The following is a 144179-nucleotide window of genomic DNA, read 5'->3' as shown; positions in this document are numbered from 1 at the left end:
CACTTAAATATGAGCTGTACTTACTGACTTGCTTCCGGAGTACAGAATGGAGAGAGGGAAAAAGTGACTTTTCAGAGCAGAAAACTGAAAAAATACCGCCTTAGCCAGGGAATCAAAATGGCCATCCTGAGTGATAATTCATTTTGATATGACAGACTTTGAGAACCATTTCACTTCTATGAGTATACTCTGAAAAACTCTTAACCTAGTCTAATCATGAGAGAACCATCAGACAGATCGACATGAGACACTGTCTAAAATAACAGGCTAGTACTCTTTAAAATTGTCAGGGTTATCAAAAACAAGCAAAGTCTGAGGGACCCAAAGGGGCCAAAAGAGACATAACAACTAAATGCAACGTGATACTCTGGATCGGACCCTGGAAAGATTCATGAGGGGAAAACTAATGAATTTCAAATAAAGGATGAGTTTAGCCAATAAAGAACAACAAGAAACAAATGATTGATATATGCAACAATATAGCTGAATTGTAGAAGTACGATGCTAAGTGAAAGAAATCAGACGCAAAAGTATATACACTGCATCACTCTGTTTATGTGAAATCCTAGAGAGCGTACGACTACAGTGACAGAAGCACAGTTACCGCCAACAGGGAGAGGACTGACTGTCAAGGGGCACTAGGGAATTTTTAGGGTCATGGAAATGTTCCACACCATGAACTGCTATCACAGTGGTTACTAGAAGGCATATATTTGACAGAATTTGGGACCTTATATAAATTAGACCTTAAAAATGCTATTTTAATAGCCTTTTTTATTGTCTTTAAGGCCTTTAGCATTTAGTCAGGTTCACAGCCCCGTCTAAAAAGATAACACCCACACAGTGTTGTGAACACGGGATAGAAGTTACGTGTGGCAGAGAATCCCGCTATTGGGGGTAGTTGCCCGACAACGTTAATGGGGATAGGATCTCAGGGAAGGACTCCCAGAGCCTCTGCAAGTGATTTTACTGTTCCATCTGCTTGCATGTTTTATGGGTGGTCAACTTCTTCCAGAAAGACATTTCATTCTCTTTACAAGGAAAACCTGGGGAAACTAAGTTTTTCTATGGAACTCGGTAATTTAAGAGAAAGTGAGGTACCTGCTATTTGACATTACTGTACATGCCTCAGCCAGATGCTAAATTAGTCACCATGTGTCAGCATCAGAATTCTAAGTCAACTCATCTCACTGTTAACAGGGGGGTGGGGCTTTATGGACCTGCGGGAAAATCCCGCACAGGAAGGAGAAATTGCTCTTCCAAGTCCACGTACACAGAGCTTGGCTTGCTGTGAGGCTTGTAAGTTTATCACTTGCTCAAATGTTCTATCAGCTCCAAGGATAATTTTTTTTCTTGGAATATACTTATATGATTTTTCTTTTCCCTTTTTTCTACTACCTTCAACCACCCTATAGCAGCTGGTTTCAGTGAACACTTTGAAAGTCAACAGATCATTCCCAGCTGAACTGTCCAGCCTTGATCTTGGACCCTTCTGCTTGGTGCCATGTGTCTCCTTACAGGTTCTTTTCCATAAGAATAGATCTGTTTACTTTCCTCACACGTGAAGAAACTGCCCCTTATTTTTGCCAAAGATACAACTATCCCCCTAGTTCCGTAGGCTCAAGTTATTGGAATCACTTTTTAATCCTTTCTTTCCCTTGATCTCACATCCAGTTCATCACCACGTCTTTCCAAATGCTTTACCCAAGTCTAAGCTCACATTACCTCATATCCATGCTCTTCAGATGACCTGACTTCTCTTGCCTCCAACTCCTTCTCTGTTCTAAAACACCCTCCACCAACTCCAATAACACCTTTTAGGTATCTTTCTATACAGGCGATCACACTTCCCCTCGTCTGCTATAAATACAAACTTCAGTGTCCAGCATTCAGCACCTTATATCAACTACCCTTCTACATATCTAATATGTCTTAAGAAAATCTGTTTGCTTTCCCCAGAGTTTGCTGTTTTTCACGTATGATTCTAATTTTCACATATAAGTCTCACAATAACCCTACAAAATAGATACACTATCCTCTATCATTTCCATTTCACAGATGAGGAAACCAAGAGTCAAAAAAATCAAAGTAACTTGCCAAGGATCACTCAGTTTGTTAGTGGAAGAGTTATTACTTTATTCCACATCATTCTGACCCAAACCTATAGTCTTAACTATGATACTCCATCACCTCACATCAAATACCTGCCTTTGTAAGTATCATTTCATCCACCTAGAATCTCTTCTGTCCTTTAATGTTGCCCACGTTGGCTTTAATCTATAGCATAGGAAACTATGTTCAATAGCTTATAGTACCTATAATGGAAAAGAATATGAAAATGAATACATGCATGTATACATATGGCTGAAACATTATGCTGCACACCAGAAATTGACACAGCGTTGTAAACTGACTATACTTCAATTAAAAAATGGAAAAAAAAATTTAAAATAATAAAAACAAATCACCACCCAGCTGTGCACTCCCTTTCATGGCTCTCATCTCTGGCCTCATGTGCTGTATCTGTCTACTGTTGTTGGTGGGCGATCTGCAACTCAACTGCAGAAATTTCAACTTTGAGAACAACATTTGTCCTGTACAGTCTGCACCCCCAGCACCTAGTAAAGTTCCTGGTCTATTGATTATGATCAATAAATATTTACCAAATGAAAACGAAAAAACAGTAAGAGTTCTTCCTTTTTAGGAGCCTCTGGATGCTTCATCCTCGAATTCTTTCCGTGGTCACTACACCCCTCAGCACACAGTAAACACTCAGTAAAGATAAACTCCTGGCTCTCTGTGCTCCTTGTACTTTAAGCATGCCAGGGCACACAGGTGCTGTCTTCTAATAAACACCTTGAGGTTATCTGTGTTCTTTTTGATTTTTCCTCTTTAGTTCACGAATGTACAAAATCTGGGCAAGCAGTGGTTGTGCACAAAACAGCATTCAGAGGTTGAAGCTCCTCAGACCCAACAAATAATGGGGTTCTGATATCTTACGCCACGTGGAAATGAAGCAGAGTGGGAAAATGGTCCAGGAATAGTTGAACATGTGACAACAGGAAATCATTCTACATTTCTGTTGGACCTCCTAAGGTACAACATGATGACTACCACTCTTCCTAGTAAGAAGACATCCTAACTTTAACGCCTGGGAAACAAGAAATAATGAGAAAACAAACAAGGAGAAATGGTGCTACGTTTCTATGCTTCCTACTCTCCCCACAACGACGTTATGATCATTTTCTATTCCCACCCTTAAAACAACATAAGCCAAGACAGTTATTATTATCCCAACTTCACTTACAATGTTGTTTAAACACTGTGAGATTTATTTCTGCAAAATGATGAGGCCAATAAATGATACAACTGGGACCAGGAGTCAGGTTTTCTGGATCACAATCCACTATACTATTCTGACATATTTGCATTTTGCTGCATTTGCAACCAGTAATTCATTTACAGTTGCTTGTTTTGGGATTGGGGGTGTATTTGTTAAACAGTGCTACCACCTGCTGGTAAGTTTTCCAATAATTCACATTATAGCTAATCCTAAAATGGGAAACAAATTAAAAGATAACCAATATAGTTTATAATTACAACTACATTTACATGCTACTTTCTAACTGTACTCCCTATTGCAGTATCTGATTTGCACTTTTACAAAGCAGCCAAGTAAATCTTCTAAACTTACATGTCCAAACATTTCCTTTCTCAATAATTTGTAATTAATTTTGTCTACTTCCTAGAATATGCATATTTGAGAGAACATTTTACTAAACTTTTATGCAATATGATATCAAATTTGTTATCTACTAATAATGTAAGCCAGCAGTACCCATATTTTTATGCACAAAATCATTACCTGGTGAGGAGGTTAGTTAAAAATGTAGATTTCTGGATGTGATGGTCAATTTTATGTGTCAGCCTGAGTGGGCAACTAGGCACCCAGATTAAACATGGCTTCTCAATGTGTCTGTGGGGTTGTTTTGAGATGAGATGGCACATTAGCCAGTGGACCCAGTAGACTGCTCTCCTCGGTGTGTTTGGGTGTCACTAATTCATTGAATGCCTGAACAGAACAAGAGGCAGGAGAAAGGGGAATTCACTGTCTTTCTTCCTGCCTCACTGGTTGAGCGAGCACATTTCATCCCACCTCATGTCATCTCTTCCCGCCTTAAGACTAGGATTCACACCAGTGGGTCCCCTGGTTCTTGGGCCTTCAGACTCTCACTGGGTTATCCCCCTGGCTTTTCCTAGGCTTCCAGCTTGCAGATGGCACATCCTGAGCCTTCTTAGCCTCCACCATCAGGTGAGCCAATTCCTATTAGAGATGCACATAGATATACACACATACACACGTACGAAGAAGACGAGAGGAGAGAGGATATATACAGACAGATGAATGTCTATATAGACACAGACATGGAGATACATGTCATTGGTTCCTTTCCTGCAGAGATCCCAGACGAATACAGATTTTGGTACCAAGAGTGGTTTTAGGAGAATGGACTGTTAAACATGAGCTTCCTGAACTGGCTCAAGGGCTTCTGGAATTGGCATTCAATGTGATCACACTGAAAGATGCTAATGACTATGTCTAGCATGAAAGAGAGCACTGCTAGTCCATGGCATGATCTGGCAATACACATACATCAAATACCTGCATTGGACCTTCCTAATCAACCACTTAGAAGTAAGGAGCTAGATGACACTGCACGATGCTAACAGTTTTGGAAAACATTAATTTAACAATGTTGGCTGGTTGCCCCTGATGTCACTGAACAGAGGGGTGCAAGGAAAGGATGAGCTCCGGGGTGTGAATTCCTAGCTCAAGAAAGCATAAATAACCTAAGAGCTCGATGTCTGCCCTGAAGGAGACCCTCATCTCCTATAGCCACTGGCTGAAATTTCTGAAAAGCAAAAGCTAAATCTCAACCTGCAACTGACTGAATTACAATGAAATTTGAACACTCAGCCTGGCAAGGGTCTCCTGTTAAAGTGAGAGCACTAAATGGGAAAGAATAGGATTGTGTGTATTTGGATAAGGACAAGTAGGAAGACCCTGATGAAGCCGGGGCATTGCACCCTTACATTTTAATGAGTCTTCTTTACTAGGGGAAGCGGCCTCCCCACCCCAGTGGTATCTACCTTGTCACCTCCATCTGAGGAGATTAAACCTCCAGTGCCTGAGGAGACTGGAGGGGCCTCCTCTGATTCCCCTGAGGACCTACCCTCCTACCTTTCTTCCCTTCTAGACCTACAACTAGACTCAAGCTCCAGTAGGCCCCTAAAGGGATGGAACAACACATAATTCATGAGGAGATGCATTACACTCTGTAAGGATTACCTGAGTTTTTTATTTATACAGATAGAGTCTGGGGAACATGTGTGCAAATGAAAACTAACGGTGAGGGAGAGCAGCGGACGGATATAAGGTTGGATTAGGCAGAATATGTTCGTATGTGCTCACGAAGCAGAGTCTGCATTTAAGTTGCAGTGTGAGGAGTTAGAAAGGGCTGTAAGAGTTTGGTTGGTTGAGCGAAATATGTAACAAAAGGTGGCCGACAGTGAGTGAACTAGAAATGCAGGACCTGCCTTAGTTTAATGGAGGGGAATGGATTTAAAGGCTTAGGCAGTTGGAATGTTAGAGTCCACGTGTCGTTCAAGACCTATTCAGCCACAATGGGAGGGTGCAGAAGGCATACCTTTCATCAATACTGTGAGCAATAAACTGGTGAGGAGAGCCTGGGCATCCTTGAAGGGCTCTGATTGCTTTTCTCTGTACGCCAGAACTTACAGTGGGAACTGCAGGCACTGAACGGTGAGACCCAGATATAGTGAGAACAATCTCCTTATGGGAAGGCAAGGGCCAAACGGCAGCACTCAAGCACCAAAGACGAGGGGGCATGGTTATCGTCGTGGACCACAGAGTCAACGCAGCTGTCGGAACAGTCTGGCTTACGGAAGCCTTTGATGTTGGCTCGTTAACCATGGTATTTCCAGAAGCGAAACAGGTAAGAAGCCTTCTCAATTCTTACTTAATCCTCTTCAAGCAAAGATGTTCTAAGTGAACACAAGTCCAAACTGAATTGTAAGAATAGAGAATCACATCTCCTCAATCAATCACCAGATTTAATCCAGTTTACAGACCCAAAACCCCTGGAATAAATGGGAGGCCAGGTCTCCTAGAACAAAGATTCTGTTACACTACCAAAAATGTGTATTATTAGTCTTCCTTTCAGGTTTTCCCAAAAGGGAACTATGGCCCTTTACTATGGCAACTGCACAAAACTTTGGGGGACTACTGGCACCAGGCTCTGAACTGACACTAATCCCAGGAGACCCAGACATGATCGTGACCCACCACTCAGAGCCGGGACTGACAAAGTCAGGTAGTCAGTGGCGTTCTAGCTCAGGTCATCCTAGCTCCAGAATGCATCATTGCAACAGACATAGCAGCTGGCAGAATTCCCACAGTGGTGCCGCGGCTTGTGGAGTGAGGGATGTTATGGTAGGAAAGGCCAAACAGAAGCCGTTAGAACTGTCTCCCTACCTAGAAAAATAGTGGCCCCAAAACAATAGCTCATTCCTGGACAGACTGCAGAGATCAGTGCCATCACTGAGGGCTTTAAAGATTACCATCACGTCCCTACCCAACTTCCCCATTTGGCCTGTGCAGAAGACAGATGGATTTTTGAGAATGACAGTGGATTACAGTAAACTAAACTAGGTGGTGAGTCCAACTGCAGCTGTAGTATCAGATGTGGTTTCATTGCTTGAGCAAACTAACAGGCTCCCTGCTACCAAGAACTCAGCCAGTGAACTGGAAAATACCCTTTTATCCATTCCTGTCCACAAGGAATTGTTGTTTTTTTTTTTTTCCCAGCTGGCAAGGCCAGCATTACAATCCCCCTGTACTATCTTAAGGATATACCACAACTCTAGCCCTGTATCATAATTTAGCTCAAAGATGTTGACCACTTTTTCCTTCTGTAAGATTTCACACTGATCCATTATGCTGATTGGAACTAGTGAGCAAGAAATAACAACTAGTTTAGCCTAGGCACTATCTGATCCACCAAGCTATAAAGTCAGGCACACACGGCAGCACTCCATGTTGACCCACGATCGGCCTCAAGCAGGCACATGGTTATTCACTTCAGTTGGAAGGAGAAATGGCCAGATGTATGGTTCTATACTGGCCTATGGGCTGTGGTTAACGGTTTGTCCGGATGGTCATGGGTTTGGATGAAACATAATTGGCAAATTGATGAGGAAATCTGGGGAGGAAGTATGGGGACTGACCCTTCTGGCTGGAAAAAACACGAAGATACTTGTGTCCCATTGAAATGTTCCACCAAGTGTGATCTCAGCAAAGGAGGATTTTAATAATTAAGTGTATAGGATGACCTATTCTATGGAAACCAGGATGGTTTTTGATCCAGCCATCCCAGTCATCACCAAATGAGCTCATGAACAAAGTGGCCCCAATGGCAGGGACAGAGTTTATGTATGGGCTCAGCGATATGGAATTCCATTCACTGAGACCAATCTGGCTACAACCACTAGTAAGTGCTTCACCTGCCAGCAACAGAAACCAATTCTGAGCTCCTAACACGGCACCAGCTCCCTAGTAGTAGACTGATTACATGGGACCACTACCATCATGCAAGGTGCAATATTTTGTGCTTACAAGAATAGACAGTCACTCTGAATATGAATTTACCTTCCCTGCACTCAATGTTTCTTTAAAAACTATCATTCATGAATTTAAAGAACAGCTTATCCATCATCATGGTATTCCATGCTGCATTGTTTCAGATCAAAGAACTCACCTGGCAGCCAGAGGAGGGCAGTAATGGGCCCGTGCTCAAGGAACTTATTGGTCTTGCCATATTTCTCACCATTCTGAAACAGCCGGCTTGACAGAATGGTATAGTCGCCTTTGAAGACTCAGTTACAGTGCCAGCAAGGTGGCAGTACCTTGCAGGATTGTAGCAAGGTTCTCCAGAAGACTGTATACACTCTAAGTTAGCATCCAGTATATAGTGCTATATTTCTCCTTAAGCCAGAATCCACAGATCTGTGAGTCAAGGAGTAGGAATGGCAGTGGAACCACTCAATATTTCTCCTGGAACCTACTAGCAAAATTTTTGCTTTGTTCTTTGGAGACTCTGTACTCTGCTGAGCTGGAGATCTTAGTTCCAGTGGAAGGAGTTCTTTCCCCAGAAGATGCAACAATGATTCCACTGAACTGCAAGTTAATAACTCCACCCCACTGTCCACTTTGGGTTCCTCATGCTTCTGAAGCAACAAAGAAGGGAGTTTCAGTTTCAGCCTCGGTAACTGAGCTCACGCTAAGGAGAAACTGGACTACTACTCTACCATGGGAGCCAGGAAGATTAAGTCTGGAATACAGGAAATCCCTTAGGGTGTCACTTAATATTACCATATCCTGTGATCCAGTTCAGAAGAAAACTTCCCCAACCAAATCTAGGCAGGACTACTAATGGCCCAGACCCTTCAGGAATGAAGATTTGGGTCACCCCCCCCCCACCCCCCAGTTAAAGAACTTCAACCAAGGTAAACACCTCAGGTGAAGAAAATGATCAATGGCTTATCTAGATGGATAGCGGAAGAAGGTAGTTACAAATACTAGCTACAAGCATGTGACCAGTTGCAGAAATCAGGGCTGTTTCTTTACCACTCAGACATACACATGCACACATGCTTGTTCCTTTTCCCTCATCATGTAATGGAAGATATACTGATTATAACTATTATGTATTGTTAATTTAACATCATAGAATAAGTTACAGACTATCTCAAAGAGGAGTTAACATCACTCAAGAACTCTATCTCCTTTACTGGTGAAACAGTCAGTGCATTTTCAATTCCACACAGGATAGCTGCAGCATAACAGAATTATGTATGACCTTGTTATTGTCATTATTGGGGATTAAGTGTGGTTTAAGGAGATAAGAATGGGTATCAAGGTAACAAGAGGTGGGTTGTAATGGGTAATTTTGTGTGATTTTGTGTGTCAACTTGAGGGAGCCACAGGGTGCCTGGATTGTATGTTATTAGAAGGAGTGTTTGAGTAGGTTTCTGGATGAGATTAGCATTTGAACCAGCACACCCAATAAAGCAGACTGCCCTCCCCAATGTGCTTGGGCAGCATCCAATCTGCTGAGGGTCTCATTAGAACAAAATTGGGAAGAGGGAGAAATTTGCCTCTTTTTTCCCGCCTTACTAGTTCAGGCATCTCATCCCGTCTTCTACAGGCTCAGTCCAAATCCACATCATCAGCTCCTCTGGTTCTCAGGCCTTCAGACCTGTACTGAATTACACAACCTGCTTCCCTGGTTCTGTAGCTTGCAGATGGCGTACTGTGGTACTGATCTGCCTCCATTATCACGTGAGCCGATTTCTCATAATAAATCACCACGTATACACATACACACACCCACACGTGTACCTATCCTATTGGTTCTGTTTCTCTGGAGAACCCTAGTAGTACGTTTATCTCCTCAACATTCTAATTCATTTCCGGAATGGAATCAGAAAGAAAGTGTGTTTAATGAGCACCCCGAGTAATTCTCATGATGAGGCAAGTTGCAAACCTCAAACTTCAGCAGTCCATCCTGGCTCTACCTGTAATTGACTCAGTGAGTCATTATAATAAGGTCAAATAACCGTTCTAAACCTCAGTTCTTTGTAAGAGAAACATGGGGACTACAGGAAATTCCAGCCACTAGAAAATCTCTGATAAACTTCCACTGTGGACAGATGCTTTCCAAAATAAAAATTCTGAATAGGCATAAAGTTGATCTATGGAAGGCAAGCCCATGTGATAACTGAATTTTCACATATTGGATAAACTGAATTTTCACATATTGGATAATCGGAAAAAGTTTTGTTTTATTTAGTCAGCAATGTTGAATCTCCAATTAATTATCCCACTAGAGCACGAACAGTTGCAAAATAAATGTTAACCTTAGAGAATAACGGGAGAAAAGAAACCTGCCACTATCAGTGAGTCTGGGAAAGTAAGCATTCAAGTGTTTTCCAACTAGATGCTTTGTCAGAATCCTTTACTTGCTCACAGAGTGCAGCTGAACAATGTCAGAGCAGGAAGACAATAACCAAGGGAAAACTTAAGGGATTCCTGGCTGCATTTGCATTAGCTAACAGCCTCCAGATGCTGAAAATCCAATGTCCCACCATTATTAGGAGAAAAATCAGTGAAATTTAGCCTTACTTGGAAAGTAAGCCTTATTTGGATGTTAAAATGAATGATGTTAGAAGGAAGCAGAGGCTGGTTTAGAACTGACTGACCCGGGCAAAGGAGAAGCCATTCAGTGACTTACAGACCTATTTTCTATCATATCATTAATGTGTAAAACCAAGACAGTTGGCCCTCCATATCCATGGGATGTGCACCTGCAGCTTCAACCAACCACGACTGCAATTTGCAAAATACAGGTCAAAGACAAAAGGACGGTCTGCACTGGCAAAACACAAAGTCATTCCAAGTGAAAACACCAGTGACTCATTAAGATAAAGGACAGCACAGCAGCTCTGGAAATCCTGCTCCCCACTCCTTTGTCCTCAGCCTCACCAGCATTTAGTAACACAGGGAGAGCTAAACCTTCCATGTGGTCAACAGGTGGAGTATCCAGGAACGGGCTGCTGAGGACTGTGGTAGCTGGTTAGAAACTGGCTTTGCCATCTCATGTTTAAGACTTTTTTGTTTCATAGGTACACCTTCATTTGGTAATTTAAAAAAATCCTCTTCCTCATCCTCCCCTAAGCTGCTCATCTCCAGCTGTTGTTGTACAGCCTGACAGCTGCCCTCAGTCTAACTGAGAGAGTAGCAGAACCAGCTCTGGGTCTCACACAGAGGTAATCCAATCAATTGTTCTACTTGCTGAAACTCCACTGCCTTGCACTATCCAAAGAGGCAACAGACTGTAGTCTACACTGAGAGCTAGCTATGTACCAGCTAGAACGTCCACCTGTGCCCTATGTGGATGCAACTGGTTCCTTGGGTGCATCACACCAAATTCATTAAAATTCAAGAAAAAAGTTTCCATTGGAACCACAGAAAAAAATAACTCTCATTTATTCTATACACCTGCCAAATATATTAGCTATCTAAATTTAGAGATGATAGGCAGGTATTTCTAATTTTATAGTGAAAAACAGCATGTCTTCATAATGCTTGCCGATTTGAAAATCCTTCCACAAGTCCCCTCTATCACGTCAAGGAGCAATAAATTTGACCAAACCAGAAACCTAGGAATCTTGCTTTATTCTTCCATTTTCTTTCAGTTCTGAAGTGCAATCCATTTCCAAGATTCTCATTTTCACCTCCCAAATGTCTTTGAATTTTCTCCGTTCTCTCCATACTCAGTACCATCAAGTAGTTTAAAATGCTCTTTTATCAAATCATCATTGAAAAAAAGCCTAAAAAAATCTCCCTGTGTCTAAGCTTGCCCCTCTCTAGTTAATCCTCTCTTCTGTAATCAAAGTGCTCTTTCTAGAAGACAAACAAATATTGATCGTACTTTTTGCTTTGCTTGAAGTCTCTTGAATCTTGACTATTTCCCTTAGGAGCTTGCTGTTTAAAATGTGGTCCATGAAGCTGCAGCATCAGCGATATGTAAGAGCTTATTAGAAATGCAGAAAAGCAAGTTCTAGTAAAAACTTAGCGACTAAGAGTCTACACTGTAAAATTCCTGTGCGGTTTAAATGCACATTGAAGAACCACTACATTAGGACGAAATCCAAAGTCATGGCTCACAAGGATCTGGATGAGCCAGCCCCACATTAACCTGCCCTGCCACTTCTCTTGAACCCCCAACCATCCAACCTGTCAAGATGCTATGAGCCCACTTCCATTTAGATTTTCAAATGCCTGTTTATTTTTTTCTGAAACTCTTTTCTACACCACCCCCAACTTCTTCCTTCTAACTCCTACTCATTTTAACTATTCTCCCAAGAAACTTTCCCTGGTAAACTGTTTCAACCAGGTATTGTAGTAACATACTTCCTTACCAAAGAACTTAGCTCTCACTATTGTCAGAGACCTTATTTGATCATACAAAACACTGTAAGAACTCTAGAAATAAAACCTAGTTTAATATGTTAGTTGTTACATACCCCCCAAAATTAGCACATACTAAGTAAATATTAACTAAATAAATATGGACCAAAAAAAAGATTTCCTGAGAGCGTCATTGTTTTTCTTCCCTTACCAAACTACACAGAAAAGTAATTTTGTATTTTTTAACTTCCAAAAAACCTAATTCTGGAAACCTAAACACACTCAGTCACTTACAAGCAGTTAAGGAAGAGGAGGCGATCCAGAAGGCAGTGTCTCAGATGAGAAATCCAAAGCCAGGTAGCCTGTCTAGGAGGTGGTTAAGCTGAAAGCGGCAGTCAACACGGGAGATTCAGACCCGCATCAGTGGCAAAGGCACCGAGTAAAGCAGGTGAGAGCAGGACGGTTTGAAGTGGGACAGAGAACACAGAAAATTGCACTCAGTCTGAGAATACACTGCTGACCCTTAAACAACACAGCTTTGAACTGCATGGGTCTGTATCCAAGCAGGATCCTACGGGGCCTTCCCAGCACAGACCCGTCCCCCCATGTCCTCTGCTTTAGTTCCTCTCTGAAGTACACAGATAACAGTATCTGATGCACGTTCCCGAGCTGTTTTACAGGTGCTAAAACTCACCAAATGGAAGACGTGAACTACTTGATGACCATGAGCACGTAGCCCCCAGACCTACTGGAGCCGGAGGACTGATAATGTTAACCCTTGTGACACCTCCCTGCTACCTCACCGTCGGCCAGTCAGAGAACTGTGCGTGAGCTGATCACACACCTTGCGTGTGACTCTCCTTCCTCATCTTCCTTTAAAAATGCTTTCCTGAAATCCATTCGGGAGTTTGGGTTTTGTGAGCATGACCTGCCCTGGACTCCTTGTCTGGCACCTTACAATTCCCACCGCTCTCCTCACAACAGAGAGTCAGCACTTCAGCTTCACTACTGCATGCGGGCAAGCAGACCCAAGTTTGCGTTGGTAACAGGTTCACTTATATTTGATTTTTTTCACCAAATATGTACTGCAGTACGACGCACGGTTGGTTGAATTTGTGGATGCAGAATGTTGAGTACAGAGAGCTGACTATAAAGTTACATGTAGAGTGTTAGTGCCCCCAACTTCCTCACTATTCAGGGATTAACTGTATTTTGTAAAGAGAAGCCTGCAAACTCAGCAATGCATGGTTCAATGAATAAAGAACTGAACTGTCCATAATGTTATTTTTTTTCTCTTTCAAGGCTATTTCTTCTTTCTTCCTCTCTCACTCCTTTCATGTGTAAATAATTTTCACCACTAAATAATAACATTTTCATTTTAAAAATGTTTTTATACTCTATATAACTGCTATGTGGATAATGAATTATTGCATTTCCAGAGTAGATGTCAGGATATCAGTGACAGTAAACCAAACAAGTAATTATAAAATCCTGGACAGAGACTGTGGTCGTGGAGGTAGAGAGGATAGATACATGTGAGTGTTATTAAAGAGGCAGAGTTGATGATAGATTATGAACTGAAATGTAACCTCACTGGCTGACTTTTTAATACCTTAATATCTGATTATATCCCATACATTGCTGAGGAAACTGTAAAAGGAAAGTACTCTCTTCCTCAGCCACTGCTCATTAGGAAGGCCATGTCTAACTAGAGGGTTCTGAAGATTGTCAAGCCCATTGGTGAAAAGCTAGGTGAGTAGGTGAGTTTCAGTCCAGCAGCTCTGAGGCTCTCCTTGAGCTGGAGATGAATTCAGACCTTAAGGCCCAGTGAAGGCAGCTGAATATTAACAGCAGCCAAGGAAAGTGAAGTTGACAGCAGTCAGAAGGCTCTTAGGATCTTTACTCCCATTCCTCCACTGAAAACTTTCCAGAAAAACCAACTCTGGTAAGTACCTGATTTGAAGAAAAAGTTCAGTGGGAAATACAATGTCTTTAATGCTCAGAGGAGAATGATACCTAAGCCAACTCAAAAAAAAAAAAAAAAAGCTGTACAAAAAATACGCAGAAGTGTCCCAGAAACCACACTCGGACAGTCGTGCGCATGTGACCCTACAGGACTCAGTCTTTCCAAGCAAAAGTGTGGGCAAGAGAATCCAGGTGAATCACGAAGATTTATTTGGATAAAAAACACAGTGGAACAATGTGGAACACAAGGGTGGAACTTTCTCTGTTGTCTGACAAGATGCTCATGAGCAAGGATATTAATTTTAAATACTCACTGTCTCAGTTGTAAACAAAAATGAAAATATTATTAAAATTTTTAAATAAAGTGAATTTCATAGTCTAATTTCACAGACTTCCTAGAAATAAGAGAAGCCCCCTTTCAGGAGGATGAATGAAACCCCAACAAGCTAAAGCACAGCCATTCTATACAGGCTCTTATTCCAGAAGGTACCACCAAGTTTCTGTTACCTGGAACTACTTATTACCTAACAGAGTGACTTGCAAACATTTAGGTTACATCATTTTGCTTTACTGTCTTAAATATTGCCAGGCAAGTAGCAGTAGAAAGCAGCAGAGAAATCTTATTAACACCTGCTTAACACCTTGTTAATACCATGTGCATTCAGCACAGACCAAAAGCTGCTCTGGAAATAAGGACAAACCCTTAAGGGAAGGCCTACTTTAAACCTACCCTAAAACAAATTACAACCAAGTCCGGAAAGATCAGCAAGAAATCAATATTTTGAAGATTGATTCCACAAGAAAGAGGGGCTTAAAAAGAAACCTGTGCTTTCTAGAGATTCTAACAAAGCATAAAATCAAACCTACAGAAGTCCAATGTGATCAATTAGTAATTTACCTGAATGCTGAAAGAAAAATTCAGATTTTCTATAATGTTTTATCAATAATGTACAGTACATAGGAAAAAATACTAGACACACAAAAACAAAAACTCAAAATGGCTTAAAGACTTAAACATAAGAAAAGACATGAAAAACCTCCTAAGAAAACATAGGCAAAACATTATCTGACATATATCTTAGCAATGTTCTCCTAGGGCAGTCTACCCAGGCAATAGAAATAAAAGCAAAATAAACAAATGGGACCTAATTAAACTTAAAAGCTTCTGCACAGCAAAGGAAACCATAAGCAAAACAAAAAGACAACCTACAGAATGGCAGAAAATACTTGCAAAAGATGTGACTGACAAAGGTTTAATTTCCAGAATATATAAACAGCTCATACAACTTAGTAACAAAAAAACTAACAACCCAATTCAAAAGTGGGAAGAAGACCTAAACAAGCAACTTTCCAATGAAGACATAAAAATGGCCAGTAGGCACATGAAAAATGCTCAATATCACTAATTATCAGAGAACTGCAAATCAAAATTATAATGAAGTATCACCTCACACCAGTCAGAAAGGCCATCATTCAAAAGTCCCCAAATGATAAATGCTGGAGAGGGTGTGGAGAAAAGGGAACCTTCCTACACTGTTGATAGGAATGTAGTTTGGTGCAGCCATTATGGAAAATAGTATGGAGATTCCTCAAAAAACTAAAAATAGATTTATCATATGATCCAGCAATCCCACTCTGGGCATACATCCAGAGGGAACTCTAATCTGAAAAGATACATGCACCCCAATGTTCACAGCAGCACTACATACAATAGTCAAGACATGGAAGCAACCTAAATGTTCATCAACAGATGACTGGATAAAGAAGTTGTGGTATATTTACACAATGGAATACTACTCAATTATAAAAAAGAATAAAATAATGCCATCTGTAGCAACATGGATGGACCTAGAGATTGTCATTCTAAGTGAAGCCAGAAAGAGAAAGAAAAATACCATATGATATCACTTATATATGGAATTAAAAAGAAAGAAAGAAAGAAAAAGGATACTATGAACTAACCTACAAAACAGAAACAGACTTGCAGACATAGTAAACAATCTTATTACCAGGGAAAGGGGGTGAGAAGGGATAAATCTGGGAGTTTGAGATTTATAAATGTTAGCCACTATAAGTAAAAAAAGATTAAAAAAAAAGTTTCTTCTGTACAGCACAGGGAACTATGTTTAATATCTTATAATAACATTTAACAAAAAAGAATATGAAAACAAATGTATGTATGTATATGCATGACTGGGACATTGTGCTGTACACCAGAAGTTGACACATTGCAACTGACTGTACTTCAATAAAAATAAATAAATAAATTTTTTTAAAAAAATTGAAGATTCCCTTGGAATTCCAGTAGAATTAAGTTTCATTGAGTTCTTCATACCTTATATTATGTGAAAGTCACAAGAACAGTTCAACACAAAAATTACTAAACATCTATAACTTATTTTTCTGTGAATTTTTTTCCTGTAAAACAGCTGAGCTTACCATCATTTATTTCTCTGCACCAGAAACAGGAAAATCATTAAGATATTATGCAGTATAAAATTAAAGGACTTAACCTTGTAGGGGATAATACCTTTTTCTGATTTATAATCATGTTTTATCCTATGACACAGTAGCTAATTCCGGCTAATTTAGAAAGGTCAATAGGTATAGAAGTGTATTACTTTCATTTTCAACAGCAGTTAGTCCTTTTTTTCTTCCTGCTTTGAGTTATAATTGACACACAGCACAATGTTAAGTTTAAGGTGTACAGCATACTGATTTAACTTAAATACATCATGAAATTATTATACCAAGTTTAGTGAGTTAGTGAATATCCATCAACTCAGATACAAAATGTAGAAAATCTTTTCTTTTTTTCTCTTACGTTCCATCTATGATGTATTTATTACACGTATCATGTTGTACGTTAGAGCCCGAGTACTTACTTATAACTTTAAGTTTGTGCCTTTTGACTATCTCAATCCAATTCCCCTCCTCCCCGCACCCCTTGCCCCTGGTAACCGTAACCACAAATCTGATCTCTCTTCCTGAGTTTTGTTTGCTTTTTTGTTTTGAAACAACACTACAACACTATCTTAGTTTCTGGTACTTAACATAGCAATTCAACATTTCTATATACTTGAAAACCATCACCACAGTAAGTCTCATTACCAACTGTCATTATACAAAGGTACTGCATCATTATTTTTATGTTCTCCACCATGCCACATCACACTAGATCCGGTATGTATGTACCTGTGTGTATGTACAGATGTATATATTGGTATCCTCATAGGAATTAAGGCAATCAGGGTATTCTGGCTTTCCAATGAATTTTCTGAGACTAACATCAAGGACAATAACCAAGCCGTCCCACAACAGCCCTCTGGTATCTCTGCCAGAGACAGAGGCCAGACCTAAATGGAAATCATTCATTTAGTTAATCCAAATCCTGGAAACACATAAAGGAACATTTAAAAGGTTGGAGTTTTTCTTTGGTTCATTTTCTATGAAAGTTTAAAAAGTTATTATAAATGCTGACATTTGTGGACAAGTCCTTCATTTCTCCCTATATGTGTGTTATATATTTGAAAAAATTTCCCCTTCAAGTCACCCTTCCTCCATGGACCAAAAGAAGTAAAAACACATCCTGCCTGTTGAGAGCGCCCCAAGAATACATCCTGCTGTTTCACGGTTATTTAATTATGCGATGATTCATCAAGTTCTTATTTAGTCAGAGAATTAGAAAAAAAAAAAAAGAAATCCTAATGAAATCAACACGAAGGCTAAGTTATACCAAGGGGCAGGATTTAGAAAGTTATATTGCTGTTTTTCTTCTTTGCTGGCCCCTCAGCCTAGCATCTGGATGTTGGTCAGGAATCACTCACCAGTGAGAACGATGAAGAATTTTCAAGATGTGTTGATGGAACATTGGAAGGTGCTCAGTTTACCTCTGCCTGCTGGCATTTTCCTGTGTCTGCTTATGGTTTTTATGACAAAGAAGGTTATTTTAAAATCAGAAGACGGTTTTAGAAGTGCTGTGGCACTGAAATGGCATGAAGTCACTCTCAAGACTTCTCTATGAAGTAGACAACAGTCATCATCTTGATTTCGTCCTGGCCGAGGCACACGCTAAGCGACTCCCCTCAAGTGATACATCAGATAGTTCCGGAGCCAAGTTTGAAACCCAAGCACCTGACCCTTCAACTGCTACCACTAAGAAACCCACGCATATGACACCACTGGCTATAGGTGAGTCAGCAGCAAAAGAACTATCCAAACATGAGGCTAACAAGCCAGCGAGCCCGAGACTGGCAGTGGGAAGCGAGGACTTAAAAGGGAGCTCCTTGGTGCTAGTTCAAAAATGTGCACGTTCCCAGCCTCTCTTCCTCCTTCCTGAGACAATAAAGGAACACAAAAGTGAATGAAATTTTAAGAGGGGAGAGAACTGTAGCCGATCACGGAGGAATGAGAGCATAACAATTTCCTGGAAGTCTGAAAATACATACATGGAAGTCTGCTAATGACAAAGGCAGACCATGAGGGAACCAGGATGGAGGTCAAAGCCAAACTCCCCAGCTGAGTCCCAGCACGGCCTGAGCTCAGTCTGCGTCGGCACACGGCACAGGAGCACACGGACCGTCGACGCACACACACTGTTCTTCCCGCCCTCATCCCTTCACAAGATGCATTTAGCCTCTTTTAAAAATCCATGAAGAGCTGCCTAGAGAACACGACAGTCCTGCGCAGGTATGGATATCCTGGGAGTCGTTCTGGCTGTGAAGGAGGAGTTTTAGAGCTGGGAAGATACTCGGTATGCTGTTGTAATGATGGGTGTGTATAATTTTAAGCTATATGTAATTCACTCAGCAAACCCATAAAACGTACAATGCTAAGAGGGAACCTCAAGGTCAACTAAAATTTTGGATGATCATGATGTCTTAATACACATTCATTCTTGGTTTAAAAAAAAATGTACCCATTCTAGCGAGAGATGCTGATCATGGGGGACGGCTATGCACGTGTACGAGGAGGGGTAGGTGGTACGTCTCTGTACCGCCCTCTCAATTTTGTTGTAAACCAAAAACCTTCTCTCAAAGTCAAATTTTTTTTATACAAAATAGGGGGGAAGAAAGGTATGAAAGTAGACTTAGGAATGGCACTAAAGCAGATCAGCAGAATGAATGAGTCTGATGTACCTTGATTTTATGGATCAAAGAGGCCTAAATTTCATGTATTTTGGGTTTTAAAAAATTCCACATATTCATGTGGTCGAACAGTGGAGCAACTTGTCAAGATAACTCTTCTCCAAAGATCTTTAAAAGAATAGAAATTCCTTTTTTCCTTCAGTGGCTTCCTTCAGTACTTTCTTGGGTAAACAGACCAGAGACTCTAGCTTGTATATAAGCCTGCTCCTCTAATTTCTGCCATTTGGTATAAAAACTGGGAAAATATTTTTGCACGCATTTTGCTAAAACCATCCTAAAATATTCATATTGTTGGTTCACAAGTTACCCCCACTACATGGAAGGCAAGGAGAGACCACAGAAAGAGGCAGACCACTCCAGATTGATAAGGGACAGTTCTTTTAAGCGAGGGAGCTTACTTACTAGGCTGACTTGGGCAAGAGTTTCCCCACCAACATAGACAGGGCTTACCTGGGTTTAGCCCAGATGCTCCCAACACGGTACTCTCTCATTCTTACCCCCTAGTGATAGCTGTGGCTGCTCGAACAGTGGGTCCAAGGTTTCCCACATCCAGCTCTCTGGGCAACCCAACTGGTGGTCACATCCTCTCACTGGCCCCTCCTCTAACATACTTGCTGTTCCTCAAGCTGGCTTGTTAGCAGTCTAGATGGGAAAACTCTGGGTTTCTATAAGGGTGCATCTCCTCCTGACAATTACAGATAGCATCTGTGACCTGATTGTGTACATGTGGTCTTTGGCAGAAATCCGGCTTTGTCCATCGTGAACGTGTCCCATGTGAAATCGTTCCAGACTTGTTTACTGTCTGCAGTTTATTTTAGTAACAAGAGGTCCTGGAAGGGAGCAAGGAAATCAGGGTTTGGCTCTGGCTTGGCACCTGTGTGAAAGCTTCAACAAAGCACCTCATCTCCCTAAACCTCCCTGAACTTAGTGAAAATGCCATGGAGCTACTTCCATCATGAAGGGTGAAACATGTCTTCTTTGGTACATGTCTCAGTATTGCAACACAATTAGCTTAAGCCCAACCATTCGTGTAACACCAATTCTTAAGCACTGTTGCCAAAGAACACCTGTTCCACCTCATGGTGGCTGGAACTCTTCATATTTTGGAAGGGAAACTGCGGTGTCTTTCTCCATTCCTGAGTCATCTAGCTGCTTCTGGACTTCCTCCCCCGCTGAGGCCTGTGGTCCCACAGCTTATCTTAAGAACCAGATCTCCTTTGAATTTGGCCTATAATTTGAAGACTTTCCTTTTGATCCTTTCAAGCAATTTATTTTAAACTTAAAAAATGGCAACTGATCAGCTTTTTGTAAAGAAAACAAAACAAAACCCCACAAACCACAGACTGTTTGAGATTATACTCCAAAACTTTAAGATGTCAGGTAAAATTTCAGAATGGTAAATCCTATTAACTTTGATAAAATTTGATGAAAGTTCACTCCCTTTTTAAAGGATTAGAAGGGAAATTCTAACATTTCCAGTAAAGGCAAACTTAACAACAGTTCAGGCTGGAGACCCAGGAACATTGCCACTCAGCAAAAGCCACCGCCATGAAGAGCATAAGGGAAAGTGCTCCTGCTCTTACAAAACACATGTCCTTGTTTGTACCTCTTAATTTCCTTAACCGTCAGTTTTCACTTCTGTCAAATGGGCATATTGTTAAATTCCATCCACATGGGAGTTATTAAGAGGAATCATTAGAATCGTGTTGTAGCAGTAAAGCCTGTAGTTAAAGTACACAGTTAAGAGCTGGCGTGAGAATTAGTGACAGTTTTGCTCCTACCCAAGGCAAACCATCGACCCATCTGGGCCACAGATTCACTTACCTGTAAAACAGGAACTACACAAAACCGTGTGATTTCTCTATCAACCATGAAATTTTCTGACTTAAGAACTGCAAGCTGGGTAAATTCATGACTGGATAAGCATGTGAGGCTGCGTGAAATGAGCATCTTGGTCTCACAGAGCCTGCCAGAGGCACAACTTAATCCTGCTGGCCTCCTACATGCCAAGTAACACGCTAAGCTCTGAATTAAAAACGTATTTAAAAACTGATTAAAAGTGGCTTTCTCTTCCATAACTTTCTCATCAATAACACTTTGTACTGAAATAAACAATACTCTTAAAGGGAGAAAAAAAAAACGCAAGGCACATTTAAGTACACCGATATCTGATTAGTTTACAAAACAAATCTCTAGTGTTTCATTAGTAAGTGCAGCTGCTTTCTCGCTGTTTTATCCCCGCACATTTTTTCAACATGATATGTATGTCTCCACTGTCCTATGTCTCCACGATACAAGACAACAAACACAATTCTTGCACAATAGTTTAAAGTCTGTGCAAAAATCATTACTTGAAAGTAATGTTTTTAGAGCAGTTTACAAGAAACGTGGGGATATGTTTATATACACACATTATCTATTCATATGACTATATAAGTTCATATTCATGTGTTTAATTTCCTTTCAGAAACTATGAAGGGGAAAGGAAAAACAAACACGTACTCAGAGACACATTTTCGCATCTGTGTATGGTTAGGATGGTATTTTTATGACTACCATGTCATCAAAGAGGGGAGTGTCAAAGCTCAGGGTACGTTCATGGCGGGAAAGAATGGTCTCAGGGATTTTTCTTTCAGAGGAAATCTCTTAGGCCCTGAAGAATGTTTTCTGAACTCCTGCTAACATTCAACATTTTGTGGATGGAGGAAAGTTCTGTGCTGAAGTCCCAGGAAGAAGTAGAACATCCACTTTTCTTTGAGAACTTCCTGTCAGCAGCTAAGAAAGGCAGGTCTGAGAGCTTGTAGCGGAGCGCTGGTGACCCTGGTGCCAGAGGCAGGTAGAAACACACACTTTCCCAGAAAGAGCGACCAGGAAGCAGAGAAGAGAGGCCACTGAGGTCTACCTCGTCATTTTAGCTAATGTTAGGTCACGACCATGCTTGAAGTGTCACCATTCATGTACATTTAAAAACTTATCTTAAATTGGCAACTAAGGATCAACAGGATTTGCATATGTATTTAGGACTCACTAGACACTGAGTTTAATTTTCATGTGTTCATTTTGATGCTGAATACTAAGAAAATTTGTTTTGCTACTGAAGAGCCAAAATTGTTCTTTTGCAGTGGCACTTATACTTGGAAGACACTTCCAGAGAATGAGGTATCAGTGCCTCCAGTTAGCACTTGTCAAAGCGAGGTCCTCGGAGCCTTGAGGTCTGAGAGATCGTTCCCCTGGAGCACGGGTGGCTCAAGGTTGACTTGACAACAAAGTAGGGAAACCTACAAGAAAACAACCGTTGACACCAACGGGGACCTAGCGTTTACCTTTCAGTCTGAGTTAGATTCCGAAAAAAAAAGTCTGCAGACAGCCCTTCAAGCACTGCTCAGCGTGAACCTGTGCAGAGGACGGAGAAAGCCTCTGCAGTCCTGGGACAGCAGTTAGGCCAGGGGAGGTGCTTCTTTGGAGACAGTGATGAAACAACTTAAAATTTACCACGATACACGCTTCAAGCCCTACAGCATTTACTCCCCGTTTTCCAGTATGTGGCCACTGCCCTCAGAACCACTTGCGACAACTTGAAAAAATAAAGAGGGCTGGCCCAGTCCCAGACCTTCTGAATCACTGTTTCTTGGGCAGGGGCCTGAAAATCTGCTTTCTACTAATCGCCCCAGGTCATTCTGATGCACACAGAGATAAGAAGCACCACTCAGGGTTAACAGGTTCTTGTGCAACACCACCGCCCCTCCCCCGGTATAACCCCATCCCTTCCTCCCCGCTACCGGTAAGGTAAAAGCACACACTGAAAATGGTGGCGACGTCAGACACAACTCGAGACTGTGTTATGATCCAGAGGCACCAGTGATGCGAGAAATGTCTCCACAGCTTCTTTATTAGTTTTCCCATTCTTGAAATTCTCAGAGTGCTTCATTGCCAGGAGACATTTGGAAAAAAGATGTTTAGAAAGTCAAGTATTAGCATGACATAATGATGACTGTGAAGTTAATATACAGTCATACATTCTTGTATACAGCTAAGGCCTCTGTGACCCAATTCAATACGGAACATGTCAAAACACTTAAGACAGCAGAAAATTGTTTCATCAAAATATTTCAACCTGGTATGATATTTAAAAAAGAACAAGTGTTCATCTGTGAACTAGAATAAATTAAGTAACCTGTATTTCTGGTAATGTGAGAAAGGATATTCACTGGAGAATTTTGGACAACAGTGAAAAGCATAAAGAACAAACCAGAATACATTAAATAAGTATCAGTCTCAACTAGACAGTCAACTCTGTCAGCAGATTTTTGCTCCAGGCATTGCTGTGTACACAGTGCTCTGATGTGGTCCTGACACTCAAAATGGCTATTCAGTACTTAGTATGATTAAAAAGTCAATGTAACTATTGATATTTTGGCCAATCCCCATCCATGTCTCCTCCCTCATAAACAAGGAGCATCCTTTTATTTAAATATCCCTTAATGTTTCACTCCCTAGAATTCACTAGAATTTAAAGAATATGTCTACATACTTTGTTCTAATTCACCATCTGTCCCTCTGGAAAGTTTGTATTAATATACACACAAAATCGCATTAGACTGGATGTTTGTTTGTTTGTTGGATTGTTCTTCCAAGCACTGTAGACATTAATAGCTTCCTATTTTCACTTACATTTTTGATAGTCAACTTTTTCATGCTGTGGTCATTTACATTCTTCTTTGGTAAATGCCTGGTAATTTTGTATTTGCCCATATTCCTGATATGAAAAAAATGATGCCATTTTTAAAAATTGGTAACAAGTCTCTACATTAAAAAATGTAAGTTCTTTTTAATTATATGTTGCAGAATCTTCCCCAGTTGATGTTTGCTTTTTAATATTACAGGGTTTTGTCCAATGTAAGATTTCAGATTATTTTGTGGTTACATTTCTTAGTGATTTATTACTTTCTTCAACTCCGAGACAGGCACATTTGATTACTTGAAGCTTATCTGCTCAATACATATGGGGGATCATTAGTTCAACTTGGTGAAGGGGTCTCCATTTTGGGAAATGTGACCTGACTTTTGGTATCAAATTATGAGTAAATGAATATGGTTATGCTGTAACTTCAAAATGATGAAAAATGTGTGAATAGTTGATCAGGTAGTGAATTAATAATTTTGATGAAAGAGAGACAAGTTACAAGCACGCATATTTGGAATACTTTTTTGCAGTGTGGTCCTTCAATCATCTCATTCTCTCTTCCTTAACACTGAGGAAGGCAAGCTTACAAAATGAGCACTCACCCTCTGACTCTGGCAGTTATCTTCCTAAATTTACTTTGTTAGTGATATTCCCCCTCTCTTACTTCTGTCTCTCTACCACTATAGATGAACTTTAAATGTATGCCCAGTCTGCTCTGTCAGTTAGCTTCTGAGTGTGCTTCCTTGAGAGAACATAAACAGCATATTTAGATGGAAGCTTTCATCCCCCTCAACTTACCAAGTCACCCTGTCTGTCCTCATTTTAGTGCTGACAGTAAAATCAGCTATCATGAGAATGCAACTCAATTCAGTTCAATTTTCTTTTTAAAAGGACAAAAGGAATTGGCTCCATATTGTTTTGAAAATGACCTAGAAAGTAGGTCCAATTCAGGATAGTGAAAATTCACTTTGGTTTTCATTTCAGGTGAAATAATACACGTGAATAATTTACTATAAAATTTAAACAGTCTGTCACAATATTACTTCTAAATTTTGTATACAGTTGTGACATCATAGAACCGTAGTAGAATTCACTGGAGAAAAATGCATTGTTATATTATGGCTTTGCCGAAAGTCTCTATCTGATTAAATTATGTTTCCTAGCATTTCCTAAACTGATACAGTGTCTGATTCTTTTTTTTTAAATGGACACCTCAAGCTAAAAAATTAGTTTTACTAAATACTTTCACTAAAATACGAAGTTTTTATTGTATATGATGTAATTGATTACTAGCAGGAATTATGGGTTAGCTTCACTTTTGAATTCTTAGATGAATTAGAATTTCCCTCCAGAAGAGGTAAATGCCTTAAGAGGGAACAATTTTTTATGTCTCTGTATCCTCAGAATTCATCTGACATGTAGAACACACACATATGGACACAGCAATGTTGAAAAAAATGCATCTGCAGAGAGAAGGATGGCTGGAGACAAAACTCAACTAGGAGAAAGAAAAAGTTTTTAAATTAGCCCTACTAGCTCAGCTTCAGATTTTTGACTATTTATAATAAAGAGAAGTAAACAGGTTGGAAAGCCAAGCTGTCAGCCGAGTCATGGAGCTTCACTGCAGTCGCCTGTGCCCTCTCCCCCTCACAGGCTTCACTGCTTCCCCAGTGCAGAGGGAGGCAAGAAATACAAGTGTTCAAATTCACGCATTTATGAAGAACACAGATGAGTACTTTGAAATCCTCTCAGGAATTTATATCAAACACCGTGTGTTTCTTACAGCGAAAGAGAGTAGGCACACCAAATAAAAATGATTTTGATTTATAAATTTGTGTTTTACTAAACAGTACGTAACAAGTCCTCATTTTTCATACCTTCGTTCAGCTTGTCTTTGAGGCCACTAGGTTTTTGAGCTTTGGTTTCAAAACAAACAACATCCCCTCAAGGCTCTGAGGGGATCTGAACGGCCTTGATGCGGCCTGGTTCGGAAGACAGGGAAGCCCACTGGCCAGGTCGCTGGTGGAGGAGATAAACCTGCATTTCAGTGTCTCATCCATAAGGGAAATTGGATGCATTGACTTCTAAAGTGGCATTTACTGAAAAATTCTTAGATTTCTAATTAAGCACATTCACCTCCTCTCAGTGTATTCCACTATCTAGGTTATTACAATTCACATAAAAGATACATGCTTTCCACAAGCAAGAACAGAACAGAAAGCCAGGGGAAAACAGAATCCGAAAGGAATGTGAAAACACTGGAATCCCTTTCACTGAGCTATTACCATTTTCTTCAACTTATATCTAGATTACATGATCCATTTTCATAAAGCAAAAGCTGAGATACCATCAGAATTTAAACCCCACAAAGGCAGGGACTTCACTTTTCTGTAAATGGAGACCTATGTGGAAGATAAACAGTAAAACCTGAGCTCGTGAGATATGTAAATGAACATGTAAGCTCTGTACAGAAAAACTGAGTCACTATCCTGCACACCAGAAATTAACACAACATTGTAAACTGACTATTCTTCAATTTAAAAAAAAAGAAAAGTGAGCTGCTCTGGCTAAAGGAGTGGTGAGAGCCTTATTTCCACAGTACGCCCCAAGGGGGCGCCATAGAGCTTCCAGTGCAGGTGTTCCCTGCCTAGGATCCAAGCATGCTTGCTTGTCCCAAGATACGATGTTCCAGCTCTGAGCAGCCAGGGCATGTGAGCATGTGGCCCCTCCTGGACAAGCTTCATAAGCTTACCCTAAAGTACTCTAGAGATGTTAGTGTTTCTTCTTGGCTTCCACTGTAACACAAAGATTGAAAACCACTGTAGCACATAACAGCTAAATTAGCCTGTTAACTTGAGTACAGGTTTGCCACCAACGGAAGGACCTTAGTATGGATCCTACCACCCGGGACCACAGGCTCATCCACCAGCTTGCCCCACAACCCTGGATCAACTAAACTGCTCAATTCAACTGCTCAGTTTGTCCGGGGGTCCCACCTATAGACTGTGATTTCACTGACATAGTTATGCTTTGGGTACTGACGGTTCTAACAGCTGCCCACGTGATTCAAGTTGGAAGCAAAATATGAGACCACTGCTTTAGAAAGCTTATAGAAACTGAAATAGTGAAGACCAACTAGTAAACCCTGAAGGAGGAGGAAATAGAGAAGTACCATGTGCAAGGGATGAGCTGCCTCCACAGACAGGTCTCACTGCCTGTGACCAAAATCTAAGTCAGGCTTTCTGTTTTCTCTAAAGATGTGGAAGTTCTGCATTCCCCTGTGGTGGCAACCAGGTGAACTCAGTGGGGCCGGCCCCTTTAGAAGGTACACACACTTTCTCATGGGCCAGGCTTACCTGTCCCATTTCATTGATTCGTCCTGCCTGCCTCGCCCTAGAGGCGATCGCACTTGCATGCTCTGGGTTATGCAAAGCCTACTGCTCACTGACTCCAGGACACCTGGCACGACTAGCGACTCCCTGGCAGAGCTGTCTTTAATCAATACATAAAATGAACTGGCCTACTCAATAGACGTTTTAGACACTGCCCTGCTATTTGTATAATGAGCTGTCCTTCCCCACATATTTAGGAATATTCAAGGCCACACAATTAATGGGAGAGCCCACAAAATGGGGCTCAGTCACCCCAACTCCCAGCTCCAGGTACATACCCTCTGTGTGTACGGGTAAGGGGAACCTGACAACATTATGAGAATTAGGTAAGTCACAGCATCCAGCCAAGTGCCTGGCTCAGGTAAGTGATGTCAAGCTGCTATGAACGACCCCTTTTGTACCTACGCCATGACCTGTGTTGGGCATGCCCAGTGCAGGTTGTGTAGCTGTTTTCAGACAACTAGACTGTAAGCTCCTTCAAGAGACTATAAAGCTTGCAGTAAAATTTCCTATCCTGTTAAAGAAGCAAAAGCCAGGAAATGTTATAAACACTGAACCAAACCAAAATACACATTATCATTAATTATTTATAACATATATATAATATATAATATATATTAATATAAATACATAGTATTATATATATATATATGTATATAAAAATACACAGTATCATTAATACTATAATTATAGCTATTAAACCAAACCAACCAGCCAACCGCCAAATTCCACCAGAAAGAAAATGAAAAGGCTCTGGACTCAAAAAGCCCTCACCGACCGAGCCCCGTTCCCCAGCATTCTGCAATTCTGTCCAGCACGTCACCTGTGTGTGCGTCACTGTGTGGACTTTGCTTGCTCCCACTAGACCGGGTTCCTTCAGGACAGCTCGCTCGTCTAGACAGTCCCTGGCCGGAAGGCTTCCACAGGGTGGGGGGTGGGTAAAGCGGCACTGAAATAACAAATTAACCCACACGCACACTCCCAGACTCCTGGTAGCTAAGGCTTGCTTGCATATTGCTTGTGTGTTAAACATCAAAGCCTACGCTCCAGTCCATCAGTGACAGAGCAGCTTCTGCTGCATGATGTTAATATAAATAAAACCCTATGCACCGGAACATGCTTCCACATCCCAGGCTGCTAAAACAAAGTTTTGTGTACAACCCAATTTTAATAGTGATAGCATGACTGTTCCCGTGGACCCAAATCATGTAACATCTCCCCAGGTATGTTTCATTTATGTATTTATTAATTCTTTCAATCAAGTAGCAGTTTAAGGGGTAAAGAGTAGACGCTTAACTTGCCTGAGAAGTTTCAGGCTCATCCTAATGTACTGTTCTTCAGCAAAAACTTGTGAATTCACAGAACTTATTCTAATTATCTAAAATAACTAAAATGTGTTTCGCAAGACTGAGCAATGAGCTCTCATTCATTTGTTCTTGAAAAATCTCAAACAGTGCATTCCATCTAAAAATCTCTAAGCTGGTCCAGATATTCCCTGACAGGTGACCATTTTTTAAACAAATGCCCTTATGCCTTGTTCAATCATTAGATTTTTTAAGTTTATCAAAGAAAAAGAAAGTGAGATAACCTTTCTTAGTCGTGCCTTTATAACTGCATGTGTGTTTTCTAAGATACGTCTCAAAATGATAAAGGGCATCCTTGATTGAACCAACACAATGGTGCATCTTCTCCCTCCTAAGAATCCATTTAACACTTGAGGGCCATCAGCCACACTGTGTCTGTGCTGCTTGGTTTTGTGAAAATTGAGGCTCACTTTTTAGCCTTGGCAACCTGTGAAGGTTTTCGGAAGGTTTTCAGGAAAGTGTTTAACACCTAGTATCTTGATGAAGCGGTAGTTACGTTTTGTCCTCTCGCCCAACTCCATTTCCCATAGGCGAGAACCGAGGAGTCTCTCAGAAAGGCTTGTCGAAGACAGCCACAGAGAGCTAGGACAAGAACGAGAAGCCTGCGCGACCCTGCCCCTCCCGCAACAGTGCACCGCGGGCGTCCGTCTGCTGGGAGCCAAGTCCTCCCTGGCGTTCTTGCAGTCCCTCCAGGGCTTCCGGGTGTGCCGTGTCCTCAAAGCCCTGACCGCTTCTACCCAGGCCATTTCTCAGTCTTGCTTATGCAGCTGGTAACCTTGAGAGGCGAGGAAACAGCTCTTTTTGGACAAAGCGCAGGCTTGCGTACTGCTTGCTATACAAGTTCAGCGTGAGCCCACGAGCGCACGGCACCCATCTGACACACACCGCATCGCCCCTGTGGGACTCAGGTGCAAAAGGCATCAGTGCTACTGCTCGTGCTGCTTGCACAGTGAAGTCCTTGTCTCTGCTCCAGGAACGTCACGTCTTCTGCCAGCATCCGCACAGCAGTAACATGCTCGTCCATTAGCTTGTAAGAAGTGCACAATCAACTCCCAAGCCTGACACTTATTTTACTTGAAAATTCTGTTTACAGGGTTTTGTAGCCAATGACTTAATTAGATTTATTCAGAACATGTGAGACTAGTAGATATGGAAAGTAGACAAGGGCTATTGGTATATGTGTGTTCCTGTTCCTCTTAATTCTAAGCAGCTTTTATGTGAATTTTGGTCCTAATCATGTCACTGAAGCCTTTTTATTTCACTGATCTCACAGCTAACTAAAATTATCAGGTTTTTAAAAGAGACAGATTTAGTTTTAGATAAGTATAGTTATTCTGTAATTAAAATATGCAGTAAGTAATTTGTCAAAGTCAATATTCACCACAGATAAATTAAGCTTCATTTATCTCTGGAAGATCTGAACACAGAGGCTGGGTGGGTTGACAGAATTTCTGGCTAAGAAACTTACTTTTTTGATGCGCAGCTGTATCAATTTAGTTAACATTCAAAAGAAGATTAAAGCGAGCAAGGTGGGTGGCATATAATGGAACCTGTTTCTTTCTCAATGAGCTCACTAAAGACGTATTTAAAAATGCTTAAGTCTTTTTTTAAAAAAGCTCTTTATAGCCAACAGCATAGAGAAAGTTGTCTATATAGATTAAAACAAAACAAAACAAAGCCTTGGGAATAAAGAATTTCCATTTTCCACTCAAGCCTCATGCGTCGTGGTCACCATGACTTGCTACAGGGGTGTCTCCCTTGCAGGATGTCTGGCTCACGTGACGGCAACACAGGGGATTAGTTACAGCAGTTACGGCACAGTTTCTAAATTCTAAGTTAAAATCTGCAGTTAAAACCACAGGCTTCCCACTTCCAACCAGGTGGATGACCTTGGGCAAGTTAATCACTTAGCCCTCCAGTTACATCACAGGGTCGTTATGGGGATTGAGTCAACAGATATAAAACATGGAGATACCTGGCACATTTCCTAATGTAATGGACACTCACATGTTAAACTTGATTTGCTTTTAAAAAACCTGACGCGCAGAACTGAGAACTGCAAAGACCCTTACACAGGGCACCGTTTAGTCCAATCTCTTCATCGTACAGATGAGACATTTGCCCCAGGTGCTGAAGTTATGAAGACTCAAGCCTGGTCAGCCATTTGAAAGCTTTCCCTTATACAGTGCAACACACATCCCACAGCTCTTTCTCCAGTACTGAAAGAAAATCCCCTGTTCTTCCCTCTCCTGCCAATCCCCTCCAACAAGAGCCCCAATCATTTTTTTTAATATGCAAAGAAAGGTATGTGACAGATACAAACACACATAATGTTATATCTAAACCATGCTGTCTACCTGCAGGAATAAACTGCTGAAATCTAATATGGACATCAGAGGACACAGTGTAAATTTTGCCAAATTCTCCAAAAGAAAAAAAGCCCTTACTGGCATACAAACAACACAACAAAAAGATAACATATGGGTAACAGCTAACAATTTACACCTGCCTTCTTCATTGGTTTCATGAATTCTTTCTGGGGTCTTAATTTCTTGGAAAAATCTCCACATTTCCAGCGTATACAAAGCATTCCACATTTTTAGTTGGGGCTGCCAAACTGGCTATTTCGAAGGCACAATATGCATTTTTCAGAACCCCAATTCAAAGCTGCATGTATTCAAAATACTTTAACAATGAGCAGTTGTGTATTAACCATAGGTTCTGAGACACATCACTTTTCATTTCTTGCATTTACTGTCTCAAGTGGGAGGAACAATGTAACCAGGAAGCAGCTGCACGAACAATGAACAAAATGAAGCCGAGGGACCTCTATAACTGAGTTGGAAAATACACCGTGCAACTAACAATTAAATTATCAAGAAACAAAGCCCCATTTATGACAGGTATGCTCTAGGTTGACTATTTTCTGTAATGAAAAAATACAAAAAGCTAACTTTACAATGAAAAATGCTGTATTATTAACACAATGGACATACATTTTTCCTCCCGTCCCACTTTCCTGGAAATAAACAGAAGCTAAGGGGAATGTAAAATACATTCTCTTGATGGCATCCCACTTATTTCCTTCCTCCCTTCTTATAAACATGACTGCAAATCAAAAAAAACAAACAAACAAACAAACAAAAAAACCCACCACCAAAAACACTGTATTAGTTTTCTACTGCTGTGTACCAAATGACCACTAACTTAGCAGCTTCAAACAAGAGTAACGTCTTACCCCCCGGTTCTGCAGGTCAGCAGTCCCAGCGCATCAAGGCTGCACGCCCTGCTCAGGGTGGAAATCAAGGCACCAACAGACCACACTCCTACCTGCTGGCTCTGGGGAAGAATCTGCTTCCAAACTCAGGCAGGCTGTTTGTCAAATTGAGCTCCTCATGCTTGCGCAGCTTAGGTCCCTGTTTCCTTGCTGGTCCCCCCACCTTCAGAGGCAGCAGCAGAGAACCTCCCTCGGGTGGAATCCCTCTCACACGCCGAGCCGAATCCCTTCTGCCACGACGAGCCTGGTCCTTTTTAAAAGCTCACCTGGTTTAGATCAGGAACACAAAGGCAATCTTCCCACCTTAAAGTGAACCGATCTGAAGCCGTAACCACCTGAGCAAACCCTTTACAGCTGAACAGAGACTGGTGTCTGCCCAAATGGGAGACACGTGAGCATCAGAGTGGGACCCCCAGGGCCCACTTCGGAATTCTGTTTCCTACAACAGGCAAACCAGGACTGAAATCTCTTGAATAGGAATTAAAAGGTTATTTTCCTTGACCACCATTTTGAACTTTAATCTCTCCTAAAAATAAACTTTGATAAGATGTCTGCTATTCAGATTTAAAGAAAATCAACGTCACTCAGAGTAAGAATTCTAAAAGCCAACAACAATTATTTGAAAAATCCATTTCAATCATATCTAGGTAATTGCTAGATCTCATTACGTGGCCTAGTGATTTTTAAATGTTTTAATCACGAGTTAAACAGTGACAACAGTGCTCTGTGGAGGAATAAGGAAGCATTAGTGATGTCAGAACACCGATCTGTAGTTATTTCACAGTGAAAAATAACGGTAGTTTTCATATTATCAGCCGTTCTCCCGAATTATTTAGAAGACCATCTGGAAAGAAGTACGACTACGTGGATGGCGGCGCGGCACAGGGAGAGCTCCCCACGCTGGGAATAGCCCTTCCGCTCCGCTCACGTAAAAGAGGGTGCTGACAGGGACCCAGATTCGGTATCTTATAGTAACCCACAGTGACAAAGGATATGAAAACGAATACACGCACGCACACATATGACTGAAACGTTATGCTATACACCAGAAATTAACACAATACTGTAAACTGACTATACTTCAGTGAGAAAATAAAGAAATAAAATATACAAGTGAATTCAAAACAAAACAAGACAGTATACTGATCTGCAGATTCCAAAATGGGTCGTCTCTCTGGCTCTTCCCCCTCCCTTCTGATAATTTTCGGCGTTATCTACTCACGTCTGGAAGCACACACACGTCAGTGTGTCGAGTCATCCAGTTCTCCTGCTGTGCCTTCCGTCACCTCTGCAACTTGACAAACAGCAGCTGTCTCTGGGCCTCACTAGCCACACTTGTAAAATAAAACCGTTTTATAATTTCACAGCTGAAACGGACCTTTGAGATCATGATCTTTAAAGGTCCACCCAGATCTACAGTCATTTTGACCCAAATACCAACTTTTTAAAAGAGAAAATACTCCTCCTAATCAGAGAAACGTGGTATTTAAATGGACGTGACAGGGTATTGGGTTTCCTGGTTAGAATAGGTTATCACCTTTTTTACTTTTAACTTTAGATAAAGCTTCTGCAGATGTTTCAGCGTTTCAGTGAGTGAAACCCACCCCCGCAATTCAACACGCTGGAATATTCTTTTGCTTACGTCCTCAAGGTCCTTATTCCCATCAGTTAAAAAGAATTTTGTTATCCTACAAAATTATAGGCACTTCCAAATTCAAAGCATAATGTATTAAAATCAATTCAGGTTTCCTATAATAATAAAGACCTTGTCACCTTGTTTTGCATGATCTGCAAAAAATGGGGAGAAGGCAGACTTCACAAGTATACTTCTCTGAACTTTAATGTTGTACTGACATTCCTGAACCTTTGACATAATTCAATTCACATTTACTGAGAGGTCACGATATATCTGATTTTGTACCAGACTCTAAGCCTCCTAGGGGCATCTTTCTATACTCAGCACACAGTACAATGTTTAGAACTTCGTAGGTTCTCAAAATCAGTTTCCAGAGTGAATATAGAATAAATGCACAGGTCCTACCCTCTAGGAACTTAGAATCTAGTGGGAAAGACAGATCTTAGCCCAGTGAGACCCATTTCAGATTTGCAACTTACTGAACTGCAAGATAATAAACTTGTGATGTTTTAAACCACAGTGTTCATGGTAATTTGTTACGGTAGCCGTAAGAAACTGATTCAAGGTCACTGAATTCTTTCAGCTGTGTAAACGAAGGGCCTGGGCACCATGGAGGAAAACAGGTGATGTTAGTTAAATCCTTGCTACTCAAGATATCATCCCTTCCAAGCAGCTAGCCCTGGTGGAAACTGCCTTTCTTTTGGAAATGAGAAATATCAGGCACAGAACCCACACCAATTGAATCAAGTCAGCAAATTAACAAGAACCCCAGGTGACCTGCATTCATATTAGAAACTGAGAAACACTAGGTTAAACATATTAAAAACTTGAAAAATCTCTGATTCTTCTTTTTTTGACACACAAGTCAGCTGGAAAAAAATATTTAAATATACTGATAAGAAGAACGCTTGGTTGGTTGTTACCACTGACAAAATACACATTTCTACTGCTCTTAAATGAAGAAGATCCTTCAGTACAATCCATTTGCCTCCTTCTGTCTTTGAAAATTCTCATGAGTTGCAAGACTACAAATGTCAAAAAGTTTATGCCTTTCAACCAATAGCAGCATCCCTAGAACAGTCTTCAAAGAGCCATGACGTGGGGGGCGAAATAAATTCATCCACATGATACATTTTCTTTAATTACTTTAATATAAAAGACAGCCATGTTCCATATTTCACATAATGTTTAAAAAGAAGTTTTAAAACCCTATTATAAGTATTTAATGAAAATAAATTTATTGAAGGGCAGTAATGACTACAAAATGAATGCTACCAAATCATACTGAGGCTTTTTGCATTAACAATTGGAGGGTAGGTGGAAAAAATATCAGACAAGAATATGGGTTTCTTAAAACTACATTTTATCCAGCCTTTATCTTTTCATAAATCTTGTGCGTATCAGAAGACGTATTCAAGATAACTGTAAAGGTATTCAGCTAAAAGAATATTTCAAAGATCTTAAAACAGCCCTCCACCAATTATATGACACTGCAATTCATCCCATCTGTTAAAACAGCAAAATTAAAACGAGCAATGGCCCAACAAATCTTTCTAGGTAAAAGATTCAGCTAAAAAAGAGAACATTAATAGAAAATCAGTGATGGTGACCAGAATAAGAAAATTAGCATAAGTAAGAAATTATATAATTATTCAACATAACTTCATCTGGTTAAATCAAGGCAACTTACTCAGTGAATAAGTTGACTGCATTGTGAGGGAAGGGGTAACACGATCCAGAGCCCTGCTTTTAACTTCTCATATAATAATCCTATTTCAATCAACCTGTAAAGTAAAAGCACTGAATCCACATTAAATTATAACATATAATCTTACAATAATACGAAAGTCAAACCAGTACTGATAGATCTTTGTCTCCACTATGCACAAGTTAAGAAAACTTCACAAGAATGTGCACTTTTGAAAGTATGATCACTGTATATGGTTTAGACAAAACAGGCACCTCCATTATAACTGTTTTAATAAATAAAAGCACATGAACATAAAAAGAAGACAAGCAGCACCTGAAGCCTTTGACGTTTGTAACTAAATGCTGGTACCCAAATGGTCTAACGGTTAAGTTTTACTAAGAGGCGCAAAAAAGGAGCCAATTTTTTATTTAACGTTTTAATTCTAGTGGAGACAAGAGCTTACAGCCCTGTCCCCTGATGGTGAGGAGCATACCGGTCCTTCAAACATCTTACACTTTGGAAAGCAGCCCCGACTCCGGAGCACTCGCCTTAATCAGATTCTGAATCTCCTTGAATTTTGGATGGTCTTTGTCAGCCACCAGCTGCAGCAGAACAGCCTCACTTGTGGTCACTATGATCCCAGTTCGAGCAAGACGCTTAAAAAAAAAAAAGGATAAAGACAAATCAGGAAATACCCATGAGAAAGAACATTGTATTAAAACAGCAAAAAGCATGCCAGGAGACAAGAGTTAGTGTCCTCTGTCAAAACCATGGTCTTCAGCCACACCATCAAATTCAGGGATGAGCAGAGATCTCAAACTAGCCAAGCCACAAACCCATCATGATAATTCTCAGTCTTAGCAGTAAGGACTAGAAACAAGTAAAAGAAAACAGGGAGCCAATATTATGACTTCTATGTGCCAGGGACAGACGTGAAAACAAAGCTAAGGACTGTACAATGATTCTTCATTTCTTTTTTTTCTGTCTCCAAATATCTGACATAAAATGTGCATGCCGTCCCACAAGTGAGAAATGCGGGCACTAGAGGAGCCTCATGTGAGGTTTAAGAACGGCCCCCCGGCTGATAATGGAACCACCACCGTTGCCACCATCAGTTTAGAATCACTAAACAAGAATATAAAATTTAAGGCTGCAGAGAGTTTCACTGACAAGTCAAAGAATGTCCTTGCTAAATTGCTCCTGAGTAATCATAATACAGCTAAGGACAGAAATCTTGGCGGGGGTGAGTGCAGAGGAGGGAGGAAGAGGAAAAAGGGAGGGCGGAGGGCAAAGAAGAGAAAGCGGAGAAAAGCGGGGGTGGGGGGGAGGAGAAGAGATTCTAGGGCAGAGACTCATTTTCTGCATGTACTTATTAACAGAAACCCTCGGGAAAAAAACAGGCCAACTGTTGTCTCAAGGAGCACCCAGTGGAAGAGCCGTTGAAGATGAGGTGGTGAGACAAGTCCTGTGCAAGTCGGAGGAAAAGACCCAGAGCAGGCCCGTCATGAAGAAAGAGTCACCGGAAAAGCCAGGGCATCCGTCGCAGTGAGAGTAAACCCTTCAGGTGGCTGTGGGTCCGCAGGCCCAACCCTCCCCCTGGCAGACCCCTCCTTTTTATGAGTGGAAGGGAGTCTGAGCCACAGCCTACTCATCAGAAAGCAAGCTTGGCCTCCAACCGCCCGTACAGGAGTGTGCAGAGCAGCTGACCAGAAGTCTTGAGAAATGAAAAAAACAAGCAGAAAGTGACACCGGAAAGAGGAAGCAGGGCTGCTAGTGTCCTGTACGCTGGGACAGAGCCTTCTGGAGACCAATTTCCTCCTCCTTGCTTTTCAGTCAACTCCTGACTATCGTATCAAAACCCTGAGGAATTTCAAAGGACTGTGTGCCTGGTTCAGACGGAGGGGTGGGGAATAAATGTCAGACCAGCTGGAGCTTAGCTGGGTGGATGTCCAGTCACGCAAGCCCTTCACCAGCCGGCTGCCCTGCCGGCCTCACTGCTCCCTGTTGACTCAACGGGCTGCCAGTGATTCAGCGCGAGCCTGAATCACATGTCTGTGACAGTGCTTTATACACTCCACAGTGCTCACAAGGTCAGTTCTCAGTAATCTTTCTAGTTCCCTGGAGAGGCAGGAAGGACAGAAAACCACTCCCAGGACTGAGGAAGAAATACGACAGCCAGCTTTCCACAGTGCTCTGCTGACCAGAGCTGGGTCCAGCCTGAGCCAACAGTCCTCGGGGAGGCTGAGCCCCTACAGCCCGGAAGGGGCAAGCTGGGATGCTCGAGGCACAGAAACGCGCCTCAGTAAACTGAAACCTGCACAGAATGACTTCGCTCCAGACTCAGATATGGCCAATACTGACTGAATTCAAAACTCAGCAAGCCAAGAAGCTGCGTCGGGGGAAGGTGCGGTTCACGCCTTTGCTAAGAATGCAGAGCTTCCACATCGGGCTCACAGACCTTCCCTCGGCGCCTGCCAAGCCCCAGGCTGAGAGGGTACCTGAGCAGGAAGGGAACAGCGGGCCCCTTTCTGGACCCCAGCAGGCCCCCGCCCGCCACCCTGAGCTAGGGGACACCTGCAGCGCCGGCACCAAGCTCACTTTACTTCCCGGCTTCAAAAGGGCCCATTAAAACTCCAGCTGTTTAATGCTAATGGGTTCATGGCTCAGTAGGCTTCCCGAGTTCCTCCCTTACGCTTGCAAAACCAGTCCAACTAGGCCAAGGGAAAGAAAGGTTACTCTGACCCACAAACCTGAAAATGCAAGAGCACAAAGCCATGACAGCCTCAGGGAGGGCAGGGGCAAAAAGCCTAAACCCAACTCCCCAGAAGGACAAGGACATCGACAGGCTTTCATTCTATTTTACTTCACATTTACTCTGCAGTTGTACGTTGCAAGAAGAATGCCTGGCAGAGCGTAGGTGCTCAAAAAGTCCTGTGGAAGAAAGCACACGCCGCAGATCCTGGCAGAGACGTCTCTGACTTTGGCAGCTACGAATGTCCTCAGTGTAACAGGCACTGCAGTGGGGGTGGGGCGGGGTGTCAGGAGTTATCCGACGTGGGCGTGTCTGCAGGGATGGGGAGAGGGGAGCTGGCGGGCTGCTACTCCACTTTCACAGTCACAGAATAAAAGAAAAGCCTTCACATTTCTCCCAAGGATTTAGGGACTAACTGAAATGCCTCCAGAGCAAATGAAGGCTGAGAGGAGAAACCCGACACGTGGCACATCTCCGCCAACACCACCCGACCTGGTTCCTCCTCCCTCTCCACCTCTGCACTTTAACCCCAGGCGATGCCGGCTGCTGCAGGCTCTTCCCCATCCACCCCAGACCATATTCTTTCCTTCCCTCCTCACAACTTCTCAGGACTCATCCCTTCTGGGCCTTGGAAGCTAACAGATGCGCAGACCTGTCTAACCAGACAAACCTCATGAAGACAGCAACAAATCAGAGCTACAGTGAAATAAAAGCCAACGGCTAATAGCTGAGTGCTTACCGTGTATGTCACTGCACTAAGTGTTATCGACATTATTTCACTTAATCCTCACAAAAATCCTCCCACGTAGTGACTATTATTATTTCTATTTCACGGCTGATGAAAAAGTAATCAGTTGATAGAAGAAAGAAATGGAAAATTTTATTCGAGCCAAACTGAGGATTATAACCCAAGTGCAGCCCCACGGAAAGCTCTGGGAATAGCTTCACCTATTAGAAGTCAAAGCACAGTTATGTAAGTTTTTTGAGACAGAGGGCTGTTGATTAAATGATGTATCATTGACAGGTTACACAATCCAGATCTAAGTGATACTGTGGCCCCTTAAAGATCACGAAGGAATGCTATCTTCTAAGGAGCTGTCTGGTTGACGGTAGGAGAATGTTGCTCTATGGCTGAGCAGGTGTGGCTGCCGACAGGGGAGGTCTGGTGGAAGCTTTATGCAGACACAGTGCACAGCGGAGGGAGAGAGGAGGCCAACGGGCAGCGAAAACTTTTTCATGTTTAAATTTTTCTTGTCTTACCGTAAAATATGTATTTTATTTCACATCACCAATGAGAAATCTGAGGCACAGACATTAGATAATCTATCTAAGGACACAAATTTACAAAATGCCAGAACCTGTACTGAAACCCCTGTTATCCCTGCCTGGTCTGGACTCCTAGTTGGTGAGATGACAGGCTACCTCTAAAAGAATAAGGTTCAGAGGGTAAATGACTGACTTTTTATTCTGAGTTTTGTTAGAAGACAGAACTGCCAACAATCAAAAATTTCTGTAGTAAATGGCATAAGGACATGGCTAAAAAACTTAAATGAATGCAGCACAGAAGTTCTTGAAATCTCTTCACAAGCAAAGATTTTTGGTTTTGTACATTTTTGGCTTTTCATTTCCTTGGAAACACAGGGCCTCAGCAATACCATAAAGGTCACTCACAGGAAAAGCGCTGCTTGCCGAGGTGACATGGATCTGACAGTGGCAGTGTTTAAACCAAGATTACCAAAGAGATTTGAAAAATGGAGGCTGATAGCTCATGACTGTAAGGATAGCCGGAAGAGCTTTGCTTACATGGGAAGAAGCAACACTTCGTACCTAACTAACCAGAGGACCCAACAGTTCAAATAAACTTGAAAATAGCTGAGCAAAAGAAATAAAACCATCTCCACCTACAGTCCCAAAATAGGACTCACTTCTTCAGGAATAAGAGAAGGGATGTGCAACCAGGGCCTTAAAACTACTGCCGCTGCCAGCTGCCCACCTGCTTCTGCGTCGGCCCTGCCCATTGACTTCACCTTCTTTCTTTCCTCTCTTTCTTATTTGCCCAACTCCCCACCCCAGGAACATTTTAGGCTAAAGAGATGACAGCAATGCTATCGAGAAAGTGGCTAATAGGTCAGCTTGTGCATGGAACACTGGAGGTCTCCAAAAAAATCTATAATTTCCATGTTCATTCACCAGTTGAAAACCCAGCAATTCAATCCAGACCTACATTACTCTAAAACGATTATAGAATTAGAATTAGAACGAAACATGAAAGAGAGAGATCCATCACGTGGAGGGGAGGTTTCAAAGGATGACGTGGTAGTTTGTGTTTCAACAGTTTTGGAGTAGGAGATGTTTAAGGAAGACTACTGTTACGCAAAGTGGATGAAAATCACAACCCCCTGACTCCAGGGTCCGTCTTGACACTCCAGCCCAGACAGTCAGGGAACACTGCACGTGCGGTGCCCACAGTCAGTGACTCACCTCCTAGTCCCAGAAATGCAAGTCTGAAGAGGACGAACGTTAAGGCTGAACTAGGCCTAGGCCCACCACGCCTTAGGTTTTGGCTAGATCTTGGCTGAGTTAAGCCTAACTAGACCGTTTTTAATTTGCAAATCTCTAAATAGTTCAGGTTAAGCTTTCTGGAATACCTCTTAGTCCATGTGTAAAACTATAGCAAAGTTATGACAAAAGATGTAAAGGAGCGTTTGGCATCACTAGAAATCTGGTTGCAAAGACAGAGAAGATATAAAACAGGATACAGTGGTGAGACCCCAGAGGTCGGTCGGTGCAGAGTAGAGACTCTGCAACCAGTGAGTCTGAAATCGTCAGACCAAGCTGAAATTTAAGAGGTACATCTTTCACTGCTGCTACATATTCAATACCCTTCACATTTATCTGGAGAACGTGGTAAATGATTTCTTTTACAGCAGGACAATTACCTCAAGAGCAAACATCCTGTCCATCATGCTTCTCGATGACGTGGCATCAGCAACAATATGAACCTCAATCCCTCGGCCAACTAGCTCCAGAGCTGTTTGTTGGATGCACACGTGAGTCTAGAAGGAAAGAGAAAGATCGTATGTAATAATGTGGTAAACTAAAAATATCTGCCAAATGTGCAATAACATGGAAAAGCAGGAAGGGCACTACAGGTCTGATGACCTTGTCCGACATCTGGTCTCGCCTCTAACTCACTAGTGATGTCGAGCATAAACGGCATCTCTGGCCCTGGGTTCCTCTCCAAAGTCAGGAACTGGATTACATCAGTGCTCTTTGAACTGGGAACCTTGAGCGCAGTCTTAGAGCCCTGAGAGGATTTTTTTTAAAAGATTTTCATCTGTGTCATCTGGAGGACCTTCATACGGCCGACTGCTCCCACCTGGTCTGGGTGCCACTCGCAGTTGAGTTTATTTTTGTATTCACACCGAGTGCCTAGCACAAAGGATGAGTCTGTAGTACTGCAGGCAGAGACAGTGGTGGGGGAACTGAGTCGTTACAAGGCACCCAGTACTGAAGGTAGGACAGGTTAAAAATAACCTGTAACACAGGCAAAAAATACCCGGTACACATCACCAGCAAACGCATTATACAGATTCCATCTCTGTAAGTACTACCTTGAAACAATTCATTAGTAGAGAATAAAGAGCAAAAACATGTTCCAACGATAAGTGGATTATACAACCAACGAAAGCAGATTTTAATAATGCCACGATGCCAACCTTATCTTCACATGGCCAGAGAACTATGGAGAATTATCAACTGACAACTCATTAAAATTAGCAGTGAAGGACTGCTAAAGATGACGGTGATTAGGCATGAGGTCTAATAATGATGAACAAGCAAGAAAAGCACAAAAGTCAGCAACAGCACTCGGCATGGCATATTTATGCAAACGAGCTTCCTTTATATTGTCATTATTTAAGTCAAAATACAGAAATATTTTACATACATTTAAACTTGAGGCTATGTCTTTCTCCTAGTAAAACTTACTACTATAAAACCTACCATCGGTGGGGAGGATATAGCTCAGTGGTAGAGTGCCTACCAAGCACAAGGTCCTGGGTTCAATCCCCAGTGCCTCCCCCCAAAAAGTATACAGTGTATGTCAATGACAGCTCAACCAAACTGGAAGGGAAAAAAATGATTTAAAAAATTGGAAAAAAAAAGAAAACTAAAACCTACTATCAAAACATCATAGGTATCTTAAATTAACATTACTACTTGGATTTCATTGTTTTTAGTTTTTTTCACAATTTACAAATTTTAGTTCAAAAGCTATTTAAAAGCTATGATTAAATACTTATACTCTATTTATACATGTGCAAAAAAAATAAACCAAACAAAAATCACTTCAATCAGCATTAGGAATCCACGAGTATTTTTTTCCTTTAAAAAAAATATGTACATGATTCAAACGTGAATGACAATGAACTACATGACTTCTAAGGTTTTTCTAAAAAATTTGACCAAGGTGAAATCCTACATGAACACAATGCCTTCAGTGAAAGAAAATGTGTTCCAAAAGTATAGTGGTTCAAAGTAAAGGCACAAGAATCAATCAGGTCCGCGTGCAGCTCCTTTCCTGAGCTAGCCATATGACCTTGGGGAAGACATATATAGCATCTGGGTTTTAGTTTGCTAATCTATAACATGCTGAGACCAAAAGTATCTAGCTCAGAGGATTGCTGTGAGAGTTCGACGAAGTGATATAAAGTATTTAGATCAGCGCAATGCAAATAGTCAACACTTAATAAATGGTGGCTATTTCCCACCATTATTACTGACACGGTCATCTGCATACGAAATTACATTCTGGAAATAACAAGTTTTCTACAAACAATATTGTGTGCAAAACATAGCAAGAGGTACTTACTTCTACTCCAAACAACACAACACTCCTGACTCCAGGAATCTCTGCTAATGCTGCTTCCACTTCTGGCAATACCATTGAAAACTTGGTCTTTGGAAGTACCAGTTTTACACCTGTTAAATCAATTTCTTGAACAGTGCTTCCAAGACCTTTAGGGTACTGTTCTGTTACAATAACTGGAATTCCTAAAATCCGGGCCCCCTGCAACTGTGGGGGGAAAAAAAAACCCACAAAGATAATTAGCAATATACATATGTATGTGTATGAAACTATATCATGCAAATTGGAAAAAAATAAACAAACAAGCATACCAATCTCTGTCCCACACTAATAATATCTCCAAAATACTTAATGGCTGGTCTGAACCTTTCCTGCATATCACAGCAGAAAAACACAGTGCTTGAAGGTGTAAGATTTCCCAGGGTAGTGAGCTGAGGAAAAAAGAAAAAAGAATGATTTAGCACTCGTTATACAGTGACATTTATTTTCAGCAGAGGTCAGTAAAGAGAGAAAAACATTTCTACTGTTTGACCCATTAAGTCAATAGCTACAACTATTATTCAAAAGAAATGATATGAATAACAGGAAAAAAATTATCCCCAAAGACATTCACTGAATTGCTTTTAATGGTGAAAATTAGAAATAAACCAAGAGCCCGCAATACAAAAAATGATTTCACAAATTTTAACACATTCACTGACAAACATTTTTGCCAATTTAAATAATATACATGTTTTCAAAGAATTTGTATCATCTAAGAAATGCTGATAATCTATGTTAATTTTAAAAACAGAACACAGTTTAATAATGTATCGGTTATGTAAAAATATGACAAAAAAAGTAGGAGCAAATATAGGAAAATAGTAACAAGTGGTTATACAGTTAGGGATGCTGGTAATATTTTTTCATAATACCTTTCTCTTATTTTTCAGATGCTATTTAAAAACATTTCCCAAATATTGTTTAAAAGTATGTATTACTTTTATAATTCAGAACAAAATGTTGAAATAGTAAAAACCTAACTTTGATGATGGCATTGCTCACAAGTACAAACAGTAAAATTTAAAATAATCTGTAGCAGTGACTAGAAAAACAGAAACAAATCTAGAATTCCTACTGTCCAAAACACGAAATTTAAAAAACAGAAACAAATCCAGAATTAATGCTATCATCAACACAGAAATATTAAGCTCTTATTCTCAAGAATAACTTCTTAGAGTTCAAAGAAATGCAATAAAATGATGCCAAGCACATCACCACTGTGAAATGGACAGACATAAGGCTGAATCTGCATTCTTACACGTATTTATCACAATTGGGAAAGTCAACGAATTAAGTCAAGGAGAGCTGGGAATTAGATCCAAGCTTCACATAAATTGCTGGAGTTAGTCTATTCTAACAACTTGGGCCCAATAAGGATCTACCAAAAAGTGAAAATCACTGTTAAATACAAGAATTTAATCTCACTGGGTTCTTCAAACTCCATAGTGCTTTTCTTTCTCCCTTCTCAAACTAGAGGAAGTTCCATCAGGATGCGGTCTGATTCTGAATGAACCTACACCACTACTCTTAATAGCCACCCCTTTAACCTCCCCTCTAATTTGTTTTGTTCTCTCTAAAACCACCCACAGAAAATAACTACTCATAATTTTCCAGAGGAATCTGAGTCCTGATTCCATGGTGGTGCCTTGACCACCAGCCCGGCCCTAGACTCTGCCTTAGTACCTCTGCACAAGACATCCTCTCAAGAAACAATTAGAATGGGAATTCACTGAAACATTAAAAGGAATCTTTTAACAACATGACTGTTCCAGTTAGCCTGCCCTTTATTTATCTTTGTCCTGGTCTGAAGGACTCTGGCACCTTAATCTCCTCTACAAACGTGCGCTGATTAACCACATGCAGTCCAACACCACGGTCTCGTCAGAATGGGAGTGCCATCTGTAATCCTAACACTATGGAGAGGGTTTTCCTACACTGCCAACAAAGTATGTTTAAAATAAATATTCAAGCATCTTAAATTATGTATTCCACCTTCGGTTGCTACGTTACTTAAAATTTTAATACAAGTATTATGCTTCCATATGGTCACTTTCAAAAGCAGTAAGTATGATGTATACATAAGCACTTCAGGAACTATGTTGAAAACCAATCACTACTTATGACTATGTATCTTAAATTCTCAGTAAACATTAAATCCTGGCTCAAAATCTATATGTATTGTTTTTATGCATTTGGCCCATGGGTCCGTAGTCACCTAGAATGTGTTCAGGGCACGCTGTGAAAAGCAGTTTACCTACAACTGCCCCTTTTCAAACAACTGTGATGCAACTTGGCAATCTTGCCGTTCTGCCCCACGGGAAAACCAGCAAGGAAGCAAAACTAAACTCTGGGCAGTCACACCATAACCAGCACACTCACATTTCCACCTGCTGAGCTCCCCACGCTCAGATCTCATCTCCGCTGTTCTGATAACTCTGTGTACACAGGACTAGCAAGTTTGGTTGTCTGGGCTCTAAATTCACAGAAGGTTACAAAGAGCAAATCAGAAAGGAAACTGCTGGAGAGGCAAACTGACAGCAGCAAGAAACGACAGCTGACGGAGAAGAGAATAAGAATACAATACAAGCAGATCAAAAGTCAACGACAGTCCCGACTCCCATGAAGGAGTAACAAGCTGTCTGCAGGTCATAAACTCGGACAACGTCACCTTATCACACTCATTACAAAAACATGAAGCTATGTAGTATTTCAGGATGACCATATAAAATGATCAAGATATTCAACATTGAGATGTTTAAAGGAATAAGGCCTTATCTACCCAGAAATCCTAGATTATTCAGAGCTGGGGTTTCCTGGGGTTCCCGTTACCTGGTGCTTCCCTACACCTCATTTCAGCTGTGAGGTATCTGTTCTGGGCAGGGGACCACACCAGATGTGTGATGTCATATTAGACAGACCGAGGAGTCAGAAAACGCAGCCCTGAAATCCTCACCACCCTGCAAAGCCTTTCTAACCCAGGAACTCATCATGAGTAAGGCTTCAGTTAAAGAAAGAAAGAAACCATACAGCTAAAGGGGTGAAGCTTTTTTTTTTTTAAATGCAGAGATGACTGGTTATAATTTAGCAAATCACAAATGCCTAGAAAGTCTTCTCTTCAGGAGATGACATCCCCTGGAAGATGGCCTGCTTCCTCAGAGCAGAGTACAGGGGGGAGGGTAACCGTACAGTGAAAAAAAACCTGCCTACTTTATGCAGGTGATCAAGATTAAGGTAATCAAAGAAGTCCTGTGGGTAGAATGTAGCCTTGACCGTGATGAGAATGACCTTCACCATCTTCCCCTCAGAATGCCACAACCCCAGCCTAAGCATGAGGAAGACATCAGAAAAACCAAAACTTGAGGTCCATTCTACCAAAATATCTAATCAGTACTTCTCAAAACTGTCAAGGTCATCAAAAACAATGAGACTCTGACGAACTGTCATAGCCCAGAAGAGTCTAAGGAGACATGACAACTAAAGGTAATCTGCATCCTGAATGGGACCCTGGAACAGAAAAAGGGCACTGGGGAAAAGCTAGTGAAATCTGACTGAGTGTGGAGCTCAGCTAATGGGAATGCAGTGACAAAGTGAGCCACAGTGACTTAAGACGTTAGCAAGAGGGGAGCCAGGTACAGGTACACAGGAAGTCTCTATACTGTCTGTGCAACTTTGCTGTAAATCTAACACTATTCTAAAATGAAAAGCTTATTTTAAAAAAATGGTCTCCCTATGCTGTGGTAGTTGAGGGAAAAGATGCTACTTCATAAATAACCTTTGTATTTTACAGGACAGAAAGGAGGATTTGAGGCTACCAAAAAACAGAAGAAAAACAAAACAAACAAAAAACCCACTGAAAAACTCTAATCATGTCCAACCAACCCCCCCCATACACCCAAAATCCACATGAATTTCAATAGCTGTTGTTAAATTATATACCGACTCCATAATTCAGGGACTTCTTAATGTGACTCAGAAATTTGTCTTAAACCAAAGCCTTGCAGATAACTAAAAGTGCTGCTCATCCTCAGGCGTGCTGCAACTGCAAGACAGCAAATTAAAAATGGACTTGACCAAATGCCGTCACAAGCAAGTAGAGCAATTACAGGTCAACACACATTCAAGAAGTACGAAGAAACCACGTGTAAAAATAAATACGTATATACGTGCACCTTCATACATGTATGTATCTACCTATATACATATCCCTCCTCCATATACATAAAAATACAGATTTCAGTGTCCATATTTCAATACAAAAAGCTGATCACAGCCAACGGCTTCCTCAAGCAAGAATTTAAGAGACCAGTTTCAAATACAAACACTTGTCCACTTTCTTTAGAACTGTCATAGCTGGGATTTGACCTTAGATTTCATATTCAGAAGACTTTTCACCCCCAAGTCCCATTATTACCATCACCAGTATTTACAGTACTTCCCGTCCTTCACCACCACACGCGCCCTGACCATTTTCTGACCACGGCTGCTCCATCTGCAGGGAACCTGCTCCTCCCCTGCTTGGTCCCCAGTTACTCAGGACAGGCGCGGACAGGGTGGCCGGCCTCGCTCAGTGAGACACGGTATGCTGGTCCTGTTCTCTGCACGCCAGTAATGCATGGTGAGTGCTGCATGTTGAGCTGTGTGCTCCAAAATTCATGTTAAATCCCTAACCGCCTCGGAAAGTGGCCTTATTTGGCAACAGTCACTGAAAACATACTTAGTTAAGATGAGGTCATACTGGAGTAGAGTGGGTGCCTAATCCAGCATGACCGGTGTCCTTGAAAAGGGGGGAAATTTGGACACAGAGAAGGCCCTGTGAACATGAAAGCAGAGAGGAGAATGGTGTGTCTACAAGCCAAGCGACACCAGAGATGGCCGGCAGACCCCGGCGGCCAGGAGAGGGCCGTGGAACGACTCTCCCTCACAGCCCTCAGAAGGAGCCAAAGGCGATCTCCAGCCTCCAGAACTGCGAGAAGTAAGTTTCTGTTGTATAAGCCACTCTGTCTGTGGCACTCTGTTGCAGCAACACCCAAGCGAAGGACCACAGTGAGTATACCGTGTACCTTGAGGAACAAAGTTTGGAGTCGTAAATGTGATGTTTTCAGAAATTTGGTGGTCTGTCACAGTCACAACAGAGGTGCAATCTGCCTGGGAGAGGCTCCAGAAGGCGACACAAGGTATCGTTACTTCACTGAGAAGCGGACCCAAGGAAGTGTGACCAGTAAGGCCTTGTTCCGATACTGACTCCCTTAACACAGAGTTCCGTGATAGGACTCTCCTAGGTTACAAGGGAGCCTACCCAGCACAGCCCCTGGGCACAGGAATCTGAGTCCAAATCTCAATGCCACTCACTTCAATTACATGAGATGAAGCAAATCATTAACATCTCCAAACAGCAGTTCCTGAATCTGTAACAAAGCAACAGAAACAGTATCTACCTCATAGGGCTGTTTCAAAGATTAAATCCGCTTCATGTAATCAATCAATAACCACTGTGCGATGCCTCCTCTAGGAAACATACAGTACACTCTGAACTTCAGCACAGGTTTCTATAATGAGGTTACAATACCATTTACAGCTAAGATCCCTTAAGAAGCCAATATCTAAATAGAAATACGGATATTCCCTAACCTGTTATATTAACATAGTCTGTAGACTTAAGAAATGATTCATAAAGTGGATTTCCAAATATCACCGAAACACTTACAATTACATGATCTGTTCCTGACTAATTAGGTCTGGAGCTTCTTAATCCAGGCTGCAAGAGAATATTTATTTCACTCTTATTTTACAACATACTCACCTACTGTAAGCACTCATGTCACAAGCATTAATATTACAAGCTTAGCAGTTAAAGTATGAGCTTTCTAACGGGCCAAGGGAGGCCAGCTATCTCCACCCATTTTGGTGCTGAGGACTGGGGACCTCTTTAGATTGCACGGCAGGCTGAGGTGAAGGTGACACTGGCAAGATCCCAGGAACACAGTGACATCTGAATGGACACTAGATTTCCCTTGGCTAACTAAACGAAAGAAAAAAAAAAATTCCAACCACAGATCACAGCTCCCACTCTCGAACATAGCTTATTTACAGTAGCCTCTTTTGTATCCACAAGGGGCAAAAAGTGTACCATGCTCTGGGCGGTAATTTGGAATGTTTAATTTTTAAAAAGTCAGGAGGAGACAACATGAAACCCTCAGGAACCAGCTGCTCTGACACTGCCTGCCTCCCAAGGCAGGTCTGGCCTGCTTCTCTACTCCAGAGCTTCTAAGCGTCAGCTCATGAACCTGCTCCCTGGGGAAAGGTCCTATAATCAAATCACCACCTTGCAACAAGCAAGCCCAAGGGGAAACCATTCCTCTCCCTCCTCTTTCCAAACCCTGCCTTGTCTCCCTTCCCATCACGAACTCCGGTGTCTCTTGTAGCTATAAAATGTCCATGCCTCTGTTTAAAATAATAGTGGTAGTAATAAACCTCCAAGAAAGTGAAAGCTGGAACAGAACCCCTTCCCAATTAACCATCTCAGGGAAAGGTCAAAGTAACCTTCCCAGGGAAGCCCTTACCTTCTGCCCACACAAAGCTGCCAGAGCACCCCCCCCCCACTCCACACTCAAGTAAAATCCTCTCCGGAGTGTCATTCTTACCACATCCACTTCTTTCTCCTCTACTTGGGCTCTGTCTTCCCTGGTGACAAGCTAGAAAAATACCTGGTGGTGTGACACCAAATTTACATGAGATTCCAGGGTTGAATTTTCCATTAGTTATAACTTGGGAAATACCTTTTGAGAAAGTCACACTTGTAAGTCATCAAAACGATCTAAATTCCCACTGTATAATCCTCTCATTTACATTTCTTCCCCTGTGTCTCAAAACTCCTCAGACCTCAAGCACTGTGACAAAGCAGAAGACACATAAGCCGTGCCTGAAACGTGAACTGTCCTCAGCTACCTGAGCCATCAGCAGACACGCAGCCACTGACAGAATATTGCAGAAGAGAAGACACTACAACGTTACCACAGCCTAACACTGGCAGTGGGGTCTTAAAGATCAGACCCCACAGGGCTGCTAACCAATCACCAGCACGGACAGTGTTTTACAGTGAATAGCAACAGCGGTCAGAACGAGCATGGCAGCAAACTCAAGTCCCAATGTAAATTAAGAACATTCTAGAATATAGGTATGTGAGCAGGGCCACCAACGCTCTAAGGCCTACTTTTGGAGAAGTAACAAGTAACATTACTGAAGCCGTGGACGGCATGTGACCAAACTTATGGTTTTTATCCCTGCCTCTGGGAGAAGGGGCCTGTCGTCCCCAGAGCATGGCCTCACTGACGGCCACTTCGAGTCTTCCTAAGTGACAGGCATCTGTTCCAAAGAAACAATGAACAGCGTCAGAACAAACGATGTTACAAGCTCAAGTCTGTGGTTTGTTTTGCATTCTGCTTGGTATTTTCATTGAGCATGGAATGAGAACACGAATTCTACATGGTCAGCGCAGGAGAGAACCTTCGCGTGCCCCGCTAGCTCTATCACTATCACCGCAGCACCTCAGACAATTTCCTCCATGTTCTGCTCTTCTGCAGAATAAAGAGTTAGATTATTAGGTAATGAACAAGACTTGGGTCTTATCCATGTTTACATCCTCTGTGCCAGGTACTTACAGCTGCCACTCAAATGTTTGTGGAACGAACTCTATGTTCTGGTCTAGTCATAAAACGTCCATGCCTCTAGCATTATACAGCTGGGTTCCAAAAATATAGTAAAATGGTCATGAAAAGAAATCTCTTCCTTTCTCTTCTGAGAGCATACATACACATATACACACACATGTGTGTGCACATACACACACATATCTTCTCATATAAACAAGACATCAGAATAGGTATGGGGATATGTGTGTGTGTGTGTGTGTGTGTGTGTATACCTTTCCACATTATCTATTTTTAAGCTGGGGGAGGCATCTAACTGAAGAAGTCAAACTATTGTGACACTAAAATAATATAAAAGAAAAATATTTTTAAATACTTTATAATATATAAAGTATCATATAACAGTTACTTAAGGATTCTTGGACTATTTAGTGAAAGAAGATAAGATTTTTTTAAAGGATGGATCAGAGGAGTGCTCTTATTATAATTATTACTTCAAACATCATCACAAGAAATTAACTACATTTTATCTTCTATGCCAAGCAAAATATTTCAAAAGTTACATGTTACTTGAATTATGTAATGTCTTCTGAGAACGTACAAGACATTTCAGGTATATACATATACATTATTAATTTCTAAAACGTCTGATTAAAAAGAGTTGTTACACAGACCTTTAATTTTTCCAAACAAAAAATTCTATCTTGGGGGAAAAAAGGCCTTAAAGACTTGGCTTTGAAGGGGTGACAGTTTGGCATAACATCTTACTAGGTAACAGCCCACCCACCCTCCCAACCACTACAGGAAATGCATCACAAAGAAGCCTGCATCCTCAGTAAAGCTCCAGACCTCTTCAGTTAGCATTTGGATCCTCGCCTTTATTAATGGATTTGTAAAATGTGCATCCAACTTCTTCCAAATTTTGGCAGCAATAATCTAAACAGACTGACAGGGAAGGCTGCAGAGAGGTGTCAGCCATGAAAGCTCCGAAAGACATAAAAATGGGGAGTAGTAAACACCTATAAACCACAATTCTCCCGACAACAGGGCAACTTCTACGGTATCAGACACCATCTGACTCCAAGGGTTGACCGTGGAATCCCCAGCCTTCGTCCTCCGAACAAAAGAACTTTATCCAGGTTAAAGTACCTACTTTGGAAGCTTCTGGCCTGGGTGCTGGGGTGATAAACAAAACCAATTCCGTGGCCAACTACGACTGAAAAAAAAAACAAGCAAACTAGAGAATAATCCTCAGAAGATGACACTAAAATACTAAAATGTTTTCTAAGCCCGAGACCCACATTTCAGTTTGGTCTTCCAAAGAAACGGCTTATCGGTTTCTCTAAAAAAAAAGAAAAGAAAAAAAACGTTATGGTGTAGTACCTAAAATATACCTTTTGTTCTTGCTTTTCAAATACATAAAATTCTCCAGGGAATCCTCTGAGCGTAAAAAGAACACGGGAAGCAGATCTGCGTAGTGTAAGAGAATGCCTTTTTAAAAAAATTTTAAAGGTATAAAATAATCCTCAGGTATAACAACTTTTTCAGCCTGCACGACCAGGAAACAATGGTCGGGCCAAAGTTGGGTATTTAAGAAGGTACTGCAGTCCTGAGTCAAATGACTTTTGCAACGTAAGAGATGTATATGTAATCAACAGATTCAGCAGTTACTAGGAAGAGGCTAAACAAATTCTTACTTGACTCACGGTTAGGAAAGGCTCACGATCAAAGAGCCGAAAGCTGGGGAGGAGAAGGGAGGATGGATCTGACACCTAAAGTTTGCGCTTCCGCAAGTGGTAAACACAAATCGGGGAACAAACCCTAAGGCCAACGCTCCCCACAATCTCTTTTCCCCAGTTCTGCATCACCCCAAATTAAAAACACAGCTACACCGCACAGCCCTTCGGTTACGCAGGAGGCTGGGGCTCGCTCCTGGCACACAAAGCGGATGCGGGCGGCTGAGGACCACACACGTGGGGGCGTTCGCGCGAGCCGCCACGAGCAGGGAGGCCCACGCCCCGTTCTCGGCCGAGGACAGCCGGTGACCGTCACCTTCGGACAGGCACCTTCGCTCGGCCGTCCCCGAGGCTGGCGACAGCGACGCGGCCCTTCCAAGCCGGCGGGGCGCGCAGGGCCCGCCGCCGCGGGGCACCTGAGGAGCGCGGCGGGGACGGGGACGCACCGGGACCGGGAGCAGCGGTGGGGCGCACGGCCCTCCCGCGGGACCCACCTGGATCTGCAGCGGCACGAGGCGCACCTTGCAGCGCTCGCTCACCGCGAAGCCCTTGGGCAGGTCCACGTACTGGCCCCACTCCTCCGCGAAGAGCTGCACCACGAATTTGCGGTGCATGTCGATCTGGTCGCCGTACAGGCTGAGGAACTTCTGGATGAGCAGCTCGTAGCCCGCGCCATGCGGCACAGCCGAGGGCCGCGCGAAGACCGAGAAGCAGAAGAGCACCGGGACGGTGCCCGACGGCGCCCCCGCGCCGCCGCCGCTGCCGCCGCCGCCGCCGCCGCCGCCGGGGAGCGCCGGCACCGCCGGCTCCGCCGCCGCCATGTTCCCGGAGCGTCTGCCAGCTCCGAGGCCGCGAGGCGCAGACACGGCCGGCCGCCGCGGCCCCGCCTCCCCGCGCCGCCCGCCGCCCGCCGCCCGCTCGGGGAGGCGAGGGGGCGGGTCCTGGCGGCCGCGGCTGGCGCGCCCTCCCCCAGCCCCGGCGGAGGGCGGACCGCCGGGGAGGGCCGGGTGCTGGGGCCCCGGCGCGCGGGCGAGCGCCTGCGCCCGCCGCCCGGACCGCCCCTTCCAGCCTTCCGGTGGCGCGCGGGCCCTCCCGCCGCGACTCGGCGGGGTCGCGGAGAGCCTGGTCTCCTTGCGTGCCCTCTACCTGCCTGAGGTGCTCGGGTCCTCAGAGGTGGACTGTGGCCCGCCTTCCACCCCGGTCCGCCCACCGTCGAGCGCTGTTCTCCGGGACTGTGGGGTTGTGCTTGGGGAAAGGGGGCTGCCCGGCTGAATCTGCTGGGACGCGTTACCTGTTGGCCTCGTCCAGGGGCATGCAGTCCTTGAGGATGGCAGCATTAATCTTAAAACCAGTAGGATAGGCTGAGAGACACCGTAAGAGCGGCGGGAGTCAATGCTTCCTTAGGAGGGCCATCCAGGACGCGGTATTTCCGTTTTTTTCCAGTCCGATGGAACATAGTCGTGGAGTTGAAATCTTAGTCTCTCTTTATCTCAACCCAGTTTCCGGGAGAACTTGGAGTGGGAATTGCAAAATATAAAGGGGTTTAAGACTAAAAAGCAGGACTTTATATTCAAACCGAGGTTACTGTGTTTAAGCGAGTAAAAGCAATCACCTTCAAATAAAATAATTTTCTGAGTTATTAGCACTGTAAGGTACTATAATTAGCTTGAATTAGAAAAGTATCCATTTTGAACAAAGTTTCCTTAAATGTCAGGTCCTGGGAAGGAGGCTGATGAATCTAAACAGAATTAGATTTTAGATATTAGGGGTTTTCTCTTTTTAGGAAAAAAAAAAAAAAAAGGAAGGGTTTCTCATTTGGCATTGCTGACATTTGGAATGGATACTACTTTTTCAAGGGGCCCGTCTTGCTTATTTGTAGGCTGTTTAACAGCATCCCTAGCCTCTGCTTAACTAGATGCCAGTATCACCCCGTACTGCCCTAATCGTGGCAATAACAAAAACGCGTCCAGCCATTACCAGATATCCCTCAGGGAACAAATCTGCCCCCAGTTGAGAATCACTGCTTTAAAGTAATGCTAAGACCATCCTTTGCCCTTTATTGCTCACTTTAACCCAAGCTACTGGAAATAGTCTGTTTTCTGGCTTCTCATCATACTCTATCATCCCACTTAAAACTAAATCCACTATACGTCACTTTAAAAAATTTAAATTGAAAAAAATTTTTTCAAAAAAATTTTAAAGAGCTGAAGGTGGCAGTGGGTGGGGGAGGACTGTAGTCTGAACCCATGAGACCGAATGTTATTTTTGCAGATATCACTCCATTGCGAAGTCTTCTTTATGATGTTCAAATCTGTGCTGATAAGAAAAAGGTACTTCCTCTGGGCTGATTACAAAAAGTACCTATTCTAAGTGGACTAATTACAAAAGTGTGCCTTCTCCCCTCTCTCCCTTCTGGGACAGAGCAGGTTGGAGATAGGAAACTGGTCTGGACCTCAGGCCCCCTCAACAAATACCTCTGCCATTGGCAGTCTTTCCTGTTGGCCTTGAGTCAACACACTTAATCCACTCTCAGATTTTTTAAGTAGGTTTCCGACTTTCAGTAAAGAAATCAATTTCCGTATCCATTGTACTACCTGAGATTGGCCTTTGGCCATTTAATAGTGCTGTCTCTGTGGTAATAGCACATCATATAGCAATAATAAAATAGGTCTTTGATGGGCACATTCACCTTTATTGAGTACCAAGTGTGTCAAGCAGTGCATCAATATGCTAGAAAAGGGCCATGAGTGCACATTTTCTCTAATGAATTAATCTTCTTTTTAGACTATTATTAATCAAGTTATTAGAGTATTAAGTTTTATACATGTCGTTACAGTCAGTGAATAAGAATTCATAAGCAGGTATTCTAACAAGTAGAACATATCCTGACAAAATCATTACAAATAAAATGCCCGAAGTGATCTCATATAGGACTCTCAGGAGATTTACTAGTCAAAGTTAAGCACTTACTTTCAGACTTTAAATTCCAAGCAATTCAAGAAGTTAGTTTATTTAGTATTGATGAATATGTTAATGCACTGCAGAAACAAACTTCAAAATCTCAGTGGATTAATACAACAAAGGCTTATTTCTTACTCCCCTAATTAGCAGCAACATTTGACAGGCTCATCACTTCTTTCATGTTGAATCATATTCTTAACTTTATCTCTTGAAAACCATTCTCTTTTATTTCTTTTTCTCCTTCATTTTCAGGTTCTTTTCTGACTTCTCATTTCCCGGACTTCTAAACATTTGCGTACACCAGGGATTAGCTCTCACCTCTTTTTCAAGATCCATGGCTTTAAATACCACCCCTAGACCTTTGACTTCCAAACTTAGGTCATGCGAGACCTCACTCCTGAATGCCAGACTCATACATAAGTGCCTATTCGGTATCTCTACTTGGATATCTAACAGATTTCTCACATTTAATTTGGTTTTGCATCCTCCCCACACATTCTCCGTCTGTGTTAACATGTAAGCAAGTGGCAACTCCATTTTAGTTTCTAACTACAATAACCATGAGCTTATCCTTTTTTCCTCTTTGTCTCCCCCTCCAATCTATCAATAAGACCTGATGGTCAGAATCCAAACCATCTCATCCATACCAGTGCCACCACAGAAGACCAAACTGCCATGGTTCCTATAGGAGCCCATGATTGGATTAATAAATTGTAATAGACCCCAGCCACTTGTGACCTTTAAGAAAAACAGATGTGCTTTGCTAGCAGGCACCTGTGCATCTGCACGCCTGTCTTCTTGCCGTAAAAAGCAGCGACAATGCTTTGCTTGCATAGTTGAGGTTCTAGCTTAGGGCTGCTTCCGCAGTGGCAAAGCCATTGTGTGTCCCTTGCTATAAACGCAGGACACGGCTTGTTTTAAGCATAGGTCCATAGTTCAGGGTTTACTCTGCTCATTGCAAAGCAACAACCCATGCCCTCAGCTATAAACGCTGCGCATGCTTTCTGCTGTTTAGATAGTCTATAACCCCCCAAGACAAGGAACTGGCTGGTCTGGTGGTCTGTTTTGTAATCAGCTTCTTATATCTGAAGAATGTACCTTGTTCCCCTCCCTCCATGACTGCCCTGAAGATAAATTAAGTCTTTGTACTCATTGTGGATTTTATGATCTATACCCGATCCTGTTTTTCCTTAAGCTCCTGCATTCCATGACACAATTGTTTGTGATCCTTTCTTTGATTGTACACAATAAATATTAGAGTGTTTGAGAGGTTCGAGGAGTTGGTCTCCGACTCCCTCTTGCTCTCTTGACTTTTAACAGAGTCTCGAGTAATTCATCTCGTCTTGGTGGGACTTCTGCTGGACAGAACCCACAGTTCCTCATCTGACCATAGCACTGTCCTCATAAACTGTGCCTATTCACTGATTTCTGTACCCCTTGGGTCCATTTACCACATGGCAATCAGGATAGCACTTTAAAAACATTATTTCAGAGTATATCACTCCTCTGTTGAAAATTCTCCAGTATATAGAGACAGACCTCAAGAAAATGCAGATATTGGAATTAAGACAAAAGAGCTTTAAAGCAGTTATTATATAAGTATATTTAAAGGTATAAAGGACATTTATATCAGTGAACAGAGAATATGAGCAGAGATTGCTGCATATCAGCAGAGAGATGAAAATGACAAAAAAACATGTAAGTTTTAACACTGAAAAGTACAATATTTGGGAAAAATTCACTAGATAGTCTAAGCATCAGATTATAGGTTACAGAAGAAATGATTAGTAAATTTACAAAAAAAAAAAGATTAATAGAATTTATGCAATGGGAAGAACACAAAGAATTTTTCAAAGAATGAAGATAGACTTAGAGACTTGTAGGACAATATCAAGTGGTCTAATGTATGAGTAACTGGAGTTCAAAAAGGAGGATCAAGACATAGTGAGACAGAAAGCACACTTGAAGAAATGATATAGCACTTCTTAAGTCCCCAGCATGCTAATATTTATCTCAGAGTTTGCTTTCAAGGAAACCAACCTGTGACCTTTGGTGCCAGGAATGATCTAAGAAAGTCAGTGTGGATGGGATTTGCAAGCTGTCAGGCTAGTAATGAATACCTCACTACTTCTGGAAAGTAGAGCACAGAGAGTCCCTGGCAATCGTGCAAACTTCACCAGTGGTGAACTTGGATCATACACCAGTGGAAAGAAATGCCTTAGTTCTGTCAATCATTTGAAAAATATGGTGGGAATTCATAATTATAAAGATAAAGGAGTTAGGTGACAATTGCAAATCTTTACTGATGCTCTAGAAAAAGATAAAAAGATAATTGACAATTAGTAGCTAAGTGTGAAAGCCAGAATGCCTTTTTGGTAGCATTGGAGGAGGCTCAATTCCTGCAGTGAGAACACAGAGAATGTTGAGGACCAGGACTAGAACTTAATATTAAGAGTAGCAGAGCTCCAAAGAACATTAAACTCTTCAACAATGTGTATTTTCTACACCAAGGTCAGGGCCCTGGTTGAGAGATGGAACCATGACACACGGAATGGGATTGATAACACCAAAAATCATGAGTCCTCAGATTTCTTAAGGACTAGCTTTCTCCTGTATTTTGAAGACAGTGCAGAGGCTTTTCCTCAGCAAGACACGAACTTTCCCCGGATTTTCCGCCCACCTTCCCTCAGTATCAAAGCCCATACACAGACTTAAGTAACAGCGAAACCAAGCCATAGCTGTACTGGGCCTGATAAGGAAGGAAAGGGACAATATCTCAAAGGGGTTTCAGAATCTAACCAGCACATACCAGCAGGGGCTGAGAGACTGTGCATGGCCCTGGAGATGAGGGTGCATGACCAAGGATGTGGAGTGTAAGTTTATCAATTAAGAAACTACTAGCACACACGATTTAACATCCTGCTAAAGCTTATGGGAGCCGGGCCAGACACAGTGCTCCTAGGGCAGCTCCTCCATGGGCCATATAGTTACATTCTCAATCCAAAGTTATGTTAGTTATGTCTCCTCTGAGGAGACAAAGTGGCTGAACACCTGAGAACATGACACCATCCACCAGACTGATAACATCATGCTAATTGGACAAGAGAAGCAAAAAGTAACTATTTGTTGAAGGTCTTAGTAAGACAAAAGAGCTCCAGAGAGAAAGAGAAGCTCTAAGAAGTTTCAAGGACCGACCACATTGGTAAGATTTTAGGGTCTAGTGTCCTAGTGCCTTCCGAGACACCCCCTTCAAAGTCCGGGACAAATTATTGCTGCTTGCACTTATACTTTCCACCACGAAGAGGAAACACAGGGCCTGGGAGACCTCTTTATATTACAGAGACAGCTTATTCTGCAACTGAGAATAATGCCAAGACTCATTCTATGTGACATGAAATGTTGCCAGCTTTGAGTGGGGCCCAGGGTAGTAGAAATGGCTTTGCAGGAGATCCCAGCAGGGGTGCAAGCAGCCCTGCCTCTCAGGCCATCTAACCTGACATATCCTATGGTATTGGAAATACCAAGGGTACAAAAAGATGCCATGAGATTTATGGCAAGCCCTAATGCAAGAATTACAAAGCAGACACCATCAGTCTTGGAACAAAGCCATATTACCTGTGCCAGAACTTTATATTCTGATAGGACATTAAGTGACCATGCAGATAGAACAGCCTACCCTGAGCTGATTTCTGCTGGATCCACTAAAACATAAGGGTTTTTAAAAGGCCAAAAAGAAATCCATAGAAAATTGGAAGATGTACATATGGAATCCAGAACAATCAAGAACAAACAGAACAAACGAGCTACTTAAGCAGCTAGTCTAGACACCCACATCACCCACTCCTGTTCCCCCGGTGCCTGTCCCTCAGGTCACACAGGGAATCCATTATCTCTAGCCAATGGGGAATAAAAGGTTTGAGCTTGGTTCACAAATGGATTAGCTTAATATTCTGGTGCAAGCCTTGGAAGACAGGAATGAGGGAAATCCTCCCAGCAGGCAACGGACTGGGCAATGACCTGGTCATCTACTTTGCATGGAAAGAGAAGTTGCCCAAGCTGAGCTTAGAAAATACACAGAATCATGGGCAATGGCAAATGGCTTGATAAGCTAGCCAGCAACCTAGAAGAGAAAAGATTGGAAAATCAGGAACAAAGAGATCTGAGAGAGACACATGAGTATGTTCATATGGGAATGAGCACCAAGTGTGACAGTTTTCATATCGCATGGTAACACTCATTAAAAGGATCCGCTATTGGAGAGACACTGTCTCACCAGGTAGACAACCTGAACATATAAACGACTCCGACTGATCAGTAATAAAAAGGCAATCCAACTAAAATGGGAGAAAAGACGTGAACAAAGGCTTCATAAAAAAGGTAAATAAATGTCCAACAGGTACAGGAAAGAGTGCTTAATGTCGTCACTAACTGTCCGGAAAGTACAAATTAAAACAATAACAACAAAAAACACTACTTTACCCCACTAAAAGAGCTAAAATTAAAAAGACAATGACAACAGCATAGAACTAAAACTTTTATACATTGCAGACGGTGTGTAAATAGCACAATTATTTTGGAAAAATTCATAAAGAAGCTTTTTACATAGTTGAACATGTACCTGTCCTTTAATCACAAAACCTCAATCCTAACTATTTATGTAAGTGACATGACAACAGAGATCCACAAAAGGGATTATACATGAATATTCATGGAAGCTCATTTACAATTTTCCCAAATTGGAAGCAACCCAAATATCAATGAGATTTGATAAACAGATGGTGATACAGTTACACAATGGAATACTCCACACAAATAAAAATGAATGAATATCTGATACCCCTAAGAACATGACTGAATCTAAAAAAAAAAAAAAAAAAAAAAAAAAAAAAATGAAGCCAGACACCAAAAAGTGTGTATTGTGTGATTCCATTCAAATGAAGTTCAAAAAGAGTTAAAGTTAACCTCTGGTGATAGAAAACAGAGCAATTATCTATGGGAGGACTGGAATGATTGGAAGAGGTCACAGAATTTTCTGGGGTAATGGAAATAGTCTGTATTTTATTTGTGTACTTAGCATTTTACTGTATGTGAATTTTTACCTTAAAATAATTTAAAATAAAAAGTATAATTTCACTATGCTGTACACCAGAAATCAACACAATATTGTAAATCAACTATACTTCTAAAGAAATTTTGAAAATACAATTCACTGTCTTATTATTGCCAAGTACAAACTCCTGCTCGCCCCCACACGACAGGCCAATAAATCAGGAGACAGGTGTTGGGGCAAGGAATACCGACTTTATTCGGAAAGCCAGCCGACCGAGAGGATGGCAGACTAACGTCTTGGAGAACCATCCTGCTCTAGTCAGAATGCAGGCCCCTTTTATACAAAAAATAAGGGATGGGGAGGGAAAATAAGGGGGGGGTTGTGGTTGATTGTTGTAATCTTCTTGCTGTAGGCACTCTTTGTTCTCACAGCCATCCCCGTGGGCTAGGTCATGGTGTCCCTGCAGACCTCCAACAAAACAAAGGTTATTCTCTACTACAACTCCACTATGCTGTACGCCAGAAATTAACACAACATTGTAAATCAACCATACTTCAAAAGAAATTTTTAAAATACAATTCACTGTCTTATATGATTTCTCTGACCCTAATTTCTGCCACTCACTCTCTTCTCCAGCCCCACTGACCCCCGTGTCATTCCTCATTTTTTGTACTGGCTGTTCTTTCTGCTGAAAACTTTTCTTCACCCAGATAGCCACACTCCCTGAGCTTTATATGAGTGTATATCAGTTTTTGCTCCCTCATTTAATTCAGATCTGTGTTCAAATAGGGGCCGCAAATCAAAAAGGTCCATCCTTGCTATCTTATGTAAAACAGACCACTTACTGTGATCACAGTCTATACTCATTTCCTGCTTCATTTTTCTTCTCTTTCTTAACACTTAATCAGCATCTGTGTGGCTTGTTAGAGAAGAGACTTGTTTCTGTTGTTCCTCCTCTATCATAACCCCTCGAACGCGGCCTCACACACAGTAGGCTCTCAAAGATAAATGGTGCAGAGTTGTTACACTGTGTCTTCCAGCTTACCATACTGAGAAATTCAATATATGTTCAGTCAAAGGGAATATTTTTCAGGTGAGTGTTTTGGCTACTTTGTAAATTCATCCTGGGATAGCTATTATTAGATGACTGGACTTCTTAGCAGGCTCCAAACAAGATTATCAGACTCCATTCGTGCTTTCTGGAAAGTTTGTGATAAGGCAAGCAAAGAAAGTCAAGCATCAAAACACCATTCACACTCTCCTCCCTAGAGATTTTCTGACCATTTTCTGCAAAGGAAAAGAAGTGTCAAGATGTCATTTTATACGTAGACAGAACATGGTACAATCAAATGCTCTGACGAGCTACCAGATACATTTTAGAACCAGAAAAGAGAACTTAGAGATCATTTTATAGAGACATCTAGCAGAAACTTATTGCTAGGATTTATTATTATTATAACATCACTAAAGATCTTACAGTTAATAGATGGCACATTTAGATATGACTGTCGCTTGTAATGTTATTCAAACTCACATTAATAAAAACTGAATTGTTTGAATTTTTCAGCAATTCATTTAATCAATGAATAATATTGAAGGGAGTTCGGGCTTCTTGTAGGATCAGGGACTGTTCTACTGAGACTGAAAGGCAGAGACTTTGGGTAAACATACAGGCAGGTTAATAACTTTGGAGTAAGAAAATGAAAGAGTTGCCTAATAATTTCTTTTGTGTTATATATAACTTTGTGTACTATTCTTAAATGTCTGCTATCCTTATTTCTTAGTATAATTTGGATATATATTACTATATTAAAGGCAGTCATAATTTGGTTTGGTCAGGTATTCCTAATTCTATCTTTTAAAATTTTCTTTTCAACATACTTTTGGAGCCACATTTCTATGTTAAAACATTCACCTCGCCATGACCATCTTTTGAAGATAGAAAGGTGTTTATAATTTATTATATTTTGTATTTTAGAATTTCCACGTATCTCATCAGGAAGTTTCTGTCCAATGCTGAATCTGGTTCATTTCAAGTACAGGACTCCTGGAGTGGAAAGGATAAAGCAAAATTACAAATGCTCTCCCCAACCCAGGACTCCTATTCTCTTCAAAATTTATCTTAAGATTGAAATGATCAACCTAGCAACATCTCACTAATCCCAATTAATTTCCTCACAATTTGCATGGCCTTAATTTCCCCAAGTTCAGTTATAGTCGGTTTAGAATCCTCAGTCACATTGTCATGTATCACTGCTCTGCTGCAGATGGGCATGTCACCCATGGCAAGTGTAATTTTATGATTTGCCATTTCTGACAAGAGTTAGGACAGTTGTCCCTTGGTATCCGTGGGGGATTAGTTCAAAGACAGCCCTCCCCCGACCCAGATGCCAGAATCTGTGGATGCCCAAGTCCCTTATATAAAATTATGTAGCATGTAGAGCTTTTCAGCACAGCATTTATCATCCACGTCTTCCCTCATCGCAAGTTGAAGGAAACATCCTTGTTCCTACCAAGGGCTCCTCTTGGACTCTGGATCCTCCATCTCTCAGAGACCTCTGTTCGGCAGTTATACCCACTGCTGCTCTGCACGAACAGTTTCTCCCTCTCCCCTGGAGCTCCCTCATTAGTCATGAAGTGGGGTGATAATGAATTAACTCTTTTCCTCCTCTCCTACCAATATGAACCCATTTCTCTGTTCTCCATAGAAAAACTTCTTGGGAAGGGTGACTCCACTTCTGATTCCATTTACCCCTTAATTCGTCTCACTATGGTTTCTGCCTTCCTCAGTCCACTCAAACTGCACTTGTCAAGGTCACCAGTGGTCTTACTGCCAAATCCTGTGACCATGCCTGCAGCCAAGGACCATGTCGGTGCTCTGAACTTACCAGACTTTTCAAATATATTCAACACATCTCTGATCACTCTCTGCTTTTTGAAACCTTTTTAGGTTAATAGCTGCCATTACTTTAAATTCCCTTGACTTCCCTTCTCACTGACTGCTTTCACCAGCCTTTCCTTTTTTTAACTTGCTGTTCTTTCATTATCTGACTTTTAAATGTCAGTACACACCAGGCCTCAATCCTGAATCCTCTTTACTTCTCTCTGCACACTTTACCCAACTAATCTATCTAGTCCCATAATTTACATGCCATTGAGATACTACAACAACCAAATTTAGTGCTGACTCCTCCTTGACCTTCAGACTCATATGTCAAACTGCTTGCTTAACCTCTATACCTGATGTCCCAGGACTTTTCAAACACACCGTGGTCAAAGCAGAACTCTCAATTTTCATTCTATAAACATTTGTTTTTCAAAGTTTCCCCCCAAGTTAGAAAGTGACACTATCTCACCTGCCAGTGATGGAGCTAGAAACCTATGAGTCACTCTGGACCCGTCCCTCTCCAGCACCACAACACTCATCTCATGAGCAAAGTCCACTGCTTCTACCGTCCAATGTTTCTCAGGTTGCAACCAGCCTAGTTAAACACATCAGCTCTCACCTGGATTATTGCCACATGGTATCCCTAATTCAGCTCTCTCCTCCTAGTCCATACTCCAGACAGAAAGAAGCCCTAAAAACATAAATGAGAACATCTCATTCCTCTGCTTAAAGCCCCTCATTAGCTTCCAACGATATTTAAAGTGAGATGAAGTCCATTTCCTTACCTTGGTCTGCTAGGTCTCACAAGGTCTGACTGGCGCACTGCCTCTCTGTGCTCACCTCACGTCTGTCCTTGACTCACACAGCTCCCGCCACACTGAATTCTCTCCCAGAATTCTCCTGCTTCAAAGCTTTGCACCTGCTCTGCTTGCAAGGTTGTTCCCCAGGAGTTTTCCCATTCTGGACCCCTTATCCTTCGATTTTTATCAGGAAGAGAGTTCCTCCACTGAACCCCCTCACTCATCACATTATTGTCTTAATGTTTTTTCTGAGCACTTGCCACTCAGTATGCATCTTCTCGTAAGTCTTTTATGAAGTGCACATACTACACGACGGCAGGGGCTTGTTCACCCCTTTCAACACATTATCCCAGTGGCACCGTACCTGTCAAGTACAACTCAGTAAACACTGGAACAAATCAATGAGTACATTTAATAGATGAATCTTTCTCCTTAACGTTCTTTTTAGTCTCTGGTTGAGTAATTTGTAGTCATTCCCCATACTTTCCCCAAAGATGCTGTAATACAGTTACCTCACAGAGTGCTCCAAGGTCCCTGATCCTAAACGATTGACAACCTGAATTTATTCATATGTATTTTATCCACTACAAATACTTTCAATTGCAAGAAATAGAAAGCCTGGCAAACAGTTTACATTTTGCATATAACCAGAAGTCAGAGGAGGGTGGTGGCTGCAGTGGAGTCAGCAGCTCAGTGATGTCACAGTTTAAGATTGGCATCTAGTTCTCTCACCTTTCCTCTCCTGGTCCCATGACAGGTGCTGCAGTTCCAAGCATCACACAATTGTATTCAGTGCCTGGGACCAAGGGCAGCACAAAAGAGAGACATTTTTCTCTGTTTCCCTTGCCATTATTAAAGGGAAAAAAAAAAAATCTTTTCCAGAAACTCCTGCACAAACTTCTACAAGTGGGTCACATGCCCACCTGCAGAAATAAAAGTAGACATTTTGTTACTAGGGAAGGAGGGAATGGCTTCTGGTGGACAATAAATAATCAGGGCTGTGAAGAATCACAAAATTGGGCAAATTCAGCCTCCCCTTTTTGGCTTTGCTTAGTGAAGCTGGCAGATGGCGATCACCCCAGTTCCCGCCCCATTACTCTGCTCGCTGTCTTGCCATGTTTTTCAACCCATGAGCATCGTGACTGAGGCAGGCAGGGAGGCCGTGTACTTTCCTGCTCAGGTGACACACGCCTGGGCTTCTCTGCGTGGCCTCTGTGGACACTTTCTATTGCCAATTCTATCACCTCCATTAAATTTTAAAATCTAGCTATGAAGAGTAAAGTGATGATTTCTCATAACCTCCTTTCTGGAGTTAAAACTTGGCAAAAATAGGGTTTTCTGTAATTAATATTGTTCTGATAGCAGCATCTACCTTCATAGTCAGGATTTTCCCCCAATTTAAGTTTACTTAGAAATTGGACTATCTCCTATTACTTTTCTTTTCAGGAACAACCTCTCCAATCCTAATACAATACCCCCAAATATTGTGCTACTGGATTTGTAAGCTTTAGGAGTGAAGAAAAAAAGCAATGATATTTGCAGCTAAAACAAACAAAGAAAACACCTACTGGAATTTTCACGCACAAATTTTTTACTTCCCCTTGGCCTTATTTAACTCTTGTCTACCTCATCCTCCATGTTTCGGAATGAACTACTGCTTTGGCCTTGCCTTTTCTGGATACTACTTATTGAATATTTACTGCTCACCAGGTCCAAGACTAAGGACTTCGCATGCACTATTCAATTTGATTCATGTAGTAATCCAATGAGGCGATCTTGTCTTCCTCCCCCTTAGTTCCCCATCCCAAACCCAAGTTTAAAAAGAAAACTGAGGCCCTGAGAGGTGAAATGGCTGTTGGGATCATGTCATTTGTAACCACAGATTAGGGTTACAGATCAGTAAGAGGTCACTTTTTTTTTTAACATTTTTTTATTGAGTTATAGTCATATTACAATGTTGTGTCAAATTCCAGTGTAGAGCACAATTTTTCAGTTATACATGAACATGCATATATTCATTGTCACATTTTTTTTCTCTGTGAGCTACCACAAGATCTTGTATATATTTCCCTGTGCTGTACATTATAATCTTGTTTACCTATTCTGCATATGCCTGTCAGTATCTATAAATTTTGAACTCCTAGTCTGTCCCTTCCCACCCACCGCCCTTTTGGCAACCACAAGTTTGTATTCTATGTCTATGAATCTGTTTCTGTTTTGTATTTATGTTCTTTTTTTTTTTTTTTTTTTTTTTTTTTAGATTCCGCATATGAGCGTCCTCATATGGTATTTTTCTCTCTTTCTGGCTTACTTCACTTAGAATGACATTCTCCAGGAACATCCATGTTGGGGTAAATGGCATTATGTTGTTTTTTATGGCTGAATAGTATTCCATTGTACAAATATACCACATCTTCTTTATCTAGTCATCTGTTGATGGACATTTAGGCTGTTTCCATGTCTTGGCTATTGTAAATAATGCTACTATGAACATTGGGGTGCAGGTGTCTTTTTGAAGTAGGGTTCCTTCTGGATAGATGCCCAGGAGCGGGATTCCTGGGTCATACAGTAAGTTTATTCCTAGTCTTTTGAGGAATCTCCATACTGTTTTCCACAGTGGCTGCACCAACCTGCATTATTTGACTCTAAAGGCTCTTAATCACTGTAATAGACCACCTTCTCTAGCATGGCTTTCTTATTATTCTTTGGGAAGCAAATTTTAGATCAAGATGCTGTTCAGGGCCACTGATTTCAAAGATCTGACCAATACCTTACTTCACATGCACTTCCAGGTGATTTTGCTGCAGGGAATACAAACAGGGTATCTTCGTAACTGAGCAGAAGGGAGCGGCTTTACAGTATGGCCACTGCCTCCCTCTAAGGTTCACAGGTCCCTTTCCTTGCTGCATCTGATTGAAAGGTCTGCTGGTGGAAAATGGACTGCCTTCCCTCATCAGAATTCACGTCTCTCATCAGAATAAGCTCCTATCTTGAACTCCCTTCTGTACTCAAACGGACGCAAAGTTCCTTGAAAATACACAGGTAACAGCCCTTGAACTGTCCAGTTCGGTACTGCAGAGTGTGAACTTATGGCCATTTTCTTAGAATAGTAATAGCAAACACTTTTATAGTGCTTAGTGTGTTATCAGCGTGAGTCTAAGCATTTATGCTGGTTTCCTGTGGCTGCTATCAAATTACCATAAATTAGGTGACTGTCCAGATTTCAGTTGGATTTCAGCCTAAATCTGTCTGAACAATTCTGGGACGCCATTGATAATGCTCTTCTACAAAATACCTGGAAGATGTATTCCAAGAATAATACCACATCACTTAATAAAAGTATTGTTAAAATACTGTATGTTGGTAGGTGGAATAAGACAATCTATACATTTTTGGCTTATTGTCTCATAATCCTAGAGGCCAGAAGTCCAAACTCAGAATCACTGAACCGAAATTACAATGTCAGCAAGGCTGTGATCCCACTGGAGAATCTAGAGGAGAACCTGCTTTTTGCTTTTTCCGGCTTCTGGTGCCTGCTGGCATTCCCTGGCTTGTGGTCACATCATTCCAATCTCTGCCTCTGTCTTCCTATCACCTTCTTCTAGGTCTGTCTGTGGTCAACTCTCCCTCCCTCCCTCTTATATAAACATGTGATCTCATTTATATATATGTTATCACACTTAGGGTCCACCTGGGTCATTCCTGCAGCTCAAGATCCGTAACTTAATCACATCTGCAAAGTCCCCTTTTAACAGATAAGGTAACATTTACAGGTTCTAGCGATTAGGGCCAGATATCTTTGCGAAACATGATTCAGGCTACTGCAGCGTATTACACGTATAACTCACTTAATCACACAGCCATTGAGATACATATATAATACATATAATTGTTATCCACCTTAACTGTTGAGGAAGTTGAGGCAGAGAGAGGTTATACAACTTACCCAAGATCAGTCATTAAAGGACATTACCTGAATGTGAACCCAGGTTGTTTCTTAACTTAAAAACTAGCTGCCATTGTAAGTAAATGAAAAAATAATTCCTCTAGAAGAATTCTCCAGACTGAGTGTGCCAAGATGGAAATCAGATGAAAAGAGGTTTCTCCTTTAAAGACAGTACTCTTAAGTTATAGAATTTCCCTACTCTCTCGTCTTTGGTAGGACTCCCCGTTTCATTGTGTACTTTATTATCTTATGCGTACACAGTGACATTAAGTCCAGGGCTTTTAGAGTAATGTGACAAAAGTACGCTGTATAAACTGTATGCAGTTGAGGTATTTGCTGAATGAATCAGCTTTTAACCAACCAAAGGAACACCATGCTTGAGCTGGCAATGAGCAGTCAACATGCTAGATACTCCTTATGATTTTTCATTTATAAGATGACCCTTCTAGAGCAGCTTTCTACACTGCTGTACTTCCAATAATTCAGCCACTGAAAGCTTATCCTGAAACCCATAGATCCAGGAAAGGGTTTTTTCTAGACTGAACATCCTGTGGCATCAGATTTGTCACACTGCTAGCAGGCAACTCCAGGACCTTTGAGCCATGGGGCCCTAAGGGCTCTGCCTCTTGAAATCTTTGACCTGTTCATCTCCGATTCTTGCTCAGGTCAGGCTGTTTTAGCCAATCAGCCCATTTCTGTATGCAAGTTCTGGGGGCTCTTCCAAGAAGCTCTATATTCACATCCTTCACCAAGTCTACATTCTTTGTAACACCCTCTTAACCAATTCATTTTCTATTTCTCGCCCCCATACACCCAGTTTCACCAAAACAAACTTCATAGTTCTTCACATCACCAGACTCTTAGGGTCAGGTCACTTGGTCCAAAGGCCACATCTTCCTTCCACAGAATCTCATTCTCTTTTGACCAGACTAGCACAATAGCTCACACACACCTCAGTTCACAGCCTTAACCTGTCCCACCAGTGCTGGGACATCATAGATAATGCTGTTTTACAAAATACTGGGAAAATGTGTTCAAAGAATAATACTACAACATGCAATAAAAATATTTTAAAAAATATTATATGTTGATATGTGGAATAAGATACCCATACATTTCTGGTGAGCAGGTAAATTAGTAGAATCTTTTTAAAGAGCAACTTGACATCTCTTATCAAAAACCTTGAAGATTTTCATGATCTTTGATCTAAGAATTCTATTGTGTAAGTCGTGTAAGTCAGTGTAGGTTAAGGTGCTGTAACTGATTCCAAATGTGTAAATTGATTTAAACACAATAGAAGGTTATTTATCACTCATGTGACAGCCTGGTAGGGTGACTTTCCATGACATCCTGAATTCTTAGAGACAAGGCTTCTTTCTAAAGCACTGTCACCCTCTGTCATCACCATCTACTCTTGGCAAACAGAAGAGGAAAGAGAGCACAGGAAAGATATACTCACTCAAAGCTTTAATCCAGAAATGACAGGCATCACTTCCCCCCATATTCTACTGGTGAAAACTCATCCTTCACCTAACTAACTGTAAGAGAGACTGGGAATGTAAACTCTAGCTATGCTCTCAGATACAGTAGGAAACGATCTTTTGCTAAATGACTAACAGCCTCTGCCACGTCACTCTTTCGAAAGAAATAAACCTGAATATAACATACAAAATACAAAGTGACGGGAATATAGACCCAGTAATGAGTTTGCACAAGTGTCAAGGACAGATGGATAGGTTCAGGTCTGAATGCTGGCTCCAGCCCGCTCCAGCTGGGGCACGTGGCCCGGTTACAAGCTGTCTAATTTTTAGTTGCGATAATCACCTTTCAAGGGGATTTGGTGAAGATTAATTGGAACATTGTATTTAAAGCATTTACTAAAGCACTTGTTACAGAGTAATCATTTAATAAATGGTTATTATTATTATGATTATTATTATGATTATTACTGCTATTTTAAAGTTTTATATACAAACGTATCTACCAGTTATTCCTGTTGAACCAAAATAATCTAAATGTATCAGTAAGTTAATCATGGTAAGGCATTCAATAGAACAGACTAGTTATTTAAAAGTGATACAAAGTCTACACAATACAATAGGAAAATGTATTTAAAATACAAAAATTTAAAAGCATGAGACCTTTGTAAAGGTAAAACTCTTAGCTATAGAAAAATTTTAAATGCAACAAAGTTTTAATCAGTATTTATTATTTTTCACTTTGTTTTTACTTTTTATATTCTTAAATTTTTAGTGACTATTTTACTGTTTTTTCCTTGGTTTTTTTGTCTGCTTATCTTAAAAATTCTTCTAAATAATAAAATATTACAGACATGGTTGATATTTCTTACAATGCCTCCTGAGACCCCTCTTCTCATTCCAGAGAACACCTTTTCTTGAGCTGGTGTATATTCTTCGTAATCAAGTATTTTACTCTGGGTGTGCAAATATGTTTGCATAAAAAATATATTACCTGGAATTTAAAAAATTACTTAAATAGTATCCATGTTTGGTTTATTTTCATGTAATATTACTTCTTCAATATATAGCTACATTTATTCTATAGATCTAGTTCATTTATTGCAGCATTTCCAAAGTGTTTCATTAAATGAATATAATACAATCCATTCATTCATTCACCATATACAGATATTTAGGGGTCTTCAGTTTTCTGCTATTCCAAAGAAATATTGCAATGAACATTCTTTTATATGCTCCTTGTGAACACACATGATAGATTCTGTAGAATATATTATCAGAAGTAAAATTTATGGGTCACAGGTTATGACTATATTGAGGTTTATTAAATATAGCCAAGTTGGTTTCTCATTGAATTTATATTCTACTAGGAATATATGAAGTTCAATTTTTCATACCTCCAGCCAATTCTTTCAGACTATTTTTCTCTCCCTTCCTCTCTCTCTCTCTTCTGCCAATCTATGGTATTTAATGGTATCTCTGTGGTTTTAATTTTCCTTTCACTAATTAATTATGGGGTTAAACATTGTTTTATAGCTTCATTAGACATTCAGATTTCATCTTATAACTGTTTATTTTAATTCTTTGCCATTTGTGTTTATCTTTTACTAATTGATTTTCAGGGCTCTCTCTCTCTATATTCTCAAAACTAAACTCATTTTAAAATAGAAGCACCCCAAATGTCATTGACAATGTTGTGGCCTGAAATACTTCTTAATGAATTAACTAAAAAAATCAAATTGATATTTGCTAACTCTCATGGGAAATTATAATTATCTTCAAATTGTTTTTATTGTCATTAATACACACGATTCACTAAAGGGATTTCTTGGGACAAATGTATTCCACTCAAATCAAAGAAAGACAAGCCACTGGACCTCTTGTAGTTCACCCTTCCTGTAGCTAAAGACAACAGAATCTGAATATGCTGCCAACTGACAAGGATTTCATACTGCTCATCCAGGCTTAAATATCTGCTAATTTAGATAATGGCTGCAGTCCATCAGTTAATAGTATTTGCAACAAAAACATATGGCCAGCACTTGGAAGGCCAGTCCTTAGCTAATGTGAGTCATTTCCAGATGATACAGAGATCAGTCACACCATCTGCATGAATTCCATTTGTGTGGTATGGCATCTACCACGGTTGACCTTAACAGTATTCACTGGTGGCTCCTTCTGTGTTGACTATTGGGAGACTCTGAAAAAGACTACTCGTTCAACACAAATTATGAGGTACAGACTGAAAGCAGCACTAGGGCTTGAGAGGGGTAGGTGAGAGACGAGAGAAAAAGAGTCAGATTAGAAACAGAGAACAGAGATGGAGCAACTTAAAGTCTACTTTAGTCAGCATAGGTGCTGTAGTAACAGATAACCCCTAATGACTTAACCCAATAAATAATTTCTTCTTGCTTACATGACCTGTTCAGCTTGGGTCACAGAAGGCTCTGCCCAATGTCATTATTCAGGAGCTTCTGTGATCATCAGAATGTTCTCCCCAGATTGATATATATCATTTCTGACCACGCTTGGCTGTCCACAGCCCATCTCATGGCCACTTTTATCTTCAGCAGGAGCTGATACACTTTCCACAGTGTGCCTGGAAAGAAAGGAAGTTGGAACCATCTGGTAAATAGCATAGTAACTACCAAAGAGCACCATTCAGGTTATCAAACGTTGGCTCAAATGGTTTACTGTCTGTCCCACAAAAAGAAAACATCTACCTCTACTCCTAGAAAGACAGTCCCAAACCCCCACTCAGTCATGGCCTTGGGCTTACTGTCCTGGATCCCTGCAGCGTATCCATCAGTCTCTACCTCACGTTGGGATGTGGGCACTTTTGAAATGGAGACCTATTAAAGAAAAGGCATGTTAACAACTTCACTCACACACACACACACACGCACACACACACACAATACATTAAGGTTTGGCATAAAGTAAGGCTGGAAGCAGTAGGAGGCCACTTCAGGGAGCTAAGAACTGCTGAAAATTGCTAGTTTGGTGATCTTTCTGTGACTTTCACCAATGATCAGGATCAAGAAGCTGTCTGGCATTTTACTCATGCTAAACTAGGCCTTGGGTGACACCTGAAAAAGACAGACACAAGGAGCTTCCAATACTCAGTAATTTGCCACATTAACGTGATGAAGTTAAAGCCCTTTGTAGTACGTAGAAAGACAGACGCCAGGAGATGACACAGTTTACTTTTATCCCAGGCACATCTGTCAGTTTCTAGATCTGGAAAATTAAATTCCCTAGTGGGCTGACTAAATTTAAACCCCAGGACTCCTTTAGCAAATGCATTTCTCTTCTATTTCCACTTCATTTTCTTCCTGCCTGTGTGGGCTACAGCCCCTGAGCTCATTTGGGCTGAAGTCTACTGTCTGTGTTTCTGGCATCTAGTCTGTTTGTTCCCAACTGAGTCTCCCCCTTACAGAAAATAGATCTACAAAAAGAAAGGGGATTTTTTTTATAAGGATGGAAAACTTTTACATCACAACTGTTGTCATTAGCTGATGGCACAATTGGCTGAAAAACAAATTATAAATGAGAAAGCATGGAGGTATCTTTTAATATGTAGATTATACTTCAAGAGGAATAATGCCAGGAAATAGTGCAATGAACTTGGAACAAGTCCAGAATGCCAAACACCAAAGGGAATAAGCAACTGAAAAGAAAAAAGCCTGGGGAACTTTTCAACAGAAGTCAGTGAAGGAGGCTCGTCCTTTGCTGTCAAAGCATGACCTGTGCACTAGCAGCATGGTATTATCTGGGAATTTGCAAGAAACGCAGAATTTTGGGTCCTGAACCTTACAGAACCAGAGCCTGCATTTTAACTACGTCATCTGGTGACTCGTATCTATGTTAATGTTGGCACTCATCTAGATTATAATAACAATAATAAGTATTATTATATAATAATATACTATATAATATAATGCATTATAGTATTATAATATAATATGATATAATATACAATTAACTATTATTAATTATAATGTTATATATTATACAATATATAATCATGTTATTAAAATATAGTAATAATTATTATTAAAATAATTATTCAAATGAAATAATAATTATTCAAAATGAGAAAACATAATTGTTGATATATTCTTGTATTCAGAAATCAGCACCTAAAACAGTGCCTGACGACTAGTTGGTTATCAGTGATTATTTATTATTAAACTATCCCTTTTGGACTAAAAGGGATCAAACTATCCCTTTTGGACTGAAAGTATTTCTTCTGCTGCGTAGAACATAATTCCTGAGATAGAGTTTACGTGGACGGCTAAGTAATGAACATAAAATTTGAAAAAACAACTTTAAGTAGAGGAATGTCTCATCACTTGTATGCTTACACATTCCCATACATGCACACATAATCATGTAGACAAACAGATAAAATGTAATATAAATTAAAAAGTACAGTCTTCATCACCTGTAAGTGTTTTTATATAATGAAGGATACTTGGAACCAGAGAAGTTACGTGCATCTAAGGTCACAAATCTTTCAAGTGGCAGAATAACAATAGAAACTATCATACCCTGATCATACTCTCACATTGTGTTTAGTAACTTTAAGGCTCACCTATTTTAAGATTAATTACAGTGGTGTTTCATGAAGAATTTCAAACAAGAATCAAGTTACAGCTTGAATGGTGTGGGTTTTATGGTCATGTTCTTCTGAAACTGTAAATTAATAAATGAGAATTTCATCTTCGGTTTTAAAATATTCTTTATAGCTTATAATATATTTTTATGTTTATGTTATTTTATGATTATGGGCTTTTCTACTTTCTAAATAAGACACGATAAATTTAATTTATACAGTAAGGCTTTATTTCAGGGAAATTTCAATTTCACTAAGTGTTATCACAAAGTTTTAAACCTGAAAGCTTTTCTTATCCTTGATTTCTTTTAATCTAATAAGCTTTTATAATGGGAACCATAAAACATATAAGTGGTAAAAAGGAATTTATTAAGTGTCTTCCATGTGTCACTTACTTAGGCTACACTTTTTCGCACCAGGTTAAGTTCCTTCTCTTTGAAATACTAATATACATTAGCTCCAACGTTCATTATGCATAATACCTTATTATTCGTATCTAACAAGACTTTAAAAACAGAGAATGTTGAAAATCAAAATCTATTTATTCTAAAATAATCCAAAATGTTATGTATTCCATGATTACAATATAAAAATGTTCATGCACATAGAGGGTGAAAGGCAAAAATAAGTTTAGTTTAATATAGGGTTATACATTTTTGCTCTTCTCGCCATTTACTTAATGTTATATATTCTTTTCAATAAAAAGTAAATTCTCTCTGTGTGCACATGTTCTCTTACTTTGTGGCTTGAATTTTCATCTTACTAATGATGAATTTGCAGAAACATGAGGTCTTAATTTGAATTGGAGATATTAGCCTTCCTCACAGCTAGTGATTAGGTTCTGTTTACACATTTTCACCTCCTGAGTTCATAGTCTCTTACCTTCTAAAAACATTGTTTTTATTTTCACATGTAGATTCACATGTAGAGTTTGTACTGATTTTTGTTTGTGGTGTGATGTTGAATCAAGTTTCATTATTTTCCCACATGGATATCCAATTTTCACAACATTTAATATTTTGAAATCAAGGTAATTTTCCCACGAGTCTCCAGGGCCACATTTTTCATAAGTCAAATGTTTATATGAACACAGGTATGTTTATGATTTCCCTATGTTCTTTTTTCTTTTATTTTTCTATCTTTGTAATGCTATGATAATATCTTAAGCACTTTAGCTGTGTAATAAATCTTTAAAGACTTAATTTACTTAACAGATAGAATAATACTGATTTATCATTTCCCTTTTTATCAATTTTAGTAAGTGGTATTTTTCTATATTTTTTTTGTAGGGGGAGGTATTTAGCTTTATTTATTTTTGGAGTATCGGGGATTGAATCCAGGACCTCGTGCACGCTAAGCATGCACTCTACCACTTGAGCTATACCCTCCCCCCTAATAATATCTTATATGTGACTAAAGTCCCAGAAGAGAAAAAAAGAGAGAGAGAGAGAAAGAATGGGACAAAAGTAATGTTTGAAGAGATAACAGTTAAGAATTCCCTAAAACTGATGAAAGACTTCAAACTGTGGACTCAGAAACTCAAACTTTAATCAAGATAAAATTTACATTAGTGGCAGATGAGTAGGAAGATAGTTAAAGAAGTCCAAAAAGTAGGAAAAAGAACACAAAGAGACAGGCTATCTAGAAAGCAAGTAGCAAGATTGTAGTAAGATTTTAACATAAATACTATCGACACTGGCTATGATTTAAAATATTAGTTTTCAAATGTAAATGTACTGAGTGCTGGGATTGGGAGTTTTCAGAACCTCTCAGATGCCTTGAAGCTACTCTGTAGTCCCTGCAAGAGCCGATGCGTTCCCCGTATACCCTAACTCCTAGAATGCCCTCATCTAAAGCGCTGTGGGTTTATAACGGTCCTCACCATTAGCGGGTTCTGGACTGTAACCTGTATCCCACGTCCCCCTACTTCTTTCAATAACAATGCTCAGCTTCTCTGCCACCAATTCTGGGCTGAACAAACACCCTTGGGCCAACGCACTGCAAAGGGATGGTACATTTGTCGACATTTCTGTCTCCTCATTCACTGTCTTGTTAGGACCATGATCACGTCAAGCAAATGTTTTGTCACAAATCTTATGCTGGCTTTCAGGGTGTTCTCACTGGGAAGACTGACCTTAATTACCTCGTTTACCACTCCCAGTAAAAGTAATTCCCTTTTTCTTATTTTTTTACATGCCTGAGGGCTATTATTTCATCTCTTTCTAAATCTAGTTCAAATGCTTTCTTCATCTCTTAAACTTATTAAAAATGAGGCTTTTAATAAAATAGCATAAAATCTCATTAAAAGTCAGAATCTGAATTCAATCATTAATGTTATATTCAATATTTAGAAGTAAAGGTTTCAACAGATTCATTGTATGCAATCCCACATATCCAATTCCATCAATATTAAAACACATATAAGTTTTATGCGAGCATGTTTAACATCAACTTCCTTTACCTTCGCTAACTCTAAGGGAAAAACATCATGATGATAGGTATAGTATTAGGGATATGAGGAGAGTGGGTTCCAAATATTCATAGCTTGGAAGACACAAGAGAGACAGGAACACCATGCAGCTGAAAGGAAGGATAGAAATAGAGGTAGATATGCACAGAAGTCAAATTCCACTTTTTCTCAATTTTTCCTAGGCTCCACTATGGCTCTTTGGAGCTGTTCTAGCATCGCTGGCAGTTTTCCTGGTATGCAAATGACGTTGAATTGGGGGCTCATATGAAGATTTCTCCCATCTCAGTTTCACAGCTTTGCACTTGGTTATTCGTGATAATGAAAACAAAGCCAGATGGTATGGCTAGTTAACAGGCGATATGAGACAGCTACCAGAACTTAGTCTTAAATAACTCAAAGATTTCAGTTGCATTTCTTAGTGTGAATGAGCAATGTACAGTCTGTTGACAAGAGATGGACTCAATAATTTGAATACGTCAAGCTTTGCTTAATGCAGTTCTGTTCAAAAACTGCTTATAGAGTAGGGAAGATTATCTGGTAAAGAAAAAATCTCTGTAAAGACAGAGATCTGACGACTGTTGACTAGTGAGTATGAATTAGCAAGGTAGAGGAGGGCACGAAGGTGGGTAATCGAGACCCAGAGACATTTAAGGGATACGTTTTAAAATCTTACCATGTGGGAACCAAAAGGAGAAATTTCTGACTCTGAACAGACAGAAGTTTCTGCCTTGAGTAACTGGTGGATGGATAATGGTGCAGTTCACTGTTGGTTGAAATTCTGAGACGCATCAATATTTAAGAATTGAGAAAGAGTGACAAAGGACTTTGAGAGGAAATAGAAAACCCAGAGAAAGTGGTATCTTAGAAGTCAAGAGATTCAAAAGTTTCAAGTAGGACGAAGTACCGAAACATGTCAAATAAGACCTTTATATTTAAACAAAAAAATACTGGAAAGCCATTGGATTTAGCAATATGTTGATCATTAAGGACTCTGAGAGAGCAATTTTGGCATCATTTTGGTATCAAAAATAAGATATCATGAGTAAAGATGCAGAGGAAGTAAGAAACTGGAAATAACAAGGGCACGGTAGACTGTCGAGTATCATGGCTATAGTGAGATGGGTTGGTAGCTATAAAGGCATGCAAGATTGCGGGAGGGTTCCTTTTTTTTCCTTCCAGAAAGAAAAAAAACTTAGAGACTGAGAAAGACCCAAGGGACTGGTAGGATAAATAAAGGAGAAAACATTCATAGTTAATGCAGAAAATACTAAGTGAGACAGAGGAGTCTTGATGGAAAGTAATAGAAAGTGATTGGCCATACAGTAGAAGGATGTTTTTAACAGCTGAGGATAGGCAAAAGCTGCTTAATAAAGATGCAGATGTCAATGAGTTTGAAGAAGGTTAGCTGTATAGATGATGCACCATCAGACGCTAAACCATGCAAGATACGTTGATTAAGCTCCACTCTGAAAACTCAGTTGAAGTTGAATTTAATATAAATGTTATAATTATGAGGAATAACAATTTGTAACTGTCATCTACACAGTGGAGACTCTAAATAAGATAAATTATCCTGTGAACAAATCCAACAAGATTTTAATAAAAATCTGGCATGCCAGACTGAACCTGAATAATGATTATGGGACAGAAAGAAGTTGCTGATTCTACAAATGCTATATTCTCATCAGTAAGGCCACCCTTAGACTTCAATTACATCCAGTCCTTCAACTAAAAAAGATGCCAGTGATCATGATATGCTGAATATTTGAGACGGCAGAAGTCAAAGAGGAGGACACGCCTAAAAATATGATACAAATTAAGAGCTCAGAAAGTGGGTTTTGAAGTTTTCACTACAACTCACTGCCCCTGGTAATCTTTTATTTCTATTACCCTTTGGGATGAGATAGAGACCACATATTCTTATGTGCCTAGTCTATAGCTGTTTTCCCAGCCTCCTTTCCTGTTTAGCTTTTGTCATACGGTGAGCCTAGATTTGAATATTAAAACTACAATGAGGTATAATCTCACCCTGGTCAAAATGACCATCATTAAAAAGTCTACAAACGATAAATGCTGGAAAGAGTGTGGAGAAAAAGGAACCTTCCTACACTGTTGGTAGGAATGTAATTCATTGCAGCCACTAAGGGAAACAGTAAAGAGGTTCCCTAAAAAAACTAAAAATAGAGTCACCATATGATCCAGCAGTCCTACTCCTGGGCATACATCTGGAGAAAACTCTACTTTGGAAAGATACATACAACCCGATGTTTAGAGCAGCACTATATATAACAGCCACTGTCCACCAACAGATTAATAAAGAAGATGTGGTGTGTATATACATATATAATGGAATATTACTTAGCCATAAAAAGAATGAAATAATGCCATTTGCAGCAACATGGATGGACCTAGAGATTATCATAGTAAGTGAAGTAAGTAAGATAAAGACAAATATCATATAATACCACTTATATGTGGAATATTAATAGATACAAATGAACTCTTTACAAACCAGAGAAAGACTCATAGGCAAAGAAAACAAACTTATGATTACCAAAGTGGAAAGGGGGTGGGAGAGGTATAAATTACGAGTTTGGGATTAATACATACACAATAAGATATATAAAATAAACAAGGACCTACTATATAGCACAGGGAGCTATATTCAATATCTTGTAATAGCCTATAATGGAAAAGAATCCAGAAAAGAATATATATATATATGTGTGTGTGTGTGTGTTTGTGTATAAATGAATCACTTTGCTTTATACCTGAAACTAACACAACATTGTAAATCAATTATAGTTCAATTTTTAAAAAAACCACAAAGGAGTAAAAAAATTAACTAGTTTTTAAGTGTGTGTATAATTTTACTAATTGGAATTTACTAATTGGAATTTTTCTTAATTATAAATTAAAATTTAAGTCTTTTAAATGAAGAATGAACTATGCTGAAATGTGAAGAATGAAACGTGCTGGGGGAGAAAAGAATTCACCCACATTTTTATAGCGTGTTCTCTTCTGATTGCATGGTGGTTACAAAATACCACCTCAGGAAAAAGCAGGAAAAAAGTACAGAGAAGTCAGCCTCAGGAACCTCTCCCCTCCTTACTGAAGACTTACAATCCCAAATCTCAGAGGCTATCAAATTTCAGCAGGGGGAGTTTTTACCTCTCTGTTTCTTAAATTTTTATTTTTGTATTGGTACTAATGTAATACTTAAGTTTTGCTAAACAATTGTATTTTTCAAAGCACAGTGTAAATTTTTTTCTACATAGCAACAGGAAAAGAATCCAGGCACCGGCTCATAAGAGCGTTACGGCCTCCTAGTGTAAGTAAACCGTCTGCTTAGTCCTGTAGAGGATGATGTACTATGCTTCCATGAAGGGAACAATTCGCAACTGGCAACCTGGGCACGCCGGCCTGGGCCACACAGGCTGACCCCAGCAGACACGGGGCACTGGGGAACTCGGCTGCCAGCACAGCATATCCTTACCCATATAATCTCACTTGGCATTTGAAAGCTTATTTAATTCCTCTTACGTAAACGTACTATTTACAGAAGGTAGTGTGTGGCAAAATTTGTTCTGACAAATGATTTTTTCACAGTAATGGCCCCTTCCAATTTTATTCTCCTTTTCTCTTTTTTATTTTCTAATGGAGGTGCTGGGGATTGAATCCGCAAACCTCGTGCATGTTAAGCATGCGCTCTACCACTGAGCTAGTTCCCTCCCCCGGTTCACTTTTTATCCTTCTGCTTATGGCTTAGTACTGCTGCCAATACTGTCAGGATCTGTGCTTGACTTACACAGGGACCTGACTGCGCTGCTCTCCTCGAAGTTCCTGATGTGTGTCCAAGTAGACAGTGAGCACACCAGGGTACTTTCAATGACAGGTCATAGGGACCCTGCTCAAACTAAAGGGACTTTGCCTCCCATAACTAAAATCCAGATGAGAACCAGTTGTTCAGTGGTCAGTTAGGGATTTCGCTCCATTTCTCTGCACTGCTCACCTCTGCCCTTCTGTATGCGTCAGGCTTTCCCCTTAGCTTGACTCCCCTCATCATGGTAACACAGCTGCCCCCAACACTCAGGGCCACCAGTGTCCTTGTTCACATCTGGCTGGGGAGTCTGGCTCCCCACTGCTCTCCACTAAAAGGAAGGAAGGACTTTCTCAGAAAATCTGCCCTGGTGTCTTATTCATCAGAACATGAGGCTCATTTCCATTCTTAACAAGTCGTTGGTAAAGGGAATGCCGAGACTGACCAGTTCTACACACTGTGCTGGTGTCAATTACACAAATCTTATGAATGGGAGAAGGAGACAATCACCATCACCACCATCACTATCATCACCATTTCAGATAGGTTTAGAAAGTTAAACACATTGGTCTTCATTCAGGGCATCTTTTTTCCTATCGGAGACTCCCACCCCTGCACCTGCATCTTGCCAGGTACACTCACTCTAGGGACCTGTTCCCTCAGCATGGCGCTTCAAGTGGTCTTTTTCTAAACTTCTTACATCCAGCCCCTTCCTTCTCATGCCCCTCCTGCAAGCCTTCCCAGTCAAGCACATGCCCTGTCCTTGGGGTCTGCTAAACAAAATAAATAAATACACTGTATGTTAGCCGTTGCTGCATTAACTTGCTGATTGGTTGACAGATGCTTTAGAAGCTTTGTGATGAATAACATGAAGGAGTATCATTTGTTAATTATGGTAAGTGCTGTCATGCTGAGATTCATAAAGTTTAAGACTCCATCTCTTCAGGAATATAACCCTCTACTAAAATTATGTTTCCTTGGGAAAATGAATTTTTCTTTCATCATTTCCATCGCCATAAATTCCTGTATTATCTGAATTAGTAAATGGCTCTAAATTTAAAGACTAATTTTTCTGAATTAATGTGTCTATTCACTCGTACAACAGAAATGATATTGCACAACATAATCTTGTGATAGGAATTAGCCATCCCTGTTTTTGCAAAATGAAGGCTACACATAATTTTCCGTATACTGTAGACAGATGCAACTACATCTTTCTTTTTTAAATGGGGGTACCCAGAGCCTTCACATTCCTTGTTTGTTTCATTTTCACAACACTTTTGTAAGGCAGATTTACAACTTCCACTTTATAAATAAGGAAGAAAAGGCTTAGAGAAGCGACTCGCCAAACGTTACCTAGCCAGTTAAATTAGGGCAAAGCTATGACAGAACGGAACACAGGCAGCCTGACTCCAGTTTCACTTTACTTATGAGTTTAGTGAGGAAGTCATGATGGCTACACACCAGATGGGGCATAGTCAAGGTGGCCATGAATTTAATTTCCAGATATCATTTATTAAGAGAATATTTTGCTACATAGTAAATGTCTGCATCTGCAGTGTGGGCCAGCAGACAGATGCCATTGTTTGACCAGGAAAATTTTATAGAAAAAAAAGGCACTACAGATTAATAATCAAGAGGGATGGTTATTCCCTGCTCCATAGGGCTTATGGAATATGTTAACCTATTTCTCATACACAAAAACAAGATTTTCCTAAAATTGTCCAATATAAAAGCAGCAGAAATTTAAAATTCCAATTACAGGCACAAGTTTATACACTAATATCCATTTTTTAAAAAGGATCTGTGTGACGTTAGCCAGTTTAGCTTCTATGTAATTAAACCTTCTTGTTTTTACTGACCTTGCTAGTATTGAGGAGTGTAAGCCATGTGTTTTGTAGAATGTTGTTAATTAGGATTTGTCTGATTTTTTCTTTCATGCTAAGACTGGGTTATCTATGGGTTACTGTCTACAGTTTTTTTTAGTCCAATGTCAATGACTGAAGTCTAAGCAAAGCCTATGAGAACTCTGTACCATTGCTTTGCTCCTCTCTCCTCTCTCCACAATTTTTCTCCATTTCCTGAAAAAAATACTGATTCATTTCATTACAGAACTCCATTTGATCTAAACATTTTTTCATATATCACACAACTAGATCGTAATAATCTCAAATAATATTCTCTTTTTGTATTTAAATAGGCTATGAAGGTAATTAAATAGAAGTTTTTTGATGCAGAGCAAAGACAATTGACCATTCATAGACTTCTTTTTTCAGCTTAGCAGTTTGGCTTGCTTATAAGTCACCAAAATATTTGACTAACACAGTATTTACAGCAGTTGGTTTGATCATTAGCTTTGATATAAACCAATTAGTTCATATCCCTCCCTTATTGGATTTCTTGGCAACATCAAAACAGAACTGCTTCTTTGTTTACTAAACTCAGTCTGACAGAAATTTATTCATTATGTTACAGCCTTTTTGGCATAAGCTTTCATGCAGCATCTTCAATATTTTTAGCTTGTTTGCATGGCAATATAGTATCTGGTCTTGATCCTGCAGATTGATGGAGAATTGCTTTAATTTTCCATTATGTCATTGACACTTTTAAAACAGTTATCTGTAGAAAATGGCATTTTGAGCTCAGATGTCTGCTTACAGATATGAGCACGTTCAAGAAACACTGCATTTGAGATATAGCACAATGAGCCATGGTGGAAAAGATAGCAAATGAGTGGCCTGACCATTTTCATTCCCAAATCTGGCAGCTTGAAGTCAGCAGAAGTCTGTCTTTGACCCACTGCTGACTGACAGGAAAATTTTATAGAAAAAAAAGGCACTACAGATTAATAATCAAGAGGGATGGTTATTCCCTGTTCTCACCCGTCGCACACATTGAGGCGGCGGTGATCTCCTGGCTGCTCTTCCTGTCCCAGCCCTCACTGCCCAGCAAGCGGAAGCACAGCACCTGTCGGCTCTGAGAGATCTGCCTCGTGATCACACTGAGAGACCCCGAGGCGCACAATCAATGGACAGTCCTCTGCGTATCTATCTGTAGAGATCCTCCCCCACTTTTTTTTTTTTTTGGTAATTTTTAATTCTATGTCAAGAATTAAAAGGGCACTGAAATTTCAGTTTGAACCAAAATGAATCTAATTTCCATTTTAAAAGGCAAAATTCCAGCACTTCATTTCAGGCAATTTTGGCTTCTCTTCCAACCATCATTTCTGTTGACATTGGGTCTGAATTCCTGAGCGTGCTAAGGATACTTGGAGAGGAGGGGGCATTGGTGTGTTTACATAAACGTGGTATATGCATCAAAAACTACTGAAAAAATGAGAAAGCTCTTCATATACTAATTTAAAAACATCTTCCATGTACATTATTAAATGGAAAACTTCAGGTACAGAATATGGTACTTTATATGCTTGAAGTGCGCACAGAAACAACAATGTGTATTCATACTCATAACATCTTCATAAAGGAACACTGAAAGTTTTCAAAGGAAATGAATCAAAGTGGTTGTCTACCAAGGGTGGGAGACAAGTTGGAATGGAACCAAGACTTATCAATTTAGCTTTTTATCTTGTTTTATGCAGTGTTTTATTTGAAGCAAGATGGTCTATTTAAAACAAAAATATAAATAAAATATTTAAATTCTCTCTCGACTCCACGTCCCCTTCAAGTACTTTCTGTGTCCCCGTTTAATGCAAAATTTTATAAAAGAATTATCTCCACTGTCTCACCTACCATTCACTCCTCAACCTACTTGAATTCATCTAATTGCCTTCCCATCAGGCAAAAACTCCTCTTGCTGAGGTCATTAATGATATCATTTTGCTATACCCATGTAAGAGGTTTTTTTCTAGCTTCATCTTTCTAGATCCATCAGTATCATTCTACAGGATTGACTATTCCCGTAACAGGTCTGTGACACTCTAGCGTTCACTTACCTCTTACTTCTCCGACTGATCCTGTGTTTCCACGTCCATCTGAGCTCTAACTGTGGGTTCTCCTTACACTTTGGTCCCAGGCTCTCTGGGCTTGGTCATGGGTCATCTTTCACTCCGCTCCTAGAAGGTCTCCTTCAAGTTCCTTAACTCTGAGTATCTTATTTATGTGGCAATTCACAAACGTTATCTCTTACTCAGACCACCCCCTGGTGGACTAGTGGGAACATGCACTCGTGGATTGTTTGCAATATTGTGTCACCATAGACAGTTTCCAAATCAATGACCTTATAAAGAGTTCTCCCTGCATAGGTCCAGGGGCATCTGTTTGAATAAGTTCCCAGAAATGAGATTGCTAGACCAAAGATGCATGCTTTACAATGTTAATAGATATTGCGAAACTGATTTCAGGGGGTGGGGTACATAATTTCACACTCCCATCAGCAATATATGAGGCCTTGTTTCCCTACTGCCTTGCCAACTCTTGTGAAACTTTTGAATTTTGCCAATGTGAAAAATAGAAGCTATACTTCCAGTGTGTGTTTGTTATTATGAATAAGATGGGGCATTTTCTTATACACTGAAGAATTATTTTCTCTGAACTGCCTGTGTTCTTTGCCTTCATCTCTCTCTCTCTCTTTCTCTCTATCACCTATCTATTTTTTAACCTTGTTATGTATCTTTCCCAAGAGGTAGTTATTTAAGAGTTTATCCCTAATCTGTCATGCAAGTTGTAGATAGTCCTCCAGTTTGTCATTTATCATTTGATTTTGTGGTGGTGTTTTTTCCCAAGCAGAAATTTCTTTTCTGTTTTTTTCTTTCTTCCTCCTTCTCTTCTTTCATTCCTATTTCCTCCCCCCACTCTCCCTCATCTTTCTGCCTCCTCTCTTTCCCTCTCTTTCTTCCTTCCTTGCTTTTATGTAATGAAGTATTTTCATGTTTCCTTTTTGGTTTGTGAACCTGGAGTTACAGTTGGAAAGGCCTTTGCCTCTCCAGTATTATAAAGGAATTGGTCCTTATTTTCTTTCAATGTTTCACCTCAAAATATTTCACGTTTGTAGAGGTTACCCTCATGTACAGTGTGTGGTATGAATTTATCTTTTCCAGGTGGTAATCTTGTCTCAAGACCATTCCTTTACATTTTTCTTTTCGTCCCACTGCTGCCACTCATATGGTATACTAAATCCTCGTCGTAGTTTAGAGCTTTTGATCGTTTTCCACTGGCCTGCCTGTCTCCTCATGAACCAGCGACACACTGCTTTGATGGCTGAGGGGTGATCGTATGTTCTGGTGTGAGATATGGCTCCTTAGCCCCATTTCGTCCTTTTTCAAAGTTATCTTAAATATTTTTGCCTGTTTATTTTTTTACACATAGTTTAAAATCACCTTGTCTAGTTCTAGGAAAGGGAAGTCTTTATAAATATGGAAAATAACAAAGCATATTCATATGCTGAGGAAAATAATCTAGTAGAGAGGGGAGGTTCAAGTCAGAAGAGAAAGGGAGATGAGCAGAAAAAGTCCTTGAGTGGGGGCGAGAAGATGCGCTCCAGAACACACATGATGGGAATGGCTTTTGATAGTAAAAGGGACATTCATTCCATGGCAAGAAAAATGAAGGCAAGGCATATGGACCTGCATGGTTGGAGCGCAGGGAAAATGCCGGTGCTCCCAGCTGCTGCCCTGTATACTCTCCAGTGAGCATGTGGGAGCCTCAGGTGACTGGAGTCGGGTGGATGACGAATGGAAGACTGGAAACGCACGGAGAGATATGAGCTGGGGAAGAAAACATGAGAAACCAGTTGTTTAATGAAGATTGGTGTTAACTGGTGACGTGACTTGGAGAGAGAAGAAAGCTGTGAGCCCTTTGATGAAGTCTTCGCAGGATGAGGCGGCAGCACCGAGACCTGAGGGTGTTGTAGCCAGATGGCAGGGCCCTCACAGAACCAGGAATCGCGACTCCAGAGGGACTGTGACGTACAGAGAGCACAACCTCTGGACCACAATATTTGGGGTGTATGAGTGTTCAGTCTCCATGTTGGGGGACAAAAAAGAAAACAGTACCCTCCAGGGAGAGCCACATTTCCAATGAGGCAAATAGTTGGAAGGATGGATTTGATAAGACATTGAGGGTTTACAGGGAAGTTCGTAAGCATAGATCTGGGTCCCAAGGCGGCCCAGGGGCAAGTAAAAATAAGACAGAATAAAGAAATAGGACACAATACATACCCAGAGTCCAGAATATCCGGGGAGTTGTTAAAAATGCAAGTTCCCAGGACCTACATCCAATGGAGTTTCTGATTCAGCAGCGTTGGGTAGCATCTGAAAATCTGCACAGTAAAAGTTGCACAAACAATTGCATTCACTCTGGCCTTCAGAATCGTGTCTCTTGTTGGAGGCTGGGCACTAAGGTGAACAGGGGCTTTCTGCAGTAATCTGATGAAGAGGAGGAGCCATCAGTCTTCACAAGATCAGGCTGTGTTGAGCGAGAAACCCAGTTACACTTTCGCCCTTTCACCTCACCGTTGCAGGGTGCAGAGTCCACAGACGGTCACCGTACAGCTATGCTCACGTCTCGAGAAGGATGTGGGTCAAACAGCTTGCATAGATTAAACGTCAGTTAGATTTAACCAAGAAACGAAAATTCTGAAAAAGACAATGAAAGCACTGCAAGAGGTTAATAAACTCCACAGACATGTTTAGTACTGCATTTTAACCTCGACTTCCAATTTAGTGAAGACACTGCACAGAGCTTCCTGGTCTGAAAACCAGAACCCCAGCAATAATTCCTTCCCCCAGTAACAATGCCACAGATGTAACAAAGAGTGAAAAATCAAGAATGTGGTTCGAGCTTGGTTTTTGTTTCATATTAAAAAACTTACTTACAAGTTTACTGAAATTTAGGCAGAATTACAAGCTGAATATTTTTCCTCAAAAAGTTAACACTCATGTATGAAGTCTATAGAAAATACCAGATTTTTTTTTTTTACTCTTCTCTTGAATGGTCTTAAAATAATTCATCTTAAATATGTCAAGAAGTGGTAGAATCTATGGGGAAGTGAAATATATTGAGAGAGATGACAACCTGAATTTATTTCTATTGAGAAAGGCTGAGTACCTTACATGCCCTCCTGTAATGACAATTCAATTCTCTGCTTTCTGTCTTACGCGTTCCTTAAAGAAGGCGACGAACTTAGATTTTAAATTGTCTTAGATGCACACATAAGCAGTCTGCAGCAATTTTTCAATTCAAATGACACAAAGGGTACAGGGTAAAAAGTAAAAACCCATCCATTTCTACAATTGTTAATTAATGTAACCAAGGCTGTTTGAAGCTGTCCTTGCAAATACTTATTCCTCAGTGTATTTTCAACGAAAGGCAAATGCCCTCTGTAACCTCTTTCGTCTTGGTGACACAGCACAGGCATTATTCCACGCCAGTCATGCTGACTTTTCAGTCACTCTTTGTAATCACTGCAGAACATAATGAAATGTGGATTCTACTCGTATTTATTTAGCTTTTTTCTATTTTAGGTTGTCTTCGATGTTCAATTACTAATACTGCCCTGAACAGAATATAATCTGACATAAATCCTGGCTCACTAGCAACAACTTTTTATTCCTAGAAGTAGAATGGCTGCGTCAAATTGCATTTTATACTCTGATAGGTGCTGTTCTCCAGAAAGTTGCATCCATGTATAGTCCCACCAACAATGCCACTAAGAGTTCTATTTCTAATAAGTGTCTAGCTCTAGACAGATCCGACCTTTTATCAAACCTGATTGGCAAAAACTCGCTCATCCTTATTTTCAGTTGTAGTTTCCTAATTTGTAATGAATGTTAAGGTTTTTTTCCCTGAATGCTTCATAGATATATGCTATTTTTCATCAAATTTCACATTCTCTATACTATAATTGTTATTTGCATTATACCTACATTAAGTATAAGCCCGCAAAATAATATTTCATATTTCACCTTCAACAGTATATGCATTTTTAAACAAAGGGAAATAACCATCTTTCATACTTACCCACATAGCTGCCACCTCCAATAGTCCTCACTCCTTCCTGATGGCAGGCGTTTCTACTTGCTATTATTTTTCTTGGGTCTGTAGACGTGACCTTAGCACTGCTGCTCATACAGGATTCCTGCCTGTGAATTCTTATAGATATAGCTTATCTGAAACTTCCTTTTTTTCACCTTCATCCTTAGAGTACTTTTGATGCATAGGGAGTTCTGGTTTACAGTTGTTTGCTTATTTATCATTTTACAGATATTGTTCTGTTTTCCTCTGGCTTTCAGTTTCAGTGAAAATTTAGTCATAATCCAAACGGCTGGGTTTGTTTCCTTTTTAATGTAATATGTTGTTTTATTTTATCACTGCTGTCAAGACTTACTCTTTATCTCTAGACTCTAGTCTGTTGACTTCATTTTGCTTAACAGTGTATACTCTAAGTACCTTTCATTTTATATATAAATATCTATCTATCTATCTCACATTTATGGGCTGTGCATTATATGACTGAATTGGGTTTTTAATTTTTTCTATTGTTAAATTGCCTGTTCTCGCATTTTTCCCATTAAAACTATTTTGCCTGTCAATTTTTTCACTTGTAAGTGTTCTTTATGTACTACACATGTGGACAACTATTTTCCCCTAGTTTCTAGATATTTTTGCCTAGTTTCTAGCTCTTTAAAAACTTTAATCCTTAATGTCTTTTAAGAAGCTTTGAAATTCATGTAGTCTTATTTTCTATTATTTTTTTGGTCACAAATTATTTTTTCTCTGATGGAAGTTTTCTAGAAGCAAAGGAAAGGCAAAGAAACCCATGATCTCAATTTTCTATAATTAATTACCCAGGTGATTACACAGAGGCCCCATCTTGGTTTTTATACATTTCTTCAATGTGGTTGTAATTTCTTTTGCCTTTGAAGCAGTTTTCAACTGCATAAGAGAGAGGCTTTGTTTTTCCCTCCTTCTATTGTGTCTTTGATCATCTGATTCCATCTGTTTGCTATTTTCCAGTAAATTCTCACAGTGTTTCATCTACTGAAGACACACATTCTTATTTTTTCCTTCCATCTTTTAGTAGATTATTCTCTTCAAAGTATTTTGTGTTTTATTATAATGGATTTGACAGGAAGGTAGGGGCAACGGGGTGAGATACGTACACTTAGTTGATCATAGTGATCTAGTCTCCAAAGATTTTTAAACAGCTATGAATTAGTAGAAAAATGTTCACTCAGTATTATGGCATTTAAAAGGCAACCCTAAATTAAAAATACAAACATGAAGTCAAAACAGGTTTTTAATGGGAAAGGTAAAGAAGAGACAGATCACCAGTATAAAAATTAAATGCTAATTTACTCATTCATTTTATACTTTTTAAAATTAAGACAATCCATTCTCATTTATATAGTGGGAGAATGGCTATGCTTAGATTTAACTTCTCTATTTCTATTCATTTAGAAAATTTCTCTTTAAATTCTGAGTTTTTGCAAAATTGATTTTATTTTCTCTTTTTTCCATTTTAAAGTTTGACCTTTTATTTTTATGCTACTTATAGGTAGCCTTTACATTTAAAAAATGTTATAACTTTATAACATATGTTTTCCTAACCATGACAAAAAGAAACGATCTATAACTTCTCTTCCAACCAAAATAAGCTGTTCAGCTCGGGAAGGCAACACGAGGCAAAGCCAGCTTTCTTGCTGGTTGTATAGGGAGTTAGCCGAAAGGCAGAGAGCTTCCTGCTGGGCCCAACTCTGCTTCTTAGCTCAGCCTCGCCACCTCCTCCCACGGATGAGAGCTCACTTTGTTAAGAGAGTCATCCACGTGGTTTTGGCTTGAGGCCAACTCTGGAGCCTGGAGCTTCCAGACTGAGATGAGTACGGCCATGCTCATCACACCGTCCTCGTGCCATACTTCCCAGGTAACTCCTGAAAAGCCTGTTCACATTCCAGCCCTTCCTGCCTCTGATCTTGGTATTAATACATGGGTTCTATTCTGGTCTAGTCTTTCCCTGAATCATGAGTGGTTTCAGTAGCTCTGTTGGATTTTACCATCACTTTATTCCCATTTGTCTATCTACAAAATTCCTAAAAGCTCTGGGCTTACTAGTTTTCCTGCTTTGCTGCTTCCTACTCTGATACCACTTCTATCATCCTGATGTGAGTTTAAGACAAGGGAGGTAGGAGGGCATACACTTAGTCAATTAGCGTCCTTCGACTGAAAGTTTAAATTAAAACCATTAGAATAAAACTTCGAAACATGTATCAATGAAGACGGCTTTATTGAGTTATAGGACAGGGCACACAAAAATCAAATATTTGAGTAAAATTAACCCTTTACTTAAACCTAGAAACTTTGAATAATAAAAAGTACATTATTAGTAAGTCTAAACTGCTAGCCACTTATTCATTATATTTAAACCTTAAGGCAGATACTTACTCATGTACTGAATCCCCAAATAAGTGAAAATAATCAACTACAATTTGTTATCAATTAAAACAAATTGGTTATTACTTAATTAAAGAAAAATTGTTGCACACGCTTAATTAATGACAGTCCCCTCTCCCGATTTCATATTAAAGAATCACATATGCGCCCTTTCATCTCTCCTAAGAAACCATATGAAAATTTCATATATATTAAAAAAAAAAAACCTTAAAGTTTAATCTCCTCTAACATTATTTGATCATAAATTTCTTTGGTCAATGGAATGTATGCTTTTTTCAAGCTATCCATGAAGTAAAGTGGATCAGAAACTTTCAACGGACTAAATCCTTCTTCCACCAACTGAAACTTCAGTAGTTTGAATGTCCCTGTGGTTTCCATCTTTTCCTATAAAGCAATTACCAGGATTAGTGGAGATAATTAAATATTATCTATAATATACAAATAAAATATTCAACAACATAGGCTATAATGTTTAATTGTATGATATCCAATGACCATCTCTATATTCACTGCTAATAATGTTAGAAATTTAAAAATGCCCATTAGAACATTTCTTTACCTTGATTTTCCTGTGAACTTCATTCAAAACGTAAGAATTATTCAGTTAATAACTGAATACAACTGATTCCAAACATGTTGAAAACATATAGGCTTATCTCTTCAATTCAATGCCAATACTGTCTTAAGTACAAAGAATGCTACTAGACACCAAGAAGATAAAAGCTACAAAAGACAGCAATCTATTCCATGAGACAGAATACTACAAGAACCAGAGGGGAGTAAAGAATGATCGAAAACTTGGGTTCCCAAAGTATGCACTGAGGTGCCTCTTGGTACCTCAGTGAATTTCTAGGGTCCCCATGGGATATTTAAATTTCAAGTGACATCTGTTGGCTACCACTAGGAAACTACTATCTCAAGGTACTTCACAGTTTCAGTATTAGTTTGTGATATATTCTTTTCAATGACATCATATCTTTGGGAAACAGGGTTTTCAGTGGTTGCTATAATAAAAAACAAGTATAACCCCAAATCAATGTGGGATACGGAATTAGTCTGGGCCCCTTCAGTACAATCTAATTTCAAAATTTAAGGAGATGTGCAATGCCGAATTTACATCTCCTTAGTGCTTATGGTTATTTAAAAATGAAATAAAAGTATTTCTCTTTTATATATATATGCATTATTTTTTCAAATGACATCTAATTTATTAGGCCTAAATACTTATTACTTTATTTTACCACAACTACTAAACAACCAAATGTTTAGGTATTTGTTTTGACCTAAGAGTGCTATGAAATAATTACTAAGACACCAAAGAGGCTATGAATCTAGAAAGTTTAAGAATCTTTGCTTTAAGGAATTTAAAGGAGGTAAAAGTGTATCTCTATAATAGTTTCAGGCAAAAAGAAGCAATCTTGTGTTGAGTCAGATGACAGGTAGGGGTCCATATAAGGTTCTATGAGTTAATTTGGTCATTTTAATGCATCCTTCTGAACTAATTCAAGAGTCAGCTTCTCTTTGAACCCCCTTCCCTGATCTTACCCCCTACCCAACATGGTCACACAGCATTAGTTATGACTGTGTAGCTACACATATTCTTTCCTCTCAGAAAATTAGAAGTTTACTCTATTTATATAATTTGGTGCTCTGCCCTTAAAAAACATTATATGCCAGGTATATTTCTCCAGGTTAGGTAATTTTCCTCAAAATGGTACTTTTTAATAGTTTTCTAAGATTTCATATAATTATAACATTTAATTAGCCTTATTCTTATTCTTGAAATTATAGAGAATGTCAAAAAATTTTACTATTACAAATAATACTTTGAAGAACATCTTTGTATATAACATTTGTGCATCTTTAAGTAGTTCCTAAGGGTAAATTTTTGGAAATGAAATTACTAAATCAAAATACATGTAAATTCTAAGACTGTGTTCACATAGTTACCAAATTGTTTTCTAGAGATGATAATTTGTGTTTCTACAAGCAAAGTGAAAGGGCCAATTTGACTTCATCTCAGCCATACTGAGTAATATCACATTTTAAATTTTTTTGTCAATTTATTGACAAAAAAAAATCCTTTTTAGATTTTTGCTAAACAGATTTTAATAAGATAGCTGTTTTATTCATTTTATCAGAGGTAACTTATACTTTAGCATTGCTTACATCAGATCATTTATTATAATTCATTGTTAAATAAATATTTTTACTGCCAACTAACTGTCATGCATTGTACTAATTACAGCAAACACTGCAATAAGCATAACACTCGTGGTCCAAGTTCTTTCAGGTGTTTAGTGATGCTAAAATATTTTCTAAATTTGTACAAGACTAACTTAATCTTACAGAGGAATCCTATGCCAAATTGTTTCTTCTATTTAATGAAAGTGAATTTTAAGTTGTCCTTGGGGGTAAATGTTTAAAACGTTTAAAGTCTTATTTGATCTATCAACTTTTTACTCCATTAAAATAAGTAATTTCTGGGGCAAGATGGGGATGGGCAGGACGGAGCTTGGTGTGGTTTTAAAAGGGCAACACGAGGGAGTCTAGCTGGGTTGGGAGTGTCCATATCTTGACTGTGGTCATTGATGCCTGAAGCTACACTGTAATAAAAGTGTATAGAACTTAATACACACATACACACAGATGGGTGCAAGTAAAACTGAGGAAAGGTGGATTGTATCGTTGTCGATATCACGGCTGTAATCATTGTGAAAATGTTACCATGGGAGGAAACTGAGAAAAGGCACACAGGATTTCTCTGCATTGTTTCTTACAGCTGCAGGTGAATCTACAATTATCTCAAAAATTCAATTAAAAATGTGTTACTGCTTTTTCATATTTACTTACCTTTATTTCAGAGAATTGTTATGAAAATAACCTGAGGCAATGTATGTAAAAGCTCTTGAAATATTATGTAAACGGAATATGGATTTTTTAACAGTTCAGATGGTATGTCCCATTGGCCAGTGACTTGGCCATGAGAAATGCTCAGCAAATGCTTCTCAAAAGAAACTGAAGTCAGCTCTTGCTCTATCAGGGAATCTAACACTGACATGACAAATAGGTCCAGAAAAATTCTATGTGATTGGATGTTAAGAGATGACATGTATTAGCTTTGGGAAATTATATTTGAGGCACAATATTAAATGAATAAATGATTCAATAAATGAGCAAGCAAAGTTTCTCAGTAGCTGAGTAAATTTGTTTTCTTTTTACTGGACTTTAAGAGAGAACCCACCTCTCAAAACAAATGAGTTCAGAAATATAATAAAAATATATTTATATTTTTTAAAAAATATAATCAAAATATAAAGTCCCAGAGGGAGGCTGGACAGAATGAGGCAAAAAATTAAAAGCAAGATTACTTAAAGTCAATTGCCCTGAGGCTCTACACACATCCTGCAGTTACCTTGATGTCAGCTTGGTGGAACCTAATTTTAGGTACCTAGCACCAAATGTCTTCACAAAACATGAGAGCATGTGTAAGATTTGGTCTTAACTTGCTACCATCACTTGGACCATCATTTGTCTTGACTGAAGAGGAAGAGAGCAATTCTATAAATATGATAATGATGAAGTCATCCTAGCATTTCATCCTGCTCTCTTCCTTAATTGGGCTTCAAATACGGCATGACATACTATCCCAAGGCTTTTCATTTTTCTTAACACGTTTTAATATAAATAAAATGCACATATTACCTAAGTGATAAAATATTATTTTGTAATAAATAAAATGCATATATCATCTACGTGGTAAAATATTATTTGTAATTAAACCAGCTCCTAGATTCCTTGTCTTAAATTTTATGAGTAAGTAAAACTACTTGAATTCTTAACATTCAGACAGTAAAATTACCTGAATTCTTAAAAATTTTGGACAGGCATAAGCTGGTAAAAATGTTACAACTTGTTCATAAACTTTTTCCAAGTCTAAAGACTTATTTGGTTTTACAGTAATAGAAGCCATTCCTGCTTTTCCTTCATGACCTGAAAGAAAAAGTTTGTCATAGAATCAATTTTACAAATAGGTGAACTTTCTAAAAAAAATTCTATTAATTATATGCTAATTCTTACAAATACAGACATTATATCTATTGTAGCAATAACAATGCAACAGTAGCATAAATAAGTGTGTCTTTTCCTAAGTATGTGATTGACTCTCTAGAAATGATTGAGACAAAGGGAAGTGCAGAGTCTATCTTTAGTTGTCTGCACTACAAAAATGAAACAGATGGAAGAGAAAACACCATAAATGACCCATAATTTGCATCCTATCACTATTAAGATACTAAGAGGAAACATTTATTTAAAGGCCATTGTATTTCAGAGAAGTGTCCATGTTGAGCATCAATGCAAAAAATAAAGGGCATATCTTTAAGGTCAGAAACTAGACACTGGTATTTCCATAAGGAATTCCACAGATCCCTGACTGCTTTTCATGCCACCTTTTCCCCAAGGGATCAGAAGCTCCTGCAGCGTTTCTCCAGCACCCAGTGGCTGTCCATGAGAGTAAACATCCTCTTCCGCTGCTCCCCATCCATCCAAACACTCCCACCCCCCAGTGTCCGCTGTACCTACAAACATTAGGTGAAAAATATTGTCATTGGTTAAAAAAAAAAAAAAAAAAAAAAAGGCAGCGAAGGGGAACAGCTTTCCTGTGCTTTCAAGTTGATCACTTTCTTTGCCACTCTCCCCATCATGAGATAATCCTCATATTTTTTATAAAGATAAATAAAGCCAAACAGACTTTAAAATAATTTCTGAAAAAGATTCAACTTAATCGCAAGTCACTACTATTGAATATTTAAATTAGAACACATTCCTATTGAGTCACATGTATAAGCCTCTAATCATAAAGAGAAAAATAAAAGACCATTGAAAAGCTGCAACTATTTCAAGCAGTGAGTCCTTGACCAGAGTTTTCAAGATTTGCTTAGGAATAAACACATACATTAAAACAGAGTCGGTTATGTTTCCCCTGGTGTGATCTTGAAGTTTGCTAGCTTGGTCTGGGGCATTATTTGCCAAGCCCAAACTAAGATTTATTTTAATATATATATAAAAAAATGAAACGCTGAATCAGTAAGATTGTTGCAAAACTTAAGGAAAGTGGCACAACCTATTCTGAGACTCCTTGTAAAACCTGAAATATATTCATACCTGGCACGGCCACACCATACACATTTGCTTCCTGTATGAAATCCAGCATTCCAATAATATCAGCAACCTCTGTGGTTGCAACATTTTCCCCTTTCCATCTAAATTAAAAAAACAAACAGCAAAAAACAAGTTTCAGTTAGTATACCTGTATTTGAAGAAAGAGGTACCCAGCTTTAAGTTTTAATGCTTTGCATTGGGTTCTGTGCAAGAATTTAGTACACAAAAATCATGGCAGTTTTCAAACTGAAAGACATTTCTAAGGAAGAACTTTGTTGATAAGTCAACAAAAGATATCTGCTTTTTAGTTAAAATTACTTTATCTGTGTCTCATTGGTATAAATGGATTACTGTAAAATGTGTTTTTTAAATATGCCATAAAAATAAAATGACAATAAATGCCTCTTTATTTTGTAATATAGTAACAATTAAGAACAAAACATCCCCTACCTAATGATAGAGAAAAAAGTCTGAAAGGAAAACTATGGTTGTTTTGCAGTATACTGACCCCCTGTACCATCTAGGTTGGTTGGCTCTTTCAATGCATGTGAATAAATATTTAATCTTAATTAAAATGATCTGACATAAAGTGAGCTCCTAACATAGTACAAGAAGGTGAGGAAGTAGGAAGCACAATTCATTTATTCATTCAAGCATTTTTGGACTGTCTACTCTCTGTCCTGATTCACTGTCTATAGTCATTCACCAGAAAAGCAAAATAATGTTGTAAGTCTAAAACAATCTTAAGGAATTTAAAATATATATATATAAGAAAGGGAAATTCTGCTGTTTCACTATTTTTTGTCATTAGGTCAAGAATTAAACCATAGTTGACTAAACTGGTTTTCTGTTTTAACTCAGCCATTTAGATTTCACATCAGTCTACTTGATACATATTTTAATAAAAAGAGCTTGCTGATTTGGACCAAACAGATTCATTAAGATAATTATTTTAAAAATGACATTAAAATGCAACTTATGTTTCAATCTAGAAACAGATGGGCAATGAATTTTTCAATGGGGACACATGACTGAGCTAAAACATATCTCTGCCCTGAAGCTACAGAGCCTGTGGTGTGTAACGATTCCACAGAGCCTTGCTCGGAGCAAGGTTCACAATCACACGATGAGCAGTGGGACCGACGCTACTTCATACCTGAAAGTGTCTCCAGTACGGTCCCAAAAATAAAGGAAGTTCTCCTGGTCTTGGACTATTATATCTCCTGTGTTAAAGTAAACATCTCCCTTCTTGAACACATCACGGAGCAATTTCTCTTCTGTTTGCTTCTTATTCCCAGCATAACCAAAGAATGGATTCTTTGCATTCACTCGAGAAACAAGAAGACCAGGTTCCCCTGTGAGAGAAAGGCATTTTTCAGGGATCTGATTAAAACTATTACATACACCATGCAGGTACCTAAATTATGTCTGACCAATACAACTAGTGTATCTTATCTTACTGTCTTCTGAACTTACTTGTATTGTATTTGACATCAATTATTCTGGGTGCCTGCATCTAGCACATCCTGTCACGGAATGCCAAAACACAGATCACTCTGGAAAAATTAACAAAAGGAAACTGAACGTAAAGAAAGGTATAATGAATTTATTTCACATCCTGGGTGGATGGACTAATGGTTACTCTTTTTTTTTTTTTTTTGGATTATGTAGCTTCTAACACTGATAATAATGGCAATTACATAAATAACAACCATAATAATAGCTTTAGTAAGATTATGGTAGTAGCAATATTTATTTCTTGGGCACTTACATTGCAACAAGCCCCAGGGGAATTGCAACTGTCATCTTACTAATTTTTCACAGAAATTCTTTGAAGTTGATCATTCTAATCCCTATTTCACAGAGAAGGAACCAAGACCCAGAAGAGTGAAGTAAGTTACCAAAGTCTAACAGATAGAAGGAAGTGGACCTATAACTCCAATTCAAGACTGTGATTTTGCAACAAGGTTAAATCTCTGATTAATGAGCATGCTGTTGGAAGTTCAAGAAAATGTTTTATTCCTCCAGAATGTTAGTCTGGAAATCCTCACTGGGCAACAGATGAGACATAAAATTTATTAGTTTTACTTATAATTAGATACATTACCTAAAATAATTTTTAATCAGATTTATTCAAATTAATCAAGATATTGCCCAGAAATCAGCAAGGTAAAAAACTAATTCTGAGAGAACAGCAGAAGACAAAGGGGAGCAGCAAGCACTGCCCCACAAGATTTCAGGGCCATTGTTGACTGGCTTTGTCCACCTGGAAGACAGATAACATCCGTGAGAATTTAGATGGGGCTGCATTCCAGCAAACGATGAAGCGATTTATGCCACTTTACCATTCTATTTTTCAACTCGTTGCTCCCACTCCTTCTGGACACTCTGGCTTCCAAGGGCACACATGTCATTGGCCAAAACTAGCCTGTCCTGCTTCTGCAGAGGTCCCTCATTGTCACCGTCACCACTGACACCATCATTACCATCATCATCATTACAATCACTGCCACTGCTACTTATTGAGCACTTTCTGGGTACCAGTCACTATTCTGAGCACTTTCCATATGTGTTCCATCTGATCCTCATCACAAAGCCTGTAACACAGGCCCTCATGTTATCTTCATTTTACGGGTGAAGAAACTGAGGAACAAAAAAGTAACTTGCCAAATATTACACAACTGCCAAGTGTTGAATGTGTGTTTTTTTTTTTTTAAACCAGGTCCATCTGACTCCAAAGTCTCTCCTCCACTGCATATCCCATCAGTCTACATTCCCTAGGTACATTTCAGAATTTCCTAAACTTCTTATACTTCTCTTAAAACTTATGTTCTTTGTTTTCTTCTTCAGGACACAGGAGATGGTTTCTTCCCTGACTAATTATGGCAGATGCTTAAAAAGGCCTGAGTGTATTCTTATCATTCCCTTCAAGGCATAATTTATGCAAGGCACAATGCTTTAATGGAAAAAAAAACAAAACATCAATCTATAACAAGAATGCAATATAGTAAAAGAGATATTTGAAGATAATCTGCTTTTAAAGAAACCCTGAGGTTGCATAAGCAATTCTGACATTCAAGTTCCAATATCAGATATTACTATAATTGTAATAAATAAAACACACAAAAAAGTGATTAAATAAAGCTCTTTGCAATCTCATTAGAAATGGCTTTTCTCTTGGACACTGTCTATAGAGTTGAATTAGGGAAAGATATTTGATAAATGCTCTTAGGCTTGAAGTTCAGATGACAGGGAAATTTGTCTTTTAGTAGATAAGGCTCCCCTGACCCCCAGTAATCCTTCAGCTTCTAGGAAAAAAAAAAAAAAAAAGAAAAGAAAAGAAAAGAAAAGAAAACGGGTTTGTGACCTTTATTTCCATCTTTGAAGTCATCTCTGAAATGTAGTTTAAATATATTCTGACGCAATACAAAGTAATTTTGGCCTGATTTTTTTCAGACTGGATCTCAGAAGAATTCCAAGTGCACTGCTTTGCACTGAATGTTCTAGATTGGTTCTATGCAGCAGCATGTTAATTGGGGCACTTGCTTTTATAAACATTTCTAACCCCAAACCATAAGAAAGTCCAGCTTGGAGGAGGAGGAGGCGGAGTGGGAGGAAGAAGAGAAGGGGAGGGAATAAGCCGGGGGCCAGGCCCTCCACAGGGCTCTGCATACATCATCTCATTTAACTGTCAACACCAACCTCACGAAATAAACATTGTCACCTCTACTTTACATGAGAAGAAAGTGAGACTCACACAGGTTGAGTTGACCTACCCAAAGCCGGAAAGCTTCTACGTGTGAGAGCCCAGATTTAAATTTAAGTCTGCCTCACTCTTCACTATACATAGAACCATAAATTGCTGTTCATTTTTATATTGAGTTTTGGTGATAGAGGACACCAGACATCTGCCACTGTTACAAACTAGAAGTGGCGGATTAAGAAAACCAAAACCACAACAGCAATCATTTTTAAATTTTAGAAGTTACCATCTGAGCGACCCACTTGGGGCCTCTAACATCTAATAATTAAACCATTCTACTTGAGTTAAAATTCCAAATAAGTTGCATTACATATTAGAAATAACCATTCTTTCTTTTCTAAATTCAGTACGTAGGTAGAAATGGAGAAACTGCCCGAGGAGGCATATTCAAATATAAGAATCTTACCTTTTTTCACATGACTGCACCAGCCCTGTTCATTTCTAATCGGTTCATCTTTCTGAAAATCATACTTTATCAAGTCAAAAGTGAAAAATAGCTGCAAAAACAAAATCAAAGGAAAATAAGATTTACTTATTTATCTGTGCAGTGACATCTACTGGCAGTAGGCTTAATGCTCAGTGACGTGAAATACAGAATTAGAATGCAGATTTATTAAAACAAGTAAGTTTGACTGATGAAAAGATAAATATTTGACAATCAAAACTGAAGGTGTTAGTAAACAGTGCTCACATACTGCATTTACTTTTATCTCTTTTATGTTACGTCCTGCCTTACTAATTTTAATCTTGAGTGAGTCCCAGGAAGCAATCCCTGGGCTCAATAACATACTCTACTAACTGTAGGTAAGAGGACCACTTTCTTGCCTTCATTATTTTGCAGTCTTTCAAAACATCTCTTGAAATGGAAAGTTTTAATAGAACGAAAATATAAACTATGTGACTGCAAGGATTTTGCTGTCTATTTTAACCTACCATTCCTTGAAAAGGGATTGGTTAGATGCCTTACAAACACTTATTTTTGACACCTTACTTAGACCTGTTCCCTAGGTCTTCCACCTTAATGTCCTTACACTGACCCTCAGTACTTCTGCACCCTATAGTGGTGTGAGATGGCAAATTTGTTGGAACATCCTCATCACAGAGGCAAACAAGCTAACTGAACATCTCTCCTTGTCCCCTGAGATTTCTAGGTCCCCTGCTCTGGTAATGTCTATATTACCACGTCATTCAGATTCATAGATCCACTAACATGGGACCCGGGGAAAGAACTGCAGATTGGTTCAATCCAACCCCGTCAATTCACACATAAGGAAATTCTTGATCAATTAAGCAAACAATCTTATTAAGCTGAACAAGAACCTAGTAAACTAAAATGGAGGTAATAAAATGAAGTGAGAAAAAACAGTGAGTAAGGACAAATGGAAGAGAGAGAGAGAAAGAAGAGGAAGATGAGGAAGAGGAGAGAAATGAACAAACAGAACAAATAAATGCGAAAAGATGAATGAGACTAATGAGATAAATGTAGCAGTATTATTTATTATCAAACACGAAACAAACATTTCTGGTTTTTAATCTCAGTAAAATCAATGTGCAACTACAATCATAATTCATTGTTTGAATTAAAATATAACTTAGAGCAACCATATTGATCGGGCCCTTCCTGTGTGTCAGACACTCTAAGAGCTTTTAATTTAATCACCCAAACACCTTATGAGGCAGAAATTAATATTATCCTAATTTAAGATGAAGGCCAATGAAAGAAGTAGCAAAACAAAATATACTGCTCTTCTAGATATAAAAATTCTTTATTAAGATGCGAGCTTGCATCTTGCTGGTCTTTGTCTGTAACTGGGATAACAGGATATTGGCCACTTGCCTAATGACTGGTAAGAAGAAAGATTCCAGGAGTTCCAGAACTGCATTTATCATTTTAGCCAAACAAGAACAAGCCCCATTCATTACCTACTCTTCTCTCTCCTGTTTTAACATGCTTTATATTTTGAAATATTTGCCCAGCAACTGGTAACATCAGCTTTTATTTTATTTCCTTTAGATTAATTCAGCAACCATCGGCGTGGGTGAGATTCATCCCACACCAAATCACTCTGTTCAGTGTGCCTGTTGTCGGATATAGGGAACTTCATGGTCAGCAATTGGGCAATTTTATAATCAAATGAAATTTAAATCTATCTCTGCCATCTTCTAGAAGCAGCCTGGATCAGAGCATTGAGTCTCAGCCAGAGAGATTTTTATTCTTTCCCTGCCTTCAAGAGGTCCCACAAGGTTACAAAAATGGCTGTGTTAGGGTAACACAGATAAAAGCATAGATGCCACACTTCTAATATCCCCTAAATGTATATGTACACATACAGGCACGGATGGAGGCAGAGGAACACGTATACACGCTCACAGCACAGCGGCAGGGGGTCCCGCTCACAACAGTCTAGGCAAGCGGACCCCCAGACCGTGCAGCATGCACCTCTGTGGCCGTGCCCGCTGGCCCGCGGAGCTGCCACACGGACCTGTATGCCTCTGCACATTCAGATTTGTAAATTTAGAAGTTGGAAAGGGAACACAAAAATCATTTCCTCCATTAATACAGGAGAAGACTTTGAATCCCGAAGAGAGTGACTTGTCAAAGTCAAAAAAGTCAAGGAGGGGCAGAGCTGGGACTGCAGTCACTCAGCTTGACCTCCTGAGAGGCTGGAGATGGAAGTCAGCCACAGAGGCAGCCAACAAGATTTAAGTGATTGAGCCCCCGAAAGACTCCGGACACCAAGGCGAGGCGAGCTTCCCGAGCCAGCGCTACTCCATGTGCATGGCCACACATCAGCTCTGGGAGAAGGGTGCTGCCCTGGCTCCACAGAAGAGGATAACTAGGAGCCTTGCATTTGGTCCCATCCTGGATTCTACCCTCTTGCTTCTTCCCTTGGCTGATTTTAATCTGTATCCTTTAGATGTAATGAACACAAATATAACAGCTCTTAGTGAGTTTTGTGAGTCCTAGTGAGTATCAAACCTGAAGGTGGTCTTGGGGACTCCCACACTGTGAGTGACGTCAGAGCGAGGGTAGTCCTGTGTGGAGTGTTTCCTAGCCTCACAGCCGGCTAAATTTCCTCGTCCCTAAAAGATGCCTACTTAATGGACAAAGAAGTCCATAAAAATGTGAAGAAAAGGAGCCTTTTTATTAAGCCTCATACTTTACTTTGTATCTATGGTTTTACTACCATGAAAGATGAGAGAATTAGCACTTATACTCCACCCCTCCACCCAATCCCCATTTTTGTTAGTTATAATTATTTTTATATTGTCAGGATGTATACTTCCATCCCATCAATAAACATAATTCAGAGTCGTTCAATCCTCTATAGTTGATGAAATCAAACATTTTAACAAAGGCGATTTTTAACATTCTGCTTTATCTTCAGGTCAACCAGAAAATTTCATTCAGTAAATATAAAGAAGTATTACATTCCTGTAAATACATGGGAATTACATTCTCTGATTTCTTTAAAGTTTGAGAACAACTACTTATTGCCTTTATATTTGAAGAACAACTGTGTCAGAACTAAAATTCTTAGATGAAAACATTACTTTCCCTTTTTTTTTGGCCTTGAGTGTATAGAGTTTGTTTTGAGAGACACCTGAGACATTTCCCAAGTTTACTCTACACTTTGCACATCCTATGCTTTTTCTGCTTTAACATATCCTTCTGACTCTTTAATTTACGTTCAGTAATTTCACCAGAATATATTTTCTGCTGATCGTCTGTTCCTTATTTCCCACCCCACCCTCATGGAACACAATGTACCCTTTTGTTGAAGATTTAAGTCTTTATTTTCATGAAGTTCTCTTCTATTAAGTTTCCAATAATTTTTTTTTCCTGCAGGACCATGAATTAGGCACATGTCAGATCACTGTCTATGTTTTGGAAATTTATCTTTGAAATTTATTTTACATTATTATTTGCTTATTCTTTACACTGTGTTTGTGGGAGCCCTTAATCCCATCAATGATCACAGTCCTGCTCTTTTTAATTCCTTCATTGTGGTTTCTCTCTCTGTAACATTTTCATTTTTCCCTTTTATTTTTTTCTTTGGGTTGAGTATGCCTACTTCCCTTTTGTTGATCTATGTTTTCCTTGCACTTTTCTTTCCTTTAAGCTCTTACTTTTAAAAAGAATATTATTGCAATTTTTTGAACCTATGGGAAATTATTTTTCTAAACATTTCCTGGCCATTTTGGGGGACTTATTATTTTGATTTACATCCACATTTTTTTTTAGCTGCTTTTTATTTAGATTCATTTCTCCCTTTTTTTCAAGTTTCATTTCCTCCATGGATTTCATTTTTGTTCCTTGCCAATTACTATTTCTGGATGTAGAAAAAAAGAAGACAGTCCGCAACTTTTACCTGAATTTGTCTCTCAAATGCATTGTCATGAAATGTGTTATACTGTTTGCTTTGGGGGCATCTTTGGGACATACGTCCCTTCCGTTTCATGCATTTGAATAGTAAGCATAGCACACAAGGAGGACATTTAAGTCACAGGAACTCTCTGTTGCTGCCTCATCTTTTTCTTTCCCTTCTAACATCCTGTCCCCTTTTAGAGCCTGATTTCTCCCTGAGATGGTAAGTGTTAAGCCTACAATGGGTTTAAATTTTATATTTAACAATTTATCAAATCTCCCCACATACCTGTGAAACATTTATTGGTCCAACTTTTTCTGATTACCTTCTATGTAATGAAATAACATGCAAATTAAACAATAAAAGACTAGAATTCATATACTGAGTTTCTTTTTTTCATTTCCAAGCTGAAAAAAAATCCAAAATGAGCTGAAAACCAGAAGTTTTCCAAATAAATTGGAGGCAATCATGACTTCTTGCATTATGGACATAATTAGAGTCTAATAGAGAATTGAAGTCTTAAGAAAATTGTAAGGAAGTCAAGCCAGTAATATAAAATAGAAATCTTCATTGTACTCTTATTGCAGGGTTACTTTGGAACGACTCAACTTCACCTACAGGCTTTAACCTGAATACCAAATTTTTCATGGAACCAGTGCAAGGCATTGAGAAAATTAACTGTAAAGAATGTAAAATTCAGTAATATCAGCACTGACTTTCCTCAAATCAGTTTTGTTCAGAATGTGGATGCATTTCTGAGATGTTAACAAGACCATCAAAATCCCAAAGAATGTATTATAAAAGGAGTTTGCACCTTCTTTACTTTCAAACAGTATAGCCGTTTGTACCAGCTTTGTGTCTATTTCTTTACAAGAATGAAATTTTTATCTACTTTGGTATTCCTCGCTAAGTGTTTCTATTCTCTTCCTTTAACTTATGCTCCTGATCCTTTTCTTCCTTTTATTTTCTTTGAGTTTACTTTCATTTTTTAAATTAACTAATAGAAATGGAGATTTAGCTCACTAATTTTCAGCTATTCTTATCTGAGTCCACAAGTTTTGAAATGTAACATTTTCATTACGATACAGCTCAAATTTATTTTCCTATTTTTATTATGATTTTTTTCATTGGCTCATGGAAATTTAGAGATTTTTATTTCCAGATATATAGGATATAACCTAGCAGTCATTTAGAGCATTTGTTTCTGTCTTAATTAAACGGCTGTCAAAGAACAGTGCCCGTGTATATCCAGTCCTTTGAAATTTGCTGGAATTCCCTAAGTGGCCCTGTAATCCTCGGGAATGTTTCATAAATGCCTGAAAAACTGGATAGTCTGCAGGTTTTAAATGCAGTGTCCTACATATGATCATTAGTTCAAGTAGTTTATTTACTGTATTATTCAAATATGCTATATCATTGAAAAAAATTTATTTTGCTTGTTCTACCAAATACTGAAGGAGCTATAATAAAATACCCTGCTGTGAGCCTGGGTTTGTTTGCTTATGTTCCTTTGAAATTATTACATAAATTTTACTATACAAATCTTGAGACTGTGTTCTTTACTTTCACTTTTACTCTTTAAAAATACTATTTTTGAGTATAAATTCTATTTTGATAATTATTTTCACCAAGCCAGTTGAAGATATCTGTCCACTATCTGCTGTCTTTCACGGCTGCTATTGAGAAATCAGCTATCTTTTACTACTAAGAAGGTGATTTTTTTTTGGATGCTTTTAAAATTTTAGTGATTATCTTGACATAGTTTTTAAAGGAACCATATGTTAGAAGCCTACACATAATTTTAGTGGTGTAAAAATGAAAGGTAAGTAAAGTAGTGGATTGAAAATACTCAAGGAAAATGGAAAGAGTCAAATTAATACACACCAGGACCTACACTTGCTGTTTATACATTGTATACTTAAATTTGAAAACCGAACAAAAGAATTAGGTATCATTATTCCCGTTTTACAGAAGGAAAACATGGGAGATACTTGAGGTTTTCACACTCTCTGACACCACAGTTCACCCAGAGGCCACTATGCTATTTATAAAAGTTCTCAATTTAAAGAAGTGATAACATTCACCATAATTTACAAGCACAAAGTCTAGAGGAGAGGTTAGCTGACCTCTATTTTCGTAAAGAAAATATTGTACATACTTTGTAAAGGAAATTCGTTCTCCCGACTGCTCCAATTTTCCCGGTGTGATTCATGAAATAAATGTTTCCTTCAGTAGCTCCATAAAGCTCACACATCTTAATATTTCCAAATCGGTCTAAAAATTCTCTCCATACATCACTCCGTATGCCATTTCCAATTGCCAAACGCACCCGGTGATCCTTTTCTCCTTCTCTCTGTTAGAAGAAAAGATTTTACTTGTATTTTATTAATTCTAGTTGCCAATTTTTTTCATTACTATTACATATACGGCAGATATCCAGAAGTAAGTTGCATATGTGCAATAATGGACAGGAAATAAAAAAAATATGTAAGTCAGCTGCAGAACTGTGTCTAAAGCTCATGAAACTAACACTGGACCAGAGTAATAAAGCTTTTATTTTCCTGTATCTGGCAAAATAGCTTCCTAAATTCCAGATGACTTACTGAAGCCTTATTTTGGTAAAGATCACATAAGGAAGAGAATATATTTTGGGGAAAAAAGCATTTCTTTAAAAAATTTAACAATGCACTTGAGTTTGTGGTCTCAGCTCCATCCTTTATTACACATATAATTTTGACCCAGAGGCTGAATAAATACTCTGAATACCATTCTGATTCTCAGTTTGCTCATCTGCAAAAACTGATGACCATCCCTATCTCACTTGTACACTGCAGTATACAGTTAAGCCCATTGCTGAGCACATGGGAAACAATAAACTGAGGTCATCTACTCACCATAACATTGGGCTTGCAAATGTTACAACTATTTGTTACTATTATTTTTGAATGTACAATATTCTCATCTTTTAGAATTAAAGGACAAAATAGAACTATGTTTTATTCTGTATTTGATAAGCATGATGTTAATTAACATGAATTATATTCTAATGAAAAAGTAGAACCTCATACCTGTCAGAATGGCTATTATCAAAAAGACAAGAAATAACAAGTGCTAGTGAGGATGTGGAGAAAATGGAACCCTTGTGCACTGCTGGTGGGAATGCAAATTGGCGCAGCCACCATGGAAAACAGTTTAGAGGCTCCTCAAGAAGTTAAAACTAGAACTATTATATGATCCAGTAATTCCACTCCTGGATAGTTATCTGAAGAAAACAGAAACACTAATTCTAAAAGATACACACACCCCATTTTTCACTGCAGCATTATTTACAGTAGCCAAGATATGGAAGCAACATAAATGTCCATCAATAGATGAATGAATAAAGAAAAGGTAGTATATATACATAATGCAATATTATTCATCCATAAAAAGAATGAAATCTTGCCTTTAGTGACACCATGCTTAGACCCTAAGGGCATTTTGCTAAGTGAAATAAGTCAGAAAAAGACAAATACTATATGATCTCACTTATATGTGGCATCTAAAAAAAAAAAAACCAACAACAAGAAAAACCCCAACCCTGAACACAGAACATATTGGTGGTTACCAGGGACAGGGTGGGGAATAGCCAAAAATGGGTGAAAAGGGTCATGAGGTACAAACTCCCAGTTACATAATAAATAAGTCATGAGGATATAACATACAGCGTGGTGACTATGATCAACAATGCTGTACTGCATATTTGAAAGTTGTTAAGAGAGTAGAGTTGGCCCTCGAATAACCATAGGAATCAGGGGCAAGGACCCTCCACACAGCAGAAAATCTGTCTATAACTTACAGTTGACCCTCAGTATACCAAGTTCCACATCTGCGATTCAAAGAAGTATAGATCATGTAGTACTGTGATATTCACTATTAAAAAAAAATTTGTGTATAAGTGCATCCAAGCAGTTCAAACTTGTGTTCTTCAAGGGTCAACTGAAAATCTTAAAAATTCTCATCACAAGAAATCAAAGAAAATTTGCAGCTATGAATGGTGATGGTTATTAATTAGACTTATTTTGGTGATTAATTTGTAATATATACCAATATTGAATCACTATGTTGTACACCTGAAACTAATATAGTATTTTATGTCATTATACTTCAATAAAAATTAGAGTAAGACTATATTATCAGCTCAGTCATGGTAAACCATGATTCCCTCTGAAGTACTTCCATCCTTACAAAAGTAATACAAAATAACAAGAAACAATAATAAATCAGCAATTACAATAGAGAAATCAATGCCCCTGATGTTAACAATTAGAAACAATCCAATACACACATTCTTTATCTCTACTCCATCTCAGTCTTAAAGGAAAGATTTTAATCTATTAACTCGCAAAAACAAAAAGAATGGGAATGAAAGGTGATTTTGGAATCCGAACAGCGTCTAGACAAAGAGGCATGTGACTAAGCAGAGTGGATAATTCCGAATATTAAGCCTGCAGTTGGGAGCACAACACCTGCTCCTGAGAGTATCAAGGAAGCATCAAAAGAATGAGGAAGGCAGAAGGCTTGGTTGGAAATTGGTTTAAGAAGCAGTGGCACCCCTAATACACACAATGCACGTGGGGGTTTCTGCCTTCTCAACACATTGGCCAAATACTGGAGACTCACTCTCTGGGGAAGTCCAACCAGACACCATTTCGGGTTGAAGAATCTACTGAAAACAGAAGAGTTAAAGGAAAGTCTGAATACTAAATGGTGAGACCTCAGAGCCAAAGTAATCTTTAGAGGAAGAAATGAGAATATTGTTCACCTTTGGTAGGACAATGACTGATTCTGGATGATATCCAGGAGGAATATTTTTTCTAAATAAATAAAATTGATTAAAAACACTTGAAGTACTGTTAAGTCATACTGAGAAATTTCAGCTATGATAGAGTGTTTGAGGTGAATTAGTCACAGGCATTTAGAAAGCAAAATTTTAAAAAGTCAATTGTTACCATGAATAAAATGTTAAACACAGCTATTATATTTTGAATACATTCTGTGTCAGCTATGAATAAAATGTATATGCTATAATTTTGATAATTGAAAAATTGATTATCAACATATTTTTAAATGATCATAATTATACTTGTGCCGCAGAGGAAACAAGAAATAAATATATGTGAATATATAAGTAGGAAGCCAGGTGGATGACAGTGAAAACTGAAAAATGAAGAAACACTAACATACGTATTTTAATGAGAAGTATGTAAGTAAATAATAACCTGAAATATCTTAAAATAATTAAAGATGCTGACCCCTAGAGACCAAGTATTGATAGAGGTGTGTGGGGGGGGGTAATGTTTATTTTGAGAGCACCATTTGATTTTTTTTAAACTATAAAGGTACTAAGTTAATAAAATAAAAATGAATTTAAAAAATAAAATAAGAGACAGTCAAGACTGTGGATACATTGGAATTAACACTCTGACTTGCTGTCTTCCTTAGGCCCACAGCAATGGGGTTCAAGGTAAATATCTCACAGAAGGAAGAAGAAACTTACTCAACCAGAGTAGCTCCTTCCAAGACAAAGGATTCTTTTCTACCACTAAATATAACCCTGAGCAGTTTTGTCCGGGTTCCCATCTCCTATGAGCATGTCCAGTACTGCCTGTCTGGCACGCAACTGGCTCCTGGATTTTCCACTGCCATTTCCCTATGTAAAACAACAGCACTACAAATCTTAGGGTTTACCCTGCTTGAACAGAGAACAGTCTTTTATATGGCATGACTCTTGGATACTTCTCAGGTCAGAGATGAGTTTTAGCAAGTATCATTATTTATAAAATGTGCTGGCATACTCTGGAAAACCAAGACGGTGGTTTACAAATCAAATTCCAGAGGCTTTAACCTGTGTGGGCTATAGCTATAAAAGCTTACTACATAAGAATAAATATTCATCCAAAAATGATTCAACTAGTATAGAAAATAAAATTATCACAACTAGGATGGGGCTTTTACCTAGAAACATCAAATCCATTTATATAACTCTCAAGGTATCTTTATTCTGTTTTCCTCTCGAAAAAAAAAATAACCTAAAAGATCATGCTTTGAGAGTATGAGGAAAGATCAGCTGATTCATTATTCAGCATGTGGGGGAAAAGAGAATGTGTAGTTCTTCTGATGTTGGAATGCATGCACATCATAGAAACTTTGGAAAATACAAAAAAAAAAAAAAAAAGAAATAAAAATAATCTCTAATCCTGCTACATCAACATTATTATTTTATATATTCATACACACAAGAAGAGTAATAATCACACTCTGTGTAGAGCTATGTATTTTATTTTATAAACACTGTTCTAGGCTCTTAGATCCTATATTTCAAAAACACGAATTTACCTATTTTTATAATTATCAGATCATTATAACACTATTTACCAGTATCTATTTTTAGATAGCCACATTATTTTCAAATATTTACCCTTATAAGTAATACTAAGTGAATATCTTGTCTATAAATTTTTGCATCACATTAGCATGTGTTCCTGGAAGAAGCTAATAGTTGTAAATTTTTTTAGGACTTTGTTACCAAATTGTTGTATACAAAGGGCATCCTATTTACATCATATCTCCTCAATACACTAGAACTAAAGAATTTTGTTTAATTAAAAACTTCACTTATTTGATAAGCAATGTATTTTTATGTATTTACTTTGTTTTTCTTTGATTTTAGGCAAGTTGAATGCTTGTAATATGATGTATCAATAAGTTAACACTATTTTAATAGTATTTGTTTTAATTGATTTTTGTTTTTAATATTTTTATTCAGTGTGTTTATTTTTATAATTAACTATATTATTCCTTTCTCTTCTTAACATTTCTACCTATGACTAAAAATCTCCTTTTGCATCCCATAGCCAAAAAAATTGACAGATTATTTTGTTGTTTTCTTCTTTACATTTAACTACTATATTCCTCTAGAATTAACTCTGTGAGAAAGGCATAACTTTTAAAATTTCATATAATAATTTGTCTCATTTATGGCTAATTTAGACTTCATGAAAGCTTAATTTTATTTATTTACTTATTTGTTGGGGGGAGATAATTAGGTTTGTTTACTTATTTATTTACTTTTTAATGGAGGGACTGGAGATCGAATCCAGGACCTCGTGCATGCAAGGCATGCACACTACCACTGAGCTACGCCCTCCCTGAAAGCTTTAATTTTAAATTTATTCATCTGTACTTATCCAAAGACTTACAAATAGAAGGTCCTAAAATTTTACAAACATCTTTAAGCTAATTCAGTAAGCACATGTACACAAATTACTTTTAAACAATTCTCTAAAATCTTCCTTTAAAAGATAACTGAGAATCCAAACACAAGCACTCCTAAAAGAATAAAATATGAATGATACAATTGACATAAGGGATATAAAGGGATATTTTACAGTTTACTGAGATATAATCTATGATTAAAATTATGCGCATGGAAATATATACATATGAAAATCATATTACTTCTTTCTATAATATTAATATAAAAATTATATAAAGTTTTGCAACAAAATCAAAAGATAATCAAAAGTTAGTTTTGTCATACACACACATACATATGCATATACATATATGGGGAAAGAGACAGAGAAAATTAATTAATTAGCTAATTAAAAGCTTTAAAAACTAGTTTTCACAGGAATGGAAATTTTACCTAATATATATATAAAATACACAGTAAGATATTATCATAAGGTTTAATCAAGGATTAGTAAACTATAGCCCGCAGGGTACAAATCCAGCCTAGTTTCTGTTTTTGTAAATAAAGCTTTATTAGAACACTGTCAACCCACTTAAATGAATTGTTTATCGTCGCTTTTGCAATACAGTGGCAGAATTAAGTAGCTGTGACAGAGACAGTATGATCCACAAAGCCTGATATGTACTAAAGTGGTGCTTTACAGAAAATCCTTGCTGATCTCTGCCCTAAATTATAAATAAAGTCTAAAAGGCAACAGCTTCTTCACATTAACACACATTATGCACCACCTGGTTAGCTGGAGAACGCACCAGTGCTACAAATACTGGTTCATTAAATTTCCTCATTCAGATTCTCACGTAAGGTCATTTTATGTTTCTTTCTTAAGAAGGGCTTCATTTCACAGGAAATAACTGGGATTTGGTTTTACTTATTAAGCAGGTGAAGAGCTGCTTCTGCACATTGATCATATTGGTAGGTGGGCAAAATATTGGTCAGATGAATCTTTGTAAAAAGGCTACCCAGCTATTGATGTGAAGCTCTTTTGGTGACCCTGAAAGAACGGAAGCCAAGGGAGGGCATCAGGCAGAGCCCAAAGAATTGACAATATTAACCAGGCACCAACCGGCACGGCAGACGGGGAGACTGGCAGGAGTCAAGGACAGCAGCCGAAGTGGTCCAGATGAAAGGTGATATGAGGGGGGAACCAGCTTATGGTCAGAGTACCAGAAAAGGAGGATCAGCAGAAAGACAAACATGAGGAAGAAAAGATCATCACAATTGGCAAAAGGAGCCTTAAAAAGTAACCCTGGAAAAAATGGGAATTGGGAGTAGGGTCTGAGGTTACTAGTTACATGTATGTCCATTTTGAAGTTCTTGTGAGCCAAGCAGTGTTTCATCCAAATACAACAAAATCTCCCTAATGCCCACCTACTTTAAAATCTCCTCTTGGTCTGTAAGTCCCCTCAAAAATTCTTTATAACAAATTCTTATTCCTTTTCATTCTTTCTGACTTTTGAGGTTACTACCTATATGTCACTGGACATCTAAGCTGTGTTGGGAATGGAATGAAGAGAGTAGGCATAAATACAGGTACCAGTAAATGAATGAATGAGTATATAACATCTACACACAGAGAAACACACAGAGTGGCAGAGACTAAAGAACAGAGAGAGACAAAGAGATGGAGAGTCAGAGAGAGCAGGAGAGACAGCAGGAAAGAGTGAAAGTGAAAGGAAGTGAGAGAGAACAGGAACAAAACAGAGAAACGGACAGAGTGAAACAGATGCACATAAACAGAGTGACATACGCAGCAGCTGAGAAGGACCCCCATGTGAGAGAAACACGGAGTTACTCAGAGATGCCGAAACTCACACACACTTAACGTAAGGATGCAAAGTGAGACCCGTTCACAGAGACAGAGATCCACATCACACACTGAGAGTGAGATACAGAGACAAAGATGCAGGCACAGAGATTCTCTCTACCCACTCCCCGCAGACACACACACACACACACACACACACACACACACAGAAAGAAAGGCAGAAAGAAAGAAAGAAGGAAAGGAAGGAAGGGAGGGAGGGATAAACTAAACACAGATACACATGGAGACACATGAACATGGACACCCAGCTGCAGAGACAATGGCACTGAGATACACAGAAAGAGACACATGCAAATAAGCAGAACCAAAACCAAGGCAGAGAGAGACTGAGAAATCCAGAGTGCGGGACGGGAACCAAAAACACATTTTCAGTCAAATCAGGAGAAGCAACGGAGTGAATATGCTCTCGCCCCTATGTCCACATTGCAGTATTATCTCATTTTAATCAGGAAGGAAGGTGGGGGGGGGGAGAAAATCAGCTTGCAAACCCTCAGAAGTTCCTGCTGTATTTCGCCAAGCACGCTTTCAGTAACGCGAAGCAATCAAAACCTGCGTGTCCACCTGCACACACACACAGAGTAAGCCATTTCACAGTACACAGAAAGGACTTGTTTCATCCTCAGCCTTTCAAAATCCTGTTTGAAATTTAAGAGCGAATGTGCTGAATGAGTCAGAGCTTTTACTGTGGAGATCCTAGGGTCACGGATCTCAGGAGACCGACTTCCCTCTGGCTTTCTGCGCCACGTATCAAAATGATGCGCTTATACCAGTGAAGGAGCCACGTGAATTTATTTGCACCAAAGCTCTCGTTCCTTCAGAACGTCCTTTGGGAGCTGCTTCCCAACAGTGTCTGTTGAGTTGCTATATTCAAGGCAGTGAACTATAGTTACCTCCTACCCAGGCACAGATTTATTTGTTCATTTGCTGAAACAGGCAGGTCTCTAACAATGCTCCTTACAAACAAAGCCTCTTTCTTCCAGAACATGTGCTTAATCCTACTCAGAGAATCTATAACATACCCGGGCTGAATAGCCTCTTTAATGCCTGTGAAAAGTGAAACTCTGGAAGCTCTGCTTCAGTACAGGTAATTCTGTATCAACCTTGATTTCTCAGGAAACAGACTGGCTGCTGATAGATGGAGAGACAAAAAAGAAACATCAATTCAAAGTGAAAACAAAGAGGCAAATCATTTCTGCCTTCAGGGCTGGATAACTCGCTGCTTAATGCACCAAAATATGGTCTAATTCCTGGAGGATCATCCAAACTATATAATAACACAAGCTAGGGATTATGATTCTTCCATCCTGACTCTATTTAGCCATAGACCTCTTCTTCCGAAAATCCACTGATAATTACACATGCACGTGTATCACACCCACACACCCCCTGTGATAAGAAGAAACACTACACATCCCAACAGTTTGCCTCCTTCACAGACACTTCAATATAATACACTGGAAAAATACAGGGAGCCAGCCCAGCGGGTATCACAGAAGAGAGACAAAGTAACCTGAACTGCAAACAGGATACCAGAGAATTGTGAGACAGGAAAAGAGGCACAAAATTGCAGAGTTGTATACCGAAGCAGGAAAGGAATGATGGGGGAGAGGGCGGGGGACTCTTGAGAAAGGACCTGAGAGGACTTAAAAGGAGAGGCCTGTGAGGCTAGGACAGTGCGGACTCCGCTACGCCTAGAAGTCTTCATCGAGTTGCCTTTCCAGTCTGGGTCGGGGCAGGCCACGGTTTCAGATGTGACGGTCACCAGTTCAGCAAACCATTTTAAGTCATAAATAGCAGCTAGGAGAGACCTCTGTGATCTCAAATGTTACTGCAGAAAGCAACCACATCGTGAGCTTATTTCAAACTCATTTCTTGGTTGTAACAGTAATGTAAACAGGATTACCATTTTCAGACCACTTACTTTGCAAGGGTGATCTCTACCCTGGCAGCTCTGGGCAGAGCCGGAAGTGGGAGGAGAGTGATGCTTCAGATCAGAGACACTGTGCCTTGCAGAGAAAGACCAGCTCCAAGTGTCTGCAAAACTTGGCTTTAACCCAAATGACTCTGTTAATCAACCTAAAAAAAATGCTGTGCAGACATAAAAGGGTGTTGATCTTCTCTGAAAACCCAGGAAAAGGGTCACCTGGGCCACAACTAGCACGAGTCACTCATTAATCTTCTGGAAAGTGCAGCAGACCATTAGCAAGAGACTTTCTGCTTGAGCTGGGGGCAGCAATGGCCTGACACCCTCCAAGTCACGAGGCCAACTTCGATTCATCCAGACTCTTTCATGGGACTCTGTCCTCTCCAGGAACTCTGACTTTCTGATTGAAACTGAGCTTCCCTTGCAGGTCTGGGACTAGGGGAAGACAGTGCTGGTCATGAACATGTAAGTACCCCAGCAACCGGTCTCATTACATCTGTTGTCTTATTTTTTTAAAAATAATTCAACAAATTTTTATTGAGCATCTCTGTGTTAGGCAGCATTCTTAGTACTGAGGATATAACTTTAGATAAAAAGATAAACTCTCTGCTTTCCTGGAACTATATAATCATCAGGAGTGAGGGAGATTGAAAGAGAATAAAGAAAAAAATTATCTATAAAATATGGAATGGAGTAATAAGTCCTAAGAAGGAAACAAAGCAGTGAAAGGAGACTAGGAGACAAACACTGTCATGAGTCTAACTCCATTCTCGATGTTTGACAGCTGACAGCTTTCAAGCCCCACCCCCGACTCCCCTTTCTTTCTCTGCCCTGTATCTGGGTAAGCTACTGAGAAGGCCCAGTGCTCCTTCCTCTGGCACCAACAGGAAATTCAAAGCACACTAGCAGCTCCGTGTGCACAAGACCCCTCACTTCAGTGCCACCCCCTTACCACAATAAAAGCTGAACCAGTCTCTTTCCCTGCTCTCGTAAGCCATTTTTGGACCTGCCTGGGACCCTGCCCTGTTCTCCCCAGAAAGCCTCATTATGTGAGTAAATAACTTGTTCAGATTCTCCTGATGCACGTGTGGCATCATCAGTCTCAACATCTGAGCTGAGACAGGAAGGGGGCAGGGCACAGCCATCCAAGGAATGCCACAGCAGTTAACACCAGAATGGTGAAAGATTCAACCCCCAGTAGGCCTTGAGGCTCAGGATGATGAGAGATTTAACTTCTAGCAGATCTTGAGCTTCATTATACGCCCACTGTAATATACTAACATGGTGAATAACACGCCCACAGGCGCCATGGCAATCCCAACACTAGCCACAAAAGGTCAAAGAGTGGGAAATGGCCAACTTCCTGGGAATCCCAGCCCTTTCCCCAGGCTACTTAGACTGGTCCTTCCACTTATTAGCATATGAAGCCACCGAGCCCATAAAACCCAGCAACGTGGCGCCTCGAGGGCGCCCCTCTCTCTCCCTCTTCGGAGACGTCCAGCACTCTGTCTATGGAGTGTGTACCTACTTTTAATCTGAGCACCCAACCCCCACACCTCGTGGCCTTTCTCTTGCCTTTCAATGTAGCTCTCTGAATAAATCTACCTTCACTCAACTGTGGCTCACTCTTGAATTCTTTCCTGCGCCAAGCGAAGGACCCACACTTAGCGGGGCATGTCCCAGGGGCTCAACCAAGACCTGGGACACAGCCTTCTCATGCCCCACATCCTAACATACCACACTTATAGTAACAACAGTATATAACCCAACAGGAAACAGGCCTAATATTTTCAGAGTTTCTGATTTTATATTTTTATTTCTAATTTCTGTGGTGCCAAGTTTATCATAAAATTGTTAATATGTTAATATTATTACAGTTTTATTTTAAAGTCATCATGATCTAAATTGACTTTTGCAATCAATGTCATGTGAGATTTATTAGCCAATTATGAGATTTATTAGCCAATTATTTTTTAACACCACAAAAATTACTCCAATTTTACAATGAAATTTGTGGAAAACATTACCACGTTCCATTTGAAAATAAAATACTTTCATTTGTAGTGGGCTCCCCAGTTTACAGTTTTTCACACATATCTCATAACTGGATGGTGAGAATCAAGGGTCAAATTAGAAGAAGTACAGATTGTTACCTCTTTTTATATAAAGACCAGAACTATAGCTCAAAGATAAGGGACCAGCAGAAATTCACACAGCAAGAGCTTGAAATCGAGCCTGCGTCTTTTGATTCCACAGCCAATACACTACCTGAGGACTTTTCACATAAAGCTACATGTGGTGGGAAATTTGACAAACAAGGGATGTGCGTATTCTAAATGGGAATGGCAGCGTGAAAAGTATAAGCAGATAGACAGAAAAAGATGTGTATATTTTACATGTACCACTCCCCATGAAATTTGAATCATTAAGCATTAAAATTTTATCACTTATTAAAAGCCTTTAATATACACACAGTTCTAAAACTTTCCAGACATTAATTCCCTCCTAATTCTACTAACATTTAGGTTGTTAATAACTATTTCTTATCTTAGTCCCTCATTTTTTCTATATTTGTAGTTTCTAAGCAAAAACAAAGGTTCTGCTTCGTTGTCAACTTTTCTAAATGCTTTCATATCTAATATCAGTATAGTAAACACACCTTGATTTATTTAAGAAAATAAAGGTTCTAAAAGACAGCTGATTTTCTCAACCGTGTAATAATATGTTTCAAATATTTAGAGAAAAGAAAGAATAAAAAAAGTATAAATATCTTAAACAACTAGGTCTTAGACACAAAATGAATTGTTCTGAGTGCTGCAGAGAAGACAATGGTGATGGAACTAAATCAGAACATCAAAATAACAATTAAAACTCACATTAATTTAAAAACATGATTCCTTAGAGGTCTCTAAGTATGATGAGAAAAGTTTCCAAAGCTTAATGCTTTGAGAAACTGTATCTTTCACAAGATGTGGAATGGAGAAAACATAATGACAAAACACTTGAAATTACATAGAAACTAAGAAAACAAAAACATGTTCAATAGAACCTTTTTAATATACCCACTTTCAACAGGAAAAAAATAAATAAATAGTAATGTACTGAATTTGGGACAAGTAATGCCAATGCCCTTAGCCTGTTTTCAGACCCATTTAAAACATAACTAGTAAAATAAATACATAAGCTTCGGAGATCTAGGGTAAGTCAGCATCATTCAGTCTCCCCTGCTGGAAATTTTATTCTCTGGAACCACTGCATTGTTCTTCCCAACCACTCAGTCTAACTGGCAATGCCCCACTCCCACCACTCACAGGTCTCCATCACTTCAACTGGTGTTTTTTGTTTTTGTTTTTTTTATTCAAAATACCTGTCATTATCTGTAATCACTTTTCTGCACATGTTTGCTGGTGTATTTCCTCTCTCCTCAAACCAGAGTGGAAGTTACACGAGAAAAGGGGTTTTGTTTGTCTTGTGTGCCCCTGTATACCCACACCTACAATTTTACTTATATGAATGAACGACCGTCGCATATGATCCTATTCCCAGATAAATCCCTAGGTATGGTAGTTATTTAAATCAGATTAAATCCTGCAGCAGGATCCCCTAGAGGATCACTGATGTCTAGAGTTTAACCACATTCCTCACTGACTCATATTAAGTGCAGAATTAATATTAAGAAAATAGAGAACTAGACCCAATGAGAAAACGTATGATGGTCTTCAGTCAGGTAGAATATCTGGACGATTAGAGAGTGGGGGAAGAGCTGCTTTCCTAGCCGCAGAGGAAAAGGATAATTACCCCAACTCTATGAGCAATGGGAGCCAGTACCTTGGCTTTTTAAAAAAAAAAAAAAAGAACTGTGCTGCTGCCAGCAGTTTGAGGCACATCCAATGTTTATGCCAAGGGAATTTTTGTAACTGGAATTTTTAAAAAGAGAAAAAAGATGGGTTTGGGTGGGGGCTGGATAAGTGCTTCCAGCCACGGAAAGTCAACCCTAGGACGTTTTTATGCAACTACATATAAACACTCAATTCAGACTGTGCCTTCTGCCTGCAGGTAAGTCTCCTTTGGACTATGTTACTCACCCTGAGATTGCCAACAAATCTGAATACATTTAGAGAATATGTGGTTTTGCTTTCTTTAAAAGATTTATATGAAATAAATGTCAATAGGGCTTTAAGCCATGTCTTATGAGACATGCAATTCTAGTTTTTTGGAGGTGTGGACCATGTCACTTGTTGGCTCTGTGACCCTACGTGAACCCACTGCTATGCCGGCTGCACAGATGCTGCCACTTCCTCTGAGGGGAAGATCACTGACAGGGATGAATACTGGACAGCAAAAAAGCAAGGTCCCCTCGAAGGAGTAAGATGTCATCACAAAATAACATTCTCTTCTTCCCCGTCTTTAATGCCAAGGACCTGCTGGTACTTCTTCTGTGAGAAATCAAGAGGGGGTTAGGTAACAGTGCATCTCGGCTCAAAAGAAACATTACATTTTCTTTTGGGCAAAACTATATTTATTTCCCTTTCTCCTCCTCAACTTGTCTTCAGGTAAATGCTTAGAGATTATTTCATGAATAGTAGTCTTTCTTCAAAGAACTTTAGTTAAGAATTAAAATACTTAATCAACTAAAAGCAATCAGGAACTCGACTTTCAATTCTCAGTTCTCTCAAATCCTCTGCAACTAGTGTGTTGTCCAAATGTGAGTGCATTACAAATTCGGAGAGGTGAAAAGAATACTTCATTTCATTAAAAAAAAAAAAAAAGGAAAACACACCTTGAACAAAAATTTGTAGCAAATATGACAAACTATTAATCCCTTTATGATATGAAATGATAGCTCAAATGAATAAGAATACATTATGTGTCAAAGAGAAAAATGAGTAAAAAATCAGAAGAAATACTTTAAAAGGGAAATACACTAGAAAACGATCCCACTTTGCCAGTCATCTTAATAAAGAAATTAAAAATATGTTTGTTTCTACTCTACAGAATTATAGATAAACTAAATAATGTTTCCCATTTAAAAAAAAAAAAGACTTTTTTGTTCAAACAGAGTATTACTGAGAAGGCCAAACAAGTTGGGTTTCATGTACCAGATTTGAAAGGGTGGACTATTCTCCCTGTTCTCCATCCTTCATGGACTTTTGAAGAAACTTAAAGGAGTGTCCAGTTCTCTATGAGGCACATTGGAAGTCCACTATTTTAACACCACTCAGTACCAATAAGCTACGGTGCAATGGGCACCCCCCCCCCACATGGTCAGCGAGGTTCTAAATCACATCAGCCACTTCGAACAGCAAGCTGGAAACACGCCATACAAATCAGCAAAACAGCTATATCCTTTGATTACCTTCACTTCTGAGAACGTAGACTGGCTATCTTGCCTGAAGATACTAATTACAGCATCCTTTAAGATGGTAAAACTTTAGAAAAAAAAATTAATGCATGCATCCAACTATTCAATCAGTATTGACAGAGCAAATGACCTTGCAAAAACCAATGTTGCTATTAAAGAGAGGAGATAGGAAGGCTGGGGGCCTGGTTTAAACGGCCATGAAGTTCATGAGGTAGTGTTTACTATGTCCTTTACTGGAAGAGGCTTTCATTTTACTGGAGGGCATTAAATCCTTAAATTAACCTAGCTGAGATATCACATTACCAAAGAATACAATGAAAACTAGAAGAGAAAATATGTCAGTTCGTGGCATTACAATGATTCTACTGGGAATCTTTAGGTAAGACTGCAAACCTGATATTGGCAGTCTCCTGGAAGAGAATAAAGGCCAAAAGATCTAAAACATGTCTCTGGGACTTCCTGTCTTAGCTATAGATTGAAGGACTCTATGGCTGTTTGAAGCATGCCTGGCTCAAAAAAGAGTAAGGGTGGTTCCTGCCACAAGGAGGTGGGTCAGGAGCCAAATGGGAGGTCTCTCCATGGTAAACTCCAAGCTTAAATTTACAAGCATTGGGTAAATAAGATCACCCAATTTCATGCTCTTCTCTGTGTTATCGCTCCTGTGTAACTCCACGTCTTTAGTAAAGTCTTATTTAAATGCCTCCAGCCTAGTCACAGCTGTGCTGTGGGTAATGTTCACATCTGAGCCGCCAGAGAAGATAATCCAGCCCACCGTCCACGCCTTAAGCGGATGTGATGATCGCTCAGGTGATGACTGAGAGACGCCTAGCCTGGGAAAGTGTCTCTCAAAGGCCAGGGCAGGTTATCAGTCTCCGCTGCCCCGCCCCACAGAGGCAGGCACCCTCTACCACCACCCCTCAAGGGGCTGGTGTTGATTTGATTACAGAAGGAGGCCCTTCTTTGTAACCTCGAGAATGTTTTAAAATCAGACAGTTAAAAAATAAGCACCTAGAAACACAAATGAGACAAGGACAAGAAAAATTACTTGTGAGGACAAAAAAGCAAACTAACAAAGACAAACGTAAGGCTGAGGCAACTCTCTCCGCCTGTCTGTTTGCAGAAGAGGGTGATTTATCAGAAGAATGTGGAAATGGTGGCTCTCGGTGGAGAGGCAAGTGCAAATCAAAGCTAAATTTCTTTTCAAATTTACAGCAGAATCAAACAAAAAAGATATTCTAAAGTCATCACTGATTCAAAAGAGAAAAACAGAAAAACAAGTATAATCAATGTCATAAGTTTCTGTGTGTTCTTTTGAAAGAACAGTATTTTTCAAGATGATCTAATTCATCCTTGGAATTACTGCTTTCTGTAAACAGAAAATAATTTCTTAATCAGATGGATGCTGTGTTTACAGAAATTGTGATCAGTCTAAACCTGAAGTGGACTGGATTGCAGTTCTGTTTTATCCTGTCACAATATAAAGCACTTTAGCACATTCCTAGATAGCTCTCCTTTTATTTTCTTGGACTTATTTTATATTCATTGTATCTTGGGGTATTGCATATATCTTTGTGAGTCAGCTAAACTATGTCCTGGAAGAAGACGGAGTATAAACAAAATTACTTATTCTCTTGATAACTTTTTCTTTCTGAAATGACTTTCTTCCCGATAACGATTGCTCTTACCTTAGGTTGTTTGCAAAGGTAGCGACAAAGTTCTCCAATGTACTGAAACACAGTCACATTATACTTTTTGCAGTCGTTCCAAAACTGGCTGGCTGAGAATTTCTTCTTTAACACACAAGTAGCACCTACAAGAAAAGGCATAAAAAGGCACTGGGGGAAAAAACTTCAAGGGCAGAATTAACATAAAACACAAATAATGTTGCTCTGGCTAGAGCACTTTTGCTCACTTTCAAGGCTTTTATAATCCATCAGGGGCCATTTATATTAAGCTCATTTGAAAGCATTAATCTTACAGTCCAATAAATCTTTTAAAAATATTCATGTTTTAATTCCACATTTTGACTGCAGATATCTATTTTTTTGCAGTTCATGGGATGAAAGAAGCAGTCAAAATAATTAGGAGAGGTGCAAGTATTAGAGCATGAATACAGATAAGGCTCATCCTTCTTCACAGAGACCAAGAATATTCACTTACTTTTGACCTTGAATATATACACAGTATTTATTTTCAAAACCTTAAAGCAGCCTCAATATATATTGAGGCTGAGAGTTAGTATGGTAGAATTAGTAAGATGGCACCAACAAAAAGGTTCATTGATGACGCAGAACCTGATTTTAACAAACTAATTTTAATAACAATGTAAGCCACATGAATATGTTCCAAGGAAAATGACAATGTCGTGACCTCATCTTTATTTATTGTGGACATTGATCATATCCTAAGTACACTATTCTATAAAAGTACTTCATAGTATTTTAGACATATATAAATAATGGTGAATGATACCTATTTACATATTATTTCTGGGCTAGCTAGTGAAAAACACATAATCCCAGCATATTTATGAATGGAATCTACTGTGTCACCAGCTCTACCAACTGACTTACTGGGTGTCTAGGGTACAGTTTGCAGAGATAGCCTCAACGATTCCTTCTATGTACTTACCTTTGCAATGTGAATCTGCCACTCCTACCTTCAAGAGGTGGGGTCTATCTCCTCACTCCTCAAATCTTGAATCTGGACTGGCTTATGACTTGCTTAGATCACCAAAATGCAGATGAAATGGTCTCTATGACTTCTGAGGCATTAAGAGCTAGGCAGCTTCCACGTCCACCCTCTTGGAAGGCTCCCACCACTGTTTAAGGAGGTGACAGTTGACCACCGAAGGGTGAGCAACCACGTGGAGAGGGAAGCCCTGTCAACAGTCAGCTCCAATCACACAGCCAAATTCCCAGGTCACTGCTCTTTCCACTTCGGGACTATACTGGAGTATGTCATGCAATTGTGTCCTTTTAATAAATATTATTTTATAATTATATGGAAGGCACACAATCACTCAGAACTCTACTAACAGTTTCAAACTTTAATGAACACAAGTTCTAATTATTGGGCATTTTGAAAACTTACGTAATAGAAAATAAAAGCTTACCTAACTCAACACATCCACCAATCCCCAGGAGAGATCCGGCACTATGATACAATGGAAGAGTTATATAAACGATGTCATCAGAAGTACAACCGAAAGCCCACAGTCCAGCAGAACCCATCACAGACTGCAGCTGACAGATCACAGCTGCTTTTGGTAGACCTGGATAAAAAGAAAGAAGAAAAAATGGAATCGAAAGCAAGTGCATGCTGCTATCACCTACAGCAGCAACTGAGACAAAAAGCATCACAGTATTCTACGTGCTTCGTAAAAGGCGGCATGCACATGTCAGCTATGGCTGTAATTAACCTCTAGAATCTCACATTTACAAAGAAGGATCAAAACCATAAAATCACATAGAGTTTTAGATACTATAAGCTTCAAAGAGCCGTATCTGCTATAAAAAATGCCAAAAACCCTAACTAAAATTCATTTACTATTTTTTTCCAAAAGAAGTCTCTCTGGCTTTTCCTGATAGCTTGGCATCTCAGAACCTGGAAGAGTTCACTGCCTTCCACAGGCGTAGAGAAGCTCTCCAAAATTTCTCATCAAAGCCATGGATAAAGATTTTGAGTGAGACTAGCATCCCTGATTCTCAGAGCAGCATGGCTGCTCTGCCTTGGCTTAAACAACCTTTCCCAGTGATTCTGTCGGACCTAACCAAGTTCAAAGATTTTGAGTGAGACTAGCATCCCAGCACCTTTCTCTTCCTCATTCAGAGAATCAAGTATTTATGCTTTTTTGGCTTCCAAGAGGTTCCCCTCTATTGCTCTTCAGTCACCATATTCTCCACTTTCCACACTGTTCCTGATCTCATGGCCACTCAGTGTTAAAAATAGTAACTTTTCAAATACAGGCGTGTCCACAAAAAGGAGGACACTTTATCTAGTTATTTCCCACCCTTATGCTTAGGCCATTCCTGCAAAGCACTTTAGTAACCTAATCAGCCATACTTTCCTTCCTAATTTGGTTAGCTTTACGTGAATAATGATCCCATTAATTTATTATAAACCATTCAAGGTACTCAGTTAGACTTTTTTGATGAAGGAGACAGCACATATGAGACTTTCCAACAAATGAAAGTGATCAAAGGTTCAGGGAGTTTAAAGGTTCCGAAGGAAAGAACCAGCAGAATGAATGAAGCTTGTTAAAACTGCATTTTAGAGTCCCTTCCTAAAAGAGTTAGGAAGCACGTTAACATATTAAAGACTCGGAGAAGCCCAGCAGTACAGAAACGTGACTATTTGTTTTAAAGGGGCTTCTCAAACTTCTGTGGTTGGTCATGAAGGCCCTCTTCAATTTTTATTTCACTTCCTTGAGGATGGGAAGGGATACACCGTGGAACACGCTTTGAGAAACGCTATCTTATGCGGTCTCTAAAGTCCTTTGCCCTTCCTTCTAGGAATCCCCGGCATCAAAGCTCCTCCCCCATCCCAGCTGTGAGGAGACCACCTGGATGAAATCCAAGCCTGAAGGTGGGAGTGGGGCTGAGCCTAGTGAACTGAGGATCAGGAGAAAGACAGAGGGAGAAACGGTATCAGGAGAAAACCAATTTAGAGGCCAGATAAATAATTTGGGGGAATTCTGGGATAATTTTGGAAAAAGGAAAGACTCTATAAAGCCAAGGAGAAGGACAGACAAGAGGAACTAGAGATTTAAATGGTGATAGCAGCTGGCCCCAGGCACGGCGTGGCAGGCAGTTACCTGTTTTTCCTCCTCCCACGGCTTACAGGAGTAGATGAGTGCATGGCTGCTCTGCCTTGGCTTAAACAACCTTTCCCAGTGATTCTGTCGGACCTAACCAAGTTCACCGAGCAACAGCAGGACTAGAAGTTGGCAGACTGAACACACACAGAGACCCACAAGGGAAAAAGAGTGGAACTGGAGGTGGTAGCAACAAAATTTTAGAAAGGCAGACAGATGACTGTGGTGACTGACAGCAGACCCAGGAAGATGAGGCCTGGGGTGAAGCCTTGAAGAAAAGCTGATTTTCCTCCACTGGACCCCAGGGAGGCTCAAGACTTTGATTACCAGGTACCTCAGGGAGTATAATATAAATCTGGAGCTAGAAACAGGGAACTAAATGGGAGTTCTGCTTAAGAAGCAATTACATCAGGGTCATAGATAAGGGACTCCGTGTAGCCCTTGTTCATCAAGAGATCACAGCATCTCTGATGTCAAAGACACAGGAATGGTACAAAAACTCATCGCAGTATGTTTCCTGCTCAGAGACACTCTAAGTTTGGTCCTGGGTCTAGGGCTATAATATTTTGGTGGCCCTGGGCAAACAGAACTTGGTGGTTGCAAAAATGATTAGGAAAGTTTCGCTATTATCCGAAGAGCTCCCTTAGAACATGTGTGAAAGGACCTATGAGTAGACTCTACTCCTATCATTTATCTTCTCAGAGTCTCACGTCTTTATTCCATGTCCTAACTTGCACCAACACCTTCTTCATTATCGACATCATAGAATTTTCCTGTGTAAGAATCAAGTGATTCTTATGATAGTAGGTGAAATACTAATATAAATTTTCATGTTTATTATAATTACAATTACTTAATTCAGCTCTCACTTTTGAGCTGCAAGATATCAGCTTGTATTAGAGAGAGAGAAAGGGAGAGATGCTTTTTATTTTAAAAAATCAATTAAATTTTAACAAGGCTCAATGTGAGATAGGCCAGGACCTGGGAGGTGAGACCCTCTACTGGAGTGCTTGCACCTGGACATACATCTCCTCAAGCAACAGAATATAAAGAAACTATAGGGGACTAAAAAAATAACTGCATGCATGCACAGTTGGAACAATTATAAACAATAAGATACACAAAGGCCACAAATCAACTGCCATTTCTGAGGTGCCAGGAACTGGGTACTGCACATGATCCCTGCACACAGCACCACCAAGGTGGTGTGACCACCGAAGCCACCCCTCCCACCTGGCAGACCTACTGATCCCTTTCGCCCCTACCTTACCCTCACCAAGGAACCAGCCTGCCCTTCCTGGGGAGCCAAGGGCACCTGTTTCTTGTTTTCACTCCCTCCTGCAAGTCCCAATAAAGCCCCGCCTGACTTCCTGGGCTAGCCTCTTAATAATTTCTATTGATTAGCATTTAATCAATTTCTATTGATTAAAGAGTCCAAGGACCGTAGTCGGTAGCAAATGTGATTCTGTTACATTCTTTGATGGCTTTGTATTTCTAAAGCATGACATCTACTGTATGCCCAATTCTGTATGTTGCTCTGCTCTGCTCTCTACAAGACCCCGTGTTGCTCAGAACTTTAAGCTAAAAGGAGATATTTGTATAACTTTCCATGTATAAGGTCATTCACAAACCAAATTTGGAAGAATGTCAATTCTAAATGCTTTTGATATTTTAAAATGCAAAAAATAAAACAAAATTACAGCCCCAGATTGCTTCCTTCACACTAATAAAAGATTTGATATTCATTGTCTGCAAAAGATGAGCCTCTAGAAACACCAGGAAGAAGAGAAGTTGAACAAATAGGGAATAAGAGAAAGTCTGCATCCTCCTCCAGCTCCCTTTAACACTTGACTTGTCTGAGAAGTCTACAGAGGCCAGAAGTGAAAATGGAAAGACACTGACAATCAGGAATCTCCCAACAAAACGTTCTGGACAATGAAACCAACTGGCCCACAATCCCACTCATTTACACAGAGCTTCTAGTTAGGATCTGGTTTGTTTGCACATGTGTGTGTGTTTTCGTGTCTGCACTTTAAATAGGAACAGCCAAAGGTCACCAGATATTTGAGGAAGTCCTATAGGACAAAGAACAGAGACCAACATAAAACAAAAGATAAAAGGATGTTAGAGAAAATAGAGACAAGATCGAGAGGAGAAACTTTCAAAAACTATTATCATTAATATTCTGAGAGATATGAGACAATGAAGCATCAATAATACAAAAATAACATGCTATAAAATGAGGAATATTCAGACAACACAAGGGCTAAAAGGTAAATCTCTCAAAAAGTAAATCAAGAGAAGAAAATAAGACAGAAAAGATGATTAAATTAATAACTCCGTCCAAGAGGGCCAATCTTTAAAAAGTCAGAGTTCCAAAGATGAAAGAACGGACAAACAAATAAACATGATGGAAGAAGGGAATGGCCAGAAAGAACAGAAATAAAGAAGAAAAGAGAAGGGTACGTAGACATTTAAAAATTTTTTTCAAGTACCTAGAATTGCAAGACATGGGTTTCTAGACTGAAAAGACCTACAAGTGTCCCAGCGAAATGGATAAAACAGACCCGTTCCAGCACAAGTCGTCACGATGTTACAGACTGCTGAAGGCTCATAAACGATTCTAAAAGTCGAAAGAAAAGAAAGAAAAGAAAGAAAGAAAGAGAGGGAAAGAGAAAGAAAGAAAGAAAGAAAGAAAGAAAGAAAGAAAGAAAGAAAGAAAGAAAGAAAGAAAGAAAGAAAGAAAGAAAGAAAGAAAGAAAGAAAGAAAGACAGACAGACAGACAGACAACACCAGGTTGCATGTAAAGGAGAAGAAATCAGAAAGAAAAAGACTTCTCACTATATATACTAGAAGACAGAAGATAAAAAAGCAATACCTTCAAATCCCTGCATAAATTATCATTTCTAATCTACAATTCTACACAAACAAAGGGAAAGGGGGAAAAAGACATTTTCAGACACGTGAGGACTTAAAACTTAACCTGCTAAGTTCTCTTTATCAAACAGCTACTAAAGTCAGTGCAGTGATAAAATGAAAAGCAAACCAAGGAAATGAATTTAGAACTAGGAATCAGGGGAATCACAAAAACAGAAAAGAGTTGAAGGGGATTCTCAGGGTGAGGGTGAGGAGTGAACCCAGGACGATAAAAGAGCAACACGTCACAGCTGAAAATGTAGGGAGGACAGCCCTGGGAAAGAGGTGCCCAAGAACACGGGCTTGGCAAAATACAGACTCACTTTGCAATATCTAAAAGTGAGTTACTGTTTTGTAAAAGGGATGGGTATGAGCCAGTTACAGATGTACAGAAAACTAAGCAAGCCAGCAAATAAACAAAAACAAATCATTAATTCCAGGTTGGGGAGAGTTTTACCTGACAGGAAATAAATATAATTTTGTTATACTATAGAGCTCAGATAGCAATATTATTTACTAAGTTATGATACTGATATTAATCAAGACAAAATTTATGATAAAACAACATTAGGGTGATGCTGGGAGAGAAAGTGTCTGCACCAGAGAGAAATGAGTGGAGGGAGAGAGTGGTAATGAAAGAAGATAAAATCCTCATCTTCCATTGTAGCAAATCAGTACACACTTCTTAGCAGGTACCTATTAAGTATCCAGTAAAGTACTCATGCTGTTTGGATATATGGAGGTGATTATACAAAGATCTAAAAATACTGAATGTAATTGGTTTAGGGATGGAGAAATACAGGGTACTTTTCTCTAAAATTTCTAAAACTATCAGAATTTTTCATCTCTGTGCTGTATAACTTTAACACAAATAAATATCAAACAAAAAATAACAGTGCTTTTGCTTTCAGCCTGTTGTACAAATGTATCAAACACTCTGGTTTTAATCTTTGAGAACAAAACCTGTTAATAGTCCGCTCCCCTCCATTCTCTTTGGGGTGGGGAGGGGGCTGTGATGAAGATTGTTCTGAAGACCGGAGTTACTTTCTATTTTCACAAGAAAACACTGTAAAGGCAAACTGGTCAAGTACCTAATGTTGGAAGTTTTCATAGCATATAATTTCCAAAATTTTACTGTTCGAAGTCAGACTGAATTTATGCTGACAACTTGATACATACTAGCATTTTTCAGTTCATTTATCAAAGATGTTCTAAATAGAGTTTAAAAAAAAACACTCTCTGGTCTAAAAGAGATCATTGTTAGGCTTCAAATAGGAACAATGAAAGAAAAAGAAAAACAGAAAACATTACTTAAATCATAGTTTTTTTGCTTACAATACTACCTGTGCATTAAAATCAGTAACAATACTTTTAATATGTCTAACTCAAACTCCCAGTCATCGTCAAATTAATTACAAAATTCACCCTGCCATAAATACCATCCAACTTTTCCTAAGGATCAATTAAGTTTAACATTCCTTTTGAATTCTCTGGTAGTTTCTTTTTCTGCGTGTGTATGTGCGTGTGTGTGTGGTTGTGGCTGTTTACCTAAAAAAGGAAAGTTTAGTTACTTGATTCTATTGTATATGCTCCTCCAAACCTGCAACGCCTTCAAGATTTCTTGTTTCTCACAGGTTCCAGTCAACCTAAGGAAAACCAGGAGAGCCAGCTACAGATGCTTCAATTGCAGCAATCCTTGGGTCGTGTTTAGGATTTAACGTTTTATACAAGAATATAGAAAACTGTTTTAAAGTAAACTAATGGATTTTTTAATCCAGCAGGATAAGTAGAAACTATTTACACTAATCTTCATTTTATGCATCAGGCATCTAAGGGAAGCTAGCAAAGATCTTGCCAAAGAAGCTGGCCAAATTTCACACTCTGTGCAACTGGGCTGGGTCATCTTCAGACATTCCAGGGCCACTTGTACTACCAAACTGGAAGAAAATCTTTCCACATGAGACAGTGGCCAAGTGAATATGGTGACTTGCCAAGTTAACGTTAAAGCAATTACCTTTTCCATCCAAGTTTCAGAGCTCAAAGATCTAAGAACTGCAGGTCGTCTTGGATGCCTGCTTTCTCAGATGTTTGGTGACTATGAAACCGAGCCCCCTTAAAAGCAAGCTCTCTTGCCAAGCTTATGATCAATCTCTCTATCCAAAACTTTATTCTCCTTCTTGTCCCCTCTGACCTCAGTTCTGGGCTAACTGACCAGAGTCAGATGACTAAAATTGCTATTGCCGATAACATCGGTAATGCACTAAAATTGCTATTATAGGCATCACTGTTAATGTGCGAACTCAGGTTGTTTCTCCAGGGCAAGATGAGCTCACAGACCCCCAAGCCATGGGCCTCCTGGCCAAAGATTCATAAACCAGAGATATCCTGACTCCTAAAACTGTCACAGAAATGTTACAAGACAATGAGGAGTCACTCCAGCTTCTTTGTTCTTCCCCTTCAAGAAGCCCTTAACTCAAAGACCCAGTTGGAGTGGATCTGACACTCAGCGCCCCGCAATAAATCCCTACTTTGCTGCGAATTCCCACTGTCAGGGTTTGGTCAGGGTCCGGCGGGCACATGAGCTCTTTGCTCAGTAACAACTACACACAGCAGAGATTTGCCCAAAACTATTCCTTTGCAAATACACTGCATTCTTTTTAAGTTCCAAAAACAAATGGATCTTACCTGTTGTTCCAGAAGTAAAGATATAAAGATAAGTAGCCTTGAGGCTTGAGGCTACATAGTAATCGCGGGGCACCTGACTGTCAGATGCTGTGCTCAGTTTTTCTTTGAGTGAAATTACTCCTTGTGGCACAGAATCTTTCATTCCCCAAATGCTGACACCTTCTGGGAGGCTCGGAAGGATTTCTTCTATAGCTCCAAGCAAATCTGAAAAACAAAGGATTAGGAATAAGTAAATAAGACGTAAATCTCAAACCATCCACCTTGTGCGTTCTTTTGCATGTTGAAATAGGGATAAATTGTTAATACAACGCTCACTTTTCATGCTGATAAATAACATCACAGCCATATTATGATTCTGTTTCAACATGACCAACTGAAAGGGAAAGCTAGTTACTACGTGATTTAATCAATGCAAATAGCCCAGTTCAAACTGAAATTTGGAGATTCCATTACCCAGATTGGATTTTGTTTCCCAATCATTAAATATAATTCTTTTTTAAAATAAAATCCTATTTTTATACTTTGCTTTAAATTTAAACTTCAGGACACTGCACTAAACATTTTCTTTGAAATACAACTCAGTAGCTCATTATTCTAATCAGCCACGTGTCTGTCCCTGTTTGGTTCTACTAGAATGCAGTAATACAGGAAAATCCCCTGACTGTGCTGGAGTCACAAGATCATTATATTATGGCTTAGAGATCATTTCAGAGTGAAAAGTTAAATGAGCAGATTGAGAGATGCTCTTTTCTCTGGATTAGAATACTTAAAGGTAAAAGTCTTTGAAAGCAAAAGGGGAAAAAGAACCCCTTCCAGAAAAGGCAGGAGGATTCACAGCGCACAGTACAGTGTGACGATGGCAGGTGGGAGGGGGCGGATGAAGGCAGAAGTGGCGTCAGGAGCAGTGGGATCCAGGGCCTGGCCTGAACCAATGTCAAGCAGAAGGAAGGCAGAGGATTAGAAAAACTGCAAACACCGGTGTCTTCAGGCCTGAAGAGCTTAGGGGTTCTCACAAGATCAAACGTCTGGGCCGAAATTCAGCCTTGAGAAGGGAAAAGGGACACATCTCTCAGGAAGCATCTACTGTACAGATAACAAAAAAGCAACTGTGGAGACGAGGCTGTGTTGAGTTTCTCTGGGAGACTGACCTAGACCTTCTGAAATTGATCTTTAATGTAGGAGACAATGCCATCCGTCCAGGAGGAGAGCAGTGGTAGAGAAGGAGGGAGACGGGAGGTGGGCAGGAGTTCTTGAGGAGGAAATATTAAATGTTAAGATACCTGGCGTCCAATGGGATACAAAAAAGGAGAGCATCATCATTCTTGGAGGCTTTTGTATATTCTTTAAATTCTCTTTTTTTGGGGGGGGGTAATTAGGTTTATTTCATTATCTTTTTTAATGGAGGTACCGGGGATTGAACCAAGGACCTCGTGCACGCTAAGCATGCACTCTACCACTGAGCAATGCCCTCCCCCTATTCTTTAAATTCTTTTAAAATGTAACACTCCCTTCCTGAACATGTACCTTTAACAGTGAAGTTCTACTTTCACATTCCACACAAGTGCTCAAATTTTACTCTCATATTCCTATAAGACATCATACTTTTCTAAGATATAAGCAATTTCTGAGTGCTATATTATTTATCTTAAAATCTATATTAACATCCATGGGGACATTAAGCAATAATGCCCAGCTGGCCTTTGGCATTAATGTCAGGGATGCCAAAGATTACCAGCAACCACCGGAAGCTAGGAAGAGGCTGGGAAGATTCTTAGACCCTTCAGAGGCAGCATGACCCTGCAGACACTTTTATGTTGCACTTTTAGCCCCCAGATATGTGAGGGGATGGATTTCTGCTGTTTTAGGCACCTTTATGACCGCAGCCCTAGGAAACCAATTCCACCAAGGGCACAAGTTGGTGGGCAGTAGACCTGTTAGTCTGACTCAAGCCTAATTAGCTCTAAAATCTATCCATGACCTTAAAAAAGAAATCCACTATAAAAAGTTATTAAATGTAAAATATACCCTGGTCAGAATGGTAAAGTACATGTAAGTATGGACCTTTCCATCTAAACGATTACATTTTTTTATAATTTTTAAAGAAAAATTTTAAAATAACCACCAAGTATAATCCACTCTGAAGATGAATTCAGGGTGCTGCATTAAACATTTTCCTGGAAATGCATATCAGTGTTCGGTTATTTCAAAAAGCCATCTGTCAGCCTCTACTGAGGTCTACTATAATACAAAACATTTGAGGAAAACTCATGATTTACTTCCTCAAAATCTGTAGCCCAGATTGAACACAAAGAAGGAGCAAAAGAAAGACCTCAAATGGGACTGGCCAATTCACAAATAAAACCCAAAAGAAAACTAAGGAACCATGGTAAATAATAAAGACTTGATGTGTCAGAGTTGGTGGGAGGCAAATCGGGACCTGACACTTACCAATTTTTATTTCTTTAAGAAATCTGGGGGAAAAAACTGTAAAATTCCAGCATACGTAGCATGCTGCTGTCTACAGACTGCTTTGGTAAGAAAGAGAAGTGAAAAATCACAAGGAATGTTGGGGAAAGGACAAGTCACAAAAAAAATGAAAAAGCAGGAGAAGCAAATAATCTAAACTTTGTATTTTCTTTTAATTTTTGGTACTGGATTTTCTTTAAATGATTCTCTGTGGCATTTTGAATGTGTAAGTACAAGTCTCTGAATTGACCCAGTTCATTACCATAATTTCAAATCTCTCAACTGGAATTGTAAATCAACAGCACAAACTTTATACGTTCTTAATAATATGTGTGTCTAAATTGGCAAAATAAGTGCAAAAAAAAACTACAATATGATTAACTGTGGCCCCAAATTTTGTTGAAATTGTAGAGCCTAAAGAAACAGTATTTACAGAGTGATGACTTTTACAAGAAAAAGGAAGGAAGTGGATTCCTAGGAATCAGGAGATACGATTTAATTTTCTTTATAGATTAAAATTGCATTGAGACATTTAGAATTATCAGATAGAATTTTATATAACCAAATTAATTCTTCAACAGTGGTAGGACCATGTGGGTGAGGATAGTGAAAACTGACATAAAAATTGGAAAAGTCTATTAAGGGATGAAGAATCATTATTTACTTATCACTGTCGATCTTTCATAATAAAATGAAAAGTTCTAATACAATTTTGAAAGCAAATTCTAAATATTAAGTCCTAGAACTAAATAGCATTTGTTAAAATACTTCAGGGACATCTGGCTGTGTTTCTTGAAGATTTACTCTTCAGTGACGTGTGCTACCATTGCAACCGGTAGAACTGTAAGCACCTCAAAAGAAGGATGCCTGTCCTGCTCCACCCCTTCGCTGACTGTGCCTGGCACACACACCACAGGCACTGGCCGTAGGGAATTGCACTCTGCCCGTGGGCTCCACTGTAGATGCAGGTCTTAACAATGAGTAACCATACGAAAATGAAACAGGTGAATATTCTATGCCCTTTACATTATAGGAGAAGACTGAATCTCTTTCAAAGCAGTAAGTTCTTACCAGAAATACACATTGTTTCTCACATACGCAAGGCACTGCACTAGGTGGGGTTGCGAGCATCAAAACAGGTAAATTATGATCTCTGCTTATAATCCTTTAGCACTGTTGGCACAAATTAATTTCTTGTTTTTCCATCATTATTATGTCTCATCACATTTCTGAGACTATAAAATCAATGAGTAAAAACACAATATATCTCTCTAATATACCATTAGTGTGAATTACATTATTCACACTGCATTACAAACTCTTTAAACTATCTTATTTAACATAAAATAAGCTAATATTTTCAAAGGGGTTGCTTGTAGCTCTTAATGCATTGGCAAACATTTAAACTTTTATGCATTAATAAAATGATTATGAAATTCAACTGCAAAGGGTTAACTTGAGCTTCCCATGCTGCGAAGCAATGTTTACACAGAAACCAAAGTGAAATTATAGATCTCACCACATGCTTATAACTCCCATCCTATGACTTAAAAGCGTTCTCATAGAACGCACAGGCAGGCTATGGTTTCTAAGCAAACTGATGCTTCTGTAAGCCGTGTCCTAAAAGCAATTCATATCATGATGTAGATAATACTTCCTATCAGGCCAGAAACTCATTATGATGAACAATGTGCCAGCTATTTTGACAGATATCAGTTTACTGATCATCACAATAACTGTAGAAAGGGCACAGGAGCATAATAAGTCTTTCAATGTGAGAATAAAATTCCTTCAGGGAAGAATATGCTAAGTGTCCTGAATGTCTGTGCACAGGTTTGTAAATGGGTTTCTATGTTTCCACTTCCAGCTCTTGCCACATCTTTGGGGGCGCAGATAGTGTATCAATTACAGGCAACATTGTGCAAGAAAATAAAAAGTAGAACACTCCGTTTAAAGTTATTTCCCACACATCTCCTATTGCCAGAGAGTAATTATTACGTAGATGTGTGTTTCTCCCGGTCAGCCTGGCCACCTCTCTGAGCAGGCACAATCCCTCTTTAAGTTGTTTCTGCTACTGCCAGTATTCAAGCATCATTCTCTCCCAGGAAACACATGTTTAGCAGACGCTGTACATAAGAATCCCAGGGCCAGTACACTCATGATCAGTGAAGAAGACACCCCTGCTTAGAACACTATCTTTTCCAACTAGTAAACCACGAAGCTGCTTAAATCTCCTATCAAAATTCATTATTTCCTCTTAGATTGGAGGTAATCCCTGACCTAGCTGTGTCTAAAATGAAAAGAAAGAAAGAAAAAAAAAGCAAAACAGCCATTCATTCCACTACCTCCAAGTAAAATTGCAGAAATTCTCTGACACTTAAAATAGGCAGATGTGAGGATATCACAGTAAAACAGATACGTGTGAGGAGGATTCCAGCACATGGATAAAATAATACGAGTTCACGAGATCCCTGCCTTATCTAGCTGAACATGTATTACTTTCCATAAAACTTAAAAGGTCTTTATTTCTTCTCTAACTCTTCCTCTTGGACTTTAAAAAGCAGATGCCTTCATGGTTGGAAGTCATTTGGAGAATTACAATGGCTTGATTGTTAACCAGAACATTCGCCCTGCACAGTCTGAATGCAACAGTTTGTGAAAAGGAGCAGGGGAATGCTGTGTGCATTACTGCAAGTTTGTAGAGCTGACATACGATTCGCACTTCTTGTGAACAGAAACACAAAACTCTTCCAAACCTGGTGAGACCCCAAATACCACGAAATCTAAAGTTAAAAGGTTCAGGATAATATAAATATACATTTTTACTTATTCACTTATAATGACTTAACATGTGATACACTGAGAAGGGAGAGAGGGCAAAATACACACATGCAAGTAGATCTGAAACTTTGTGGATGCTTAGCTTGAACACTAGACACTGCAAAGTCTAAATACACTGTACCTCTGAGGAGTCGTGATTCTAACATTTAGCACCATTGATATAAAATAACATACCAGGAAATTCCATGGAGATATCTATTGCCAAAATCAGTTACCAAGTGGACAGCAGAGGGACAATTCATTGGCAAAAATAGGCAAGTAAATAAAAAGTTCCAGAATGCCCACAGATACCTCCTAGGTTTTCATTAGGTCATTCAATCACGTACGCACCCACCCGGGCAATAAACTCCTACTGAGCATCTCCTCTGCGCTGAGTTCTGAGAATTTAGCAGCAAACAAAACAAACTTCCTTAGTCCAAAGAGCTTCCATCGGAGTTCTTGACTTATTCCTCAGAGCCACCCAAATGTGCGTATGTTAATTAGCAAGAACTTGACCATTCCATTGTGTCACTGTGAACAACCACAGCACATCTGAGACAGGGGCGTTTGGTGGGCAAAGCACTGAAACAGAGTAGATGAAGAGATGGAAGATGACAGAGAGAGAAGGAAAAGGGGCAGGGTGGGGGAGGGGAAGGGGAGAGAGAGGGAACAGATGGAGACGGGATGAGCAGGAGCAGAAAGGAGGATAAAGACAAAGGTGGAGCCAACAGGCTTCTACGACTTAGCGTGAGCTTGAGCAATTACTCCAATTGCTTCCCTTGTCTTTAAAACCAGGCCACAGCTATGGTGAGGATCATTTAAGACAACGTGTATAAAAACACTTGGTAATTCACGCAGCACTGTAAAAATGGAAGTGACTCTTTGTTGTTAACATTATTATTATTATTGCTAAATATGTCAAAGGATATAATTACATAAACTTTTAAAAGCTAAATACAAACACCTCAACGTTTTCCTGTCTGGCCCAAGTAAAGAGGAAAGCATAAAAAGCAGAGATAATGTTGACCGCAGACACTATCAGCAATATCACAATTCAAATGCTGGGGGGGAAAGGACTTGGTTTAATCTCAGACTATGCACTTTTCAGTCAGTGCTGGAATTTTCTGGGGAAACTTGGGATGCCACTTGACACATCTTCCAAACCAAACCACAGGATACAAAACGTCTTTGCAAGTATATCTGAGTCTTCAGACTATGAGAGAAAGGAATAATAGTTTCATAAACATTTAATTTTTTTTCTACGTATCTGTCTATGAAAAACCTGATGTCTTAATATTGGTAACTAGTTTACTCTTTTTATATAACTGAAATGCAAATTTTTTTCAGAGTTAAATCAAAAGGGGATTAACAGCCCTAGAACCGAAAGAGCTAGCCTGTATAGTGGAACAGAGTCTTATGTCAGAGGCTAGGTTTTGAGTCTGCTCTGCACCTCTCCTAAGCTGTGTCACCCCAGATACCTCAGGCAAATTTCTCTCCCTCTTGGTTTCTAAAGTATAGCTGTGCACCTGCCTCTTAGAATGACTGGGGGTAGCTTTTACAGAGTCAGTCTTGAATAAATGGCAACAGTGATATTTTTGTTAATGACAATTACAGTAAGAATAACATTTCCCTGGTGGCCTAGTTGACTGAGACAGAACTATCAGACACCTGCCTTGACTAAAACTTCCCCTGTCACCGTGGACCACCATGGACAACATCTGGTCTACCTGTAAAACCTGTTTGAAACTGAACGATAAAATTTGGCTAAAACATAGCAAAGTGTTCAAGGTCCTATACTAAATAGACTGCTTACTAGTCTTTCTTAACAGCTAACACCCCAAGTTAGGTTGTAGCAGCAAAATCCAAATGAGATTCCTTATTAAAAGCCTCGGATGATTCTATAATGATAATAGCAATTATTTTAATTCACCAAGGATTTAATTTGTACATACCAGGCACTCAGCTAGTCACGTTACAAAAGCTGTATCATTTAGTCCTCAGAATTATACTGTGAAGGAGACGATGCTATCACTATTTTACAACTAAGGAAAGTGAAACTCAGGCCAGCTGTTGATCTTATCTGCAAACACAGAGCTAAGAAGCAAAAGATCATGGGTGAAACCCGGGACTGTCTGGCTTATCTTGATCTAAACCACCTGACTGGTCCTTCCACCTCAGTACATTCTCCCTCAGATATGATGCTTTAATAGCACATCTCTACTAGAAATATCTGATGAGAATTTAAGACTTCTGAAATGTAAAGTTCTAACTATACGTATGTATTATATGTGTACATATTCTAACTATATACATATATATAGTTCATGAATTAGACTCAAGATGCCAAGAATATCATTTTCAGGGTAAGAACTTCAAGTAGAGAAAAGTGACTGTGATATATAAGTCATGACTTGCAAAAAAAAATCTATTAATTAATTGAAATAGAAAAATGTGAAAAATACATGTAATTTATATATTTTGGAGGCACGCTAGAAAGAACTGTTAGAAAGAGTTAAGGTTGATTTCTCCAGGTACCTACTTTCAGAGCAAACCAATTAAATGTTTTTGGCTTAAAATTGTAGTGTCCCGAAGTGGCTTTTATATACAAAAACTGACTGTCGGTGGTAAAAACAAGAACAAGGAAACAATGCAATTAGTTATTGGCAAGCAAAGCAAACCTGGCACAAGTGAAACTGCAGATTAATCAGTGCTAATTAGGCAACAGCAAAGTTTGAAAACTCTATTTTGAGAGGTAACCAGCCCTATGCACTTCAAGAGGAGTCCCGCAAGAGGCAGGATATGGGATGTTTCTCAGGTTGGCCTCAACATCATGGCTCCGGAAATCTTTTCAGGGATATAAGGCCCTCTTAGTTTGCTCTTCTAAAGGAAATGTATGGCTTTACCAATTTTTAGCACAATTTAAGGTTTCAATTTGCTCCAGAAACTACAATCTAAGTTAGATTGAGCAAAATGAATGTCAGAATATATCCAAAGTGTGATGTTTTTCCCTTTTGCTTCCACATTGTCACTTGCCCCTGAACAAGAGGTAAATATTGTTCCACCATATTATCAAAACTCTGTGTAACTCATTTATCCTACTGATGGCCAGAGTTCAAAGATATGTTGTCATACTGGTTAACCTCTCTCCGAGGTGAGGAGCTCAATTTCAATCTTGGAGGATATGACTGTTGAATGAAAAGAAAAAAGAACAAAAAAATACACAAGCGAGACTATCTGGCTTCTCTACTCCTGTAATTTAAGATAAAATCAGTGCTTAAGAGTAAATACTTTGCTACTGTATCAGGTCACAAATTGAGCTGGAAGGACCACCTGAACAGGCAAAAGTGAAAGCCTTGAATAACTAACCTTTTCTACCATATATTGCCTAACTCATTTTCAAGTGATGTGCAATTATCACATAATAAAAGTTACTTGGAAAGTGCTATACTTTAGAGCTCACTGGTATATAAATGTAGATTTTTTCCCCCTGTGAATCTAAAAATTCTATATGAAGTATCAGTATATATCTATTAACTTAAAATACTTAAATATTTTTACTAAGGTCCTTGCCACGATCCTCCTCACCCTCCACTTTCCTACCCCCATGCAGGAGGCATACGTAGAAACCATTTAGATTATACCAAATATGTATCATTGTTCCTACTTCTATTCCACTTTGTTAGGCAACCCATCTTCCTAGGTTCTTCATCAGTTTGGCACTCAACCAAAGACTTTTCTTTGTAGTTCATGGTCAGTATATGTATCCGAAGCCTAAATCCAAGGGGAAGGGGCAGATGGCTAGTACTCACTGAAAGAAAGAAAATGATGCACAGATGGGGGTGGGAGAAGGGAGAGAAAGGCCTAGAGTCAGCCAAGGGCCCGTCACTGGCTGCAAAGTGGGAGCCCAACCTGGCCAGGCAAATCCTAGCTTGCAGGCAGAGCAAAGTAAGAGCAGACATGAAGACAGGAATTCATGCACTTCTGATCAAACATGCTTGTCCTGCAAACGCAGTCAACCTTGACAGTGTTACTATTAGAGGTGGTGGGTATTCCACAACGAAATCAGGATCACTTTCTTCTTCATTAAATAATTTTGTGAGGTCTGACAACATTTAGAACTTAACCAAGCTGTCTGTGTTCTTGTACTCACTGAAGATATCAGTTTTAACAGTAAAATGCCCACCCCACCCCCACTAAAATAATAAGCAGCAGAGATTTCAGAAAAGTCTCGATAATTAGCAATATACAACAAGGTGACTGAAGTGGGAGAGGGGGTGTTAAACCGCCATCCACAGAACTGTAAAAACGTTTTGTACTCTAAATATGCACACTTCATCACACACCCAGAGTATTAGCTGTGAATCAGTTCTAATAAAAAAATGAGGAGTAGGGTTAGGAGGCAGCGCTGTCATTCTGCACAGGCCGACCACACCCCATACTCTACCTGCACCCACCACGAGGGCCTTGGGCTCACAACTGAGGATGCAGTGCAGGAGGGAGATTGAGCAAACGTTGGAATTGAGGAAGGCCACCACGCAGCCCAGCTTGGCCAGGCCGAACCACACGTGAATGAAGTCGGGCTCATTGCTCATCAGCAGAGCCACGATATCCCCCTTTTTCAGCGTGGAATGGTTCAGGAAGACGTGCGCCACTCTGTTACTGCTTCTGTCCACGTCCTGATAGGTGTAGACGTCTCCCTCGTAGATGATGAAAGGTTTGTGGGGCTGCTTCTTGGCGTGGATCAGGAACTTATCCAGGACAGTGACTAGCTCCCCCTTCAGTCTGTACATCTCCATCCGTAACCCACAGCGGACCACTTTCAGCAGGTACCAGAAGTCGTCCCAGAAGTAAGGGTACAGGATTTTCTGCAAGAAGCCCAGGACGATCACTCCAGCCCCTAGTCCTGTTAGCCATGACAGGAGCATGGGGGCCACGGGGCCGGAAGGAAGCTCAGATCCCAGCCCGGCCATTGTCCTCATCCAGGCGCACCTCTCTGCGGAGATCGTGTGTCTTTAGCGCTCAGGTCTGGCACCTGAAGTTCTTTGCCAGACTTTCCAGGAGGGAGAAGGGAATCTCGCAAAACAGAATCAGAAACTTGCACAGAAAAACTCGCCCCAACGAGGGCTGGGGATAAGGCCTGGGACACCTGGTGGATGAGCAGACAGCTCAAGAAATCAGTGCAGATGCTCACAGGGGTCTGGGTACCTTCGAGCCCCGCCCAGCGCCCTGACCTCCGCGCCCCGACGGCAGCCCGCTCCCTGCCGGGCTCTGAGACTTTTGCCAGTCCTCTCCAGGCAGGCTGGGTCAGTCCTCAGTGCCTGTAAAAGCAAAACCTACCACCTTCAGGGGCAGATGCTCTCCTTCTCAGGGTAGTCTTTCCGGTGCCTGCAGGTTAAATTCGAACCAGAAGCTGGGGTGGCGACGGCTGAACAATGTGGAGGCTTACGGTCTAGATCCGCGCGATGCGGCGCAGGGTCTCGGGGCCACGCCTCCGTGCAGGGTGTCCCCGGGTCTCGTGGGATCCCGGCTCCGCCTGCCCGCCAGCCCCGCGCTCAGGGGCACCCCTCCGGCGCGTCGGGTCCCGGCGCTGCTCCCAGGTGACGGCCGCGCACTCTGGAACGGCCGCCTCCCACGCCGGCCGCGGCTCCCCTCGGGCTGTCCTTGGGCTGGTGTATCTCTCCTCTGCTCCGCGGCGGCGGTCCCGTCCGCCTCCCGCCTGCCCCCCCCCCCCCCCCCCCCCCGGCTCGGGGCCAAGCTCTGCGCGGACCGCGGCTGCCTGAGCCGCTCGGCAACCCCCCGCCCCGCGCCCCGGCTCCTCCCTCGGCGAGCGCCTCGGCAAGTGCGCCGCGCCCCCGGGCCCGGGGGGAGGCTGCGTGGCGTGGGGTCGAGGCAGCCGGGCTGCTGGACCTGGGCCGGAGACTTCACTCATTCAATCACTAATCACTAAAGGGAACTAAACGAGAGGCTGGAGGCGAGGGGAAGAATCAAAGAAAAAAAAAAAAAAAAGCCAGACTGCCAAGGGTAGAGCGGGGTGGGGGCGACGAGCGCGGAGGCACGCAACAAAATGTATTCTTGATTTGAAACAGATAAAGGAATATTTGAACTGTTTGTTCATAAAACATCACAAAGTTGGCTTGTTGTTCCACAAAAAGTATTTTTGAAAATGTTAATAGGTTGGTGTTGATATTTATACTGAAATTCTATCCTTAGGGTGCCTTGACAGTACTTTTAACAAAATTTTCTAATATTGATTGATGTGGGAACTTTGATCCATTTCCACATCCATTTTTTTTTAAAAAGTCTAAAATACTAGCTATTATTTTTCCTTAAAAATAACTTTTTTTTTCCCAGTGAGCTCATTTAAGAAGTTATCAAGACTTGAAACTAAGGACTCTAAAGGAGGGTGAAGTGAGGAGGAAACAGGTAATTGCAAAGAATAACAAATTTTATACAATGATTAAATTTTACTGAAGATAAACTGAGGGGTGTTTAATTACACTTTTTTTTTTCTTCTTGCAGATACCATCATCCCAGCTCTGTTTTTAGGAAGCGTGTATAAATGTTTAATTGCACATGTTGCAATGATTAAGCATTGCCTCACACTGTCAGCCTTCCCTTCTTATTCTGCATTATGTTCTGCAGCTGGGTTCTAGCTAACCTCAGATTTCCTAAGAAATAAAAAACTGGTAACTCGAAGACAGACTCTGGTTATTAACCTCAAAATGATTACTTTGACGTCACAGTGAAGAGCCCAGAAGACATATAGGCTCTTAAAACCCTTGTGGGTAGATCAAGAAAATGCTTTCTAAATTTATTCAGTAGTTCTGGTCTTCTCAATTCAGAAATATCTCTCCATTAAAAAAAAAAAAACTATTGGTCTCAAGTAGTTTACAACTGAAAAGTCAGTTTACAATTTGAAGAGCATCTTTAACATTCTGTTCTCTTCTCTCCTAGCTCTAGTCTGATTCAGTCACCTCCTAGAAAATATTTGAAGCAAAGAATAGAATATGGAGCTCAGACTTTTGGATGTCCAATACAAGTAAAATCTGTCCTCCTCTGGGAAAAAAATAAATGAGTAAGGAAACATATGTTTGCCATCTTTTTAATTTGTAAAATTAAAAACATTATGCACACATTAAAACAATTACCATCTATTATTACCATTGTCTCATGAAGGGAAGGATTTATTTCAACATTAAATAAAAGGAAGGGGGTACTGCTATAATAAAAGACAGTCTTTGAAAATAAATAGAATTAACTTCATGAAAAACTCATGTGTTACATTGATTTTACTTACCATGGACCTCCTAACATCATTCCAGGGCAGGGAACTAAATTTTTAGCAACTACTGATATAAGTGAGTTGAGAAAATATTTGGCACTGTAAATGTGAGACTATTTGATTTATTAGAAGAACTAAAAACATATGTTGCCAAAATTTATATTGGCCAAGGCCAATTCCGTGCCTGAAATCTCACCACAAAAGAAGGAATCATTGATCATCTTGGGACAACTAGCAGTATTGTGTGTATTCTTGCATCAGCCCATGTATTGGTTCTAATTTTTCCAGAAATTTTATATTCACTTTCAAATAGTGCTAAGTAAAAATAGATACAATTACTAATTACAAATGTTAATTATTGCAAAATAGGGGAAAGACAGTAAGAGTAATCACAAGTGAGTAAATTTATCATTTAACTAAAATAAAGAGAAACGTGCACATAGTCTAGATATTTCTGTTAGCATTCCTTTTGATCAGAGACATTGCAATATTTCTGTTTCCCCTTCAGGAAATATAAAAAAGTGTTATGTTTTTTAATGTAGTTTGAAAATAAAATTGTGACTAAACACAAATCAATATAGAACAAAAAATCTTGCTTTATTTTCAATCTAAATATGTTCTCCTCTAACCCTTCCCCATTTCTGATTTGACTTTCTTGTCTAACCCACTCCCAACCCCCTCTGCACCCTCAGTCATGTTGAAGATGAACTGTTTTATGAGCAGATCAAAGTAAAACTGAACAAAGCATCATAAGATGGGCCATGACATCTTACGCCAGTAGGATTTTACCATTGTAATTT

At 39.6% G+C, this 144179-nt stretch overlaps 2 protein-coding genes, 1 long non-coding RNA gene and 1 pseudogene across 5 annotated transcripts; 1 reads left to right on the top strand and 3 right to left on the bottom strand.

Moving 5' to 3' along the window:
• Window positions 1–5909: 5909 nt before the first annotated feature.
• LOC123613251 (small ribosomal subunit protein eS7-like) lies at window positions 5910–14345 on the top strand (annotated as a pseudogene).
• A 20300-nt stretch (window positions 14346–34645) lies between these two features.
• ISOC1 (isochorismatase domain containing 1) lies at window positions 34646–53098 on the bottom strand. Its single transcript, XM_010971566.3, has 5 exons — window positions 52748–53098; window positions 43141–43260; window positions 42833–43036; window positions 40899–41015; window positions 34646–35863 (listed from the first exon to the last, which is right to left on the bottom strand). The coding sequence occupies exons 1-5, from the start codon at window positions 53072–53074 to the stop codon at window positions 35717–35719; spliced, it is 915 nt and encodes a 304-aa protein (XP_010969868.2). The 5' UTR covers window positions 53075–53098; the 3' UTR covers window positions 34646–35716.
• A 6667-nt stretch (window positions 53099–59765) lies between these two features.
• On the bottom strand, window positions 59766–84372 carry LOC105082083 (uncharacterized). 3 transcript variants are annotated; one of them, XR_012505620.1, is made up of 4 exons: window positions 84236–84372; window positions 63771–63842; window positions 61310–62311; window positions 59766–60732 (listed from the first exon to the last, which is right to left on the bottom strand). It is a non-coding gene; the product is annotated as an uncharacterized LOC105082083 (long non-coding RNA). The 3 variants fall into 3 exon arrangements; XR_836508.3 differs by having other exon boundaries at window positions 59766–61551; window positions 62180–62311; XR_012505619.1 differs by having other exon boundaries at window positions 59766–62311.
• Window positions 84373–90495: 6123 nt separating this feature from the next.
• SLC27A6 (solute carrier family 27 member 6) lies at window positions 90496–141822 on the bottom strand. Its single transcript, XM_074360605.1, has 10 exons — window positions 140542–141822; window positions 130812–131015; window positions 123509–123667; window positions 122079–122203; window positions 106144–106338; window positions 100022–100112; window positions 97009–97207; window positions 95856–95953; window positions 94552–94682; window positions 90496–91073 (listed from the first exon to the last, which is right to left on the bottom strand). Exons 1-10 carry the CDS (start codon window positions 141074–141076, stop codon window positions 90897–90899), a joined length of 1914 nt encoding a protein of 637 aa, XP_074216706.1. The 5' UTR covers window positions 141077–141822; the 3' UTR covers window positions 90496–90896.
• Window positions 141823–144179: the final 2357 nt, after the last annotated feature.

This window comes from Camelus bactrianus, chromosome 3 (assembly GCF_048773025.1).
Source record: "Camelus bactrianus isolate YW-2024 breed Bactrian camel chromosome 3, ASM4877302v1, whole genome shotgun sequence".
NCBI lineage: Eukaryota > Metazoa > Chordata > Mammalia > Artiodactyla > Camelidae > Camelus > Camelus bactrianus.
Note: the sequence above shows the minus strand (reverse complement) of the source record. Positions and strands in the feature narration are given on the sequence as shown.

Coding starts and splice junctions, on each gene's coding strand:
- ISOC1 (XM_010971566.3), bottom strand. CDS start 53,074: ATGGCGGCGGCGGAGCCGGCGGTGCCGGCGCTCCCCGGCGGCGGCGGC. Junction 43,261..52,747: donor TCGTGCCGCTGCAGATCCAG/GTGGGTCCCGCG, acceptor TTTTTTCCTCAG/CTCACTACCCTGGGAAATCT. Junction 35,864..40,898: donor ACAGGATGTTTGCTCTTGAG/GTAATTGTCCTG, acceptor TTTTTTTTTAAG/CGTCTTGCTCGAACTGGGAT.
- SLC27A6 (XM_074360605.1), bottom strand. CDS start 141,076: ATGAGGACAATGGCCGGGCTGGGATCTGAGCTTCCTTCCGGCCCCGTG. Junction 123,668..130,811: donor CTTTACTTCTGGAACAACAG/GTAAGATCCATT, acceptor CTTTTTATCCAG/GTCTACCAAAAGCAGCTGTG. Junction 94,683..95,855: donor GTATGGTGTGGCCGTGCCAG/GTATGAATATAT, acceptor TTTTTCTTTCAG/GTCATGAAGGAAAAGCAGGA.